The sequence below is a fragment of the Callorhinus ursinus genome, unplaced genomic scaffold (assembly GCF_003265705.2).
Source record: "Callorhinus ursinus isolate GAN/ISIS: 27379988/994484 unplaced genomic scaffold, GSC_fseal_2.0 scaffold24, whole genome shotgun sequence".
Taxonomy (NCBI): domain Eukaryota; kingdom Metazoa; phylum Chordata; class Mammalia; order Carnivora; family Otariidae; genus Callorhinus; species Callorhinus ursinus.
This window is the reverse complement of record NW_027397086.1, coordinates 5,095,080-5,234,457: the sequence shown is the minus strand read 5'-3', so window position 1 is coordinate 5,234,457 and position 139,378 is coordinate 5,095,080. Positions and strand designations below refer to the sequence as shown.

Sequence of the window (139,378 nt, the reverse complement as noted above, 5' to 3'; positions counted from 1 at the left end):
GAAGGAAAAAGAAGGAACCAGTCTTGGCAACATCTTCATTTCAGACCTCTGGTCTCCAAAAACCGTGAGAGAATAAATCTGTTATCTAAGCCACCTTGTTGGAGGTAGTATCTCACGGCAGCCCCAGCAGGCTAATCCCGGGCAGTGGCCGTCCTGTGGCTGTCATCTGTGGCACACTGAGGGGATGTACCCAGAGAATCAGGTCTCCAGGACACCAAGAGTCCCTGCACGCATTTGCCCTCCAGCATGCTGCACACAACTCGAACACCCAGGGTGTGTCTGGAGCTCAGGGGTTTTCTCCACACACTGGGGAGAATATCGAGGTCTCCAGCTACCCAGTTAAAGGGCATGGTCTGTGAAGCCCGAGGAGGATCTCTCGAGCCTCTGGGTTTTACCTACGGTATGCTGTGTGCACCGTCAGCACTCCCGGTGTGCACCGCCCCCGGGTGTGTCCAGGGTGGCACGGTGAGTGTACTGACCCAGCTCCCCACGTGCGTCTGAAAAAGGCCAGCAAATGTGGAAGGACCCAGCCACAGCACACAGAAGCCTCCACCACACACGTGTGCAGAGAGAACAGCGGGTGTGACCCACCAACGGCATCCCTGGATGGAGTTTACAGCATGAAGCGAATCTACGACAGCCCGGTGCATCCCCAGCAAGCTGGGGATATCCGCGGCCCTGGGAGGATGCCTCCCCGCAGAGATGGCTCCGAGGACTCAGAGCAGCTATGGCACATGGAAAGCAGAGGAGGAAAATCCATTTGGGGCCAAGAGCTCTGTCTGAACTTTGTCCTTTTCTCAAGCAAAAGAAAATATTATTTCACCCTCTAAAGAACCACACATAATAACAGGCGAAATGTCAAGACCAATGTTGATATAAACCCCCAAGGAAAACAAACATCTCCGTACCTTCCCCGCGGCCTCCCCACCTCACCCTGCTCAGCTAGTTTAAACAGATCTAGCAGTGGGCAGAGGGGAGGTGGGGGTGGGGGGGTAGCAGGCAAAGGCTGCCTGGCTGGGAGAACTATGAGGGAAGCTGAGCCTCACCAGGACCAGGAGCCGTCTGGGCGAGCCTGGCCTGGAAGGACACACAGACCAGACCAGCTGTTAAGAGCCTGGCCTGCTTTCAAATCCCAGCATCTGTCACTGCCTGTGTGACCTTGGGCAAACAGCCTGACCTCTCTGAACCTGAGCTTCCTCACTGGCAAATGGGGAGGGCAGGATGGTAGAATTCAGGTAGGACACTGAGCACAGTGCCCGGCACAAGTGGTAAATAAAAGTAGCTACCATTACTGATCATTACCCTCTGCCAGGCCAGGTCTCCCCGGGGGAAGAAGGGGAGGCCCCAAGACTGCATGACTGTGTGAAAGAACATCTCCTGAGCACCCACTAAGTGTCGGCGCTAGTGCAGCTATTAGCCACCTTATTGGAATCCGTGCAGTCCTGGGCCGATGGCCATCCTCCAGCTGCGAGAGGGGAAATAGGTTTAGAGAGGTGAAGGGACTTGTCCAAGGTCATAAAGCTGGGAAGAGGGGCTGAAATTTAAAACCAGGTCCGTCTGGCTTCAAGAGGGATGACTCCTAAACTCATCCACAAAGCTGGAGCCCCATTTCCAGTCCAAGACTCTGTGGGACTCTCCATACCCAGGATGGGGGTGAATGTTACGATAGAATAAATGGGGATGCACTCAGTCTGAGGGGCAAACGGGGTGTCCCGGTGAGAACACCAGGACACCAGCAGGCAGTTGGCTATGGTCTCCTGGAGGGAAGCCAGGGCTGGGGTGCAGGTTTGGACATTCCCCCCAAGGTCACAGCGACTGACACTTCCCAGGGAGGATGGGGCAGTGCAGGGAATGCTGTAGGCCTGGTTTGGAACACTAGGGCATGCCAGTGTTTAAGACGCAGAGCAAAGGAAGAGGTGCCATAAAGTAGCTAGAGAAGGAGCAGCCGGAAGGTGGTGACCCAGAGAAGAGGTATGAGGTAAAGGCCTGACTACCTACATGAAGGCCATGCGTCCCAGCAGGGGAGGGGCGGAGACAGGGGGCAGAGGCCCAAGGGCTGAGGGGTGGGTGCGGGTGAGGAGATGGGCACAGACGGGAGCCACACACTGGCCTTTTAAAAGCTTGGCAGGAAATGGGAAGAGAGATAGAAGATGGTAGCTAGCAGGAGGCTCAAGGTCAAGGAGCGTTTTTATTTCAAAACGGGACACTTCAAGAACCGCTATCAATTCAGAAGTTCACATCACAGGAGTGGGCAGGTCACTGGAGGCAAGGAGGTCCCGCAGAGCCCGCCGGGTGGAGGGCTGGGCCCATGGAGGTGGCGGAGCTTCTGCACTGCACACCCCATTTGCCCCTCAGACTCTGTGCATCCCCGTTTATTCTATCGTAACATTCACCCCCATCCTGGGGTATGGAGAGTCCCAGAGTCTTGGACTGGAAATGGGGCTCCAGAGACAGGGACAGAAGTGATGAGTGGGGAGGGCCAACCCGGCGAGAGCAGAGGGAGAAGCAGCGCGGCCGGAGATGGGGGATGTCAGCGCCAGGGCAGGCTGAGGAATCCAGCGGTGCGGCAGGAGGTGGGGAGGCACAGGCTCTGGATTCAGACTGACCTGGGTTTGCATCCCAGCCGCACTACTCGCCAGCTGTGTGACCCTGCCGTCCCCCCACGTGGCTGTTCCCTCATCCCTGAGACCAGGATAGCAACAGTCCCTGCCCCGCGGGAACAAATGCACGAAAGGCATTCAGCACAGGACCCAGCAGCAGAGGACCGCGATAAATGTTAGCGCATAAGAATAATAAATAATGAGGAGCTATCGAAGGGTTTTGAAGCCGGGAAGTGACAAGGTCAAATCTGTATTTTAGAAAGACCCCGCTGGAGGAGGAGGTAGCCTTGGGGAGAAACTAAAAGGTCGTGCACTTCTGGAGGTATTTCTCTGAAGTCTGTGGGAAGTTTGTAGTGTCAGGTTAAGGATTTTATTGGTTCCATGTTTGGTTTTTGATTCGGCTGTTTCCTCGGGTCCTCACACGTCAGATGCTGGTCTTAACTGGCGTGCTCGTAACTGGCCTGGTGAATTGGGTCTATTTGTGGCTTCAAGATGTATTTCAGAAATGAAATAAACTAACAGGGCACGTAAATAAATAAATAATGTGGAGGGAGGATCTGGGGGAAGGCCTGGGCTGGGGCTGCCAGGGGGACGGCTAGTCTGGTGGTGGCCCGCTGCCCCATGAGGAGAACGCAGTGCGGTGAGGGGTGGTGGCCAACCAGGGTGGGGCCGGGGTGAGTCCCTGTGAAATCCAGTCTATTCCTCAGGGAAGACCAGCAGCAGGATTTCAGACACCGTTTGGCCCTCCTCTCAGATGCCCTGCAGCCTGGGCAGAAAAAGCTTCCATTTGGGAATAGCATTGACAGGTCTTATAGGAGACTCCTGGAGCCCAAGGCGAGCCCGAGGGTTTAGGACTGCGTGGGATAGGAGGGTAGCAGTAATAATAATATTAGCAATGCTGATGAGTGAGTTCTTACTCCTAATCGATATGCACAGCCCTCTGATGAGACACACGCTGTTATCAACCCCACTATGCAGACAAGACTGAGGCTCAGAGCACACTACTTGCCTAAGGCCTCGGCTTGGATGGGAGCCCCTGGAAGAGAAACCCCACTCTTCTCCACCCTGTTTCCCAGATCCTGGCCTGTGTGGCGCCCTAGGCAGTACTTCCTCCAGGAAACCCCTAGGGAGACTGAGATCCTCTGCCTGTATCTCAGGCATAAGGTAGAAAGAGCCCAGTGGGAACAGTGGCCTCTCCTTCCAGTTCTCTGCTAACCTGCTGTGTGACCTTAGCCAAGTGGTTTCCCTCTCTGCACTGTGGCTGCCTCCTCCTCTGTCAAGTGTGATTCAGAATCTAATCCCTGGGGCTGCTTTGTGGAGTCACTGGCCCCTGCCTACTGACCCCAGCACATAGTAGGCACTCCACAGAGGCTCAAGCCCTCTACCAGGTCTTCCCTGTCAGGCCCGATTATCTCCATGGAATCCACGCTGTGAAAATAAACATGAACTCAAGTGGCCCCAGTCTCCGTGGCAGCCAAGGGGAAGCTAGATCCCCAGCCTGTGTCTGTTCTGGGCAAGAACAAAAGTTTCCCTGTGAAGTTGCCCCCACCCCCGCTTCCCTTCTGGAGCCAGCTGGGATGGTGGGGAGGGAGAGAGAAGGGGGCCAGGCCTGCAGCCCAGTGAGCCCAGTTGCCTGTCAAAACCCAGCATCCCTCCCACCCAACCCTATCCCAACACCACCCAGGGTGGAGGCAGGGGAAGGGTCTCCAAACTCAGGAGCCCCAGGGCAGAAAGCTGGGTCTGGTAGGAGGTTTTAAGGGAGAAAAGCTTCTCCCGGATGGCCCTGGGGACAGAGTGTGCAAGGACTGGGGCCCAGGCATGTGGATGGGGGAAGCTGTTGTCTTTCTTACAGAGTGCCATGCCATTGACCCCCCAAACGCTGCGTCGCCCCCTCCCAGCCTCCCTGTTCAGAGCCTCTTAGACCCTGGGTTTCAGAACCTGGCGGGAAATGGTTGGCCCTGGAAGACACAGCAGAACCAGCACAAAATTCGATGTCGGAGAGAAATGGCACAAATTCTGGCTCCATCATAACTTGCCGTGAGACCTTGGGCAGGTTAGGTCCTCTCTGAACCTCCAGCTCTGCACCTGCACCACCTAACTTGGGCTGAGGGGTAGCCACATCCAAGTTCAGCAACACACTTCAGTTCAGTAGCGATTCATGCCCACTGAGGACCAGGCAGCGTCCTGGGGTGGATGCGAGGGACACCCAGGGCAGGTTCAAACCTGTGACAACCTGAGGGAACAAGGGAGTTAGGCAATGGGAGCATGGCATCAGGGAGGAGCAGTGACACCTGAGGGCCCCTGAGGAAGAAAAAGAACCAGACTCAGGCCAGGGCTTGAGGAGCAGATGTAGGCATGGGCAGGATGCGGCTGCTCTGGATGGCAGTGTGGCAGTCCTCAGGGTGTGGACACAGATCTCCCGCCAATCTGTGATGTGACTGCTCCCTAAGAAGGACAGGAGCTGTGTGGAAGAAAGCCCCTCTTTACTAAACTCTAGCCTTTCGTGTGCCCAAGCAGCCCTGCAGTGGGGCCCCTAACCAGGCAAAAGCCAGAGGAGTGACCTCTCTTCCCCCTCCAGGGCCACCAGGAAGCCCACCAGGAGAGTGGACGGTGGGCCCAGGTGGAGTCCTGACATGGCCAGGGGCCATGGTAGTGAACTTTGTTCAACAGGACAGTGGCATAGATGAGGGAGGATAGAGGCATTGTCAAATGATGACCAGGACTTATGTGAATTACAGCTCAATAACGCTGTTTAAAAAAATTTGTGATTGTTCATTGCTAGTTTGTAGGAATACAATTGATTTTTGTCTTTTGATCTTATATCTTGAAATCTTACCAAACTCACTTATTAGCTTTTTTGTAGATTACACTGGATTTTCTGCATAGATGATCATGTCATTTGCAAACAAATGCAATTCTAGTTCTTCCTTTTGAAACAAGATGACGACCAGGACTTACCTGTGGGTGCATGTTACACACCCCTTGGGTCTCCCTGAAATACCTGTAAAAATGGGGCTCTACAAGGTGCTAGGTCTCCTGAGTGAAGAGGCTGGTGCTCAGAGCTAGAAAGATCCAGCTTACTGTCATCATAGGCTGATGAAGTCAGTTACGGAGTCCCTCCCCTACAGGAGGATCATAATTCATGACATCAGAACTGTACAGTATCTGAAGCAGAGTAGGACTTGGAGCCCACAGAACTGTGCTCCCTGTTGTCTGGAACAGGCATTTAAATGTTTGATGATGTACTGCTATGGACTGAATGTGCCCCCTCCCAATATTCATATGTTGAAGGCTAATCCCCAATGTGATGGTATTTGAAGTTGGGGCCTATGAGAGGTGATCAGGCCATGAGGGGGAGCCCTCATGTATGGATTAGTGTCCTTATAAAAGAGACCTAGAGAGTTTCCTACCCCTTCCACCTTACGAGGACACAGGTGTTTGTGAACCAGGAAGCATGTCCTCACCAGACACCAACTCTGCTGGTGCCTTGATCTTGGACTTTTCAGCCTCCAGAACTGTGGGAAATAAATTTCTATTGTTTATAAGCCACTCAGTCTCTGGTGTGCTGTCTTGGCAGCCTAAAAAGACTAAGTGAGACATGTATTTTATTCAATGCAAGCATTTCAATAAAACCTACAAATGTACGTTTTTCAAGCTGTAAAACTCTCAATCCTACTTTTAGAAACTGATCATTAGGAAATTATGAAATGCACAAAGATACAGATCAATCGATTGACAGATCATGGAGAATGCCTTCACAACACCGTTTATACAAAAAACAAAAATAACTCAGGGATAATCTGAGTACTCAGCAAAACCATAAAATTCTATGCAGCCACTACGAATGACAGCACTGTGCAGAGATATCTTTATGATGTGTTTGATTTGTATCTGAGTGAAATAAGGTACAATACAGTATTAGAGGAGAATCTCGTTGTGGATTTTATAAATACATACACATAGGAAAACGTCTGGAAGAAAATGATTTCAAAACATTTACCTGATTATCCCTAAGGGATGAAATAAAGAATAATGTGCACATTTCCCCTTGATTTTCCTTTTGGTTTCATCTGCATTTTCTTGCAACAATAATATAAACAACTACCATGTATTAAGCATGCACTTCGTGCCAAGCACTGTATCGAAGGTCTTTCTATACATTTCCTCATCTAATCTTCAAAGTAACTCTGGGACACAGATACTATAGTTTTTGTAGGCAGAATTCTGGCTGTTTAAAGTGACAGAATACCCAACTCAAGCTGATTTCTTTAAGCAAAGAAAGAGGATGAATTACCTTGTGTCAGTGGAAAATCATGACTGGCATCATGAAGGGCTCAAAAGTTGTCCACCACAGCTGGGGTTTCTCCTGGGTCTACTCCTCTGGAGCAGGTTCTCATTAGGAAGTTAAAAAAAGGCTTTGCAGCAGGGACACACCCATCCTCACAACCGCAAGGCTATGGAAAAGAGGTGGTTCGCACAAGCCCTAACGGCACGCCATTGGACTGGTTTGGGTCACATGACCACCCGCCAACCAATAGCTGGTCAGGTGATGGATGCACGGATTGGCTTAAGCCCAGGTCACGTGCCCCGACGCACACAGCCCGGGAGTGAAATCGTGGTTCAGAGGGGGCCAGAGTTGGTTCCTCCAAAGTGAAATCAAAAGCAGTGTAATGGATGCTGGCTGCGGATAAACAAACAAAACAACCATCCACTGCAATTATCATCTCCAACTTACTGATGAAGAAGCTGGAGTTCAGAGATGGGAAGTAGTTTGTTCAGAGTCATAGAGATAGTAAGTAAGGGCAGAGGGAGGATTTGAACCCTCATTGTCTAACTTGAAAGACCATACACTTATTTACTACGTGTTACTGCTTTCCGTGATTGCTTGTACATTATTTTGATTAATTCAGAAACAAAATCATAAGCCCCTGTCAGTGGTTTTAGGGTCCCTGGCTGCGTAAGGTGCAGATGGGGTCAGAGCATGCCTGAAATGCTTGTGCCAATGCTTCCTTCCAAGATGGTGACCATCCAGTTGCTTCGTACCTTTCCATCAAGACAAGTTGCCAAGAGCAGCCCTGACATCAGCAAATGGCAAGTGCAATTCAGAAAAAAGAGAAAACGCTCCAAACACAAGTTATAATAACATCTGATATTTATTGGTGGCTTATCATGTGACAGGCATTGTGCTCTTGAGTCCTCATGACAACCTGTGGACGTAGAAATCGTTGCTATCTTGTGTTAAAAATGAGGGAACTGAGGGGTGACTGGGTGGCTCAGTCAGTTAAGCATCCCACTCTTGGTTTCGGCTCAGGTGGTGATCTCCCATTGTGGAATCAAGCCCCGCTTTGGGCTCCACTTTCAGTCCAAGTCTGCTTGAGATTCTCTCTCCCTCTCCCTGTGCCCCTCCAGCTTGTGTGCTCTCTAAATAAATAAATAAACAAACAAATAAATAAATCTTCTTTAAAAAACTGAAGGACCTGAAGCACAGAGAAGGGAAGTTCCTTGCCAAGGTCACACAGCCATCTTCGGTAGAGCCAGGCTTAGGTTGAGTCTGACTCCAGAGCCAGCCCTTAATCACATGATCTGATGCCTGTCATAGTTCCTCTGTAGCCAATTTTAGTACCTGCAGAGATCAGAACTGTAAAATGCAAATAATAATTTAATTCCAAGTACAAAAGGAGCCAGGTAAGGCTGATGCCTGCAGCTAACATCCTCATGGCATTTCCCTGGGCATTCGCCAGGGAAAGATTGTGCAGTCAGGGCTGAGGCACAGTGCACAGCCTAGAAACCTGCTAAATATTCTTGTTGTTGTGACTTCAGCCTAAATCTTGAGTTTATAATTATTGTATATGGTAAAGAAAGTCATCACCAGTAAAAATAAATCCAACCTTAAGTAGACACTTAAGTTTAAAAGGATGTTCAAGGGCAACTGGGTGGCTCAGTCATTAAGCGTCTGCCTTCGGCTCAGGTCATGATCCCAGGGTCCTGGGACCGAGCCCCGCATCAGGCTCCCTGCTCCACGGGAGGCCTGCTTCTCCCCCTCCCACTCCCCCTGCTTGTGTTCCCTCTCTCGCTGTGTCTCTCTCTGTCAGATAGATAAATAAAATCTTTAAAATAAATAATTTATTTCAAATTGGGTAGGTTATGATGGTGTACCAAGTCTGGAGTCAGGCCTTCCTCTGCAACTATCTGGAGCTTGCCTAGAAAGAAATTTGGTTTAAAATTTGGAGACGAGCATGCAGACTAGACTTCCACTTATCTAAGAAAAGAAGAGGCATTAAATTTTAAAATGAAAGGAAAAGCAAAAAGTTGAAGCAGCAAAAGTTACAGAAGGGGAGAGATAGAAGCTAGGCTGCTCATAATAGTCCATGTTTTCTAGCACTGACTTGGAAACCAGGCGAATATTTCACACAATCATGAAACAATGTCAGCTGTTTCAAAAAGAATCCCAAATATCAAAAGCAAAACAAACAAACAAACAAAAAGCTAACCTATAGTAAGTTGTGATAAGCACATGCAGAGGAATTGCTCCATGACTAAAGCCCAGTAATTTTGACTCTGTCCCTAGTAAGATATTCCCTAAAGGCAAAGCAAAAATGAATAAATAAACTGCAAAAGAAAAAAATCAATAATTATATTGTTGGTGGTATTGGTGTTCTTATCTGAGAATGTTATGTGGTAGCGGGACTCAGTAAGTAAGGATATTTTTCTTCACTGGGAACTGGAGTAAAAGACACCCAGCATGGAAGAAAGGATATACAGCTTAAAAAAAAAAAAAAAAAAAAACAGATGTAAAATGGATGAAGTTAAGTAGAAACATTGTAGTCTTGAGTTTGAACTAGAAGTATCAATATGAGGGGCGCCTGGGTGGCTTAGTTGGTTAAGCGTCTGCCTTCGGCTCAGGTCATGATCCCGGGGTCCTGGGATCCCCACAGCATCAGACTCCCTGCTCAACAGGGAGCCTGCTTCTCCCTCTCCCTCTGCCCCTCCTCCCACTCTTACACTCACTCTCTCTCCAATAAATAAAATCTTTTGTTAAAAAAATATTAATATGACCACATGATGTATTTTAATTTTGAGCAGTTTTAGGTTTACAGGAAGTACAGAGAGTTCCCATATCTCCCTTTCTCCCCCAGGTTCCCCTTTTATTAACATCTTGCATTAGTGGGGTACTCTTGTTACAACTGATGAACCAATATTGATATATTATTATTAACTAAAGTCCATAGTTTACATCAGGCTTCACTCTTTGCGTTGTACCTCCTGTGGATTTGCACATATAATGACACGTATCCACCACTGAACCACTGAAAATAGTTTCGATGCCCTAAAAATCCTCTGTACTCTGCCTATTCATCTCTTCCTCTTCCCACCCCTGGCAGCCACTGATCTTTTTACTGTCTTCACAGTTTTGCCTTTTCCAGAATGTCATATAGCTAGAATCATACAGCATTTGGCCTTTTCAGATTGGCTTCTTTCACCTAGGAATATGCATTTAAGATTTCTCTGTGTCTTTTCATGGCTTGATAGCTCATTTCTTTTTAGCACTGAATAACATTCCACCGTGTGGTTGTATCACAGTTTATCTGTTCACCTACTGAAGGGCATCTTGGTTGCTTTCATGTTTTGACAATTACAACTAACAAAATAGTCTATCTTTAAAAAAAAAAAAATGTATTTCCAAGCTCTGTCCACTAAAACTGCCCAGAAACAATGACTAACCCAATAGCAATGAGCATCACTTAAACCTCAATTGTGGTCTCTAAATACCACTCCCCACTCAAAGAACCAGGGTTTCTTGGAGAAATAGCTGATTCCAGGCAGAAAAGAGCTGATTCCAGGTGAGTCTGGGGCATCTTGCTATTCCAAAAAGCAAGGAAGTTATCAAAGTCTTCTGGGGTCAGAAGGCTTCAGGAGCCAACCTAAGAGGCTCTCTCTGGCCACATGAGATCATTTGAGCATTAACAAGAAGAATAACTGCAGAAGATTTAAAAACAGCAAATAACATTAAATCCCTATGTTCATCATGATACTTTCAAAACTCAATAAAAAAAAAATAACTCCAAGGATGTTAAAAAAAACCAACTCATTATTTGAAAACTATTACAGAGTCAAGGCTTTGTACTGCCTCCGTTGTCCATATTGAGTGATATTCAGGGTATCGTACCTCAGGGTAACTAAAGGGCTGAGGAGAAGTTCCCTTTTACAAGCAGTCCAACTAATAAATGAGAAAGGAAGATAGAATTAGGTCATCATTTTGCCATCCCTAATGAAATAGTGAATCTAGGCAATGAACATCAACAACTGCTGACATCACAAAGATCACAGACATTATGGGCCTCCTGACAGAAGGACACAACACCTCCTGTGAAGTATTACGGTCAAAAATTGGGCGCCTGGGTGGCTTAGTTGGTTAAGCAACTGCCTTCGGCTCAAGTCATGATCCTGGAGTCCCGGGATCGAGTCCCGCATCGGGCTTCCTGCTCGGCAGGGAGTCTGCTTCTCCCTCTGACCCTCCCCCCTCTCATGCTCTCTCTCTCTCTCATTTTCTCTCTCTCTCTCAAATAAATAAATAAAATCTTAAAAAAAAATTGAACCTGAATCTGATCAAGCCCCTGGATCTAAGTAGAGGAAATACAGAGGAATGGGAACACTTTAAAGGACCCCTCAGGAATACAAGCAGCATAATCCACACTGGGGGATACTCTATAGGACACACAACCAGGTCCCTTCAACAAATAAATGGCGAGGGGGGAGAGGTGAAGACAGAAGGAGGAAGAGAGAGAGAAGGAGGGAAGGGGAGAGAGGGAGACTCCAGATTGAAAGAGACTTAGACACATACCGTCTTTTTTTATAAGGCGTAAAAACATTTATGAGATAATCAGGGAAATGTAAACATTGACTAGGAATGTGAGATGATCATTTCTCCAGGTGTGATAATGGTGTTATGGCTATATTTTTTTAGATATCCTTATCATTTGGAAAGATACACCAAAATAGTTATGATTGAAATAGAGTCCAAGATTTGCCAAACAATCCATTGGCACATTATTCTCTTTACTTTTATATATGTTTGAAATTTTCCAGAATAAAAAAACTTTACCAAAAGTAAAAAATTTTAAAAAAGTAAAAAATAAAAGCGCCCCTTAACAAAGGCAGAAGCAGAATCTCTTGTGTCTCTGACGTTTTTGTGTGGTCACCTCTGTGTAAATGTGGCCTGAGTGGCTACATTCTTTCCAGTACTCCTTCTTCCTTCTAAGTGCCTGTTGGTGAGTTAGTTCTAACCTGCCTAAGCAGAGGGGAGGAGGGGCCATGGGTGATGTCCTCTCAGCATATCAGCGAGGGAATAAGCACCCTGGGAATAAGCACCAACCACTGGGAGTAAGCACCCTGGGAATAAGCACCAACCACTGGGTAGAGGGAACAAAGCTGGGTTTGGGCTCCAGCACTGAAGCCAACTTTGCATGAGTGAGGTAGGAACATTATAAACCCAACCTTTCAGGGCGGGCTCCTCTCTGGGTCATGTGCAGTGCTGGGTGCTCACAGCCAGGTATGAACCAGGTGGATAAAAGCAGGGTCATGTAATGATTAAGAGTCTGGGCTCTGAAAGACATAGGTTCAAATCCCAGCTCCCCCAGCATGTGCCTTCACCTGGCTGAGTCTCAGTTTCCCCATCTGTAGATTGAGAACAATATGAGTACCTTCTTCATGAGGGCTGTGGTGTGGATTCATCACGAGCATGTGTGTGAGGCACTGAGCTCAGTACCCCAAATACAGTGGTTATTGCTGCTGCTACCCCTGCTCTTGTTATTTTATATTAATTATTAGATAGCCAGAATATAAAGTAGGGCCTTTCCCCCCAAATTATTCCTTATATTTGCTTCCTTACAGAGTATGTTGTATTACGGAGCACTTGCTCAATTATTTCATTTTGACCAATGCAATGCTGTTTGGGAAAGATGCATTATCCTGAAATGACCTCAATTCATGCTCATTTTGGATGTTAATCACAGTAACCCGACAAATGGGCTAAAAGAGATAAAGTAATTTTGTGTAGCTTTAGAATTTCTCCTGGGAGTGTGGCCTTGCACACACGGGGCTGGATGCTGTTGCAAACAAGGCTTTTACAGTCCACTTTATAATGTATTATAGAAACTGTACAGATTATGAATTTATACCAACAAGAAGAGTAAGTACATAACCTAGTGGCACAACATTGGGCAAATAGGTATTTGTGGCGTAGGACAATTACAGCACCACACATGAATTTGTATGTCAAGCAACTTAGAAGTGGAGACAAGTGCTTTGGGAAATAATGATGGTCAAAACAAAGGACACAGATTTAAAACTGCAGGCGAAGCACAGGCAAAAATAAAATAAAATAAAAAATAAAAGCACAAGCAAAAATAGACAAATTGGATTTGAAGATTAAAAACTTCTGTTCATCAAAGGGCACAATCAACAGAGTGAAAAGGCAACCCAACTGCACGGGAGAAAATATTTGCGAATCATATACCCAAAAAGAGGTTAATATCCAGGATATATAAAGAATTCCTACAACTCAACGACACAAAGAACCAAGCATTGACAGAAGACTTGACTAGACATTTGTCCAAAGAAGATACACAAATGGTCAGTGAGCACATGAAAAGATGTGCAGCGTCACTATTCATTAGGGAAATGCAAATCAAAACTGCAATCAGATACCTCCTCCTGCTCATTAGGATGCTACTAGCAAAAAAAATCAGAGGACAAGGAGAAATTGGAACTCTTGTGCCCTGCCAGTGGGAATGTAAAATGGTGCAGCCACTATATAAAACACAGTAGGGTGGTTCCTCACAAAATTGAAATAGAACTGCCATATGATCTGGCGATCCCACTTCTGGATATATATTCAAAAGAATGGAAAGCAGGGATTTGAAGAAATATTTGTATGCTCATGTTCGTGGTAGCCTTATTCACCACAGCCAAGGGATGGAAGCAACTCAAGTGTCCATCAACAGATGAATGGAAAAACAGAATGTGGTATATACGTATAATGGAATATTATTCGGTCTTTAAAAGAACTTCCAACACATGTTGTAACACAGATGAACCTTGAGGACATTATGTTAAGTGAAATAAGCCAGTCACCAATGAACAAACATGTATGATTCCACCTATATGAGATACCAATAGAGACAAGTAGAATGGTGGTTGCCAGGGGCTGGGAGGAGGAGAGGTTGAGGAGTTAGCGTTTAACAGGAACAGAGTCTCCGTTTTGCAAGATGCAAAGAGCTCTCAAGATGGATGATGGTGATAGTTGCTTAACAAGTGTGACTCTACTTAATGCCCCTGAACTGTACGCTTAATAATCGTTGGCCGGCTCAGTCAGTTGAGTGTTGGACTCTTGATCTCAGCTCAGGTCTTGATCTCAGGGTCCTGACTTCAAGCCCCACATTGGGCTCTGCGCTGGGCATGGAGCCTACTTAAAAAAAAAAGAAAAGTTAAGATAGTAAATTTTATGTCACGTGTCTCTTATCACAAAAAAAAAATGAAAAGGAGGAAATGCAAGTAAAGAACTTAAAATTAAACTAAGAAATTGCAAGAAAAATCATTTATTTATATTTATTATCTCTCTCTCTTTCTCTTTTTAAGAGGGGGAGGCAGAAGGAGAGGGAGAGAGAGAATCTTAAGCGGGCTTCATGCTCAGTGCGGAGCTCAGTCTCACGACCCTGAGATCATGACCTGAGCTGAAATCAAGAGTCAGATGCTTAACCAACTGAGCCACCCAGGCGTTCCCCTATTTATTATCTCTTTTTAACCCGTCTGTTGGGTTACTGTTCTAAACATACAAAATTATAATAAAAATTGTGATTATAATTTTGCAGGTAATACCCAACTCATAAATGTAATATGTTAAGTAGGCATGCGACAGTTTCAGCATCTGGAATTTATATGCTCAAATGGACCAAAAATATTTGGGGGACATCTTTTCACTAGGGAAATACAACCGTGCTTCCCATCCCTTCTCACATGTTCAGGGAACATATGGAATCATCTGGCAACAGCACTGTTTCCCCCCTCCCAGGCTCTCTTTGGACAGCCCTGGCCCTCTCCAGCCCCTGGGCTGTTCCAGGCTCCTCCACAGCCTAGAACCCAGTGCTCCGGGCCTCACGACTCCCACAAAGTCTGCCCTACTCCCCTGTGGGATGTGTCCTAATCCAGAGAGTATGTGGTGTCTAAAAGGCTGGTGTTGGGGCGCCTGGGTGGCTCAGTCATTAAGCATCTGCCTTCGGCTCTGGTCATGATCCCGGGGTCCTGGGATCGAGCCCCACATCAGTCTCCCTGCTCAGCGGGAAGCCTGCTTCTCCCTCTTCCTCTGCCTGCCGCTCCCCCTGTTTGTGCTCGCTCGCTCTCTGTCAAATAAATAAATATTTTTTAAAAATAATAAAATAAAATAAAAATAAATAAAAGGCTGGTGTTTGCGTGCGCCTTGTAGTGTTCTTTTATTAGAAGGAATGATCTACTAAAAAAAATGGCTGGAAATAGATTTTTTATTTTTTTAAGTTTATTCACTTTTAAGTACTCTCTACACCCAACATGGAGCTCGAATTCATGACCCCGAGATCAAGAGTCGCATGCTCTCCCAACTGAGCCAGCCGGATACCCCAGGAAACAGATTTTTTAAATTGTTCCTGCACCCCAACACCCTGAAAACAGTTTTCCTTTCACAGGGTTCCCTGGGGGGGCTATCACCTTCCAACTGGCTCCACAATGAGCTCCCACCATGCGAAGCTGGCCTGAAGGGCCTCTGCTCACAAGTGGCAGGCAAGGGGGCCTTGAGGGAGGAATTCTGACAGTCACCACCAGGCACTGGGTGCTTATGAAGAGGGCCAGGTCCCTGGACACATCCGCTCGTCCCCTTGCACGGTGAGGCCATCACAAGGCCCCCAGGAGCTGCCATTACAGCTGCCATCGAGAATCCCGAGACCTGTCTCTCTTCCTTGCCCTCTCATCCCCACCTCCAGGCCTCTTAGCTCCTCCCAAGCCCCAAGTCCCTGCTGCCTCAGTTTCCCCAGACTGTTCTACCCTCCCCTAGAATCTAGCAGGCCCAAATCTTCCTTTGCATCTTCTCTAGCATGTGCTGTGAATCCAAGCATCTTCAACCCTATCCTTAGTGCTCCTGGGTAGAGGGGAAGGCAGTGAGGGGGACAAAGGAAATGAGATGATCATTCAGGACAAACCATTAGATTCATCTTCTGCCATGAGAATCCGTTCCGGGCCTCGAGTCCTCAGCTGCTCCATATGGGAGAGGCAGATTCCCCACCACCAAGGGAGCACAATGTGGACCATGTTATATTTCAAGGGCACTTGTCTCCTCTGTGTCTTGTAGAACCCCTTCCATTGCTTTGACACTGAGTGGTGCCCTCCCCACCACTCCTTCCCGATCCTTCCTGGGTTTCTCTCTGAGACTGCAGGGTGGGTGGGCGTGGAGGACAGATAATTCCATCTCACCGTGAAGGAGAAACATCCGTCGCTGAAAACATCGAGGGAAACCAAAGCTGGTCCAGGAGGCAAAAGAAGGCTTCTGGGAGGTGGTGATGTTTACACCAAGGCAGGAAGGATGAATAGGAGTAAGCAAGGAAAAGGCAGCAGAGAGAGCCTTCCAGGCAAAGAGAACAGCCCATTCAGACCCTGAAGGCAGGAGAGAGTGTACACTGCTTGAGAAGCTCAAATAAGCACAGTGTGGTTGGTGAGAGACACAGAGAGTAAAGGGGGAAGGAGGTGGACATGGTCTAGGAGGCCTTAGGGGCCACTGGGAGGATTTTAGACTTGGAAGCTTTTCCTGGGTTTGGAAAAGCTCTTCCAGGGAGAATAACTCTGCCAGGCAGATTGTGTGCGCTGAAGGGTAGGTGGAAGCCAGGACGGGGTGGGGGGGGGGGGAATTTTCTCGCTTCTCTGTGCACGGGGAAGAGTTGCAGGGCTGCCTGGATCCCATGGAGCTCAAGAGCATGCCCAGCTCACCACCCTTCAGAGGCTGCCCAGCACCCACAGGTAGGAGTGTAAGGGCAGTATCTACTGACCTGGCTCTGCCATTCAATGACCTTGAACAAGGCATTTCCCCCACTCTGAGCCTCGCCTTCCCCATCTGCATAATGGGCATCAATGCCAGCTACGTCAGTGGCCTATTTTAGGATTCCATGAGATCACAGATGTTGCAGGCTTTACAAAGGGCCTGGTATAATGAGTCACCAATAAAGGTGAATTTACTATCGTCACTACTATTAGTGTTATTTTTTGATGCTTGCAGTCTGTCCCAATTCCTGAACGCTGTTCTGTCTGTTGCTTGCTGGAATGTCTCGGGATCAGCCCTGGGACTGCGTGTGATGCTCTACTTCTTTGCATAAATGTGCATATTGCACTGAGGGGAGCCCCTCCTTCCACAGAGGGTCCGGCGGGGTTGCTCGGGGGACACATTCCAGAAAGAATAACTGTGTAACATGAAACCCTGAATCTGGAAACACAACCTCTATGGGAAATTAGAGGATAAGGTCTGTTCTGAGGACCGCCCAACCTCATTCCATACAAAAGGGATATTGAGACCCAAAAGGCCTGGTCACTCGGCCTCCTGCCTATGGTCTCACCCCTCACCACAGCCAGAGAGATCTTCCTAAAAGAAATTAAACTTGGCCATGGCACCGTGCTGTTTGAACCAACCTCCTGTGGCTCCCCACCATCCTCAGGTTCAAGTTTACACTCCTCATCATGACCAACAACGCCATGTGGTCAGGCTTCTGCCCACACCTGCAGCCACATTCTTGTTCTGACCCAGCCATACATGCTCCCCGTGGATCAAGTTCTTTCCTGCCTCAGGATCTTTGCCCTCTTGCCCTCACAGGGGGGCACTACCAGGCCTAACAGGCCACTGCCAATCCTTCCAGATTCAAAAGCCCACAGACCTTGTTGAACCTCCAAATAGTAATGGGAAGTAATAATATCATCTCCACTTTCCAGCTGAAGAAACTGAGGCCCTGAGAACAATCGTATGGCTCCTGAAACTAAGCCCCAAACCATGCCATCCAGACTCCAGAATGTTTGGTCACGTAAGAGGAAGCACCTGGTTCCACCATCATAACAGGAGAGTGAAGGTGGTTCAGATAAGAAGGCTGAGCCAAGGAGCAGAATGGGACCAATGTGGCACAGAGCAAAGACACTAAAGTCGCAATTAATGCATTCAAAACCCAATATGGCCACTCATACACCTGTGGTTTAAGGTGAGACATCTGACCTCTCCGAAGCTCAGTTTACTCATCTGTCAAGTGGGGCGCACCGTGAGTATTCAGGAACCACACATAGGAAGTGCCGGGCATGTGGTAGATTCTCAGCAGATGGCATGACGCCACCTTCCCTTGATGCATCTGGGGAGGCCGCACCAGTCCAGACCAGCCCATCCCAGATGAGACTTGCATCACCCGAGGTTAGGCTGCCGGGGCCTGGGAACCATCCCTGCCCTGTTTTCTGTTTTGGGTTTTGTGTTTCCCAGCGTTTCCTTTGGAAGAAGTCCAGCTTCCTCCCCACTGGAAGGAGGCAGGAGGGGATTGTTCACGCCTGGGCCTGGATGCCCAGGGGAGCTGTGTGGGGAGGTGACAAGAGCCTGGGGTTTGGAGTCCGGCCAGTCCAGGTTTGAATGCAGAATCTGACACTTAAATGCTGTGTGACCCCGGGCAAGTGACTTCACCTCTCTGCAGTGCTGATTTCCTCACCTGTTAAGAGGTCTCAGGATTTCTACCTCAGAGAGTATTGGATGCAGATGGAGGGACTGGGATGAGAGAAGATTCTGGATGTACTTCCCCAGTGTACATACAGTGATTCCTTTTGAGGAGGTGTTGAAGATGGGGAAGGAGCTATAGGCTTATATCAGGAGTTACCAACATAAACGCCGCCTGGCAAACCGCAGAGGGTGGGTGTCCTATGGCAGGGAGAGGGAGAGATTGGGGGGGAGGGAGAAAGACACAATTCAGCTCTAGATTATCATCACCCTGCTGGAATGAGGGTCCACGATGATCACACTTCTGATTTTTCAGGAGAAAAATCTGTATTTTCATCCAAAATCTCATGATCAAGATATGGTAAGGAGCATATATTATATGATTCCATTTACATACAATTCAAAAATAAGGCAAAACTCATGTATGGTGATGGAAACCATACATGAGGTTGGTTTCCTTGGAAGAGGGGTGGGCAGCACCTTGGGAGGGAGCATAAGGAGAGATTCTGGAGAGCTGGAAATAGTTCTTTTGATCTGGGTGTTGGGGATATGAGAGTGTCCCCTTTGTAATTTTATGCTTTGTGCACTTCTCTAGGTGGATATTATACTTCAATAAAAATGCTAAAATAATTTTAGAACAAATCAATCAAGGCTGCAGTGCTGGGAGGAGTCAGTATGGGCCAAACTGAATGCACCTGCAGGTTGCATCCTGCACCCCAGCTGAGGTATGGGCACTTCACCCCTGACACCCCAAACTGGCTCCTCACCGTTCTGGAGCACCCCTGCTTTCCGAGCCACCCAGGAGGAATGCCCATCCTGCCCCGCCCCAGCTGCCTCATCTGGAGAGAACGGGAAGCCACATCTTTGTTCAACCTGCCTATTTGGCCAGATTCTGCTGAGCTCAAAGTCTAGAGAAAACAGCATAGTCCACCACTTCAATGATAAAGCAACACCCCCAAAACACCTTTACTTATTATCCATCTGATTTCGCCAAGAATACCCAGAGGAGAGTAATCAAAAGGCAGGCAGAGTTCTGTTTCCAAAAAAGCCTTTCTAGAATCTGGATTTCACAAAGCCTGCCTCCCAGCCCTGAGCAGCTCCCCATCCTGAGCGGCAGCAAACTCAATTGGCAGCATCCCTGGCGCCCACGAGCCCTGGCCTGAGAGGGTTGGTGGTTGGCAGTGGGATTGCCCCCCCCCGCTCCGCCCCTCTGCCTAGTCCAGATATCTTAGTTTTATTTTTATTTTCACTCTCATTCTTTTCATTTCTGAGGGCCAAAAGAAGACGCACACGCCTCCTATATAAAGCGCCACTCGCCAAAACAAATGCACATCAAATGCATTTATTTGCACAGACACCCATAAAAACTTTACTAGACACCAAATAATTACAGGAAGGGGCAAAGCTCCAACTCCGCTGATCCCCAGCGTTTTGAAGTGGATTTAAGATAAAGATCAAATAGGATGGGCGCTGGCCTCTGCATCACACCCAGCCCCCCTTCCCCAGCCACGGACCCTCAGGGTGGAGACGAATGAACTTTCTTGCTTTTGTGAATTTGTGTCCAATTCATATAAAATGTTTTCCTGCAAGTTATTCTTAGTGTCCTAATGGGGCTTTTATGGCTCCAAATACAGTCCTTGGCTTTTTCTTTGTTCTGGCTCTGGGCCTCGGTAGGGGAAGCCCCTGGTTATAGATGGGTTGCTGAAATAACCCAGCCCATCCATTTGGCAAGAAACGCAAAGATTCTTGAGGAAAGTGCCTTTTAAAAAAATAAATATAAATGGCACCTCGAGCGTCCCACACGGTCAGTTTTGATGCACTAGGCTGAAGCCCCTAATTCTGTTGCCTTCCAAAGCTACTGTCCGCCCCAGGCTCCACAGCCAGGGCAACTGGAGAAGGCTGAGGCTGTCTGTGCCGGACATCAGGGCACTGCCCGGGAAGTCTCCTGCACCCAGCCCACAGCTGCCTGGATCTGAGTTTTGCTTGCCCTAGAGGAAGATAAATGGCTCAGCTTGGCGTGTGTCTGTTGCCCTCCTCAGGTCCTGGTTGGGAGGAGGAGGAGGCAGCTGTGATCTCCCCAAGTCCTAGGGATTCCTTTTATCCAATCATTCACCAAGTCCTTATAGGGACCTACTATGCGTCAGGCACCGTAGTGGGCACTTACATTTCATCCTCTCAACAATCCTGTGGGATAGATGCTATTACTATACCCCCTTTACAGATGAGGAAGCTGAGGTGCAGACAGAGGGCAGCACTTCCTGGAGTCCCACAGCCACAACCTGAATCAGATGTTGGTGACTCCCTGAGACCTGCTCTTGACCACTCCTAGGCACGGCCTGGCCAGTGCAAGACCATAGCTGCGGGCCACCTGGCCAGGGCACTCTCCCTCTCCAGTCCTGAGGACAGACAGAAGGCTTCAGATCTGAGCCTGAGCTCTTAACCCACCAGGGAGGAATTCCATGAGTAATGACCCAGTCTTTGCACTGAAAAGCCATGGGCCTGTGGCCAGAGACCCCGCCAGCTGGTTAAGGTGGGGCCGGGCTGCAGGAGGACAGAAGGGCCTTGCTGGGGCAGCCGTCCACATGGCAGACAGGCATGTACCAGCACACAGCCTCAGAGCTATACACACTATGTCTCACCAACAAACCCTGCCTAAAATCCTGTCCTCTGCCACCTCCCTCCCACTAGCCTAGAAAACCCCAGATGGGAAAGAAAGTGAGAACCCACTCTCAGTCCTGAGTCAGAGGGGCCCCAGCTTGGGCCTCTCCCCGTCATTCCTCTTCTTGGACCTCCACCTGCCTCCGGGGCTCTGTGGGCTCTCCACGGGCACAGGAAGGCCATGGAAACTTTTCTCTGGGCTGTGGGAAGGTGACCAGGTTACTTATCACATGCACTCTTCTCTTGTTGAGAAGGGGCCTGAGCCTTTGCCCCACATGTCCTGGGGTCAGGCATGCTGGGGTCCTCAGAAGAGAGTGTGGTCACCACCGGCTCCAAAAGCCGGGACACTCCACCTCTGATGTTGCTGTCCTACCCCACCTCCAGAGCTCCTGGATTTCCAGATCCCAGCTGCCACCAGGGAACAGGGGCCCCCAACTGAGGCCTTGTCCTGGGGTTGCTCTGGTCCAGTCTGCTTCCCGTGGATCTGAGAACTGCCAGGGCCAATGGTGCGGGGGCAGCATGGGATGGGTCTGAGCGCTCTGGCAGCCCTGGCAGCCCTGACTCTCCCCGCAGGGGGAGTGGGGCATCCGTGAAGCCCCTCCTCCGAGCCTTCCTGCTCTGCAGGGCTCTGCTGGGCATCGCCCCTTACTCCATCCCTGCCCAGAATCCTTGCTTCTAACTGTGGTTGTAAACTGGGAGGGGACCTGGGTTTGGCTCTGGTCAGAAGCACAGCCCAGGGGAGGACGGACAGGACTCCACTGTGGGGAGGGGATGGTCACAGGGCCGCATTTGGGAAGACCAGTAGCACAGGCAGGCGCAGGGAGCGCAGGGCCCCTAAAGAGAGGAGCAAGGGGGGTATAGGGAAGGGCTCTGTGGAGATGAGGCATCTGCAGGATTGGGAGAGCTGGGACTCCCGCTGAGCTTCCCTCTCAGTTCTTGCTTCCTTCCAAGAGATTCCAAACAGTTGGCTGGGTCTTTCCTTAGGTGGAGAAAATCTGAAGCTGTTTCTGCGGCTGAAGTCCAAGCCACAGAGAATCCCAGATAGGCGGGAGCATCCGGGTGTGAGCGGCTGGGGGCGTCCTGGGTCTGGGCTGCCGGAGGCTGTGGGGGTGACGGCGGGTGCCAGATCAGGCAGGCTCCATTGTGCGGAGCAAGATGCTGCTAGCCGCCTGTGGACAGTACCTGGCTCGGGGCCTAGGCTTCCCATTTTACCCTCCAACTGACCGCTTCTTCAGCAGGGGAAGCGGTGGGGAGGGCGGGAGCCGCGGCTGTGCTTGAGAGAGACCTGGGTGTTCTGTACGTCTGTGTGCGAAGGACCCGGGACCGCGGGCTCAGCTGGGGGGAAGAAGGACCCGGGAGCCGGGACAAAGGGCAAGGAAAAGGACTTATATGGTGATCTGGAGTGTGGGGGCGTGGTGAGGGGATGACTAGACGGAGCAGGAGGACGTAGAGGGGGACCCCAGGTTTGTGGACTGAGCAGCCCCGTTCCCAGACAAGAAAGAGCAGCCAGTGCCTGGGGCAGGCATGCACCCGGCAGCCTCGGGTGACTCTGAGCACCATCCGTGGCCCTCCGAATGTCGGCCCTGGTGGTATGGGCTGTAACGTGGGAAGGGGTGTGGGGGTGAGGTACCAAGATTCTATGTGCCCCGGGACAGACCAACCCAGGACACCAGAGCAGGGCTGCTGGCATGTCCTCCTGCACTGAGACCTTGCTTTTGGGTGGCCCTGGGAACGCGACCCTGGGCAGTCCGCGGCCCCGACTCAGCCCTAGACACCAGCCTGAGGGTCACAGAAGTCACAGAGGCCAGACTGCAGGAGCCCCCATTTGGCTGAAGTGGAGAAATGCGAGAGGAAGAGGCCGGTCACAGGGAAGGTGGGGAGACAGGAAGGGGAAGATGGAACGCTGCACCCGGAATGTGGGGTCTGGGGTGAGTGTGCACGGCCTGAGACGGGAGAGGGTTCCCGAGTGCGCTCTGAAGGAGAAGGCGAGGGTCTGGGCCTGGAACCAGGACCCTCTCGCCTACAGATAGTGGGTGCAGGGACGCAACGCTGCCAGCAGAGGGCAGAATGCGCCCGGTCGGTTTGCCAGCACTGCGCCGGGCTGTGCGCGCCCGAATTTTGCCTGCCCGGCTTCTCCCGCAGCTGCCGCGCCCCCGCCCCAGATGCCGGGGGATGGCGGCCCAGGCCCAGGCCCAACCTTGGGAGCTCAGGGCCTTCCAGGCTGCGCAAGGACGAGGGACCAAGAGCGTATGAGAGAAGCTACAAATCCCCTCTTCCACCGTCCGGGATACAGACACACAAAGACGTGTAGAAATATACGGAGTCACAAAGCCTCGCGCGCGCGCACACACACACACACACACACACACAAAACCCAAAAAACTCCGAGAGACATGCAAGCACACAGACACAGAATCATTCAGAAACTCGAAGATACACTCAAGACACACAAAGATGACACGAAGACACAAAAACAGAAAAGTATCCCATAAACACAAAGACGTCGGCACCCACATACAACGACACGGACACAGGGACACACACAAAGACCTACAAACACACAGAAGATACAGAGGCATGTTAAGACCTGCAGATGCACACACACATGTGCACGGGAATCACACCCAGATACACAGATCATACACTCCGAGCCCAGAAAGTCTCAGGCACACAGAAATATTGTAGGTGCACAGACCCGGGTGCACAGGCATGCAACAAACTCCGAAGCCGGAGCATCGACGCGCGCGCACACACACAGATACCCACCGACACACAAGCGGATACTGGGATGGGGCGGGAGCTTTCTAATCCTCCACAAAGCCGGGCCCCTCCGCGGGGCCCCGCGGCACAGGGGGCCACTTCTGACCAAGCCTCCGGCAGCCTCCAAATCCGATCCGCCCTCTCGCCTCCAGCGGGGTCAGGGGACCCGCCTCCCATGCCCTCCGCCCCCGCCCCGCTCCGCGCGGCTGCTCCGTTCCGGGAGGGGCCGGGGCCGCCCCGCAGCGGCTCGAGGGGTCAGCCAGCGCCTGCCCCGGGCCCGCACCGGCCCCCCTGCTCCCGGGCGAGCCGCGCCTCTGTGGAGACCCAGGAGCCGAAGACAGAGCCAGCCTAGGCACGGTGTACTGCAGCCGGACGCAGCGGCCTGCGCACCGAGCGCGGGTGCCAGGCCGGGTGGGTGCCAGGCCCACGGGCGCGAGAGTCTGGGGCTCGGTCTTGCCGACCTTTCACTCCCCAGCGTCAAAGCCCACCTTGTCCAATCTGAGCAGAGCTCTGTCCCTGCCAGGTGCCGCCTAAAGACCCCTAGCCGCCCCCCACCCCCACTCCCCGCCACCAAAAGTTGCCTATCCCAGCCGCCAATCCCGTTTCCATCGAGCAACCGAACACACATCGTCCTGGGCCTACAGTTACCGACCCCAGGGCCACCACCCTCTACCCAAGCAACTACAAATCCTGCGAGGCCAGGTTCTCATCCATGGCCCCCACCTCTACCCGGGGACCCCATTCTTAGACCGAATCGCCCTCTAAACTCTCCATGCCTAACCTGGGCCTGATCCTCCTCGCCTGCCCAATGTCCCCCGTCCTTGATCCCAGGGCCCTTCCAGGATCTTTGCTCACCCCTATACCCAATCTCTGCCACGCTTGAATTTTTTCCGGACCCCTCACCCCAAATCCGGGGCCCAACCCCCTCTCCCTGGGCCAGGACCCCGTTTGGCCAGTTCCAGGCCAGCAGCTCTTCCCGCCTGACGGTCCCCGTCTCTCAATCCAGCAGCCAGCCTCTCCGAGAACCAAAAGGGCCCCGGGAAGGCGCCGCCGCCCAGGGGACGTCAACTCAGCCCGGAGCGACCTACCTCGGCCGACAGTTGGGGTCCCCGGGAGGCCACTCTCGGCCGGCGCCTTCCCCCGGTGGATCCGCTGCGCTCCCCGCCGTTCGTGCAGTCTGGCCTCGCATGGGGCCACTCCTCTTAGCGCTGAAGCTTTAGAAAATATTAATAATAAAGAAAGCAAGCAAGAAAAAAGAAAGCCTTCATTCCCCAACTCCCAAATCAATTTTTCAAAGGGGTGGGGCAGAAGGATTTGTTTCGAAGGTGACCCAAACTTCTGCAAGGGGCCAGCCGGCGCTTGGTCTGGCCGGGGCGCCGGGGCCCACACTCCAAGCCAGGCGCGGAGCGGGGCGCAAGCTGGGGGCGCGGGGAGCCCTCCCGCGGGGGGGGAGGCGACGGCACTATTTGACGTGGAGCCGCCGGCTCATCCCGGCGCAGGGATACGAGGCGCACCAATGAGTTCAAATGTCAGGAAGTTTGAGGAGGGGTGAGGCGGCTCCCGGCCGGAGTATCCCTCCGCCGCCAGTCCCAGCTCTAAACCCAGCTGCTCCTCCGGCGCACCATGGCACTGGAGTAGTGCGGGGAGCGCGCCTAGAGCCCCGCGGCCCGCTGCGCCCCGCCCGGGACCCCGCTGCGCCGCCCGCGCCCCCCCAGCCCGCGGGGCCGCCCCTGCACCCCCGCCCCCTCCCCCGCCCGCCGCCGCCGCCGCCGCCGCCGCCGCCGCCGCCGCCGCCTCCTCCTCCCCGCGGCTCCGTCTGCCGCCGCCGCCGCAGCCCGGCTCCGGGGCTGACAAGCAGGTGACAGAGGAGCCGGCGCGCGTGGCTGCGAGTGCCCGGGAGAACGCGGAGCGGACGGCACCGCCCCGGCCCGCCCGCACGACGCCGGGGCCCGGGGCCAGCGCGTCGGCGATCCACGCTCGCCGGGGGTGCCCGGCGGCCCCTGCCGCAGCCCGAACCCCGCGGGGGCCGCACCTCCCCGACTCCCGGGCCGCGGCGGCGGCGAGCGGGCAGGCGGGCGGGTGGGTGAGCACCCTGGCCGGCGGGGCCCGCGGCGCGCCCCGCGTCCCATGGATATAGCAACAGGTCCCGAGTCGCTGGAGAGGTGCTTCCCCCGTGGGCAGACGGACTGCGCCAAGATGCTGGACGGCATCAAGATGGAGGAGCACGCCCTGCGCCCCGGTCCCGCCACTCTGGGGGTGCTGCTGGGTGAGTGGGGCGTCAGAACGCCCGAGTGGTCATGGGCAGGGGACAGGGGCATCCTCCCGAGATGGACACAGGCGTTCAGACCAACGGAATAAGGAAATGGTTTGCAGGACATGGGGGTGCGGGAGGACACAGACTAGACTCCTGCAGTGATTGCCAGAGGGGCAACAAGCACCCCTAAACAGGCATCGTAAGGACACAGAGGTTTGTAGGGACACCACCTAGGAGGAGGGAGGCCAGGACAGCTCCAGCTGCCACCCACCATCCTCACTGGGCCTTGGTGCTAGAGCTGCCACTCCCGAGGGGGTAGGAGGCGGGAAGCAAGAGTGATGGAGGATCCAAAGAGTCACCTTAGCAAGCTTGGGAGCGGTGCCAGGTCACTTGGTGGGGGGAGCTTCTAAGAGAAAAATGTCCCCTGGGCCACCCAAACTACAGGTTTTGGGGAGATTGGGGACAGAAGACCACGAACGCCACCGTGGGGCGTGTCAGCCAGCAAGCGCCCCAGCCTCACCTCGCCTGTCTTGGTCCTAGCCGGCTACCCCGCGCCGTGCCGGTTCATGTAGTAACACCAAGCGCTGGATCTCCGGAGAAAGGGAGAGTGCAGCGCCGAGCCAGGGCTCGAGACCCAAGGCCTCTCCGCGCGGGAGTCCGCGGACTGGGACGAACCAGCTGAGGCTGCCGGGGCCCTGGTGCGGCGGCCAGGGGAGCGCAGGCGGCGGGCGGCGCTCCCGGGTTGCCCTCGCCCTTGGGCCCCGGGCTGCGGGCAGCGCGCGGCCGGGACGCTGGGGCCAGGCTGGTCGGCGCTGACCGCCCGGCTCTCGCCCTGTGCGCTGCAGGCTCCGACTGCCCGCATCCCGCCGTCTGCGAGGGCTGCCAGCGGCCCATCTCCGACCGCTTCCTGATGCGAGTCAACGAGTCGTCCTGGCACGAGGAGTGTTTGCAGTGCGCGGCGTGTCAGCAAGCCCTCACCACCAGCTGCTACTTCCGGGATCGGAAACTGTACTGCAAACAAGACTACCAACAGTAAGCGCCTCTCGTTCTCCTCGTTCCCTTGCCGCCGCCCGGCACTTGAGCCCGGCCACCCCCACTGCCGGGCCAGGCCCGCGTCCTCCCAACTGCCGCCTCTGCGCGCCGCTGGGCCCATCAGCTCCCAGGGCTGTGAGGGCTGCGCGACGCCGGGCAGGGACGAACCATCCCAGCCTGGCTGCCACTGCTGAGGTGGCTGGGAGCCTTTGGCGGTCCCTAGTTGCCATCTTTTGTCTGGAAACCTGCACTGGTTGGGGTACAGGACAAGGCCCTTGGTCAAGTAGGGGGATACCATCCCTCTGTGCAGGGACAGGGCCTGACCTCATTAAGCCCTAAATTGGGGACCAAGAATTGATTCCCAAATGAAAACAGTGCTTTAGGGGAGCCAGGCCCTGGTGGTGTGCTCCCCAAAAGTAGGGTTTTATGGAGGTCTGGGGTTCCTGGATCAAGGAAGTGGAGTTGAGGGGGGGTACTGAACTGGCTGAGCAGCTCAGGATGCCCCCTTCCTGCCGTGCTCCCTGTTGTACTTTCAGTCCCTGATAGAAAAGTGTCCATTCCCTCCAAACCGTTCCATGCGGGAATTTTGCACTTAACAATTTTTGCTGGCTGGAGGAGCTGTCTAGGAAGAGGACCTCAAGAGGTGGCAAACCACAGTCTGGGGCTACTGGGGGCGGGGATGAAGAACTGCCCAAATCAGCCTTCCCCAGCAGGCCCTCTTTCTTGCACACTGTTTGTGTTGGAGAGGGGGGTGGCTTGCTCTGCCCTGGTGTAGCCTAAGCCTCAGGGTTGAGTCCAGAGACTATGGGTTGAGCCCTACCTGCTGACTTTTGTTTTTAGCTGAGACTATGGATTTGTCTGGCAAGGTACTGGGACAGATAAGAGCAGATGCGGGCTTTTTCTTTTGACCCTCTGGGTTTTGTGCCTGGCAGTGTGATTGAGAGGGAGGCAGAGAGGAGCAATAGCTGAAAGAAGGGTGTGGGCACCCCCAAGCAGGCATTGAGGAGACAAGTGGGTGCATTCGAGAACTTTCTAGTGAAGCCCAAAAGACCCTTTTGGATGGGACTGCAGGATGAGTACGCTCTCAGGTGGTTTGGGGCTCCAGGGGAGCTGTGTGTGCCCAAGCCTCCAGGAAAAGGTTGGGCTGCCAATGCCTGCTGATGATTGCAGCCTACCTGTCTGCCCAGGGACTGTTCCTAAATCCAAGCCCTGATGGGAAGTGGAGCAGCTGGGGTGCCCCGTCTCCATCTCTCTAGCTGCTTGGCTGAGGCCTGGAAATAGTGGGGCTGTAGGCTAGAGCCCTGGAGAGGGTATTAGGTTCTATTCTGAAAGGTTCTGGCTGAGCCCCACAACAGTACATAATTTGGCTGTGCTCCCCTGGTCGGGATGGTCCGACAGGACCTGCTCTTTGCACCTTGCTCTTCCTGCCCACTGGGGGCTCTGCGGGAAGTAATTGGGGTACATTTTGGAGAGTCAACTCTTTTGCTGATCCCAGAGTCTTTCTGAGATCTCTCCCTCTGTCTGGAGCACCCCAAATTAGGCACACTGCTGTTGGTAGGGTTTGTGCTATGCCCTGGACTGATACAATTCTAGTTCCAGGAGAACGTGTGGCCGCCAGTCAGTTCGGCCACAAGCAGGCATAGAGCAGCACAAATAAAATGGGGAAAGTAGTTTGGGGTAGACGTGGTTGGGGGCTTTGGTCGGGCCAAGAGGCAGGGATCACCAGCTGCCAGCCCACCCACGTCCTGCCGGCCTGCACCCCTGCCTGCCTGACCCTGAGCTCAGCTCTGGCAGTGCCAGTTCCAACTTAGCCACCGGCCTGGATGACTCAACATGTGGGGGCAGGAGGCCCAGGAAACTGGAAATGGGCCTCCAAGTCATGTATGCAGATTTTGGGGGGGAAAAATATTTTACATATTGGAAGGACCTTTTCCAACCTCTTATATGTATCTGCCAGGTCTCTTCCCCTACTCCTCAGTCCTTTATGGAGCTTCTGTTTAAAACGAGAGGATGCTCCCTGGTTCTTCGGAGCACAGAACTGTAAAGTCACAAAATTTGAGCAGGATGTTCCCTTACAGCACAGCGGCCAACCCCCTAATTTTACAAAACAATTAAACATTAAACATTTGTGTTTGCTTTGTTGAAAGCCTATTTGTTTTTAAAAAGGAGAGGAAAAAATGCGCCTCTCTCAGAGCTTGATGCTTCAATTCAGTTGGGATGTCCTTGCGGGTGAATTTTCGCTGGGAGAATTTCAGGTCCTGAGTTCGGAGTCTGGGTCCTGCAAGGCGGCAGCCTCCAGGCGGGCATTATTCACACCCTTCACGGTGCCCTCCTCCTCCCTCGCCCCCTCTTTCTTCCAATAAGGCCAATTAGGTATCTGCAACTAGGCCGGCCGGTTGGGGGCTGAGCAGAGGTTGTTATCAAGACAATCCTATGGACAAATACCCCCGCGGGTCTCGCCTCAGCGTTTCTCAGGGAGAGCCAGCGCACCGAGGCAGACAGGGGCTCACGGGGGAAACTATGTTCTTTTGCACAATAAAAGTGTATTTCACTATTTTTTTTCTTTGAGGATCGCAGATGCATATTTATTGCATCACTGCGTAAATGCTTTTCAGACGAGAATCCAGGCAAGTGGGCGCAGAAACGTGCCTTCTCGATTTTGTCGAGCCTTTGTGTCAGCGGTATAGGGAAATTAACACACACCCCCGCCAATAACTTTTGGAAAATATGTCCTCGGCCCACGAGGAGCTTGCGGGGCTTGGTCCTTAGAAAGAGGTTGCTATTTTTATTAAGCGTCTCTTCTTCCTTTCGATTTGTTTTAAAGATCCGGGACACCCAGAAGCGCAACGTTATTTTACGCACCACGGGGGTGATTAATTGACGTTCGGGCACATTTAATAGCATTTGATAAAATCCACCCGCACGTCCTGGACGGACGAAGCAGAGCGAGGGCCACGGCATTTGGGCATTTTCACGCGTAACTCGAAAAGTTTACTTTTTCTCCGTACGTGTTTTTGGGGGCTCTTTCTTAAAAAAAAAAAAAAAAGGCGTCGGATCGTTCTGCGCCCGGGACTCTGGCTCCTCGGCAGCCGGAGCTCCTTCTCGGACTCAAACCGGGTTAGAAACCGGGAGGAAACGGGGCCTCCAAACGCAAAATCACGAACACCTCTCTCTCCTTCCTCCACCGGAGAACACATGGAAAAAAAAAAAAAAGACAACATACCCCCCCCGCCCCATTTTTTTTCTTGGTGGCTTGGCCAAATAGAATTATGTAAGTCTTTTTTCTTGCCGTCTGTCGCTCGTCTGGAAAGCGTTTCTATCCTGAGGAGGTGGCGAATTCCTGGAGGAGGCTCCGGAAGGGGGGAGGGTCGGTGGGAGAGTCCAAAAATCTGTCACAAAATGGAGTCTAATCGCTTGTAAGACAGCTCCCAGGCCTGGCGACCCGAGATCCGTTGGTGTGCGCGCGGGAGCCTGCGTGCGCCGAAAGACGCGGCGCTCCAGCTCGGGCCATGCTCCCACCTCGGCGTCCTGGGCTGGCGGCGCCCTTCCGCCCGCCGGGCCTGCCCGGGCGGCCTCGCCTGTCGGCGAGCAGAGTTACAGGGCTCCGCTGAGCCTGCGACGGTCCCCTTGGGCTCGCCTGCCCAGGTAGGGTGCGCCCACCCGCGGAACGGGGGGGGGGGGGGGGGGCCGCAGGGAGGCTTCGGGTTTCAGAAAAAAAACTGAGTCCTGGGGGGTTTTTTTTTTTTTTTTTTTTTTTTTTGGTAAATCTACCCCAGCTGGCTGAGGCTCCAGTGGCCCAACCTGGCTCTTCCCAGCACATTCCTTTCCTTCTTTCCTTGGAAGTGTTTACACCGGGAAAGGCCTTCCAGGGAGGCTCACCTCTCCTCAGAGCACTAGCTCTGGCAGAGTAGGGGTGTGGCACGCACGCGGAGAGCAAAGTCAGGCTCCAGCCTTTTTGGCCTGTTGTTTCTCCCAGCTTGCAAGGCCTCCCATAAGGCCTTCCTGCAGGGTGCCAGTTACCAGCAGCACCTCCTCTACCAGTAGGTATCCCAGCTGGCATGGCCCCCATCTGTCTCATTCAGAACTGCAGACATCCCTGCCCACAGCCTGAGGTAGAGGGTCTGTCCTGGAAATGGATCCGCTTGGAAAGAAAAGCCAGCGCTTGGCCTTATAGAAGGGCCTTGGTAGTGCTCTCGCTGGGGGTTTGAGGGCTGAAGGGCTCTCACTCTGCCAGCCCAAGTCTGGGGACCCTCTGGCCCCTGGGATGGCACCCTCCTTTTAACCCCAGCCCCTTGGCTGCAGGTAGCATGGTAAGCAAAGGCCTTAAGCTGCAGTCTTCTGCTGCTGAACACGGAGGCATTATTCACAGCTGACTCCTGGCTCACCCTGTATTCCCCAGGCTCTGGGCTAGTATGGCCTCATTTGTTTGCCGGATTTTCTCCGAGTCTGGGAAGAAGGCTGTGAGGATTTCCTCTGGAGTAGGTGATTGTTGACCCTCAGCAACCTCCTACCCTGCCCGTTGGAGCCAGGCTTAGGACGACACAGTCCTGGCATCTACCTGAGCCTCTTCTGTAAAATGGGGACATAGCCACCTGGGGGAAAGGATTCTAATAAGGATTCGAGATAACATGCCCCAAAGGACCTGGCATCTCGCCTGGTATGTTGTTAATACTCTGGAAATTACTGTTGTTACCATTATCACCAGCAGTGTGGCAAGGAATGTCTTGTCTCCAAGGAGACACCAAACTGCCCATGGGTTCCATGCCAGAGAATGGTGCACCTGGCATGGTAGGCTTGCCATGAGCCTCTCTATGCAGGGAAGATGAGGGGCACCCCTGGGAAAATCATTCCCTTTGCCTGAGTGGGGCACTGTGAGGGCCATGCCTCCTTCAATGAGGAGAAGAGCTCTAGACTCAGACAGAGCTGGGTTCACCTCCCAGCCCCACCATTCAGCAGCCATGTGATCTTAGCCAACTGACTACCTGTTTCAGAGCCCCGGGTTCTCCATCAGCAAATTAGGGGTGATGATACAATTTCCCAGGGTAGTTGTAAGGATGACACAAGGTACCTGGTGGGGCTTCTGTAAATGTTCCATACTCCGTGGGATCCAGAATCCTCTTCACTACCTCCAGAGAGGCAGAAAAACTTCTGATTATATAGATAAGAACAATTGCCAACTGTGCGTTATCAGGAAGGGTAGGTAGCAGGAAGGGCTTGGTGTTCTGGCCTCTTTCTCCTTGGGGGCCGTGAGAGGGAGTGGAATGGGTCCAGAGCAAAGAGCTTAACACTGGGGAGCAATTCGACTCTTCAGGGTCTGAGAATAGCTTGGAAAAGCATACTCAGTAATATAATTTCATATTTGGAAAACTCTTCATGCTTACTGTTTTTGTGATTCAAAGGACAAGGGGAAAAAAGCTCAACCCAACATCTCCGAGGAAGAAGGTGAGGGAGAGATTCAGAAGGAGAGGGGGAGGAAATGGGGTCGAGAGATTCAGGGATCTGTTTGTTTCTCCAAAAGATGAGGTTTAAAAGATGGAGAAACACCAGCTCAGGTGGTCAGAAGAATCCTTCAGCCCACAGAGGTTTGTTCTGTCCAGGACGGGCTGGCTGTGCTTCTCCAGGGAATTTCTTCTGTCCTGTGGCTATGAGGTTTTTAAAACAAAAAAGGGGAAGAAAAAAAAATTTCCCAGTCCTACTTTGGCATTCGTTAGGCTGAGGAATGGAGGATACGTTCAACGACATGAGTTATAACTTCCAATTTGTTGGACACCCACAATCAGGCCTCAGCTTCAAGGGAGGGAGGAAGAAAGGGATGGTCCACTCCTCCAGGGAGCCCCGTATGAGCTGTCAGTCAGCCAGGGGCGCAGGAGGACCCAAAGCCCTTGGCTTTCTGGCTGACCCAGCCCTCTCCAACTCCCAGATTCCGTGCTGATGGAAGCAGAGAGCAAAACCAAAATTATATATATTTATTGCTCCTGCAGTCAGAAGTGGGGAGGTGGTGGTAGTGAAGGGAGGGTAAGGCTGAAAACCATATTTGAAAAAGTTGATTCACGAAAGCAGAGGAAGCAAAGTGGCAGACGTTTGCCATTTCATCGACCGGCTGGTGTTCTCCATTCATGTCATAAATGTCTCCTGTCATTTGAAGCCAAAAGCAACATGATTTGGTTCCCCGGTGGCCTATAGGGTTTTTCTCTTTTTTTTTTTTTTTGCAGTAAATGTTTATTTGTTAATAATATACTTTAAACAGCCTAGCTTTGACCTCAAGTCTCCCGAAGCATCCATCTTCTCTCAGAAAAATCTTTCAAAGTTTGTGTAATTTTTGGGGGGAAGGTGTAACTGACGGGGCAGTGAAGGGTCTGTGTTTGCTTTAACTACCGCTGTGTTGTGGAGTGGTGGGGTATAAGGGGCCACTGTGCTCAGAATGGCAACTTTCTTGGGTTTCAGGCCTGGCGGACAGCACTTCCTCGCTGCCCTTTACCTTTGCTTCGCCTGATCAGAACAAATAAATTTCTGCGTGGGCCCTTCCTTTGTTATTCCCGGGGCAACATTGTATCCATTTCTCTTCAGCTTCTTGACTGGCAGCCACTGGACCTGCCCTGTCGACCCTGGGGCCCCGGAGGGGGGTTGGGGGAGTGTAGGGGTCCCAGGGATATGTGAGTACACTGCAGGGGGCCGGGGAGGGGGGCTTTGTCTCAATCGGGAGCCTGGCTCAGACTGGCCCCGACCGAGTGTGCTGGCTGATGGCAGAGCACCTGGCTTACCCCGCACTTGGTGAACTGAGGGAAGTGTTGCTGAAGGAAAAACCTAGTTCCTGAAGTTTGGTTCCAGAAGAAACAAAGATGTTTGCTTCCTGGCCGGCCCCTGCTTAAGAGGTTTCCCTGGGAACTGTGAGGTGGTTGCCAGCCGGGGAGGGTTCTGAGGGCTGCCCAGAGCAACAGAGGTACCCACCGGGGCTGGCAGGCGTGAGACCACGGAGCTGCGGGCTAGAGGCAGAAAGCTGAGTGAGCATGCTGGAACACTGGACGGCCAGGGGCTCCCCAACCCCCCAGGCGGCTCTGTTGGGCACCGTAGGAACAGTGACAGGAGAGGAGAGGGGCAGCCCTGGGTCAGGACGAGCTGGGTGTGACTGCTGTCCCCCCTTCTCCCACCTCCTGCTTTCCTCCAGGACTCAGGGACTGTTGTCATGTGATTCTGGAATTGCCATAGTTACGGGGCTGTGGGGTGTGGGCGCCTGCCCAGGCCTGGAGCTGCGGGAGCCTGTGGAGATGGAGAGGACCAAGGTGCTCTCTGGAAGCCACCTCCTGCAAATGGATGGCCTCCTGGGCGGGTACATTTTCTAAAAGAAAAGAACAAAATTGCAAGCAGAGATCAGAGATCAAGAATGTCTCTGGCTTTTGTGACACAAGCCAAGGGCCTTTAGGGAAGGGCTCATTGCTCTTCTTGAGCCTCGGTTTCCTCCTCTGTGAAATAACGGTGCCAGTTATAATCTCACATGATAGAGTGAATCGCTCTCTGAAAATAAAGTGAAACAAACCCAAAGATACCAGCCTCCACTGGGCATTCAGTCAATGTGTGTTTCCTTCCTGCCTGCCTGGGGAGTGAGCTGGAGACGCCCTGGCTGGCAGGAATGCATTGTCTGCCTTTCACACAGGCCCAGAGCATGGATCCTCCTAAACAGGCCTCCCGGAGTGGCCTAGCCCACCCTCCTGCTCCATGCCCAGGTCTGGGGCCTGTGTTCTGAATTTTCCCCCTTGAAAGGGGAATGGGGCGGGTCTGGCTGTCAGAAACTGGTCCTTGGAGGCAGGCAGTCAGCAGCCAGTGGATGCCCCCCCCATTACTACTGAGGCACGTAGGTCCTGTTTTTATCCAACCTACTCTTGAGCATGGCCAGTGTAGATAGGAACTCACAGGAACAGAGTCTTATTGACCGAGAGGGGCAGGCCACAGTCGTACATCTAGAAAGAAAAGAAATTGACATTTCTTGAGTGCTTTGATGTGTGCTGGCCTTCATTGCTTTAGGTCCCTTGTATAGGTGAGAAGACCCAGGTAGAGGGAGTTAAAGTAACTTCTCTCAGGCTCAGAGTTACTCTGTAGCAGATTTTTCCTGGGTGGGTCTAACTCCCAAAGCGGATGGGATCCCTTCGTCCTCGATTTCTGCTCTTCCCAAAGCCCCAGATTCTGCTCTGGGCAGTTGTGATTCACCTTAGAGCGCCCAGCTGGAAAGGTGTGTGTGTTGGGGGGGGGGGCGGTGGTTACCGCCCCAGGGTAGGAAGGGGTGGGGGTGGGGGTCATCGCCCTCTTCGCACCAGAATGCCCGGGTAGGGCCAGCCCTTGCCAGAGAAGAAAAAAGGTTAGGGTAACTGCCTTTCCCCCCGCGGTGAACTTCCTTCGCTGCTCGTCGCGCGCGCGCACGCGGGCGGGGCGGCTCTCAGAGGTCTCCACCCGTGCCCTCCTCCAGGCCCACCTCTCCGATGGCTCCTGCTCCTCGTTCTTTTCCCCAAGTGGGGCAGCGCGGTGCACAGGCTCCTCGGCTCTGGGGCTCCTCGGCCACGCCACGGGCGCCGGCAGCGGTTGATGAATTTCGGTGTCACCAGGGGTTTAGCCCGGATTTGGGAACCGCGCGCTCTAATACGCGCACACGGTCCTGCCCTTTCTAAAGCGCAGCCCTTTCACCCAGCCGCTGATTTATGAAGGAATCCGATCCCGGGACGGGCTGGGCTGGAGCCGGGAACCGGGGCCCCTCCGCAACCTTCGGACTCCTTCGTGTTTCGGGGGCCCTTGGCGGCTCCCGGCGATCTCCTGGGCTGGACTCGAGGCGCCCTGCTGGGTCGCATCTCCCACGACCCAGGAGGAGCGAGTCCTCTCGGAGCCACTTAAACCTGCTGGAAGGGTGCTAAGCGGGTGGAGAGAATTTTCTTTCGGGAATTGAGCAAAGCCTTCGCCCCTCCCCAAGCCCCCCCGCCGACCCCCTCGGGCAGGCCCAAAAGCAGCGGGTCCGAGAGGTTTGTTTATCGAGAGCACAGAAAATTGAAAAAAGAGTAAGACCTTTCTCCCGCCTGAGAAATGTGCAAAGTCCCTCGGCTCCTGGAGGCGGCGAGGCGACCCGAACGCAAGGTTCCCGGTGCAAACGCTGGGGCCGACCCCAGCCCCCTCCCTCCTGCGCCCCGGCTGCGCGGCGGGAGGGCAGATTTTTTTCAGATTTGGTTTGTAGGGGGGAAATGTGGTCGTATCAATCCACAAATATTTACTCTTAACAGACTTGTATCTGTGGAGATTTCGAACAAAGACAGTTTAGGGGGATTACAAAAACCCTAAACCCCGTTTTTCTCTCGGACTTGGTGCTTTAAATGCCAATTACAGGCGAGCCATATCCAACAGCAACGGGAGGAGGCGGGCAGGGTCGGGAGGGGTTGGGGGGCGAGTCCAGCCATTAAATGTAACTTTTCATTATGGAAAGGATTTCGCTGGTTTTATCTTCTAATAAGATTATGTCACGAACACAAGTACCTAGGATGGTGCTGAGTGACAGGGCTCTGTCGTTTAATCAGAGGCTGTGCCGCTCTGACCGCGGGGCCCTTTGTCCGTCGGAGTGAACGACGGAAACTTGCCGTCCTAATCCCCTTATTCATGTCAAGCAGAGAAAAGAAGCCGAGCACCTTACAACCGTGTCCCCTCCACCCCTTCCGAGGGCAGCGGGAGGAGGGGAGCTCCGGCCCTGTCGCCCCCCGGGGGCGACTTTCGTTTCCGAGGGCGCTTGGGTCTCCCGAGCCCGCCAAGCATTGCAGCAGGGGTGGGGGAAGGGGTTGCTTTTTGGGAGCCTCAATTGTCAGCTTCTGGAAAATGGGGGCAACGGCCCCACGACCAGAGGATGCTGATTGGGAGGGGTGGGGGACTTTTTGCCTCCACTGACGGAAAGCACGGGCCGCTCTGTCCCCTCTTCCCAGGAAAGGTGGCGCTGGGGGGTGCACACCCACCATCCCCATGAAAGCGGGATTGACGAGAAGGGAGAGGCCGAATGGAGATGCCAGGCTGGGGTCCTGCGCGGGGCAGATTTCGTTGGATCCCTGGGACTGATGTCGCCACGCTCGTACTCCTGCGAGACTCCGGGGTTGACCACTCCCGGCTGCTCGCTCGGCCCCTTTCTTCTGAGGGCGAATTCCTTTGTTCGACCCCCGCGGAAACCCGCTTCTCTGCCGGGCCCGTGGCGCCTTTATTCTCGCCACTGCTGCTGCCGCCACTCCTGTCCCACAGTGTGCAGATCTGTCCTGCGGCCGGCCCCCGTCCCCCCTCCCCCGCCCCGGCAGCACAGACCCAGCTGGGTCTCCCAACCGGCCCCTCGACGTCGCCGCCGCCTTGCCCCAGCCCCAGCCGCCTGCTCCGACAACTAGAACTCCAGCCCGCACAGCGGGGGCCGCGGGCGCGGACTTTAGCCGCCGGCGTTCACCTCCGGGCACAGTCGGAAGCCGCGGGCGTCGGAGAAACGGCCGGGCGCGGTTCCGGGTCGCTGCACCGGCTGAAAAAACCAAAAGCAAAACCAACACCCAGCAAATGAAACCTGCGTGCCCCCCAGGGCTCCACTCTGCACCCCTCCAGAGGACCAGGCCGGCTACCTCCTGGCCAGTTTCTAGGATCTCAGACCGAAGGCCCCAGAGTCAATGGAGCCGGAGAGGAGACTTTGGACGAATTTGTCTCTAATGTACCTGGCTCCTTAGCCTCCTTTTAAAGCTCTTAGTCTGTCCTCTGGGGCAGCCTCCCAGGGACCCCAGTGTGTCCTGGGAGCTCTCTGGAGACGCCTGACTGCTCAGTCTCCTCCCTCCTGAGCCCAGGCTCCGGTGCGGGAGGATCGGGCTGAGAGCAGGGTGTCACCTCGTAAAAGCGACAGGCGAGGGCTGTTTTATGGGGAGGGAGAAGGGGCAGGAAGTGATGCTTCCATCTCTGGCCCCACAGGGATGGAGAGCCACGATGGAAAGAGCACTATCTGGGCACGAGACCACGGGGACAGGGCAGGGTCAGAGACAGTTGGGTTTGCGACCATTAACCACGGGACGGGAACCGACAGAGCTGGGAGCCGGGAGCTCACCTCCCGCGGGTTCCCTCCCCGAGCCCTCTCTGCAATCCCGGGCTCAGCCAGCAGCTCTGGCCCTTCCTCCCAAGCTGGGGCGGGGGAGAGACTTTCTCCCTCGAAACACTTGATACCAACTTTGGTTTTTTGGCAAGAAAAATAAGCCTTGTTTGGAAAGGGGGGGGTGGTCGAGTGAGCGAGGGAAGGAGCGAGCTGGCGGCACAGCAAACTTTGCGGATTAGGTTTCAGCGCCTCCGCCCCACCCCCAGCCCCGCGGCGGTGATTTGTGTGCGGGGGTCTGTGACCCTACGAGGCATCAAACGGCCCGCGGGAACCGGCCGAGTTCAGAGGGACAGTGGGCAGAGAGGCGGCCTAAGACAACGCAGATGGTTCATATCAGCCCGGCCTGGCCGAGCCCCGGGCCCGCGGCCTGGGCTGCTCAGCAGGGAAGAGGTCTGGGGTATTCCGGGGAGACCAGTGCCTGAGCAGTAAGAGGGGGCCAGAAATGCGGCAAAGCCCAGTCGGTCCCAGCTGAAAGGAGGCCAGGGGGCCTGTGACAGAGTCCCTCCTCCAGGTGGTCCTGACCCCATCCAGCTTAGGAGGAGCCTGACCCTCCTTGTTTCCCCAGAGTAGCCTTTGGTCCAGAAGGGAGATCCTCCAGCCTCTGCCAAGTGGCCAGAGTTTACCCCACCCCTGCCCCGCAGGCAGCTGGGGCTCATCCAGGTCATAGTACCCCTCCCCCAGGGACCCCTAGTGGCCTTTTTCTTTTCAGGGAGGTGCCCTGCCCTCAGCCTGCCTGCTGTAGTGGGTTTGGGAGGCCCTCACCTCCCTCTGACATACATTCATGCATTCTTTCGTTCATCCATGCATTCATTCCTTCATTCCTTCATTCATTCTACCACTGTGGTAGAATACCCTTCCCCTCTCTGCCCACTTGAGCCCTTCTGCCTGGCCTTGGCTAACTCTGAGGGACTCCTCCTTTCTCCCTCCTAACCCCAGGGGAAAGCCGAGAAGTAGGCTCACTCATACCTTAACCCAGAGCTTTGCTTTGGGGGTGGGGGGTGGGGGTCCTGCTTGGTCAGACTGGGAGGGGCTCTTGCCGCAGAGACTGCTGCCCCCTCTCCCCAGAGCTGGAGCTTGGCTGACTGTCAACACCAACAGGCCCAGGCTTCCCTGCCCCATTTCCAGGGCCTGACTTTTCCTGCAGCTTCCAAGAACCCTCTTCAGTGACCACAGAGAGGGTGCACCTGGGTGATACCCACCACCCAGACCTTGGGCTGCTTTAGCGGGTCCCAGCTGAAGAGCTCTTCAAGATCCTTGTAGAAACAGGAAAACCGAGGCTCAAGTGTGGCTAGTATTTGCCCTAAAGCTCACTCAGTTGTGGCAGAATGGAGACAGGAACCCCAGTCTACTCACTGCCAAGTTAGGGGCCCGTGTGGCAACGCCACAATTCTTTCTAGAACCCGCTCCCAGACTCTGGCTTTAGCACTGCCTTACTCTTTTCTTCCGAGGCTGAGGTCACTGGAGGGGAAGGCCCTTCAGTCCTGGTTCCTGAGGGGGGAACAGGCATGTCTCCATGATGGAATGAGCTTGAGAACTTTCTGGATAGCATGGAGCCATGCACATTGAGCAATTTTATCTTCTAAGTTGGGACATTGAAGGACAAGAGCCAGGTGACCACATCCCTCTGTCCTAATATCTGACTCCCAAACACCCTGGGCTTGGCCCTCCCTCTGACTCCCAAACACCCTGGGCTTGGCCCTTCCTCTGACTCCCAAACACCCTGGGCTTGGCCCTTCCTCTGACTCCCAAACACCCTGGGCTTGGCCCTTCCTCTCTACAGTGGGTCATGGGGAGGCCAACGGCCGGGCCAGGGGACTGCCGGGACGTCTCAGGGTTCCCTCTCCCAGGGTCCCTGCCTCAGGGGAGCAGCCGGCTGGGTCATCTGTACACGGAAGACACATCTGTACTCCACATGTTAGAGGCCGAGCAGAGGACATGTGGCTTGGGATGTGTTATCTTAATCATATTTATTGGCCAATCCTGAAATTTTAAAAAAGAGTTTGATATTGTTAGCATTGGGAAAAGATCCCCAAATCTACGCGGCGACAGATCAGCAGAGGCGGCCAGCAACAGCCAGGTTTCTTTCAGCTGGGATCAGGATGCAGCTCTGGAAGTTCTTTGGGTTGTTCTAGTGTGATGAAATCTCTGTGCTATGAAACAACACTTACTGCTTTCATTTTCCCAAGCAGAGATCTGAAGCAAAATTAATTACCCCGCCTTGACTGATAGTTGTTCTGTTGGAGTATGGTTCTAATCCTTATTAACATTCTCGAAAGTCAGGCATGAAATACGACTTTTGCACCACACTCTTTGGCATATGTTTTTCTTTTCCAGGATATTTTTCAGACTATCTCCAAGCCTCACCGCTGTTCATTATTTTTGCCATAGGTCTAAAGTTGCCAGCCCCAAAACCAGCCCCGCGCAGAGCACAGCCAAGGGGGTGGGGAGTGGGAGCAACATCTCCGCTCACGATGCAAATTGCTTCTGATTATTGAGCTTTGGATGTTTTCCTCCATCATGTTTTTATTAAAAACTCCAGCATATTTACGCTTGATGGTGTCTTCAATTAGGTTAAAAGAAAAAAAAAAAAGCAGGGGGTTCCCCTTTCCATAGCAGTATGTAAAGAAAATAGTTATGACCGCAGAATTATCGTCCAAAGCTGGTTCTAGTAAAGCTAGCCCTGCTTTGACAAGCCCAGCAGGCTGGGAGCTTTTTTCTAAGTGTTCCAGCTGCTGGGGAAACAGACCAGAGAGGAAGCCCACAGAAGCCTCCCTCTGTTCTGCAGGGCACTCGGGCCGCCTCGCAGGAGCTAACACTTCCCAAGTTTCTGAGCTGCAGAAGGGGGCCCGGCTGGCTGCAGGGGGCTTGCTGATGGGCAGGCCTGGCCCGGAGAGAGCAAACAGCTCCCGCCACAGTAAGAATCACACAGCTGATGCTTGCTGAGTGCTCATGGCTTGTCAGGAACTGCTTTAAGCACTTCATGGTTTTTAAAGGCGCTGTGGCTGTGACGTGGGTGTTGTGATCATTTACAGATAAGACGACTGAGACACAGAGAGGTTGAGTAATTTGCCCAAGGTCACACAGCTAGTTAAGTGGAACTGGGATTGGAGCCCAGGCATTGGGTCAGGAGAAAACTTTCAGAGCTCCTTTGGGAGGGCAGAATCTGGCCCCCTGCTGGGTTCAGTGTCCTGTGGTGGCCCGGGGCCCAGAGCTCAATGTTATTTGTTTCTTTTTTTTAAAGATTTTTTTATTTGTTTGAGAGAGAGAATGAGATAGAGAGAGAGCATGAGAAGGGGGAGGGTCAGAGGGAGAAGCAGACTCCCAGAGCCCGATGCGGGACTCAAACCTGGGACTCCAGGATCATGACCTGAGCCGAAGGCAGTCACCCAACCAACTGAGCCACCTAGGCGCCCTCAATGTTATTTGTTGAATGAAAGCCTCATAATTAATGGCCAGTGTTTATTGCACACTGCCTGTGGGTTTGACGGGGATTAGCTCATTGAATCTTCTCACTGCCCTGGGGCAGGCATTCTTACTATCATTTCTCATTCTGCAACATTGAAGCTTGACCTGAGAGGTGCCCTGATATCCCCAAGGTCACACGGCATAAGGTAGCAATGATAAGCTACCATGTACTGGGCACACGTTGTGTCTAAGCTCAGGGCTAAGCCCTTGGCACTCCAAACCTCGGTGAGAGTTCCTAAAAGGACCATTGTTTACCCAGGTTTCCACGTGACAGAACTGGGGCTCAGAGAGGTATTACCATTCACCTGGGATCACACAGCCAGTGGGGAGCTGCACCAGCATACCTCTATGCTCTGCTGGTGTGAAGACTTGTTCTCTTGACCACTTCTCAGCCTTGGGGGGAGCATGTGAACAGCGCCTTCTCGGTGGGTCTCACTTGGCTTGAACGATGATCCTGGCAGTAGGTGGCCATAGTTTGGCATTGAGGGGGGGATGGGTGTGTCTGTGGCTACTTGGCATGAGGCGTCATCCCCTCCTAGCCCTGTTTTACAGATGGAGAAACCAAAGCAGAGAGAACTTAAGTGACTTGCCCTGCGTCACACAACTAGGGAACAGCAGATGGGAATCACGCTCAGGTGTTCTGGCTTTGGGGTATTGTTTCTCAGAGAGACTGAGTCATCATCTTTATTGTCGGCATTGTCAGCCTCATGCATGACCGCCCCTGAGCGCCTTCTGAGTGCTCTGCAAATACACAGTGACCGCAGGGAAGTTCAGAGAGGGAAGGTGATTTTCCCAGGATCTCATTGCAATGTCTAAGCTGCTGGCGTGGGTCCTGCTCAGGACAGGGCACAGAGAAGCAGGCCCAACGCACGGATGGGAGTTGACTAGCCCTCGCAGGCCCACCTTTACCCCTGCCCTGCGGGTACAGCAGCTCAGGGCAGGCGCTGTCTGCCCTTTGAAGGGGACAGCGCCTGAGTGTGTCACTTTGAACTGCAAAGGGGCCTGTGGCGAGGGCTTGGCCCCCTCCCACAGGCCCCCGCCCGCTCACCCCTCCAGGTCTGGTTCCAGTCGGCAGGCCTGGAGCCGGAGGGGCGGGCAGGACGGCGGGCCCCCTGCGGGATGTCAGCCTGATAAGTGAGCCGCGGCGGAGCCCTGAAGGAGGATGGAGCTGGCCGCCCACTGGTCCGGCTGTCCCACGTGGCAAGAGTTCAGGCCAGTCACCGAAGTGCCAGCCTCCCACAGACATGCCCTTGTGGCTGCAGAGAAACATCTCCCTGAATGTCAGAGGTTTAAATTAAAATAACAGTAATGATGGTAATAACAAGAACTTGAGAAAGGAAACATCTCGCTCTGGGGCACAGGGAGTATCGTGGACACAAGCATGTGCTCCACTTGGTGAGTGCTCATGGCACCAGGTCACGAGGGGTGTTAGGTAAGAGACTGTGCGTCTGCGCAGCTAATTATCAGAGACCCGGCTGGGGAACTTGTAGTTGCTCAGCCAAGTCCTGGCTAAGCTGGGCTAGGACGGGGTAGCCCCTGGGCGAAGTGGGTGGGGTGACAGGGCAGAGTGAAGCAGAAATCATGCCAGCTCCGTCCCCATACCTGGGCATGTTGACCTCTTCTCTGATTTCGTGACCCCAGAACGGGTTCCTCGGGAGGCCAAGAACTTAACCAGATTCTTTGTCAGGTAGACAGAGAAAAGATGCCAGTGCTTTGCAACCTCAGGGTTCAGAGTTTGATCCAGCTCTGCCACTTACCGGCTATGTGACCTTGGGTTTGATGCTCTACCGCTCTGTGTGCAGTTCTCTGACAGTCTGTTGAGGACCAATACCTGCCTGAGAGCAATGATGAGATTTAGAAGAGAAAGCAGATGCAGTGTCTTCAGATTAGGTCTGTGTTCTTGCTGATACTGTTGCTGGTTCTCCCACTGTCCTTTGTGTTGGGCCTGAGCAGATGTCTGGCTTTGGTTATATGTGCCAGGCAGTATCTTTCCTAGAGTCCTCTGTGCGCACTATGCCTTGGCTAGAACAGGGCATGATACCTAGTAGGTGCTCAGTTAATACTGAAAGGAGAATATAGAGAAATAGCTCAGGAGCTCAACTGGCTGGGCTGGACACGAGGTTCAGCCTCTTTCTAGCTGGGCAACCCTTGGCAAGTTCCTCAGCCTCTCTGAGCCTCTGTTCCCTCATTCGTAAAATGGAGGTACTCGAAGAACCTGGCTTCTAGGGTTGTCCTGAGGATTAAATGAAATAGCGCGTGCCAGGAGCCGTACCAGTTTGTGTGAGCTGTTTTTGTTCATGGGAAGGGCAATGGGCAGGGGTCTGATTGCTAACACAAGACAGCAGGAGTCTGTGCTGGGTTACCGGACAGGTGCCTTGTGAGATGGGAGGTAGGAGCTGAAAGGATCTGGGGAGGGCATTCCAGGTAGGGACACAGGAAGCAGGAATATTAGGGGTTAAATTGGTGGGCTGTGAAAGTGGGCTGGGACAGTGAGTCTGGCTGGAGAGGCTGCCTAGGGGCTGCTGGGATGCAGGGCTGCAGGGGGGGCAGGGGCTGGTAGCTATGCAACGGCGTTTGGCTTTTATCCTGTGGGCAGAAGGGAGCCATCGAAGATTATTGTACAGGTGGGTGGCAGGGCGGTAGAGGCACTTCATGGAGCTGACATTGGCAGCACGTGCGTGGGATTGGGGACTGGAAACTGGCAGGAGGGGGCAGCTGCCTCATCGGAGGTGAGGCCAGTAGAGTTGGCTGGAGAAGGGACAGGTTCAAGGCAAAGTTAGGAGGCAGTTCTGGGGGTTGAGGGGAGGAGATGGGGCAAAGGGAGAGTCAGAGAGGCCTGGGGCTGGGAGCTGGGGTGACCGGAAGCCCCAGGTCCTGGGTTGCCTGGCTAAGGCCTTGGGGTCCTGAGCTCTCTGGGCTGGTCCCAGCAAGAGTGACCCACTTGTCTGGGTCATTCACGGGTCTGGTTTCATGGGCATGTGACCTATGTAGTCTCCCAGGACCTCACACTCAGAAGGGCCCTGTGCTTGGTTTGATGCTTTGCTGTCGCCCTCTTGAAATTCCTAATATGGTCCGACCAAGTACCCTGCGTTTTCATTTTGTCCTGGGCCCTTCAAATCATGTAGCCAGCCAGCCCCAGTCCCTGAGTCTCTGGCTGGGGGCCTGGGCTTGGAATGGAGGCCTGGGTGGCTTGAGCTGGGACCAAGCCTGCTGGGATTAAGGAGACCTCCCTGCTCTACCATTGACCTGAGGCTTGTCCTCAGATGGCTTCTTCCTCCTGGCTCCCAGCTTCCTTGGTCGGGCCCTGCCCCCCATCCTCCGTGCTCGGCCACCAGCTCACCTGCTGTTCCCCAGACACTCGGACGTTTGTCCATATCTGGGTCTTACTCAGGCTGTGACAGTTGTGCAGGATATATTCTCTGGCCTCCATCATCCCTTCTTCTTCAGGAAAAGTCTTCTTCCTTTGAAGCTTGGCATAAAAATCATCAGCTTCATGAAATCTCTCTGGCTCCATATTCCCTCCTGCCTGCCCCGCGAGCTTGGGTCTGTCTTACAGTGCTTATTAAACACGCAGGTTCCTAGCTCTGCGGAAGGACTCAACCTCTCGGGGTGAAGCTTATGAATCCTCATTCCTAGCTGCCCCATTCCGGGGAAATCTGTGTACACTGAGGTTGGAGAACTTCTGCCCAGGGTACACCCTGGACTGGCACGGGGCCTTGTACTGAGTAGGTGCTCGGCTTGCATGTACTGAGTGAACGAATGAGCTGTGGTGGTCTGTCTGTCTTGGTGCACGCAGCCTCCCTGCAGCAGGGCGCATGGCCTGGCATGGTGTGGCATCGGTGGGTGGGTGACTGGATGGATGGCGGGATCGCAGCACGTGTGGTCTCTGGCGGGGCCAGGGTTCTTCTCTCCCTGAAACCCCAGGATATGAGGGTCAGGCTGCCTACAGTGGGGACCAGAATGGGGGGTGGGGGCAAAATTAGTGCCCTCTGGGGGGCAGGAAGTGGGCAAAGGTCATGGGCACATCCTCTCTCCAGCTCTCTCCCTCCCTTTGCTCCTGAAGGGCTGCCGGCTCCAAATGTGGTTCTCTCTGTACACATAACAGCACAATGGAAGTAAACGGTTTTATTTTTTATTTTTTATACCGTGTAGGCACTGAGTGAAGGACTTGAGTTATCTCATGAAGCCCATATAAGTCTGCAAGGCAGGGTCTGTTATTATCCCCATTTCAGAGATGTGGAAACTGAGGCACAGAAAGGGGAAGTCCGCTGTCCAAGGTCACATAGCTTAGCTCAACCACTCCACCAGGTGGCCTCTGAGAGGCTTATCCTCCCATGGCCCCTGCTCATAAGGCCCCAGGTAAGTGTTCAATATACACTGAAGGCAGGGAGGGAGGGAAGAAGGAAGCCTAGCCCAGCCCTGCAACCAGAAGGACCCCTGCTCTCCAAGCAGCGCTGGGCTGACACCAGCAGGCCAAGGTGAGCAGGATTGTCCCAGCCCTGTATGCCCAGGGATGAAGAGCAGGCAGAGGACCTCAGAGGACACCCGGGCCGAATGGGCTGCGGAGGGGCATCTAGAAAGCTCCATGGTAGAGACCAGGAATGCCTCCTTGTCCGGGAGTGATGGAACTCTGTGGAGAATCCTAGATGGGCCAGTCTCCAAAGGTGGCATTCCAGAGTTACGTGTGGAGCCCCCTCTCTGTCAGGCCCTGTCTGGGCATTAGGGAGGCCTGGGAACAAGACGATGCAGGCCTTGCCCTGCATCATGAGCCCTTGGGGAGCTCATGATGAAGGGGGCAGGCGGCCCAGAGGAGACCCAGTCAGATGGGCCCTGGGGGGCGCTGAGCCGGGCGGGGTCTAGCCAAGGGAAGACAGATGCCAGGAGCAGGCCCAGCACATAGTAGGGGCTCAGGGACTGTCCCCATCATGATTTCCAGTTGCCCATCTAATGCAGCAGTCCGCCCCTGTTCATCAGCACCCCAGAGTGCCAGGCTCTGAACACACCCTAATGCTGTCTGTGAGCTGCTGTCTTAGACGACTCTCTTGACCTTTCTGATTCTCAGTTTCCTCATCTGTACAAGGGGTACAACTATTCCTTTTCTCCAGGTCATTGGAAGGATTAACAGTAGGAGGATATGAAGCATTTAGCACGAAGCTCATTATTCAAAAAACAACAAGGGAAAGAAATGTGTCCTATACAGCTATTATTACTATAGTGTGGTCATTAGTATTTTTGTTACTAAAAAGAATTCTGACAGAATAAGCCCCAGGAAGGCCAGTTGACACCACCCCCCCCCACCCCGGCCAGGCCTCCAGAGCCTGATTTGCCCCCCTTCTTTTCCCTCTCCCCCACCTCCTTGGGGCCGGCCCCCGCCTCCCCCCTCCTCCACCCAGTCCACAGGGAGCCAGAAGCAGAGGTCACTCAGCTGGTCCAATCTTGCTGGAGCTCCAGCCTCACAGAGGACAGAAGCAGGGAAAGCCCGGGGTGGTGGGGATAATCCCGTGGGTGAAGGGTCGTGATGAAGGGAAGGGTGCTTAGGGAGGGGATGCCTGGAGGAAGGGGTAATGAAGACCGCCTGGGAAGGCTGAAAAGCTTGTACCAGGCAGATGTTTGGACAGAGTCAGGGAAGGCAAGGAGGAGGGTGTAGACCAGGCCCAAAGTCATGGAAGACAGTGGCCTGTGAGGAGAAAGCGTTCCCTCCCGTCTGCTCCCCTCCCAGCTCCATCCCTGTCCGGGATCTCCTCAGGGTCACCACAGTTCAGCAGACCTGTTCAGAGTCCTAGCACCTGCTACGTACCAGCCCCTGGCTGAGCTTGTCACACGAACCGCACCGTGTGAAGCCCCTAACAGGCCTGAGAAGTGGAAGTGATTATCATTCCCATTTTACAGATAAGGAGACTGAGGCTCAGAAGGGGGAGGCAACCTGCCCAAGGCCGTGCAGCCACCTCACAGCCAGGTCTGACTGGAGCCCCTGCCCCTCCCCAATCCCCCCCCACTCCTCTTCCAGGCAACTGCTTGTCATCTGCTCGTTCATCGCCCACATGTCACATGCGGAGCAGGCAGAGCATCCTGGCGCTCACACAAAAGGCAAGGGGGTGGATCACTGGGTCCTGAGGAGACTGGGCACAGGTACAAGGAGGAGGGGGGTGGGAGAAGATTTTGAAAACCCTGAGTAATTGGAGGAGATGCTGTGACCAGGGCACTCCAGGCTTAGAGGCTGACACGCCCAGAGGGTCTTAGTCATTCTCTACACGGGACTCGTGACACAACACAGTCACACCCATGACCTTGGAGGCTCAGAGGAATGAATGTGTGTTTCAGAGACCGGTGGTCCCAATCTTGCTTCTGTCACTTTTCTGCCACTTAACCCCAACTTCTTCCCCTATAAATTGGGCCATCTGAAAACCCCAACCAAGATCCCCCGCAAATGAAGAAATGGAAGCAGCCGTTTGTTATGATTGCTCCTACTATTATTAAAATCTCATGAGATTGCATCTGAGGAAACCGGAGCCCAGAGAGGCTGCTCAGAGGTCACCCAGCTGGGAAGGGGGTGGGTTAGACTCAGGCCCGCCTGCTGGAAGCTCCTAGGACTGCACCGCTTGGTTCTGTGGGCTGCTGCCTTCTGGGGGAGACGGGGGAGAGCCCGAGCCCAGGCCTGCCCCCGGGGCTGCTGGCCCTTCAGCGCTGGGCAGTGGGGAGGCCTCCCCCTCCACGGCCCAGGGACGGGTACTGGGGATGGTAAGTGACGCAGTGACAGCCATTTCCTGCAGAAGGGCAGCCTGATGACAGCCCAAGAGTTCTCTGGGTGTCCTTGATGCCGGCACCTTCTCCAACACCCCTTTCAGCCCAGCCCTTCTGAGGCCTCGGTCTCACATAGGACCTAGGACCACACTTGGGGCTTCCTCCCTCCTTTCTGGTGTTTACTGCGAGGCTGCTGTGGCCTTGTCCCAGGCACTGAGGACACAAGTCAGACACAGCCCTGTCCTCAAAGAGCTCACTGTCCAGGGTGGGGGGAGCATGTCCCTGGCGGTACCTTGGTCAGGGCTCTGATGGAGAAAGCATGGAACATTGTAGACCACAGGAACGGGGCTCCTCTCCCAGACTGAGGGATGTGGAGCAGGGTGCTTCCTGGAGGAAGAGCTATCCACCCTGAGGGCAGGGGGATTATCCTGGTAAAGAGGGGAGTGGAGCAGTTTTGGGGCAGAGGGACCAGCATGTGCAAGGCCTGGAAGTGGGCCATGGTGGGGGTACAGAGAGAGGTCAGATCATGCAAGGTCTTGAAGACTGTGCTGGGAAATCTGGCCTTTACTCTAGGGGCCACTGGAAGCCATTGAAGAATTCTAAGCAGGAGAGTGTCGAGGTCAGATTTGAGCCTGAAACTCACTCTGCTGTGTGGATTACAGGGGGAGCAGGGCAGGACCAGAGAGGAAGGGGCCCTGCAAGGCTGTGTTGAGGTGTGAGTGCAAATGACTGTAAGTACAAGTGTGCATGGGTGTCTGTGTGGGTGTCACCAGACCTGGCCTATGGTGGGGACTCCAGTGAGTATGTATGGGACTCACACGTCAGTGGGCGCTGGGCATCCATGTCTGTGTCTCTGTTGGGTGCACGTGGGCATGCGTCTCTGTGGGTCCATCAGCAATGGTGCTGTGTGTCCCTGTGAGTCTCTGTGTTTTCAAGGGTATGAGTGTGTGTGTGTGTGCGCGCGTGCGTGCACAGCTCTCTGTCCAGCTGTGCTGTCCGGGAGAAACCCAGGGAGCCTCGGGCCAGAGGGCAGGAAGCTGCTGGCCTCAGCTGGACCAGCCCACTCTGGCCTGGTTACCACCTGGTCTTGACACCCGGTCCATGGCCGGGGGCTGCCGTCCCCACCCCTGCCTAGCTTTCCCGCCCTGCCGGCGGGGGGTGGAGGGGTGGGGGGGTGGTTATCACTGCTGTAAATCATCCCCAACAGTTTCATCCCTGCAGTACCTGCCCAGCTCACTGCGTCGGAGCTGATGGCAGGCGGGTGGTGGGTGCGATGGTGGGCACAGCGCTCAGAACAGGCAGCATCTGGAGAGGCAGGTTCAGTGCCTCGTCGGGGGACTGGCTTATCCTGTCGCATCTGAATGGGGACTGGCTTATCCTGTCGCATCTGAATGCTGGCGCAGCCGCTGGAGGGCTGGTGGTGGTGGGGACGCCTGTGCTGGTGTGTGGGTCCCTGCGAGCGCTACTGTGTGTGCGTGCTGCTCTGTGGGTGTGCCCGTGTGTCCGCATTCATCCTCTGTGCCTGCCTGTCTGTGAGCTCACGTCTCGGTGCACACGCATGTTTGTACCGTCTGCCTGTATCTGTGTGTGTCAGCAAGCGGGGGAGTGTGTGTGTGTGTGTGTGTGTGTGGACATGGGTAATTCCGTGGTATGTGTGAGTGTCCGTGTTAGGGTCGCTGTGCGCGCACTCGCGCGTCAGCCATTGTGCGCTGATATAGCGGGGCGGGGGAGGGGGCACACACACGTGTCGGTGAGGGCACTACGTGTGTGTGCGTGTGTCGGGGGGGGTACGGACACAGGGGTTGGGTATGACGAGTGGAGCCGCAGATGGCTCCTCCTGGACTGTGACGTGTGTGGCCACAGCTCCAAGAGCCCAGCCCAGGTTCCAGCAGGAATTTTGTCACCTTTATTGTAGGATGAAGGGTGCAGGGCGGGCTGGGATGGTAGAAGACTGTTCTGGGACTGGTGCAGCAGCCAGCAGGCAGCCCCCTCCCCACTCCCTCTCAGAGGTAGGAGCAGGCGGCAGGCCCTTCCCCACCCCTCCGTCCCCCCTCCCTCCTCTGTCGCCTCATCTTCTGCCTCTCTGTCTTCTCAGATGCTGGGCCCAGGCTTAGCTTTGTGGCCACAGGTGTGGACACTTAGGAACTTAGGACGCCGTCCCCCGAGGTGGAACCCAGACCCTGGGAGGAGACAGACACTCCTCCCTCCTTTTCTGCGGCCCCTGCTAGGGGGCTACTTTGGGCCTGTGGTCAAGGAGCCTCATCAGTGTGCCCAAGCTGGGGTCCCAGGGGTCTCAGGGCCTGGAAGCTCATGGAGAGGGGCCAAGATGGTACAGTGCTGGGTCGGGGGGGCAGGTTCCTGAAAGCCCGAGGAGCCCCCAGCCCAGGTGAGCCCCCTGCTAGTGTCCCGGACAGGTGTGTTCCAGTGGATGTGCCCTGGCTGGCATATCCTCACAGGTGTGCCCCAACCCAGGGCCCCCAACAGGTGTGCCAGTTTTCCTGGGAGGAATGAGCAGAGCTGGCTCGCTGGGCCCAACAGGGGTGAGTGGCCGGGGCCTCCAGGGTTCTGCGGGCTCCCTGCCGACTGCACCCACCCCCAGCCCGGAGGCCAGTGCCCTGCCGCCGCCGCCACTGCTGCCCTGCCCAGGGGCCCTGCCACCCGAGGGAGCTGACCCCGACCCCAGCCGGCCCCCCACATCCCCCCACGTCCCCAGCTTGGGGGCTCACAAAGGGAGAGGAGGGAAAAGAAAAATCGCAGAGATTTGTCTTGTCTGGGGCTGACAGCGGAGCGAGTGATTGCCAGGCCCGCTTGGCAGTTTTTAATCATTTTATCTCTGTTCTCGGCTCTCCGGGGAGACAGCCAGTGCTTAGCAGTCTGCTCAGAAAGACCTCGGGGCGCGTGGCGCAGCGGCGGCTCCGAGCTCCCATTATTAGCTGTGCTCTTCGGAGCGCGCTCCGATCTCTCCCGGGGGAGCCGGTGAAAAATTAACACGGGCCGGCGGCGCGGGCGCCCGATGTAACTGTAATTACTCCATTGATATTCCTCACACAATAGCGCTGTCATCAGTCATTTACATAAACTTTCTCTCGCAAAGACGGGCGGAGGTGCCTAATCCTATTGGGTGCTTCCACTGCATGCATTATACATGGCGGCGGGGCTCCTAGGTGAGGAGAGGGGAGGGAGGGGAGAAGAGAAGCAAGGGAGGGGAAGAGGCGGGAAGGAGAATTGGAGAGGGAAGGAGTGAGGGGGGGGAAGGAGAGGAGCTAAGGGGCGAGCACAGGGCCAGCTGGGTGGGGCAGGGTCCCCCCCCCACCCCCCCCACCCGCCCCGAGCCAGCAGCCACCCTACCCTGCAGAGGGTAGGATAGCCAAGGCTGGGAGGGTGGGGGTTCCAACAAAGCCTTGCGCCGCCCCCTTGCCCCCCTCCCCGCCCTTTTACCCACCCCGGGGGCCAGGCCCTAGCCCCACTGGGCATCTGGGCTCTGGCTGGAGGCTCTTCAGCTGCTAAGGAGTTAAAACCTCTCTGGAAATTACCCCCGTAATGACCTAATTAAAGACTTCAGGGCCACCTACTCCAGGGTGAAAGCTAATAACAGCCGCCCAACAATAATAACCCGATGGAGCCCCCCTGTTATTACAGCAGCCTCACCCCCCCTTCCCAGCGCCCTCGCCTGACCCCCTCCTCTGGTCCTGCCTGCACAAGCTGCTGGTGGCTGGGGAGGGCCAGGGTCTGAGCCCCCAGCTGGGCAGAGAAGGGCTCAGGATGGGACCAAGGGGAGAGGCCTGGGATAGTCAAATTTCCGTTGCTGAATATTTAATGAAGCCTGCACGGTTTATTTGGTTGGCCTGTCGATTTTTATTCCTCTGTCAATAGCTTCTCATATGTGGGGCTGCGATGATCTTTAGCAGGGCCTCTCCAGGGACGGCTGCCACTAAATGCAATTATGGATTTTATACCTCAATGTGTTTGATATTTCCACTGATCTAATTTGCAGCCTGGTAGTTTATTGTTTGGCATTTTAATGGCGTTCAAATGCTATGGGAAATTTGATTTCTTTTTATAATTCCTCCTTAACGCAGTTAATGTGGGTGGCGGGATGGCCCAGATTTTAGAGCCCAATGTATAGAAAGAAGAAGGGAGAAAAGAACACACCCTTGTATATATTTAAGGATATGTCCATTGAAGGGAGCTCTCCCTCTGCGCCATGGGGCCCAGGTGCCTGTCTGCCTGCCTCCGGGTCAGGGATCTCTGCCGGCTGCTGTTGGAGCTGGGGCCGAGGTGTGGGGAAGCTGACTGTGGCACCCAGGGTGAGGCAGAGGGGCCAGCAGACAGCCCATTGCTCCCGCTGTCTTGAGCTCTGTGGCCTGCAAGCCTTGTCACAGGACCTCTCCATGTGGCTTTTGGGTCACTGCCCTGTCCTGTTTTGAGCAGCTGCAGAGTCAGGGAGGCCAGGCCTCCCACTGCCCCTGGCTTTTGTGGCCTGCATCTGAGGGCAGGGGCTACCTCAGTCCTGGGCGTTTGAGACTGGGGGTGACTCTGACATGCCTTGTCATCTGAGTGACAAGTCCTTGCGGGGCCCTCGGCCACATTCACCAAATGTATCCACTTCCAGGTCCCAGGTCGGGGATGTCCCCGACATCCCTTGCCTATACCTCTCCTTGCCCTTCTGTCTTACTTGGAAAAGCTAAGCTTGGGGACATGGCCAGGGCAGGCCTTGGCTGCTCCATATCCCAGACCTGGGTTCCGGGAGGCTGTGCTGGTTCTTTTCTAGGCTGGACTAGAGAACACAGAGTAAGCTCAAGTCCACAGAGCAAGGTGGAGGTGTCCCCCGCCTCCTGGGGGTAGCTCCCCTGAGCGGAGCCACCTTCTTCTCTGACAGTGAGTGCTCAGGCTGGGCAGCCAGCCAGGAGTGGCCTTCTGCCCTTGGTTAGCAGGGTGGGGCCACAGAGGACACTTGGAGAGCCTGCTCCCAGGACCTCCCTGCCCGTGGCAAGACAACTTGGGCCTGACTACCAGCAGTTGTTCCAGATTTTCTAAAACATCTTCTGGGAAAAAAGAGTCCAGAAAAGCTCAGGAAACTTTCCCAAGCGGCCTTCCTGGGAAGTGAGCAGGGAAAATGGTCCTGGGTCCCAGGGCTCCCCTGGGCAGGCAGCCTGGCATGAGGCACAAAAGGGAACTCATCTATAGGCCTTCCAGGGAGGGTCTGTCCAGGCTCCCCATGGCCTGCAGATTCCAAGTTCTGGTTTGGAAGTTCACCTTTCCTGAACACAAGGGAGCCTGGAGTCCAGGACTCTGGGGATGCAGAAATAATTCCAACTGCTCTTTACTGGACACTCACTGTGTGCCCAGCAGCATGCTAAATGCTTTGAACACACATTATCTTGTTGCATTCTCAGGAAACGTAGGTGTTATTATTATCCCCATTTCACAGACTGAGGCTCTGAGAGATATATAACACTTGCCTCGGGTCATAGGCAGGACATGAACGCAAGTGTGTGTCGCTTCCGAGGTCCTGCTCTTAACCTTGGTGCCTGATAGTATGGTCTTCCCAGTGCTGGGCTGGGCGTGCCTGCTCAGTGAGAGATGGTCACCCCTTAGCTGGGATACCTCCTCCTTCCCTTCCCCTCCCCCTCCTCAGTATCACTGGCCCCAGTTTTTCTGTCCCTGGGCCAGTCCACTACATAACCCACCAGGCTGCTGGCTTAGCCACAATGGGTGGTTTCTGTTTTGGAGGGAATTGTAAAATTTCTTGGGAAGGATTGGCTGTCCTTTCCATCTTCTGGGGGATTCTCACCCCGCCATGTTTCCCAGGCTTCTGCTGTGTTCAGTCCATTTTCCACATGGCTGCTATTCTCAATACCAGTCCCACCAGCTCCTTGCCCCCTGAAATATAAGCAGTTGTGGTGACTGCTCACACTCCCAGGCCAGGCCCTGGGTGAGCACTTCACACACGTGCTCTCACAACTCTGTGAGATAGGGAGCTGGTCATCCCCATTTTACAGATGAGGAAGCTGAGGCTCAGAGAGCACACATTCCTGCTAGGGTCATAGTGAGACTCGAGAGCTTCCCCTTGACATCCCCTGCCCCCCCCCGCCCCGACTAGAACAGTTCTATTATCCCTCATGCCACCTGATGCCATGGCAGTCTATGTTCAAATGTTGTGTCCCCAGCCAGCTCAGGGGGCCTAACAGGGCAGGGGCTAGACTGTCCTGCTCAGAGCCTGTCTCCTGCTGCAAAGGGCCTGGCACATCCCGGATCACAGAAAGACTGTTGAACAAATGACTGAGTGAATGAGTGAAGCCCCAAAGCCCATGCTTCGACCTCTCCTTACAGCCATTCTGAGATCTGGCACCTTCAGGAGAGATTCCGGTCTGCATGCCAGGTGCCAAGGTTGTTCACGGCTTTCTTCCCACGTACCCCTCACATCCCATCACCAGATGCCCAGTTCTCCCAATTCTCACTTTCCCGGACACACAACTGTCTTTCTTGCGTCCGTATGCCTGTCCCCTCCACCAAGAATAGCTTTCCTTTCCCTTCACTAGGCAAACTCTGCTCATTCTTGTAAGACCCAGCTCTGGGGTCTGTCCCCTGGCAGCCTCTGTCGTCGCCCTGCAGGGCTGGTGCTGCCCCCCGGGGTGCCCCAGCCACCTCAGCCCTTCTCACACTGCCTCGCCACCACCCCCGCCACTGACCCTGGCAGTAGCTGGAGATGAGCCGTCCTGTTAGAGACAGACACTGGGGAGGATCTGTTGAATGAATGAATGAGTGAGTGAGTGAAGGTAGGAAGCACACTTCCCTTGGTCCTCTCAGGTTCCCTGTCCGGTTTCTGTCCATCCTGGAGGTTTGAGACAAATTGGGCTCTGGCTGACTCAGAAACTCCCACCCTGGGGGGGAAGGGACAACGGAGTGAACCATCCAGCCTAAGTGTGGACGGGACACTGTCAGCAGGTGATGGATAAGCAGCCCCCTCGGGTAGCCTCACCCTGTCCTGAGAGCTGTCTGAGTGTTAAGTGCTCCCCCCCCCCCCCCCCCCCCCCAATCAGCAGTGAAATCAGACCTGAGTAATCTGATGTTCCACTTAGGAAAGAAAACAGGATTCCCCAGCCTGGGAGAAGGCTGAGGCTGTGGTGGGCAGGGGGACAGCCCGCTAGCATCAGCATCAGCATCAGCATCAGCATCAGGGGCCTGATAAGATCTTCACAGCTTGTTATCCCTGGTAAGGCTGACTTGTGTGCACGGCTGGCGGGGAGCTCTCCAGGTAGCCGGGTCTGCTGTCTGGAACCTGCCTGTGCAGAGGTATGTGTGGAGACAGCTGCAGGAGGGACTTTGGTCCCAAGGCCTCTGTCTGCCCCCAAGAGGGCCAACTTTCCATCCTTGAGCCTTCGCCTGCATGTCCCAATAGAGCCCAGGAGAACGGATCAATGTGGGCAGTACGGTGGGCCACCCAGACCTGGGATCAGCCTGAGCCTAGCTCGGCCACTTCCCTGCTGTGTACCCTTGGGCAAGTCATACACCCCCTCTGAACCTCAGTTGCCTACTCTGTAACTGGAGCACAACGCCTGCCCCTGGACTGTTGACGAGATTTAGTGACATCCCATTTGTCCCTAATACAGCTGAGCAGATCAACCAATTAGGTGACTGTGTCATTCACTCTCTAAACCAGGGATACTTTCAGAGTAAAAGGGGATGTTATTCTTAATTATGCTGGGGCCACAGGTATAAACCAGGATTGTCCCAGGCATCCTAGGATCTACAGTCACCTGCCTGCAGATCGGGAACAGGTATGACAAAGTGTGTCATGGGTGCTCCCTTATCCTTCCCCAGTGCTGGTTGGTAGGCAAGGGCTCCTGGGGTCTTAAAAAAGGGATTAGCTAGGGGCGCCCGGGGGGGAGCTCGGATGGTTAAGCATCTGCCTTCAGCTCAGGTCATGATCTCTGGGTCCTGGGATCGAGCCCCGCGTCAGGCTCCCGCCTCAGCGAGAAGTCCGCTTCTCCCTCTCCCTCTGCCTCTCTGCCCTGCTCATGTTGTCTCTCCGCCTCTGTCTTAAATGAAAAAAAAAATCTTTAAAAAAGGGGGTGTTAGCTAGAAACAATACAGTGTAACACTTATGGAGCACTTACTGCAGACCAGGCACTGTGTTTCCTCATGGAATTGTCACAATAGCCCTATGAGGTAGACACCACTTCACAGGTGAGGAAACAGGCTCAGAGGAGACAAGTGACTTGCCAACGTCTCACAGCCAGGAAGGGGCAGAAGTGGGGCCCGGAAACAGGGCTGCTGGGCTGCCAAGCTGGAGACGCGTCTGCTCGCCCACGCTGCCCACTTCCCACCAGGGCAGGCCAGGCCGTCTGTCCCAGCCGCACAGAGGGACCCGGCTCATCCTGCCAGGTAACGGGGCTGCCGGCTCTCGGGGGTTCAGGCCCCGGGCCTTCCACGTCCTGTGTCCCACCAGCAGGGCATCCGCAGCGTCGGGTCTCCCAGGCTGGAGAGTCTCCCCCATCAGCTCAGCAGCTGTCAGGATTAAAGAATGAGATGGGGAGAGAAATCCATAAACTGCGGGTTTTGAAAAACCTGTTTGTTGGGTGAGCTATTGATTGACTGAAGGCTCCTCCCAAGTCACCATTTAAGCTTAATGGCAGACAGAGGATGGTGAGGTCAGGCAGGGAGAAGGGAGAGGGAAGATGTGTGTCTCCCCCCACTCTGCCCATCCCCCATCCCCATCACGGCCTCCTGCCTACTGCCCTCCCAGAATTCCCAGAATAACTTGCTTGGGCATCCCATGGCAGTCCCCTTCTCCCGTACTTTGGGGATCCGCTGTTCCCTAAATCTGAAGCTCCCGGTTTCCACCTCCTCATAGTGAGATTGTGGTGTGAAATGCACAGAGTGGTGCCCTTGATGAAGCATCAGGGGAAGAGAGTGGCTTTGCCCCCCAGCTGAACGGAGTAAGGCTCCTACCCTGCCACTTCCTAGCCATGGGAGCTTGGGCGAGTGACTGCTCCTCCCTAAGCTTCCACTTCCTCTGTAAAATGCGACTACTAAACTCCTTGCAGGGTTCAAGGAGACTCAGATTTCCTCTTGGCCGGTCTTGACACTGAGGGAAGTTCTGGGTGCATCTTTCTGAGTCAGGAGCTGGTGGAGACAGGCATGTTTCACTTGGGATTCTCTGGAGCAAGACAGGCCCTCTCAGTGATTATGCTGAGTTCCTCAGAATCCCTGCCAAGAGCTGTCAGGCACTGGGGGTCCTGGGGGCTTCTCCTGCCCCCCCCAGCCCACCTGCTGTCAGTCTTACCCCAGAGAGGCCCTCTGCTCCCCTCCCACCTGGTCCCAGCAGCAGCAAGCATCCTACCTCACTGTGTTCTTCCAGCTCGCTCCTGATTTGTGTTCATCTGGCAGGGTCCCCTCCACCCCACCGGAGGTCCCTGGTGAGGAGCCTTCCTTAGACCGGGGAGCCCACCTCTCAAATAGACACCCCCTCCACATCACATGGGCACATTTCCCCAGAACTCCGCATTTGACCCTCAGCAGACCCTTCGCTGGCACCTCCTCTGGGCCTGTCAGCCCTGTGGAAGGGCACAGGGAGGATTCATACCTGGACCCTGTCCTTAGGGAGCACTCAGTCTGATAAGGGAGACAGATGTGGACACCAGGGATACAACCCTAGGGTGATCCCTACTGTGCTTGAGGGAAGTCCTAGGGCCCGACAGGGAGCAGAATGACTTCTAATGCAGCCCTCCCCACAGGGTACCTGGCTTGGCAAGCTGAGCATGGACTGAATTTCAACCGATTACCCCTCTGAAGAGCATCTTGTTCAGTGAAAAACCTATACAACCATACAGAGCAGGCTAGAAGAAAGCAAGATCCATGGAGAGGACAATCCTGTAGACCCTTTGAGTCAGAGTCGGTGCTCACAAGGTTGAAGGCGGAGGATCTGCCCTGCAGGGCCCTTGAGCACACACGGAGAGGGCAGGGGATGATGTCATTTGAGAGTGGATCCAAGGAAAGGAAGTGGAGCTTGTCCTCAGAATTCTCAGATTCTGTGTTTAAGAGTTTTGAGTTGAGACTAGAGTCCAAAGGGAGCCACAGCAAGGTTTTAAGCAAGGGAGCAGTGACATCCCAACTGCTTCTTGGAGAGTGGGTTAGTGGGGAAAAGCTGATGAGGGAGGATGTTTAAGGAAACAGTCCCGCTGTACTCTGGGATGGAAGAGCAGTGAAGGGTGGGCCTGCCCTGGCTCGTTCAGAACGCTTAGCACAGTATCTGGTGCCCAGTAGACACTCAACTATGAGTGGATTATTGACCCAGGGCACAGAGGGTTAGAATCTTGGCTCGGTTCTCCTTCTTTGAGACCTGAGATCCCTGGCTTCTTGACCAGGGGCAAAACATTGGGCTAAACCTCTTTTCTTCCTTTTGAGAAGAGAAAGAGACCCTCAGTTTGCTTCCATGCGACATGGGGTGATGCCCCAGAGCAGAACGTGAATGACAAAAGGAATGTCTGAGTGCCTAGAAAGGCAGGAAGGTGTGCCGACCCCCCCTTACCCATTTATCCAGCCACCACACCCTTTCCATCCGTCCACCCATCCACCCGCCCATTCATCTAGCCATCCATCTGTCCACCCATCCATCTGTTCATCTACTCATCCACCCATCCATCCATCTCTCTACCACCTATCCATTTAACCCATCTACCCTTCATTTGTCCATCCATCCATCCACTCATCCACCCATCCCTCTGTTCACCCACCCACCCATCCTCCCATCTCCCTCTTCATCTATCCATCCACCTACCTGACCATCTACCTGTCTGTCTGTCCATCCATCCGCCCACTCATCCAGCCGGCCAGTAGTCACTGAGGGTCTACTCCATACCAGACCCCGTGTTAGACAAATGAAGATGTAACAGTGAAACATACAGACACAGCCTGCCCTCGTGGGCTCACAGTCCGGCACAGGAGACAGACAAGTAGTCAGATAACTAGGTGCAGCATACTCTACTCCAATGGCACCAGGGCCGGTTTGCACATTTGTAAGATAAGCCCCTTAGCTCCTGGGTTCCATTTCTGGGGGATGAGCAGAGTCTAGCTCTTAGAGACAGTGTTCCCGGAATCACTCTTGGTCCAGTCCAAGTGTCTTTCTTGAGCTCCTCCCCTGTGCCAGACCCTGTTCTAATGCTGGGCCACTGCAGGCAAGGTCCTTGCCCTGGGGTGGGGGGCGGGGGGCGGGCAGTGTGTTCGCTCACACTGTGTGCTGGCTTTAGAGTTGCTGAGGGGCATCGCTTCTCGGCCTTTTGGCTAAGATCAAGTGTAGAGTTGCTGAGGGGCATTGAGCAAAGTCATGGCCTAAAGGGCGGGGGGAGGGATGTAGGTGGGGGGGGATACACACAGAACACAATACTTGCCCTAAAAGCTCTAGAGTCAAGGTTCAGGGGTCTGCTAAAAGGAAGGACTAACATATTTTGCTTTGGTGGGTCTGGAAGGTCTTACTTAGGTAAGAGGCGACAAATAAACTCACTCTTAAATAAATATCCTTTTTCTTATTATTACTACCAAAGCAACGCATGCTAGGAAAAATTCAGCTGATAGAGAATATAAACTGTACAAACAAAAATGGGAATCATCCCTTCCCTCCCCATCCCCAGCCAGGACCAGTCCCTGGAGATAGACTCCTGCAGAGGATGAGATAAATTCCTCCAGACATTGTTCTGCACATTCACTTTCAGTTCTCCGTGCATAACTTTTGGACAGAATGGGATTATGCTGCATGTGCTGCTTGGCAACTTGCGGTTCCTGAACAGTGCTTTTCATGTCAGCGTATCAGTGCCTCTTCATTGTCCACTGGCCCAGTTCCCACGTGATGGACAGGGGGTTTTCGTCAGATTTTCACTGTGACGCCCACTTCCACGGTGAACAGCCTTGCACAACAACCCAGATGCGCAAGAACTGGGTTAGGATGTGGATTGGAGGCCCATGGGACGGACCCAAGGGGAAAGGCTTTGACAGTAGACAGCAGATGCAAACACCCAGAAACGCGGGGCACCGTCTGCCTGGTCTGGGGAGCGGTCAGTGGCCCCGGGGTGGCTCAGGCGCTGTGTGCCTGGATGACCCTCTCAGGAAGCCACTCAGGGAGGAGGCTCAGAGCTGGTGGGGGAGAGGAAGGCAGCTCTTCAGCATGTGGCCCTGACTCTATGCGGTATGCATTTATATTTTTTCTGCACGTTGTGAAATTCATAACACTCGGTAATGACTTCCTCACTGTAGTGGGTAAAGAGAAGGAAAGGGAAAAAAAAGGCCCTTGAAGAAAAATGAACCGTGGCGGGTGTGGACTCCATTTGTAACAATATGGAAATTGATTGTTGAGTCCGAGGAATATTTTGTAGTTTGCTTAGCTGTGCTTGGCACTAATAGCAGGGAACATTAGTGAACCCAGGGAATGAGTTATGGGCACATTAAGGAGGCCTCGAGGCAGGCCCCAGCCCCTCGGGTCTGCCTGCCATGGGCACCAGCCCCCTCCTGCCCTGGGAGAACCGGGCGGGGCTGGAGCCCTGCAGCTGGAGAAGAACACAGGTGCCATCTGGGCAGAGTGGTGGGGACAGGACTTGGGTTCCAATCTCAACTCCTCTCACGTGCTTGCTGTATTACCTTGTGCAGGTGACTTGGCCTCTCTCAGTCTTCGATTTCTCATCTGTACAATAGTGCTAATCATCCCTCGCCCAGGGGAGTTTGGGAATATTGGGGAAAATAATGAATATAAAGCGAGGAGCACAGCGATGGGCGCGGTGGGGGCTCAGCAAGCCAGAGGGATAGGTGACTGCACTGACGTGTGGATGGATGCCTCTCCAACCGAAGATAGTGGCTGGAAGCTGGCAGATTGATGCTGGGCTGCCGGTGGGAGGCGTTAGGAATGAGTAACAGGCTGCCCGGGACCATAAAGGCCACCAGGACTGAAGAGGCTGCAACAGTAGGGACCCCAAATTGGGACCAAGTAACTGGGTGGAGGGAGGCAATGATTCCAGCCCTGTCTACATTCGAGCAACTTCCAGACTCGGAGCTCCCCTGGGTGGGGCATCAACCACATACGTCCTAACTGGCTCGTGTGAGGGCTCTGCAGGCCCCTCAGGCTCTGCTGACCCGAAGTCATGGTTCCCACCCATCCAGAACCTTACTTCTTTGGTGAGAGGCACGCATCATTCTCATGGGTATTTAGGTCCGCTTCTTCGATGCCTCTCTGTCCCTCACCTCCTATATCCTGCCTGTTTGACCCCTGGACTGTCACTCAGATCTGTCCCCTTCCCCCTGTACCTTCAGCCGTCCCCCAATCCAGAGCTCTCTGTCCTTCCCCTGAACAACTGCACAGACCTCCCCTTAGCCTCCCTGACCTCCAGCTGCCACTCCCCACTAAAGTCAGAGTGCACTTCTTAAAATGTCAGCCTGACCTTGTCACTTCCTTGCTTAAAAGCCTTCCGTGCTCGGGCGCCTGGGTGGCTCAGTTGGTTAAGCAACTGCCTTCGGCTCAGGTCATGATCCTGGAGTCCTGGGATCGAGCCCCACATCGGGCTCCCTGCTCGGCAGGGAGTCTGCTTCTCCCTCTGACCCTCTTCCCTCTCGTGCTCTCTATCTCTCATTCTCTCTCTCTCAAATAAATAAATAAAATCTTTAAAAAAAAAAAAAAAAGCCTTCCGTGCTCTTCAGCACCCTTCCAAGGGATTCAAGACCTTCTAGGAGTTTCCCAGGGGCAGCTCCCCTGCTGAATCCCCTGCATCCTCTCAGCCTCCCCACCTCACGGATGCTCTAGCACCAGAGTTCTCAAAGACAAGCAGCCATCGGAATCCCCAGAGGGCTTGTTAAACTACAGATTGCTACTTCCACTTCCCCAGAGTTCTTGGTTCAGTAAACCGAGGGTAGGGCCCGAGGACTTGCGTTTCTAATAAGATTCTCGTTGACGCTGAGGCCACTATTCTGGGGAACCTCACTTTGAGAACCACTATTCGAAGCACACAAAATGTTTTTACTATGTTCAAACATCAGTTTTATCCCTACCTCCAAAGCTTTGCACCCTGCCCTACCTGCGGGCAAGAATGTTCTTCCTTCCTTTTCTCAGCCTGGGGAACTCCTGTTCATCGTCTCCCCATGTCCCCAGGCAGAGGCCCACTGGGAGCCCTCCATCATGACACCCCTTTGTCCCTGTGGGTCCTGCACGGCTGGGAACTCTTGTCTGACCACCTCTGCATCTCTGTGCCCAGCTGCTGAACGCTGTGCAGCCTGGCCTCAGATAGAGGTCTCTCTGCTGTCAAGCACCGGGCCTGGCTGCCAGGGGCATGGGCCATTTGTAGGGATGCAGACCCGGGCAGCCCCCCTGGAGGCCACAGAGAGCAGAGGCCTCCGGGAAGACAAACCAGAGCAGCTCTGACAGGTCAGCTGAAAGACAGGCGGGGCTCCGAGGGGGCAGCCGGGTGTTTTGTTTTAATCACGAGTGAGATGCTGACGTGGGCCTCCCTGGGGATGACGAGGGGGAGACCAGCCCCACGGGCGGTGGAGGCGTTTCTGCAAACAGTGAGGAAAGCCCAAGTCAGCAGCCGCGGGGGAGGGGGCCTGGTTGTCCAGGGAAAGAGAACATTCGTTATGCCCGCGGAGAGGCCCGTGATGGCCCTTCGGCCCCTCCCTGGCTGCCTGGCTGCCGGGGCTGCCCACTCCCGGGCCTGGCCCCGCACGCCCCGCCCTGCCCTGCCCGCCCTGCCCGCCCTGCCCGCAGACCGCGTTGCCAGGGCCTCACAGGATCCCCGTTAGGAGCCTCCAAGCAACTGCAAGTTGTTGGTCGCAGCAAAACTTCGAGCGCATCCTTTCCGTGGGTGCCCTGGGCGGCCCTCGGCGGGCCGGGAAACTGCTCGCCACACCTATTTTAAACACCAGTGTAATGGTTTATGGCCCATGGAGGGATAATTACGGAGTGCAGAACCCGGCTTTTATGGCCCCTCCTCCCCGGGGCGCACTTAGAGAAACAGTATGTGTCATGTAGCCAATTTAGGTAATGATTCTGATAAAGATAAACGGAATTGTTTATTATAAGTAATTGGGTCTGCTAAGGCCCAGATGAGGCAGTGATGGGGGAAAGATGCACTTGGATGTGGGGGTGTGAGGACAGGGCCCTGGATGGGGCTCCAGGGTGGAGACAGGCCTGCTTCCCTCGCACTCTGTGTGTTTGTCTCTCTTCCCTCTCCCCCGTCTCCCTCTCTTCTCTGGGGCTGAATGGATCCTCCTCCATCTGCATCCTGGGCAGAGGCTGCTCCTGGGCATAAATAAATCATGGGGTTTTCTGTTGAGTCAGCTGAGTGGCAGGGAGGCACCTGGAAGGAGGGCTGGGAGGGGCAGGAGGGGGTTCCGACCCGCACTGGGCTCTAGGGCAACCTGGCCTCTTGGCTACAGACCCCATGCAGGTCCCTCGACCCCTGAGGGTTGGCGTCCTCCTGGCAGGCTGCCGGCAGGTGCAAGGGGGGTGGGGTGCAGGGAACTGGGGCAGCCCAGAGCTCAGACTGCAGAGCTGTCTCAAGGGGGGGACGGTGGCCCCCTGTTGGGGGTCTTTGTGAAGGATAAACAATACGCGCGAAGGCCCTCTGAGCCCACCCCCGCCCCACAACACACACACCTGAGACCTCTAATTACGCCTCAGCCCCAGGCGGGGCCGTGGGAACTCTGCCCCTTTAACCTACCCGCCTGACCCCTCTCCCCTAGGTCCAGGTCCTTCTGCTGAGGCCTCCTGGGTCTCAGCGCCTGGCCCTTTGGGGAGGAAAGGGGTCCTGAAGACCTGGATTCTGGAACTCTAGAGCCAGGGTCTCGAGGATTCCCCAGAAGCCAGGCCCTCAGCTGAGGGTTCAACAAGCAGGGATGTGCACCCACGGATCCTCTAAACCAATGCCTTTGAGGGGGGTGGGGACTTACAAGCCAGAATCTTGGATGGAAGTTCCCACATACTGGTTTGAGTGGGAGCCCCCCAACCAAGGTTTGAGCTCAGGTGATCCCACAAAAGAGGGGACGCCTATAGCCCAGGGTTCTTGAGGTAGAGGACCCTACATGCCAGGGCTATTGAGACAAAAAACAAAACCACAAGCCAGGGTGCCTGAGGTGGCGGGGGGGCCTTAGGTGGATACCCCATGAGGCTCCGGACGTCCCCACAAGCCAGGACCTTTGAGGCAGGGTCCCCACAACAGAGGCCCCCCAGTTGGCCCATCAGATCCAGGTGTAGGGGCCCCAGCTTGGCTGCCTGCGGCTGCGGCTCCCCCGGATCGAAACCCAAACCGGAGGAGCGACCTGTCACCGTGCCTGTGATCCGCGGCGTGATTGAGAGGGGGCGAGGCGGGGCGGGGCGGGGCGCAGGCCCCCAGGCAGCCCCTCTGTGTGGAGCGGCAGCACAGCAGGAGTCTGAGGAGGAGAAAAAGCGGGGATTTTCTCTTTCTTCCCGGCCTGCTTATCTGATCACAGCGGAGGGAAGGGCTCCGGTTCAAAGGCAGTGTCCTTATCAGCTGGGATTTGTTCGGGGCGTGATCCGTGCACCTGGCAGGGAAGCCTTCCTGCAGGTGGGGGGCGGGGCTCCAGATCTGTTCGCGCGCGCGCGCGCGCGCGCGCGCATCTTTGCGCGCGTCCACGGTCTCCGTGTCTCCGTGCGCGCAGGTCTGTGTGCCTGTGTGTGTGTGTCCACGTGTGCCCCGTCGGTCACTGTATCACTGCGCCAGTCCACGCACAGCTCCCTCCCGTTGCGTGACTTGGTGCGTTTGGGTGGGCTCAAAACGGAGCTGCTCTGCGCGGGGTCCAGGGAGGGACAAGAGGAAGGGGCTCAGGTCTGGCCTCGGGTGCTGGTCCCGGGAGCCGCGCCGGCCTGTGGGAACGAGGGGATGGAATGGTTAAGTGAGGTCACAGGTCACCCATGGGTACAGCAGGGACAGGAGGAGGAGGGTGGGGCACGACGTTGAGGTGTGACCCTGGTGATGTTTATGGGAAAGAAAGAACCTGTGGGAGAGGCCAAATTAGGTGAGCAGGGCTAATCCAGTCCAGGGCCAGGGAGGACGGAGGAGGAACACCAGCTAGAGGGCCAGGGTGCCCAAAGGCAGGGACCTGGCAGTGGGCCCCAGAGTGCCGCAGGGCCTGGCTCTTTTTGTGCTGGGAGTCGACTTAGCTTGAGACCCTTACCCTACCCCAAACCCATCCCCCGCCCCACCTCCGTGGGGAGATCCCAAGCAACTGTCTTTTTAATTCATCTTTTTATTTTGAGGGAATTGTAGATTCGTGTGCAATTGTAAGGCAAAATATAAAAAGATCCCTGTACCATTGACCCAGTTTGTCCCAATGGAAACATCTCCTGTAACTAAAGTACAATATCACAACTAGGACATTGACATCAATCCAGTGTCCCCATCGTATTCAGATTTCTCCTGCATTACATGTGTGCGTTGGTGTGTGAGCACTCGCATGCACACGCGTGCCTGTAGGTCTGTGTCAGTTTACCTCCTGTGCAGGCTCCTGTATCCACCACCACAGATGAGATACAGTCCAGATCTCTCTCAGACATTCGTCCTGTGGCCCTTTTATAGCCGCACCCCTCTCCCAGCTCCCCCCACTGACCCCCACCCCTAACCCCTTGGGTTTTTTTTCGTTTGTTTAATCTTAGTGAGTGACATCTCTATCTACCAGGCTTCCAAGCTGAAAATCAGGGCACTGTCCTGGTACATCTCTCTATTCCTGCCACCGAGCATCCAATCATCAATGCCTGGCCATTCACCTAGTTCTTTTTTTTGGGGGGGGGGGAAGGGATTGAGAGAGAAATCTCGAGAAAAGGGAGTGGGGAGGGGGAGAGGGAGAGAGAGAATCTCAAGCAGACTCCCCGCTGAGCACAGAGCCCAATGCAGGCTTGATCTCATGACCCTGACATCATGACCTGAGCCAAAATCCAGAGTCAGACACCTAACTGAGCCAACCAGGCGCCCCTCACCTCATCCTCATCATTTCTGGAACTCTTTCCTCTCCATCCTCCCATCACTGCCCTGGCTCCTGTCTCCATTTTACCTGGGTTCTCCCCCTCCAGGCTTGGCCCCGCCAACCCACCCACTGTGCTGGAACCTTCTCAGACGCAGCCTTCGCCACATCACTGCAGACCCCAGATGTGTCCCAGCTCCACCGTTAGGACAGGAACACAAAACCCACTGCTAGCTCTGCCTTGCCCACCTCCTTGGCCCCCACTTGCTTTGCCTCTGCATTCCAGCCATTCCCGTCTATGTGCCGGCCCTAGGATGCATCCCCACCACTGGGGTCCAGCACCCACCCCTGCTTCTTCCTCTAGGGTAACTCCTTTCCCTCCTGCAGGTTTCAGCCAGGCTACACTATCTGGGGAGCCTTCCCCAACACTCTGCATTCGCTGCCCCTTGGCTAGGCTTCGGCAGCCCACTGTGCTTCCCCCGTCCCAGCTCCGATCCCACCGTATTGTCATGGTCTGTTTACTCGCTAGTCTTCCCCAGAGACGGCAAATAACTCGAAGGCAGGGACTGTGTCTGGTTCAGCACTGTGAGCCTTGTGTCTACATGGCAGGAAGCAGGCGCCCAAATCTAGTTTGCATGAATGATGAACACATGGGTGGGCGGGCGCTGGGTACGCAGGTTGGCCTGGTGTACCCACTAGGGGTGATGACAGACAGCGAGGGACTGGAGCTGGTGGAGGAAGAGACTGCTTCGCTCTTGCCAAACTGCAGCCACGTGTCCCAGTTTTAGAGCCTTCCCCCTCGTGACCCCTGCATTTTCCCCCATGCCTTGAGTGCCAAGGCCTGAGCAGCTGACTGTAGAGAGGGAAATAAAGGAACAACTATTGAGTGCCTTCTGAATGCCAGGCCCAGAGCTTGCCACAGGGAACAGGGTGGGCCAGTGGGAAGAGCAGGGACACAGTTCTGGGTCTGTTTTTTGCCAGCTGTGTGACCTTGGACAAGTCGCTTCACCCTGTGAGATGGGGAGGTGATGATAACGTTTTCCACATGCAGCTCCCGGGAGGAGCCAGGGAAGCCATAGGTGTGCAAGTGATAAAGCCGTGCTTTTGTTGTGAGAGCACTACCTTTTTGGGAGGCCCTCCAAGGTGCCCTGGCCTGGAGCTGAAGCCAGGAGGGCCGGCTAGCTCTGTCTTTCAGCCCTCCTGTGGTGGGGCCCTTTGATGAGAATATCTAAGCGTCCTCCCTGTGCAAGACAGTGGGGACACGCTGGTTCTCCTGAGGGGACAAGCCAGATGGGCCGCTGGTGGGTGAGGCTGAGGGAGCTCGCCAGAGCGTTAGAAGTTGGGGGTCCTGCCCAGGACAGAGTTGTTCTGTCCCAATAGTGAAGACAGGCAGGCAGCTGGGAAGCGGGGGGGGGGGGGGGCCTCAGGATGACTGGTGTCCTCCGGCGGAATCCTGGCTCTGTCTCCTACCAGCTGAGAAGCCCCCCACAGCATAAGCAGTTTTGTTCACTGTTTTGTTCACCAGTGTACCGCTGGTGTTTGGCACACGGTTGCTGCCCCCCAAAAAATTTGTTCAATGACTGAATCGACCTGGGGCAAGTCCTTTGCCTTCTCAAGCCTCCATCGGAAATGAGGATATACTGTTGTTTTGTTTTCGATGTAAATTCACATTACATAAAAATTCACCATTTCAAAGTGTACAGTCCAGTGGTTTTTAGCATGTGCACAAGGTGTGGGATGCTGCTCTTTTGGTCATTGAAAGTGACAACATGGGGCAAGCAGTCCACAAAGTGGTTCCTGCTGCTCCGGGGATGGTTGTGTTGGTCCCTGTTTGGGGTATATACACCTACTACTTTCTAAAAAGGTGGGAGGCAGCTCCCAAGATTTTTTTTTTTTTTTTTTGAGAAAGAGCATAAGTGGGGGGGAGGGGCCGAGGCAGAGAATCCTCAAGCAGACTCCCCACCGATTGCAGAGCCAGATGCAGGGCTCGATCCCATGACCCACGAGATAATGACCTGAGCTGAAATCAAGAGTCCCGATGTTCAACTGACTGGGCCACCCAGGCTCCCTCCAAGATTCTTAAAATAAAAACAGTGGGTCAAATTCGTGGAGAGTACACGGGAAGTAAATCAAGTACCCAAGCTAACATTTTACCAAGATGAAGATTACATTGAACTCTGAGCATCCTAGCAGCCAAGACAGAAGAGGAACTAGGACAGAGTAGAGGAGTCCCATTGTCTGACCACAGGAGGTTGTCAACTGCAGCGGCAGAGATTTTTGGTTGTTTTTTTTTTTTTTAAATTTCCTGTTACCAGATTCATTTTTTGCAGGTGTCTTATATGAGGAATGGAAAACAGGCAGGTGTCAAATCCCCCAATCCTTGCCTGATGCCTGCCCATCAGAGGATCTCATTAAATCTTTCAATGAAGTAAAATAGGAAGATCATCAGCAGAGGCTGTGTCCCACAGCTCATGGTTTCATACAAGGGTGAAGAGCTCAGAAGCTGCTCGGAGAAAGCATATCTGGGGTAATCTGCCAAGGAAGGAAGAGATGTGATGCTCCAGGGAGCTCAAGAGACATGGGGGCAGGTAGGACTTAGGAGCCCAACAGGAGGGAGGTGGCACGTTGCTACTGTCCATGCCTCAAGCCTCTGTGTGCCTTGGGCTGGTTAGAGCGGAACTCCCACAGGAGATGGCAGTGTTGCTCAGCCCCGGTGCATCGACCTGGCTCAGGTCATCCTGTTGTGTGGGGGGCTGGCCTACGCATTGAGAGCATCTCAGCTCTACCCACAAGATGCCACTGGCACCCCGCCCGCAGTCATGACACCCAAAAATGCCTTCGGATACTACTGAAGTTCCCCAGGGCTGGGGTGTAGGATCGTCCCTGGGTGAGAACCACTGAGTTGGGGGGACGCCAGGCCTTCTGACCTTGCGCTTGTGTGTGGCCATATTTGGAGATGTTATGCACCCATACCCCCAGACTGTCCTCCATCCTGGAGCCAGCATTTGCCCGTCACCTGATGAAAGGAGGAATCACCCCCTTCTGAGGTGGCACTGGCACCTGCCAGCCACTCACCTGGCCCCATTGCTACCTTTGAAGCAACATGAATGGATGTTTTTGAGTGTTTTATTACATTTTATTCCAAGCTTTTAAAAAAAAGTAAAATAAGTGGGAAATTGGCCAGATGAAAGCACCAGAGTAAGAGATTCTTCCCACTGAGGAAAGGACCGCCAGCCTGACAAAGTGGACATAAGACTGCCTCTGGGAAGAAAGATGAGAAATTGAAAAGCATGAACACAGTAGTGTGCAAAAAGCACTGCGGGGGCGGGGGGGGGGCATTTTTAGAGACTGGGCAGGTGTTTTCTGTGACACACGAAACACATAGAACAGGCGAAGTGCACTTGGGAATCTCATCATACTTCTAGTTCTCTGCAAACAGAACTCTGCTTATAAGGCGAACGTTGCTACCCCAAAGTGACTTATCTCCAGGCTCACCTTATGCATGGAAGCAGGGCTGCCTGCCCGTACTGGGGGCAGAGAGGGAGGGAAAGGCCCATGGGCTTTGGGTCCCAGAAGCCTCCTGAGGGAGGGTGGCCGGGCATCCTCCCCACAGAGCCCTTGACACTTCCACGGGGATATGGATGACCTAGTCTTGCAACACCCAGGCTGGAGTTTTTGAAGTGGGTGATCGCGATGCTTTTGTCCATTCAGTCAGGCAGGCATTCAGCAAGCAACTAGGGTAGGCTCTGGGCCAGCCACATTATCAGGCATGGAACATACAAAGACAAGTAAGGGAACCCCAGGGAGCTCGCAGTTTTGTGAGAGCACCTAAGACTCTTTATGTACTGTTGTTCAGGCTGTTCACTGCACAAGGGCACCCAGCCAAGGGAGTGAGTCGGAGACTGAAATCCATCTTGGACTTTGTTTACCTGGTACAGAACTATGTCTGGGCCAGAAGGGGTACTGCCTTCGTTTAGCATCAAGGTCCAGCATGGGCTAGCAGTCTGGTGAAGGGATGAACAGGGGCCTTGGGGCCTCACTTGGGGGAAGTAGCAGTAAGATGGGAGAAAGCTTCTCAAAAGAGGGGCTAAGTTGGAGATTCCTAGATGTGGAGGGCAGAGAGGGAATTCTTAGGGAGGCATGAATAAGAACACTGTCTTTAGGAAGAGTGGTGGCTGGGTTGTAGGATTTGGGAGAGGGATAAGAGATCAGACCAGAGGGCAGGAGGGATTGAGCCTGCCAAGGGTACCAAATGCCAGGTTTGGAGTTTGGGGGAAGAGAGTCAGGAAGGACCTACAGCCAGGAAGGGACTTGTCAGCTCTCCATCTCTGGCCAGGGCACAGGAGTGGGCCAGAAGCAAGCCAGTCTTCTAGTTTGGGCTGCCCCCTCCCCCAGGCAGCCAGGCCTCCAGGGGCCTGGGGGCACCCCGCCTGCTGACCCTCTGCCCTCCTTGCCGCCTGCCAGCCCCTCCCTGCTGTCCAAATTCCCACCTCCTGATTAGATTTGGGAAGGTCTAATTAGATATAATTCATTATCCTCAAAAATGAGATCAGAAATCAGGAGCTCTACTCAGAAGAAGGTGGCCTCGCCCCTCATCCATCATGCCTCTAAGTAACCAATTTAAAGTCAGGCGGACGCACACGGCAGCATTATTACCTTGTCATAAATAGTTAGGAGAAGGCCCCCAAACGAGGCAGCTTTATAAATGGTTTTTATCACATTAGTTTGCAGTTATTTGTCATCCACTTTGCTTAAGATAAATGCCGAACAAATAATCAAATTATCAAGCCAAAACCTTGGAAAATCATTTGCATTAATTGCAGCAGGAGAGGCCAGGCATCCCGATCCAGAAGCCCCTTGCCCATCTCAGGCCTTAGTTTGGTGGGTGGGGAGGGAGGACTTCCTGGCAGAGGCGGGACGTCTGTACTGGGGGCCAGAGGTATTCGGAAGCCTCACCATGGGATGGGATGGGCCAGGCCAGACCTGGGGCTGGGGTGCAGGATGGGGAGGACCTTTCCAGAGGCTAAGAGGCTGTGCTTTCCTGGGGCTGGGGCTGGCATGTTTGAGAGTGGGTCTGCTGGGGCCTCTTCTCCCTCACATACACACAGGCAGACACACACAAACGCAGACAGACACACAGAGATGCATGCAAAATACACACACACACACACACACACACAGGCACGCTCCTTACTCTCTGTTGCTGGGAGCTGGTGCCTTTTGTCTGGCCCCAGAAGGGCCCTGTCACAGGCTTGAATGGACCCCCTGCCCCACAGAGCATGACAGTTTCAGGCAACTCATGCCCCAGGCTTGTCTGGTTCCTGTCCTGGCCACCAGTGCTGGGCAGGTGGTGAGGAGGGTCCTGGGCTTGGGCGGAACATGTCCAGGGGCGCCCACTGACCCCCGTCCCAGCTGGGCCCGGAAGCCTCCCTCTAGCAGCAGCCCCTCAGTAGAGAATGGCAATTTCACGCCTCCCCCAGGAGGCCCTCCTGTGCCCCAGCTGGGCCAGGGATGGGCCAGCCCTGCAGGCGCTTACCCGCCCCCCCACCCCCGCCCCCGCAGGGCTGGCCCTGGCCCGTCCAACCTCCTCCACATTCGGGTCAGTACAGGGACTCTGCTCCATCTTCTGACTGTGGACACTGGCCTGCTTTCAGAGATTGTCCTGCATGTTTGCACTGACCTTAGAGGTTGTCCTAGAAGGAAGGGGCTATTGATACTGGCCGCACAGGTGGTTCTGTGTGGGGTGGTCTATACTAGCCTCAGAGGCTGTCCTGTGTGTGTCTGTACTGACCTTAGAGGTTGTCCTGGTGTGGCCAAGGCAATATAAGCTTTCTTTGGCCAAGGTAGACCCTCTTGGCGTTGCCCAAGAAGTAATTTCTGAGGCCAGTGTAATAGTGCAGCAATTAGTATGGACATAGGAGACAGGTGGCCTGGGTCGGACCCCAGCTCCACCACTGAGACTCTGAGCAAGTAACGTAATCTCTCTGGAAACTGGGAGTGGTAACAGCTGTACCCACCTCCACAGGTCACGGTGAGGGTTCACTGAGTTACGACTGGTAAAGCGCAGGTACCAGAGCCTAGAACACACGAGATGCCGTGGCGGGGCTTGAAATACAGTAGGTCAGCTCGATCGCAGGGCGGCTGTGAGACTTGGGGGGACGTTCACTTAATTGCATCTTTCTGTCCCTTCCTTCGTCAGACACGAGGGTTCCCCGAGCACCTGTACCCCAAGCCAGCCCCAGTCCGTGCCTGCTGTGGCTCTTTGGGAGGGCTGAGGACACGCACAACAAAACAGACGGCGTTGGGGCCTTTGGTGGGGCCGTGGTCATGATGAGGGACACACACGCCGCTGCTGGAGAGGCAGAGCCGGGGCACTTAACCCACAGAAGGCGTCCCTAGAAAACCAAGATCTAAGATCTGGGGTGGGAAAGGGGTAGCCTGGGGAAGAAGCGTGGGAGAACTTGTCCACGCAGAACCTCTGAGGCCACGGGGGTGGACACCCCACGCAGGGTGACCTCTAAGGCCAGTGTGGACACACCAGTGCAGGGCGACCTGAGGCCGGTGTAGACACTCGATGCAGCCGTGCCTTCAGGGCCCCCTTGGCCCCTCCCTAGGAGCTCCAGCAGGGCCAGGGCGGGCTTCTGAGCAGGACGGGAGAGACAGCCTGGGATGGGGCCGGCAGACAGCTCCAGGGCAGCTGCTCCGGGTGGTGGGCGGAGGGCTGGTGTGTGGGGGGCATTGAAGCGGAGCCGAAGCACATGGTTGCTGTCTGTTTATTGGGCAGTGGGGCAGGTTTAATGGGCCAGCCCGGAGGCCATGGAGAGGCAGCCCTCAGAGGAGCCATAGGCCAAGGAGGCCCCTCCCGCTCATCCCAACTGCCGCAGCTCAGCTGGGCAAGCCAGAAGCCTGGGGCTCCGTGGGGCCGGGAGGGGCCCCGGCCTGCCCCTCCCCACCTGCCAGCCCGAGGTGGAGCTGTGGCCCGGCATCTTCGAGCAGACACCTGGAAATGCCAGGCCCCCGGTGGGAGGGGCTGGGCCTGCCCCCTCACTGTCCTCAGAACCCCCAGGGGTCCCTGCAAGGTGTGGCCGCCACCGCAGGGAGGGAGGACACCTGGCCAGGCACGACCTTTGCCCCAGCCCGGGCAGGCTGCTGCGCCCCCCGCCCAGGGGCCCCCACGGCCCCCCTCGCCGCCTCAATCAGTCATCTCTCCACCCTCCGAACAGCTGGTGCTTCCAGGGAAATTACCTAATGAATCAACAATGCGGGGATTGTGGAGGCGGAATGGCTCCGGAGTGGGCTTTTCTCCCAGCACTAGGCCCACTGGGCACAGAGGGCACCTGCGGGGCAGCAGAGCCCCCTGCCCGCCGCCTCCTCCCACAGGCTGATACCCCCAGGATCCTGAGGGTTAAAGAAACCTGGAGTCAGACAGACCTGGGTGACTGCCAGTCCCTGCTTTGCCACTTGCCGGCTGTGTGGCCTGACGAACGTCACTTTTCCTCTCTCAGCTGGCGTTTTTCTCATCTGAACAAATGGGGTTAATACGTACGGTACCTGTGCTCAGAGGTTGTGCCGCCTGAGAGATGGCCCGTGTGCAGTGCTTAGCGTGGGCCTGGCACACGTGACTGCTCAGTACATGGAAACATGGGAGTTCCCTTTCGGCCTCAGTTGCCCTCGCTGTAAAATGGGGCCAGGAGCCTCTTTGCTTGAGGGTGGTGGCAGGGACTGAAATGTCACAGCCTGTGCATGGCGTCCGGTCTGGTTCCTGCCCCTGGAGACCTCCTGGCTCCCAGCCTGGGAGCACAGCCCAGGGAATTCTGCAGAACCAGTTCCCTGGTCTAGCTGCGTGTGACTCCCACGCCCTGCCCTCGGGGGGAAGGATGCTTGCTCCCAGGGTGGGCACAGGGGCCTGGGGAGGTATGGCGGAAGTATGTGGGGCTGGCTGGGGCTGGGCTGGGAACCGGTGGGCGGCCTGTTGAAGCAGGCCCCGAGCTGGGCACAGAGGGCCCATTGTTGCCGGGCCCAGCCAGGCCGGGCCCTTGAGAGCGGCCACCGTTGCCGAGTTTCGAGAAGTGTCTAGACAGGGCAGCCCCAGGCCCTGGCCTGGCCTTCCTCTGGGCGGGGCTGTGCCACAGGGGACAGGCAGCGAGGCTGGTACCCTCAGTTCAGACAGACAGACAAGACAGAGGAGGCTGGAGTGGGGGCAGGGCTGCCAAGTGGAAAGAACAAAAGGGCACAGTCCAAACACTTTTGGCAGGGAGGATGGCATCCGCTGTGGTGACTCACTTGGGACCTGGAGAGGGGCCTGGGACCTGGAAGTCAGAAAACCCTGGGTTCCAATCCTAGCTCAGTTGCTGTGTGACCTGGGGCAGGTGAATGCCCCTCTCTGGGCCTTGCCGGCCTCAGCTAAACAGCCCAAGGTTTAAAAACTCTGGAGTCAGGCGCCTGGGTGGCTCAGTTGGTTGAGCCACTGCCTTCGGCTCAGGTCATGATCCTGGAGTCCCGGGATCGAGTCCCGCATCAGGCTCCCTGCTCAGCAGGGAGTCTGCTTCTCCCTCGGACCCTCCCCCCCTCATGCTCTCTCTCTTTATCTCATTCTCTCTCTCAAATAAATAAATAAAATCTTAAAAAAAAAAAAAAAAACTCTGGAGTCAGAGAGACTTGACTTCAAATCCCAGCTCTGCCACTTCCCACAGCTGTGTGACTTTGGCAAGGGACCTCTGTGAGCCTCAGTTTTCTCATCTGGGAAGTGGGGACAGTTATCGTTTCTTCCCCATTTCTGAAATGGGACAGAACACATGAGATGTTGAGAATGGTACCTGGCAGAGGACGAGTGTGCAAGAAGTTAACAACTCTAGCTATTGTTACTACCATCATCATCATCCCCATTTGTTTTGGAAGAAACTAAACTGATCATGTGCCGAGCAGTACCTGGCGCAGAGCCAGCACTCATACTTGTGAGTGCCTTTTCCAAGACAGCATGCGGTTGCCCTCGGCCTGTCCTTGGCCTCGGTTGCCCTGCCTGAGAGATGGGCCCGTCCCCAAGAGGGCCACCCATGGCGCAGGGGCAGTGGGCCAGGCTGTCCGCGGGGAATCCCCCTCCTGGCCTCTCTGCCTCCCAGCGTGGGGCTATTTTTAGCCTGGTGGGTAGGAGCTACGCTCTTATCTCTGCCTGGTATTTTTGGCATGTCCTGACTGACAGGGCTCCTCCGCCCTCCCTTGCCAGCAGTGCCCACGGAGCCCGGCCCGAGTCCTGTGCCAGGGTCTTGCCTCCCACCCCAGCCCAGGGAGACACCAGGTGGAAGGGATGCCTGTCCAGCCACCCCTCATTTGCCTCCAGCGGCCTCCAGGCCACCCACAGCTGGCCCCAGGTCTGAGGCTGTGGGGGTCTTATATCTGTAAAGGGGAGCCTAGCGCCAGGCTCCCCTCCCCCCCACGCTCTATGTGGTTTCCATGGCAATGAGCACAAATCCCCCAGCCCTTCACAGAGGAGCCTTGTTTGTTTTGCCCGCATAACTCCGGAGACCAAGTCACAGGCCCTGGCCCCCCCAATCCACCCCCCACCCCCCCCCCGCGCAGCCCAGCACACTCCCCGACCTGATCCAATGGACAGGCTCAGGGCAGGGAGCAGCACATTCCCCGTTCTCTGTTCCAGGCCGAGGGGCCACCGACAGGGAGCCGGGATAGAGCAGTGATATGGCCTTGTACTAGGTGCTTAATAAATGCCCAGGTTGTGCAGAATTGTTCCTGTCTTTGACCGAAGCAATGCCCCTTCCAGATCCTCAGGTTCTCTACCTGCAAAATGGGGATGGAGGTCTCTGCCTTAAAGAGGGTGAAGCGTTAAATAAAATGTCGCGTGTGCAAGACTTAGCCCCGTGCTTGGCACCAAGCAAGTGCCCATTCAGCGGGGGATTGCTTTCTCCTCCCCGCCGCTCTTGTTACAGTTGTTGTCCTTGTTGTTGTCCGCCCGTGGGGGCGGGGTGTTCCCACCTTGCCTGCCTGTCTCTCTGGCTTCCTCTAGCTCCAGGGAGCTGCCGGCTGAGTCCAGCACCACCCCCTCCCCCCCCCCCCCGCCACTGGTAACCTGATTTGGGGGGAGGGGTGGTGCAGCCTGGCAAGGCCCTTTGCTCAGCCGCCCCCTTGGAGCTGGGGCTGGGGCCACGGGGGCGGGGCTGCCCGCTGTGCGGTGACATTCCGCAGCCCTGCTCTGCTAACCGCTGTTCCTGACTGGTGGCTAAATTGAGTCTCGGTTTCCTTAAAATGACTATTTATTGCCTTAATGCAGTATTGAGTATTTACTGAGTGTTGGCAAAAAGGCTCGTCCGGCGTGGGGCTCGCAGTGGCCGCTGGCCAGTGGGGCTGCTCCAGGAGGGCTCCTCCGGGGCCAAGGGAGGCAGCCCCTCTTTTCCAGAGGAACAAAGCCTCCTCCAGCACTCCCAGTGCTGGGCTGCGGAGCCGGGGTCGCTGAGTCTCTGATCCGACCACCTCCCTCCCCTGGGTGGTGAGTGTTCCGGAGGAGGGGGCCTATCTGACCCCCTACCCTCCCTTCGCCAGCCGTGGAGAATTGCTGGCCTTTGAACAGAGCAGGCACCAGCTGCCCCCCACCCGCCCCCGGGATGCCAGCCTGGGGCATCTCAGCTGTGTCCCCCCACACAGACACCCCCCCCCCCCCCCGCAAGGAGCGGAGTACAGGCCCTCCCTGAGGGCTGCACCATTGTCTCTGGGGTTAATGCAAAAGCTGACCAAAAACCAGACAGAACTTGCCTTGAGAGGCTGCAGCGTGCTCCTGAGATAAAGATGGGAAGGAGAATCGTTTTCGGGGTACCCGTGCCTCTGCGCTGAGTGCTACACCCTGGAGCTCAGTAATCCTGGACCAACCTATGAGGTAGCAACTGTATTTGCCCTATTTTACAGATGAGAAAACTGAGGATTGGCAGACTTGATCTGAACCCAGGTCTTCTGCTGGGCTCCCCACCTTCCAGGGGCCCACAGGAGGATGCCCGCCGGGCATAGGCAGGCTCCGTGGAGGAAGCACACGGTTGAATCTAGCCCATCTAGCCCGAAGGATAGAAAGCATTCACAGACAGCCCCGGGGTGGCGGTGAGGGGCAGCAGGCAGGCTGGGAGGAGGGATGGGTGGGGACAGAGGCACAGAGGTGGGGGCGCAGAGTAGCTGAGCCCTTGCGTGAGGCGGATCAAGCAAGCGAGGTGGGCCAGATCAGGGGGAGCCTGCCTTTGTGTGCCTGGAGCCTCAAATCCACCTCTGGAAGGAGGAAGGGGAGGCGGCCAGAGAGGGTGGCCGGGGATTGAGGGCAGAGAAAGAAGGGAGCTGGGAGGGAGCTGCCAGGGTACCAGCCCTGATAACAGCGGCTGTGCCTGCGGTACCCCCCCCCCCCCCCCACCGGCTGGCACCATCTCTGGGCCTTCAGCAGACTTAAATGTGGAAGGAAGGCTCTGGCTGGCCAGGGAGGACAGTGAGGCCACACATGAGACGTCAGGGCTGCTCTGCCCTGTTGCTGAGGGGACATACTCTGTCATTCCCAGAGAGCCAGCAGGCGGGCAGAGGGACCAGGAGGCCAGAGGAAGGGCCAGCAGGGTGGGTAGACAGGGATGGGGGGTGCCAGGCGGGGAGAGCAGGAGAGGAATAGGAGTCCGCGTGAGCGGGCCTGCACCTCAGCCTGGGGGTGCAGCATGGGGGCCGGCCCCGTCCAGAAGAAGAGCCGGCCACAGGGAGCTCAGCCGCAGGGAAGTGACAAACCCGGGTTGGGGCGTTTTCTCTCTTTTTCATTATAGAAGTCACTCTTGCTCATTGTGAAATAAATTCAGACGAAGCAGAAGTAAGGCCAGCAAAATGGGACAGTCCCCATCCCTTCCCCTAACTCCTTCCTAGAGGTGGTCAGGGGACTGAGGGGTAACCTTCCAGACCTTTCTTACGTGTGTGTGTGAGCATGTTCTGTGCACATGCCATCGATTTTCGTTTTTACGGGATCCATATTTGCTCTGCTCGGCTCCGCCCTGCCCGTGCGTGCTCCGCTGAGCCACATTCTAGGGACGTCTGCCCGTGTCCATGCACGTGGATGTACCTCCATCCCTGCAGCCACGACGTAGCAGTCCAGGGAATGGGTGAGCTATGATTTATTGACCCGTCTGCCCCAACCCCCCACTGACAGCCCTTTGGGCTGGAGCCAGTGCCTCGCTGTCACATGCACACAATATCTCAGCAAATGTCCCGGCACATATATCTTTGTGTACATGTGCTGTGTGACGGGAACGAGGCTGTAAGCACATTGAGCTGCGCTGCCCTGGGGGCACCCACTCAGAGCAGCCCAGGAGGCAGGTGGGTAAAAGCGTCTAGAGCCCAGGGGAGAAAGGGGGGTGCTTGAAGGACGGGATCAGTGCGACAGAACAGGAACGGGATGGCTTGAGAGCTTTTGGCATCAAAGCGAACATCGAAGCCGTAAGAGGACAGAGCCCTAGAGTCCTGGCATTTCAGAGGTGGAGAACCAGGAACATGCAAATATGCCGGGGCAGAGGCCAAGACCGTGTCCCTTCATAGTTTCCAGAAGAGAGGGATGGCTGAATGTGGCAAATGGCCGAGGAGGGTCTGAGCTTAGACGTCCAGCCCCTTCCACAGTCCTGGCACCCAGTAGCTGCTCAGAAAACCTGGTGGGCTGGTGGAACGAATGGATGAATGGATGGATGGGTGGGACCCTCGGGTCTGGAAGGTGCTGGGTACTTTCAGCTGAATGGTGATTTGGGAAAATAAAGGAGGCACAGGTGAACATGTAGTGGTGGGTAAGGACAGTCTCCTCAGAGCATGGCTGGCCAGGATGTGAGAGCTGAGCAGGTTGAGGAAGTGAAAGGGAGCTTAGTGTCCTGGCAGGTTAGGGGACGGAGGGCAAGGAAGGGATACTGAGGGAATTCTTTGGTGTTTGGGGTTCAGGGACAGGACCTCTTAGGCCAAGGGCCTGCAGGGCCCTCAGGATTGGGGGATGGTTAAGGCTTCGGAGGGGGATGGGAGCACTTCCTGAGTACTGGCCCAGGCTCTCTGCATTCACCATCTCACTGTGTCTTCACCAGAGTCCTGCAAAGGCAGATCGTAACCTCCCAATTTACAGATGACAAAACTGAGCCCCAGGAGGTGAAGTCATGGGCCTAAGGTCACAACCCTGAGAGGAATCCACATCTTCCAGACACCTAAGAAGCCCACCACTCTGGGCCCCCAGCTCTCACCCCGCCCAGGCCCTCCTGGGGTGGTGCTTAGCAGGGGGTGATCCTCAACCAGGGAGCCAGAAGCCCTCAGGTGGCTGGTTCCTTTTGCTCACAGGGTGGGCAAAGCGTTTGCTTGTTTTCTCCTTTGTTAAACCACCGCGGATGCTTTACTGGGTAAGGACACCGAGATGCGGCCAGACTTGTGTGCCACTTAGAATGGGACGTGGAGGCTGTGACAGGCCTGGGTCCAGCCCAGTCAAGGGGCTCTCCGGGAACTTGAGCTCTGAGCAGCCCTGGCCCCGGCAACCAGAGGGGGAGAGGAAGGGCAGGCAGGGGTGAGAGGTAGGGAGGAAGAATCTGGTTTGCACTGGCCGTGAAGATGGGAGGGCATTCCGGGCGGCAGACCAGCAGGAGTAAGGGCGCATAGGTGACAGTGCCCGTGCCTTTGTTTCCCTGGGTGAGTAGATAGCGTTCCGGTCACCCTGTATATGTGTCACGTGTGTGCCCATGCGTTATAGGCGCATCCCTGTGTCTATGTACTTGTGAGGTCATGTGGCTCTGCGGCTAGGGGTCAGTTGTATCTAGGGCAGGGTAGAAAGGGAGGTCATTGGAGCCCAAAGTCTGGGCTCAAATCTGGGCATCCCCCTTCCCTGCCCCTGTGCCCAAGATGACCCCCCCCCAAGCATCCCAGGCTACGAGGCAGGACAGGAACCCCAATGACCATGGCAGAGGTAGGGGAGGCATAAGGAAGGGATGATTCCTTCAGAGGAAGCTGAAGGCTGGGCTCCTGAGCCAGGGATTGAGAACACCTGTGGGCAGAGTGCCCAGCCCCCCCCCCCCAGCCCCTCCCTGGACCTCAGCCTGGCAGCTTTTCTAGAAAACTTCGCTCTGAGAGGTCTCCCAAATCTGAATTCCCAAGAGTATCTCTGGCCTGTGCCTTAGCCTCCCACAATGTAGACCAGCAGGACCGGGTTCCCAGAACAGTCACCTGCCCCTGGATCTGGGTGACATCCCTCTAAGGGGCAGACCCCCCGACCCCGCCCCAGCAGCCTCCCGTGGCCGGACATATGCCTACGTGAGTAGAGGCAGTGGGCGTCCCCACGGGTGGAAACATATATGCCTCTCTGTGTGCTCACGGGTGTGTAAGCAGTTGTATGTGGGTATAAACGTGGGAACTTGCCCAGAATTAGCCTGTAGATGCGGTTGTACACATGTGTGGTCCTCAAAGGCGGCATGTGTTAGTGTGCACGTGAGAATGTGTGGACAGCATGTGTGTGCACACGGGTGCGGACCCTCACATTTGAATATCTGGGCCAAGAGCAGGGTTTGGCAGAAACATTCAGGTGGGTGTGAGTGGCTGCCACTGTGTGTGTACGGGTGTGTCCACATGTAGGGCCAACATGCACACAAGTATTGGCAGGCACATGTGGGTGAGTATGGGGGGCCTGTAGGCGGTGCGCATGTGCAGTCCAGAGGTGCACACAGGCGCGTGTAGAAAGGTATTTATGGGTGCAGTCGTGTGTACCCCTGGTGGAAGTCACGCATGTGAGAACGAGTGAGTAGTAGTGAGTAGGCATGGGAATCAGGAGGCTGGTACACACACAGACCCCTTCTCCCTAACCACGCTGGCTGCTGCTACTCCTGTTGCCTGGAGGGGCGTGCAGGACAGACAGAGAGCATTAGAGGTGGCAGAGTGGGGGACAAAGGAAGCGTGAGTTGAGGGTACCTGTTCAGCTGTCCCAGAGCTCAGCATCCCAGGCAAGGCGCCCACACCCAGTTCACCCATGCCATGCACAGGATTCAGTCCCACCCAGTAAACCCAGCTCTACTCCGCCACCACCGCCCCGCCATGAGCTGGGGGGAGGGGCCCCGCTCGGAAATCGGCCATAAATTTCTTGAGATGCTTTAATTTTTTAAAAGCCCCACGTAGATGCTTTGCATTGCAAAACCCCACAAATATTGGCTAAATGAGGTGCGCCAGCAGAAGGCCTGGCCAGGCCCGCAGCCCTCCCCTCCCAGCAGCTGGGCCCCGGCTCAGCTGGGGCCCTTGGCCTGGCCAGCGGGGCCGAGGGGCCCATCTTTGTTCCGAGCAGGGCTCAGACTGCAGAGTGGCTGGGTAAATAGTCGTTGCAGTAATCGCGGGCTGATTCCAACTAATTAAATCCTGCGCCAAGAGCCCACTCCAGCCAGTATCCCGAGAGGCCAGGAAAACACAGACACCCCAGACGGGGCTTTGCTCCAGGTCGGGTCTGGCTCTCTAATCCCGTATCTTTTGAAAGATAGGCGCGTCCCGGGATGAGGGGTCAGCGGGCCTGCCCTGCACCGAGCGGTGGAATTTTTCAATAACCAGCAGCTGGGTCACCAGGCACACAAAGGCAGTGTAATATCCTGTGGGCTTACGCGGGGAGAGAGTGCGGGCCGTGCAGAGCCAGCTCCCTCCAGGCCTGGGGTGGTAGCCCCCCACAGCCCAGGCCCCCAGCAGCCAGCAGAGAGGCCACTGGGCCAAGCCTCTGCCCCCCTCCCACCAGAAGGGCAGAGAGAGCCTCAGTCGGCCCCCCGAACCTGGAGCTTCCAAGAAAATTCATCTTCCTTATTAAAAACCAGCCTTGGTGCTCTCAGGCCCCAGCTGTGGGGGGGGGGGGGAGGGGGGACCTGCCCAGGGCAGAGCTGCTGGGACCAGGCCCTTTTCAAGGAGCAGCGGATGCTCCTCACCTGGGGAGGCCACACTGCAAAGTGCAAAGGTCTCCAGCTCTGGAGTCAGGAGGGCTGGGGTTCAAATTCCACAGGGTCTGTCTGCCCAAGGAGATCCTGGCTGATGACCGTGAGCAAGGCTCTCACTTGTCCTCTCTGTGAAATGGGGATCATCAGTCAATGTGAGATTATTGGGGAATTAAATTAGACCCAGTGTCTGGCATGAAATGGGTGGGGGACCAGGGCATGTAGCTCTCTGTTCTCTCCCCCCAGCCTCAGTTTCTTTCCCTGTATAATGGGGATCCGGGGCCTCCTTCACAGGCTCTGGGGAGAAGCAGGGTCTGTGCCCATGAGGGGCTCCTACACTGTAGAGGGCTGTCCTCGGTGGGAACCACACAGCACATGTGAGAGTGATTAGAAGCTGCAGAGACCCGGTTTATTTTATTTTATTTTTTCCCAGAGAAACAATAGTTGCCCCCTCTCCCAAGTCTGGAATGCTTTACGCCCAGGGTCTGGGACCCCTCATTTAAATTGACTGCGAAGGGACAGGCGCTGTGAGCCCCGGGAGGAGGTTGTTAGGGATGGAAAGCCGGGGGCCCAGGAATTTACAGTCCGTTACTTGAGAGGTGTCCTGGCTCCCCCTCACCCCATCCAGGCCTTCGCAGACCCAGCATGTGCCGTAAAGATGTCACATTGGGTGGGGGTTGCTGAGGAGAGGTCCAGGACCTGGCCTCAGGGGTGGGGGGCACACAGCCCAGGACGGAATCCTGGCCGCAGCGCCGTGGCCCAGCTGGGTGAGTGTGGACAAGAGCTTCCCTCCCTGAGCCTCAGTTTCCTCATCTGTGAAATGGCTGATCATTTCCCCTGCCTTACAGGGTTGAAGGGAAAAGGAGTGATGCGTGAGCTCTGGAGCCAGGCACACAGCAGGAGCTCAATACGCAGTGCCAGAGCAGGTGGGGAGCCTGACATTGTGGTGGGGGGGGTTGTCTCCCAAGGGAAGGAGCATCTGAAGGAACCTGGGGAAGGGAGTGGGGACACTGATAAAGGGGGAGGGCGTGGCATGCTGGTGGCTGGGCCTCGTGGGCACGTCACACACCCCAGCCCCACAGGCATCTCCACCAGTGGGGAGGGTCAGATTAGAGAGCCACTTAAGAGCCTGATGATGGGTCAAATGTGGGGACAGGTGTCAAGGAAGAGGGGGACCCCGGCGTCGCTCAGGCAGAGGTGAGGGTGGCTATTGGTGGCCTCAGGCAGATGGAGACAGTGGAGGAGACACCTGTCTGGAGGCCAGTCGAGGAGGTCAGCTTCTCCTGAGGCAGGAGTGTGGACACACTGACGTGGAGCTGTCCAGGGGGCCTGGCATGGGGCCCTAGAAGCCCCGAGAGTCCCCGCTGGGAGCCATGTCCACCCTGAGCAGACATTCCCAGGAAGTGATCTGAGATGGTGATGCTCCAGGGGCCTCAATTTTACCAGGTGTCCCGGCTTCAGGGCACTCCGTTTTTGCTCTTCGCAGAGAGTGGGCTTTAGAAAGCATTGCTCGCTGGGCCTGCCAGCCGTTTCAGCCCCCAACCCTTAGAGACACCACCACACCCCCACCCCCACCCCCACCACCCCCCGCCCAGCCCAGAGCCCTGAGCAAGGACATTTCCTAGTCTCAGAGAGCAACATTTAGGAACCTTCTGACTCAGGAGTGGAGGGTGCATCCCCAAGGCCAGATTGCAGGGAAATGCCCTGCCGGGGTGTGTGGGTGTGTGAGTGTGTGTGTGTGTGAGTGTGAGTGTGAGACTGTGGGGGAGGGTAGCAGAGTAAACAGCCACCGCCCTGTCCTCTCTGCGGCTGTGACCAGGTACACAGGCCTGTTTGGACAGCTGCCTTGTCCATCCGTCTGTTTGGGAGATGCTGGCTGATAAATGGGGGTGGGCAGGCTGTTAACCCCTGGCTGCCCGAAGTGCCGCATGCACACTGCCTCCTGTGGCCTACAACAGAGGCAGGGGGTGCTCCTCTCTGGGAGGACACCTCTAGCTCTGAGCCAGGGACGGTGGCTAAGTGACAAAGGTGAGAGGAGCTCCAGCGCATGGACAGTCTGCTCCCCACCCCCACCAGGGAACCGGGGAGCCCAGAGCAGAGAAGGTCATCTCTTCCAGTGGTGCCCAGGGGCAAAACCCGTCCCTCTGGCCAGAGCCCTCCTCCTCACCCCCCCCACCCATGCCCCAGGGAGCCTCCTCTATATTTATTAAAAAAGCCAACCGCCACTGTTTCTCAGGGCTTCACAAACACCAGCTCAGCCTGGAGTAGAGGAAGGGGGATTCTGGGCCACTCGCTGTAGGCCTCTCTGAAGAGTGAGCAGGCAGACATGGGGCTTGGGGCCGGCTGGGGCAGAACGAGGCTCAGATCTGGAGAGCTTGACCTGGGGGGAGATCCCAGACCCAGTGATGAATTGGACACCACGCAGGCTGAAGTGCAGTGAGATGGGGCTTACTGCAGACCTGGAGTCTCCACGTGGTCCTTCAACTGCTACCGTGTGTCCCCATCTCAGTCACTGCTCACCCATCCAGCAGCCACCCAGGGCTACTCCCACCCACCCCAATGTCTAGGCCATCGCTACATCGCTCTCTTGATGACCTACTCCTTCTCCCACTTCTGCAGCCCCTCCCCAGCCCCCCCACCTCTCCCCTGCAGGGCACCACCAGCGATCCACTTAGCTGGTCTTCCAGATTCCACTCTGTGCTTCCCCCACCCCTGGTCCCTGCTCTGCAGCCAAAGTGATCTTTTAAAAATGTAAATCGCTCAAGCTACTCCCCACTTAAAACATTTCAATGGCTTCCCATGGCTCTTGAGATTAAGACAAAAATCCTTTAAATGGCCCACAAGGCTATCAACAGGGCACGGGTTAAATAAATTAGGGTTTGCCTGTACAGTAGAATGTCAGGCTGCTGTAAAAGGAGGTGCTCCAGGCCAAGGTGTGGAGTCCTCTCCCAGTTTCGCGGCGGGAAGGGGGTGCATGGAGAACAATTTTAGAGTAAATTTGTGTTTATGCAAAAAAAAGAGTGGACAAAACCCGAACCAGTCCTCATTTAAAAAAAAGTTAGGGGGAGGGGATTATGGTATACACACGGGTATGGGTATTGCATATCTTGGAAAGAGGGCTCAAATGGAAGACTCTGGTTGCCTCTGGGTACGGGGCCTGAATGGCTAGGGATGCAATGGAGGAGACCGAAGCCAGCACCTTTTTGTACATTTGAACATTAAACCATGCAATGCATTACCTATTCAAAGATAAGTTCAATTATTTTTTTTTTAAATAACACATTTTTTAAGTGGGGGTCTGCAAGAAGACCCTGTACCATCAAGCTGGCTCCTGAAACTCTTCAGCCTTCTCTTGTTTCACACACACCCTCTGCACCTTTTATTTCTGGTTAGTTCTGGTCCTGTCTCTGGGCCTTTGCATTCACTGTCACCTGTCCACCGCTTCCCATCCTGGTCTGGCTGATTCTCCCACCTCTGTCTGTACCCAAACCTGTCTTCAGGCAAGTCTTCTCGGATGTGCCCCCCAGCGTGGGCTGGAGCAAGAGCAGTTGTGCCTATCTTCACCTCGGCGTGTGTCCCTTCCCGGTGGGTAGGTCCGTGTGGGCTGAGCCCCACTTCTGGCTTGGTCACCGCTTCCCCAGCGCCCAGCACTGAGCCTGACACACAGTATTTGGGGTACAGGTGAACCAGCAGGGAGGAGAGGATGCCTTGGGAATTCCCAAGGGGCTGTTGCCATGGGGCGGGGAGGTGCCCACACAGGGCCTTGAAGCGCAAGAAGGATTTTGCCAAGACTCGTAAGGTGGACAGCGCTCCAGGCAGAGCTCAAGCGGCTGGATTTCTCTAGCAATCTGTCTACCAATCCCTGCTCCCCCGTGCTCGAGCTGTGCGTCTTGGGCAAGTTACCTCCCCTCTCTGCGCCTCAGTTTGCTCCTCGGCAAAATGGAGTCATTGGCAGAGACCTCTCCAAGTTGCCAGAGGCGGGGTCTGCGAAGCCCACCGGGCAGGTGCACACACAGTCGGCGCTGGATAAATGCTGGGGGGGAACTGCTGCGGGCGCGGGGAAAGGGTTAAAGCCGGGCGCTTTTTAATTGTCAAATGACTGCGGGCGATTAGCGCTGGCAGCTTCCTCAATAATCGCTCTTCTCTGTACCTGCTGGGAGCTTAATTAAAAAACAAAGAGGCTCAATTTAAAGGCCATTACTATGCTAATGCGGCCGGGCGGGCGGTGATTAAGCGGCTCCGGCGGGCAGCGGGCGGCTGGGGCGGGGCGCGGGGCGATCAGTTACCCACTAAACGGCCGGGCAGGCGGCGGGGGGCCCGCGAGCGGCCGTATGCGGCAGTGCCCAGCCCGGGCGCCGGGCCCTGATCTGCGGGGCTCGCCCCTCGCCCGTCCTCCGCCGGCCCAGCCGAGGGCGGAGACCCAGGGAGGCGGTCTCCCAGCACCTCTTCTAACTCCCTACCAAAGGGTCCGGCCGTGGGTAGGAAATCATGCCAGCCACACCTCTAAGGGCTTCCTCTTCCAGAATTCCCCTCCTGCCTCCCACCGGCACTGAGTCCTGTTGGCTCTGGTGCCCCCACTTGTCGGCTTACTCTCCCAGGCCCCTCAGCTGGGGAACGTGTTCTGCCCATGCACTGTGATTGTGTCCTGGCACCCACAGGTCTCAAGTCTCCCAAACCACTGGGGCATTTGCTCCCCTGTCCCCAAACACCTTCCCAACCTCCAGGAAGGCAGGAGAATGTGGTGGTCACCAGCCAGGCTAACCTCGGATGAGGCCTTGGCTCTACCTGACCAGCTGGGTGACCTGTGTAAGGAAGGGTGACCGACCTGCCAGGTTGGTCATGAGGTCCACCTACATGTGAGGCCCCTACACATGGGGAGGGGCTACACGAGAAGCACTGAGCACAGGGCTAGCCTGGTTCCTGTGAGTTTGACATTTAGTAGCAAAGTCTGTCAGGGTAGGTAGGGCTCAAAAACTTGACTGCACAGGTGTGGGGGCCGGATGGGGAGGGGTACTTAGCCCCAGATCTCGCAAGAGAGACTGGGCAGTGAGGTCCTCAGTGATTGGGCTGACAAAGTTATTGTTATCTCCGGTTACATTAAGAGGAGTATAAAGTGGGGAATAAGGGAAGAGATGGCTCTTCTTGCCCAGGAGGCCCAAGCTGCTGGGTGTCAGGCTGTCCTTGCTATTTGGACAAACTCAGGCTTGTGACCGCAGTGTGGAAAACCAGCCACCAGAACCTGGGGGAAGGGGAGAAGTTAACCAGGAGAGGAAGTTGTCAGGGAGGGGTCACTGTCTTTGAGTCTGTGAAGGGCAAGAAGGAGTACACTTAACCTATAGTGTCTCAGCTGAAGCTGGACATTTGCGCCCAGCCTAGTACACCCACAAAGCTGTCTTGACCCCATGGTTTTGACCCTGAGCATGTTTTCACTGACTGCCTGATAAAACGTGTGATCATAAGCTTTGGTGATTTTGTTGGTAACACGGAAAACCAGCGACCCTACGTGAGCCTGGGGGATATTTTAACTTGGTAAACTAACCAGTAGTAAATACAATTGACAACAGTGAAACTACCCATGGTAAAGGACTGTACAGATTAACTGAAAAGTCAGATCTCTACAATCAGTAAGATGCAATTCGAGCACAAACCTGATGGTAGAGCAAAACTTTATTGAAAATTTTTCATGGAAAATAATTTATCTCAATGAAAATAACTTCAGTAAAATAAAAATGGAAATGGAAAAAGTTGTAAATTATTTAACTGCACTAGAAAGAAAATTGATCAAAAAATTAAATTGCCTTAATGGAGGTTGTTCCAGAAAACACTTACTCAAAGGAAGTGTACCAGTGTCGTTATAACCCTAATTAAAATGCTGTGGTCTGTGTCCAGGGAGTCCAAATCCTTTGGGGTCAGAATGATGAGGCCAAAATGTCAGCCGATCAGCATTAGGCTGTCCAGCGGTGCCTTGGATTTCTCCTTCTGAGACCTCCTTTCTCCTGGAAAACCTTGTTCCCCGTCACACCAGGAGCTCACGGAGGGGAAGTGACCTTCTCTCTTCTCCCCCACTGATTCCTCATCACCTAGCACAGTGCAGGGTCATGGCGGGTGTCTGGTCAATGCTGACAGAATCAACAAGTCTTATAGCCAAAGCCTTAAAAGGCAGTTTCTGCTTTCAAGAGGAGGAGTCATGGCACAAGATTTGGCACTGAGCGAGTGCCCGAGTATGTGTGCAATGGTTGGATGGGTGCAGCGGATGGACAGATGGGTGGCTGAGAGGGTGGCTGGATGGGCAATGGGTGGATAGTTGGGCAGGTGGCTAGCTGGCTGGATAGGTGGATGGATAGATAGATAGATAGATAGACAGACAGATAGATAGATAGATAGATAGATAGATAGATAGATAGATAGATAGAGGGATAGCAGGCTGAGTGGGTGGGTGGGCCTGTGGGTGGACGAGTAGGTGGAAACGAAAAAAACCTGATCTGTCTTCTTTAGCCCAACATTCAAGGCTTCCAGCCTGACCCTTCCCCTTTCTCACTTCCAACATGACTGACCCACTATCTCCCTATCCCTGAAAATGGTTCCTAACAGAGCCCAGACTCTGGAATCAGACACCCCCCCCAAGTTCCCATCCCAGCCCTACCACTACCCCCTTTCAATCCTTTGCATTCTTTATGGCCCCTTCCTCCAGGAAGTCTTCCGTGACTCTTCCCTACCCCTCCCCACCCCAGTGGAGTTTATACCTCAGCAGGCCCTGCCCTGGATCTGGCAGCCCTTCCTGGGCACACAGGAGTGGGCCTGGCCTATTCTGAACACTCAGGACCCTGGAGAGAAATCCAGAGGCCTCTGCATCCTGTGGCGTAGAGTCTCCCCTCTTTCACCAGCATGTCAGCCCCTCGCCTCTTTGTAACCTCCCAGCCCAGGTCATGGGCCCAACAGCTCTGAGCTGACAGCAAATGCAAAGCCATTCCAAGTGGTGGACAGGGGAGGAGGAGGCTGCGGCAGGAGAGGGCTTCAAGCACAGGGAGGTCCAGGAAACCATGCAGTGAGGCAGGGAGAACGAGCAGGAGCTCTGGAGCCCAACATCCCAGCCGTGATCCCAGCTCTGACTCTGAGCGGTTGTGTTACCCTGAGAGCCACTTTCCTCCTTTGTGAAAAGGAAGTGGTGGTGCCTACCTGTGAGGGGTCTTATAGGAGAAGGGTCTGTGGGCAAATAAGGCACAGGGCCTGCTATGTAGGAAACAGTAGATTCTTAGTCATAGTAACAGTAGCAATGGCTGCTGGATTTGGCAACCAGGTGCTGGTGACTCAGTGAGAGTGGGAGGAGGGAAGCTGGAATCAGCTCAGAGGGATCTGATAAGCCAGTGGGAGGAGAAGGTTTCTACTGTGAGCTCAGCATGGGGCCTGGCTCATAGTAGGTGCTCAATGAATGTTAGATGAATGAATGACTGAAAGAATCATCAAATGAATTCATCAGTGAAGGGCAGAAAAAAGAGGGAAGAGCTTCAGCCCAAGGATTAATAAAGCAATACAGGTGGAGCCCTTAGCTTGGGGCCTCGCCTGGAGCCCACAGACCCTCTGATTGCTGCCCAGGCTAGAAGGCAGGAAAAGGGGCATGTGGGAGGATGCTCAGAGGAGGTGATGCTCTGCCTTCCACCTGCCCAGCCCTGCCATATTGTCTCTACCTGATGTCCCTAGGCGAGGTCTGATCCCCAGAGAAGCCACAGTACCCCCGATGGAAAAGAGCCTCCTGAGGCAGAGGCTGGGCCTTGCCTCTACCCACCGCAGGGGTCATAGCCCCAAAGGGGAGAGGCTAGTTATCAGGTGCCAAGCCATGTGCACACAGCAGCTTACTCTTAGGAGTGTATACGTGTGAGTGTGTGTGTGTGTATGTGTATCTAGCAGCTCTCAAACAGTATCTCCAGCCTGGGCCTCTCTCTGAACTCCAGACTCCTATATACAGCTGTCCCTGGACGCATCCACATGGCTGTTAGAAGGCAAATCACACGTCACACGTGCAGAATTTCACCCCCCCCCCATTCTCTCTTCCTCCACCTGGCTTTCCTCTCCATTTCGTTTAATGGCAGCTCTGTCCTGCCCATTGCCCAGGCACCCAAATCACATGTCCAGCCTTTCTCTGTCATCCTCTGGTGTCCCTGTCTACCTGCAAAACACATTCCAGCTCAGACCACTTCTCAGCACCTCCCTGGGTCTGAGCAGACAGTATCTTTTGCCTGGATTATTGAGATAACCTCCCAACCCATCTCCCTGCTCCCACTCCCACTGATACACAGCTCTGCCTGAGAAATTTGGTTAAGATGTCAGATCAGATGCCCCCTCTGCTCAGAACCCTCACACAAAGCCAAAGCCCTACAAGATGTGCCTCCTGCTTCTCTTTGCACATCCTAGCCCCCCGCCCCATCCCTGCTGCTCACCTGCTTTAGCAACAAGGGCCTCCTTGTCATTTCTCCCAACATCCCAGATCCGCTCAACCTCAGGCCCTTTGCACTTGCTGCTCCCTCTGTTGGGATCCCCTCCCCCCCCCCCCCCCCCCCCGCAGAGATTTCAGTAAGGCCTCTCACTGTTCTTTCTAAAACCCCTGGCCACCTGCATTGCCCTTACCCCTCCATTTTTCTTCATCATATTATCACCAGTTGTTACACTCTGTATGCTAGGGTTTTAACTTGCCTGTCCCCTCACCCATTAGAATGGAAGCTGGGGGTGAGGGTGGGGGTGGGGGTGGGAGGGACTGTCCATTTACCTCACTGCTCTATTCCCAGCCTCCAGACAGTGCCTGGCACATAGTAGGCACTCCATAAACGTGTGTGGAAGTCACGGGACGTGTGCCTGCCTGGCCAGGCTGTCCCCTGGATGGTACCCATGGCTCCCGGCTGTGCCCATCCCTCCCTGCCCCTGGCCCGTGACCTCCAGCCCTGGCCGCGGGCTCCCGACAGCGCCCCGGGCTGGATCAAAGGGCCTTGGAGCCGGCGGCCCCGCACAGCTGGGTCTGCGTGCCCGCGGGAAGCTCCGGGGCAGCCCTCGCTGCAGGCCCGGCCTGCAGAGAGGCCCTGCGAGGCCCACGCTCTGGAGGCCGCCGGTCCGAGCGCCCGGCCACGCCGCGCATTCCAGCCGCGTGATTGACGCGCGCACCGGGGCCCCTGCCTGCGGCTCCCGCCGCCCGCCTGGCCCGCCGCCGCCGCCGCATCAAAGCAGATGTTTGCAGCTGGTTTGAGTTGGATCCCCATCAACAGGCCCCTTTTTGTCTCAAAATAAAAAACAGCTACGCCCGGAATGATAAGGACGCGGCAGGCACGTGGGGGAGATGTCAACGAGTCGGGGCGGGAGGAGGCCGGGCAGCTCCCTCTGTCTCCTCTCACCCCATCAGCTCCTCCAAGTGACAGGCAAACGCCAGCAGGAGCAGCTGGGCCCCCACGAGTGTCTAGGGTTCTGTTCCCTGGGCCCCTGTGAACTCCAGCTCATCACTCGACCACATCATCACAGAAAGCCCAGCCCTAGACCGTGATATGTTGGCCACCGTTTGGAGCACTGAGAGTGTAGGAGTGTAGGAGTGTAGGAGCCCGCCCTAAGTGCTCTGTGACCATGCCATCCTGGGATCCTCGCCACCAGCCTATGAAAGCTAAACACATCACAGTGAATACCTGTAAGGTGGGGACTGCACTCCTTGCCCCAAGGTCAGTTAGTGAGAGGCGGAGCTGGGATGCAGACTCTTTACACCATCCTTCTTTTTCTTTTTCTTTTTTTTTTTAAGATTTTATTTATTCATTTGAGAGAGAGAGAGACAAGCAAGGAGAGAGGCAGAGGGAGAGGGAGAAGCAGACTCCCTGCCGAGCAGGGAGCCTGATGTGGGACTCATCCCAGGACCCTGGGATCATGACCTGAGCCGAAGGCGGATGTTTAACCATCTGAGCCACCCAGGCGCCCCTACACCATTCTTTCTGACTCCAGAACCAGCTTCTTAATTATGTGGCATGTCACCTTTCCCAGGAAGTCCCCAGCTCTCTTCCAGATTGACTGTCATGATTTTCTGTGCCCCCCAGGTGTAGCCTGTCAAAGCACATGTCATGCTATGCCAGCCCCCATGGGACCAGATTTGGCCCCGCTCTGTCCCTCAAGCATCTTGCACGAGCCTGTTTGGGAGTCAGCCTCCATGGGGGTTTGCTGGGTGAGCAGGAGAAGGTAGAGCCAGAGGGACGGAGGGCTGCGGTTCCCTCCCCGTGGAGGGAATGTGTCCAAGGACTATGGGACTTGGGCCCAGAGAGACCCTAAAGGAAGCCGGGAGCAAATCTTCCTGATCCCCAGTATGGCCCTGGGCAAGAATCTGACGGAAACCTGTGCCTCAGAGGCACAGCCAGACCCCGTGATGTGATCGGGGGCTTCACATCATGAAGTTGGAGGTGAGGAGAGACGGTTCCAGAGCCTGTGTCCCGGCACGATGGTGAGACTCAGACTGGGGACGGAGTGGGTTGTGCACCTGGCAGGATGCCCTCTGTGCCTGGCACTGGGCTAGACCCTCCCACACAGGCGAAAAGTCAGCGGGTTCTCAGTCACCAGGTGAGGGAAGATCAGCACTCCCTTTTCATTTTTTTTTTATTTTTTTAAAGATTTTATTTATTTATTTGAAAGAGAGAACGAGAGAGAGAGAGCACATGAGAGGGGGGAGGGTCAAGGGAGAAGCAGACTCCCTGCCGAGCAGGGAGCCCGATGCGGGACTCCATCCAGGGACTCCATCCAGGGACTCCAGGATCATGACCTGAGCCGAAGGCAGTCGCTTAACCAACTGAGCCACCCAGGCGCCCAGCACTCCCTTTTTTTTTTTTTTAAAGATTTTATTTATTTATTTGAGAGAGAGAATGAGAGATAGAGAGCACGAGAGGGAAGAGGGTCAGAGGGAGAAGCAGACTCCCCGCTGAGCAGGGAGCCTGATATGGGACTCGATCCCGGGACTCCAGGATCATGACCTGAGCCGAAGGCAGTTGCTTAACCAACTGAGCCACCCAGGCGCCCCCAGCACTCCCTTTTTATAAAAGAGGAAACTGAGGCTCAAGAAAAGGATGTGAGGGGCGCCTGGGTGGCTTAGTTGGTTGAGCGTCCCACTCTTGATTTCGGCTCAGGTCATGATCTCAGGGTCCTGGGATCAAGCCCCACGTCGGGCTCTGGGCTCATCGGGGAGTCTGCTTGAGATTCTCTCTTTTCTTCTCCCTGCGCCCTCTTTCTCTCTCTCAAATAAATAAATAAATCTTAAAAAGGGGGGAGGGATGTGAATGACCCAGGGCCACATAGCTGGTGCTGGAGATGTAGAAAGTGCACCTGTAAGCCCAGGGGGCTGACAAAAAGCTCTTGATGGGCAGGAGAAGGGACAGAGAATGGACTGGTTCACCTTGATCCAGGTGTCCAGGCCTGACCCAGTCACCTATGGCCAGGGGAGTCACTGAGTTAGCAACGTGGCCCTCCCACCCCGGGGGCTTTCCCTACGTGCTAGAGATGAGGGTGCAGTTGGAGCCCAGCCCGACAGGAGGTGTGTAAAGAACTTAAGCGAGATACAAGTTAGGAATTGGCCTCCAGGTTGTATCTCCGTGAAGGGGGCCATGGGCCAAGAGCGGTGAGTTCGTTTATCTTGCGACCTGGTGGCCTTCTTAAACTCCTAGAAGCAGAATGGCCGGTGTTCTCTTGCCCTACCTGGCTGCCTATTTCATTTCTCACAAGGTTATTCACTCATTCATCAGACACTCACTGGTCGCCTCCTCAATGCCAGAACCCAGCGTGGGAGGTGTGTGTGTGAATCAGACCCCGTTTCTGATTTTTAGGTCAGTGAGGGCTTCAGACACACAAGTATCTGGGTCTCAGGGAAGGCTTCACGGAGGAGTTTACCCTTGAATTGGGTCTTGAACGTGAAGTCCGACAAGAAGCAAAAGAAAGGGGGTGAGAAGACAGGCAGGTGGAATTTTAAATGTTAAGGGGGCAGGAAGGGCTGGCTGTTTTCAGGGAGCAGTGAGAGGCCTGGCGGCTGGAGCAGAGGGTCTGAGACCGGGTGTGTCCGCGCTGGAGTGAGCCCTTGAGTGCCATAATGAGGTCTTTGGGCTTATCCCGAAAGTGGTGGGCGCTCTTGGACTGAGGCCCCGGTGGGGGGCTCCATGAACTGTAAGGTGCAGCCATGGGCTATGGGAATGGCAGTACCGTGAGGAGGAGACAGAGGAGCTTCCACTCAGCGAGGACGGGGAACAGGTGCCAGTAGTTTTGAAGAGATGATGACAGCAATCATGGTGCCTACTTACTAAGCCTGCCTCGTGGTGCCCAGCCAGTATCCCCATTGAACAGAGGGGGCCGCTGAGGCTCAGAGACAAGGGGCCTGTGTATTGTTCCTGTGCTAGGAAGGGACAGAGCCACGATTCCAAGCCTAGGGCATGCTTATGGGCTCAAAAACCCACAGGGAGAGGCAGGAGGGTCCCCAGGACATTAGGAAGCCAATTTTATTGGAGGTAAAAGAATCAGACATAGAGGGACGCCTGGGTGGCTCAGTCGGTTAAGAGTCTGCCTTTGGCTCAGGTCATGATCTCAGGGTCCTGGGATTGAGCCCTATATCGGGCTCCCTGCTCGGCGGGGAGTTTGCCTCTCCCTCTCTCTCTGACCCTCCTCCACGTGTGCTCTCTCTCTCTGTCTCAAATAAATCAATAAAATCTTAAAAAAAAAATCAGACGTAAGCATTACCTGTCTGCAGTTGTCAGTGGCTTAAGAGAAATTAATTAATCAGATTTGTAATCCATGTTCAAATGCTCCAGAGAAAAAATTGGTTTTCAGAGTTTTGTTTATTAGCTTTATGAGTTTAATAAATTGAGCATTAAACAAACCAATAAAAACTCAGAGGAGACAGAGATATGTTCTCATGGCTGGGGACTCTTCACGGGAAGGACATCCCTAGAAAGGGAATTTCTTACTCCAAAATCACAGATGATCCCGGGGGAGGGAGGATGGGTTTGTGACGGGGAGGTGTTCAGTATGGTTTAAGAAAAACCCACTCAGCTGCACCTACTGGGTGTTGGGCTTATGCTGAGCAATCAGAAATTGGGCGTTCAGAGCCTTGAGGACAGACAGACCTGGGCATGGTACCCCCAGCAAAGGACAAGGGTGATTGGGGGGCAGAGAAATATTTGGATGCACAGAGCAGGGAGAGGGTATATGGTGGTGCTGCCATGTGACCTTGAACCTGCCCTCTGCACTTTGGTGTCCTCATCTGTAAAATGGGAATGGAAACAGTGTCTTCCATTTAGGGTTCTTTGAGGACTTAATGAGGTGATGCAGGTGATGATAATTGAGCTCAGTAACATTAGTGAGACGGACAGACACACAGAGAATTGAGCCAGGAGTGCTTGGTCTAGCTCAGGCCAGACAGAAGCTAGACGGACCCAGAACCCAGGGTGGTCATGAGGGGGATGCTTGGTTGGGACCTGTAAACCTGGTGTCACTCCTACACCCGAGAGTGACGGAGACCCCAGTGAGGGTGATGTAGAAGGGCAATAAAAGAAGAGAAAGGCAGCTCCGTGGGGTGCCTTCTCCATGCCCGGCACAGTGCCAAGGGTTTTGCATGCAGAAGGCCCTTCCAACAACCCTGTAGGAAGGTACCACCAGTCCCATTTCATAGATGAAGAAACTGAGGCTCAGAGAGGTTAAATGGCCTGACCAAAGTCACACAGGGACAAAGTTATGGAGTCAGGATGGAACCCTGGGCTGCCAGTTCCAGCGTCCCCCACACACTGCTCTCCTGCAGGTGGCACTGCCTTCCCGGGGCAGGGGGTGGGTGCTCCCGCCAGACCAGGCTGGGGGTGGGGACCCACCTGCCCTACCTCACAGGTGGAATAGTCTGTATTGGTTGGTTCAGCATTCATTGCACAAACGTTTGCCGCTCACCTTTGTGTGTCTGGGACCTTGTGCTCCGCTCCGAAGATAGAGGTGGAAGATAGAGGAAGAAGAGGGAAAAGTGGACCTGGAAACAGGGAAAGTGGATTCCATAATGGAGAGGAGATGTGAGGATGGGGAACTCCGCGAGAAGACATCTAAGACTGGAGAGGAGAAGGAGGGGACTTCCTGGAGGAAGGGATATCCAAGCTGAATCCTTCAGAATAAGCAGGTGTTTGGCTGTCAAAGGTTGAGGGTGGAGGAATGGTGTTCTAGACACTAAGGACAGCAGGAGGAAAGGCTTGGCGGTTTACATGGAGATGCGGGGGGGGGGGCGGGGGGAGGCTTGCCAGCAACCTGTATGCCTGTGGTGTGGCCATGAAACTGCCCTCTGGATCTGGAGCTCTTGGAGGAGCTGGACCAGGGGATTGGCACCGAGGGGTGCCAGGCAGCTGGAGGGGAAGCCACAGGGGGCTTCCCTCCCCACCATCCCTCGACCTCAAGTGTGGGAAGCAGAAACACATCCATCTGGAACGCCCAGCACAATTCTGGGGAGTTGGGACTACTGTCCCCATCTTACAGATGAGGACACAGACTCAGACTTGCCCAAGGTCACAGAGCCAGTGAGTGGCTGAGTCAGGATTGAGATCATGACCTGGGCTCCAAATCCAGTGCCTTGGATGCTGGCAGGGCCTTTTGCATCAGGCTCCAGGGCCCCTGCGGGGCAGGAAGACTCGGAGCTCCCCAGCCTGAGCAACTTTGTCTCTGGTCAGTACTTGCAGCTTCTGTGCAGCATTCCTGGAGAGGCCCACTCCTGGCCTCAGAGGGCCTGCCTAGCTTACTGATCTCTCCCTCTGTGCTCACTGCTTTACACTGACAACTCGCTGCCTCTTCACATGGAGAAGCAGGCAGTGTTGTTGAGCCCATTATACAGATAAGTAAGCTGAGGCTCAGAGAGAGGAAATTACTTGTCCAGTCACTAGCCAGGGAGTGGTGGAACCAGGCATTGAACTCAAGCCCATCCAGTCCCAGTGCCACTCCCCGTGGCTGGGCCTGCTTCTCAGTGGTGGGTTCCACAAGCCCTTCTCGAGGGGAGGGGTTGAGGGAGGGAGGGGGCTGGCAGAGAGGAGGGGACCCCGCTGGCACCCCCAAGCCCCTCCCACACATGCGCTCGTCGCGCTCACCCCAGCTCCATAGACAAAGGCAGCCCCGTAATTGGGAGTATTTCATGCATCCCCCCCACCCGATGTTTTATTGGGTGGAGAGATGCTTGGAGACCAAGCGGATGGCACATTCCGTTTATAAAGTGTGAGCAGTTTGTTTTATATCCCAAGTTTTTGCAATCTAGATAACAGATGACGCCCCGAGTGGCTGGCACTGCCTCCGTAATGGCGGCACCGAGCCTTTGGAGAAGTATTAATAATAGATTGTGTTGATGAGTTTGGAGAAAGTAGCAATCGACCCCCTGCTGCCAAGGCATTAGCACGGCTGTTCCGAATGCAGCCTGCATGGTGGCGGGCGCCTGCAAATGCAGGTCACCCCTCCCACTGCCCCCCTCCCCTACCTAAGAGAGCTTCCTCTCCAGGAGCCACTCCGAGGTGCGCTGACCCCGGCCTGGGCCCCTGGCCCCGCCAGGCTGGCACAGAGATCAGCCAGTGCCTGTCTGCTCATGGGCCACTGAGGCCGGGCTGCAGACCTTAGGGTGGCACCTAGATCAGGAGGTAGGAGTGTGGGGAGGGGACAGAGGGGCGGGGGCAGGGGGGTGGCAGGTAGAGAAGGCAGACGCATCCTCCGTGTCAGAGCATCAAGTTCTGGAAACCTGGCTCCTTCCCCAGTTCCTTGGCAGAGCTGGACAGCCAGCCAGATTCCTAGGGGCCTCTGCCAAAGGCTGCCGTGGACAGTTGGGTAGGTTGTACCTCGAACAAAGTTATCCAGCCAAAGGGCCAAATCGGAGCTGAAATCCGGCTCACGTTCCCCTTGCAAAGCCATGCACTCTGTGGGCTAGCAGGGTCCAGCTGACAGCCGGCCTTAGCCTCAGCCCACCCCAAGCCTTCACTCACCTGCTTCGCAAACACTCACCGAGGTCTTTTTGGGGGTCAGGTAGAGCCAGGCCCTGCCCTGTGGAACCCCTGCAGAATTGGAAGCTGACAGGGGCATGTGCTGTCACTGATGTGATGCTTATGCACCAAGGTACAGGCTCAGTATCATCGAATCCTGACAACAGCCCTTAGGGGGAGGTCCTGTTGACATCCCCGTTTCACAGTAGAGGAACCTGAGGCCTGGGGGACGCTCAGGTGAGCATACAGGGGGCCACTTCCCCCTGACTGGGGCATCAAAGAAGCCTTCCCAGAGGAGGTGGCATTAGAGTTGGGTACTGCAGGATGAGTAGGAGCCTGCTTGTTAGATAGAGGCGGATGGCAGGGTTTGCTGGGGATGCCCCCAATTTGAGCGCCCCGGCCGGTGCCAGGGCAGCAGGCAGAGCTCAGATCGGCCCTGTCCACCGCGCCCCACTAGCTCGTCGTGGGCGGCGCTGATGGCAGCCCCGGGAAGGGAGGCAGGCCGAGTGCCTTGCATTTATGGCCATTTCTGTTCCAGAACCGATTAGTAGAGAATTGCAGCTGTAATCTGTGCCTGTGATGGCGGGCCATAAAGAGGGATGGGATGCGCACAGCGCTCCCAAGGTGGCGCCCGCAGACGTGGCCCAGGGACGTGGGGAATGAAAAATGGTTTTAATTCCCTCCCAGCAGCAATAATTTGATTCTTCATAAATTTTTCCATCAAAGTGTTGTTGAGGCTGAGTTCCCACAGAGCAGGGCACGTGACTGGGAGTGGGGAGCCAGGGGGGAGCGGTCAGTAGGTGAGGGCAGAGGAGGGGGCATGCTGCTCAGACCCTTCTGCACACACGCTCGCTGGAGGCAGGGACACCCCCCGCCAGGCTTTGTCTCCAGAGATGGAAGATGGATCCTGTTTGTCGTGCAGGGGCTGGAGCAGGCCCAGGCTCCCAGGCGGCCCCATCACTTACTACCACGTGACCCCGAGCAAGTGACTTCGCCTCTTGGTACCTCAGTTTCCTTATCTCTAAGATGGGGTTAACGTTCATCACCCGTCTCATCTGGTCGTTGCAAGGATTAAACGCACTTCTGCCTGCAGAGTGCTTAGAGCCGTGCCTGGCTCTCTGTCCGTGCTCAGTAAATGTCTGCGCGCGGTAAAGGTGCTTCAGCCGAAATGAGGGATAAGTAGGGGTTAGCCCCGCCACGGGGCAGAAGAAGAACATGCTGAAGGGCCAGTGGGAAGGAGCTCTGGAGAAACCACAGGCTGTTCCATCGGGCCACAGCCTGTGGGAGCAAAGACAGGAAGGGTGTGAAGAGCCTTGAGGCACCAAGGAGTCATGGAAGAGTCTGGAGCAGGGGAGAAGCATGAGCAGAGGTGTGTTTTAGACAGCTTCCTCTGGCTCTCATCCTGGAGGGTGAACTGAAGGGTTAGAGGAGCCAGGAGCTCAGGAAGGGGACTGGGGCAGGCGCTCAGGCAGGAGAGGAGCGGCCCAGCCTGGGCGGTGGGCTGGACAGGGCTCAGGATTGCTTGGGTGGGTGGGTGGAGGGGGGAGCAGAGAGGAGGCGGAGCAGTTCCTGGAGTGAGGGGAGATGGGACCGGGGGGTCGCCTGCCCTTCTCAGCCCCAGAACCCACTGGGCGTCTGGGGAAAGTTGAGGCTGACCTTGTGCTCTGCCCTCTAGTGGCCACGGTGTCTCTGAGCAGGAAGGGCCCTGAGCTGATACACCCAGGAGAGGGCACCTCTGGGCAGGATGCCCAGCACCCACTCTTGGGCCACCAGGGCCCTGGGGCGCCAGAAGAGTAGGGCCAGGGACCCTCCCACTGTCTGGCTCTGAGCCCAGGGTGGGCCTCTCCTACCTGGGGTGGAAGGTCAGGGTGGTAGGAGGGAGACGACCTTGGTGGACCCCCGAGCCGAGCCAATGCGCCCACCCTGTGCACCTGCAGGCTCTTCGCAGCCAAGTGCAGCGGCTGCATGGAGAAGATCGCCCCCACGGAGTTCGTGATGCGGGCGCTGGAATGTGTGTACCACCTGGGCTGCTTCTGCTGCTGCGTGTGTGAGCGGCAGCTACGCAAGGGTGACGAGTTCGTGCTCAAGGAGGGTCAGCTGCTGTGCAAGGGTGACTACGAGAAGGAGAAGGACCTGCTCAGCTCCGTGAGTCCCGACGAGTCTGACTCTGGTGAGCCATGGCTGGAGCTGGGGGGCAGCCGGGGGACGGGGAGGGGGCCCTGCTGGAGAAGCCCGATCCTGACCCCGGGACCTGAGCTACGTCCAGACATCCGACGCCCATGGCCCTGATGTGTTCACACGCATGTGTGCAGGTGCACACGGACACCGATGTGTGCACGCCCCCAGGCACACAAATGCTCGTGCGGACACTGCCACTGAGGCACGCATGCTCACACACCAGCGTACGTGCATGGGACCACAGATGTACACACACAAGCACGCATGATGCGTGTGTGGATACCCGTGCCCAGCAGCACATATGCACGGACACAGGTACATCTGTAGACGTGTGCTGAAATGCCCAAGCACGCACGAACCCACACCCAGGAACACACATGTGCGCGCACACTTAAACACACGTACCTGTGCACACATGACCCAGCTCACACATCACATATGCACTGAGCAGCTATGCATATGGCCACACACATGTTTATCCACATGCTCGCATGGACTGCGGTTTAGACACATGCGCACACACGCGTACCTCGCCCTCCCTTCGCCTTGCTGTGGCCCCCTCCGGGGCATGGCCCCCCAGCTGTCTCTGCCTGCCCCAGGTCTGCAGGCTGCTGGTGGCCAAGAGGCAAGGCTCTGACACATTCCTCAGCAGCCTGAGCTCTTCCGTTTCCCGGCTGGGGGTAGGGGGGGAACCGGAGCCTTCTGTGGTGGAGGCAAAGACCCCCTTTTCCAGGATGAAGGCACCTCTCTACTCTGCTCCAGCCCCCAAAAGGACTGTGCCAGCTTAGAGCCCTCCTGGCAGAAGGGCGGGTACAGCGAGGAATGAGTCTTAGAAAGGAAAAGCCAGGGAGAAGGCTGGGGCCCTGTCATTCCCGGATAGTGGGGAAGGACTGGCGCAGAGGGCTTGGAGAGGAGATGCGCTGGTCTTCTGAGCCCTTTGGGGTAACCTAGAGCCCGCAGTCACAGGACCTGCCCATCTGGAAGAGCTTTGTCACCGTCGGGGCCCTGGGAGGAAGCAGTGAGCTCCCCATCCGTCCATCCCTCTGTCCACCCATGGGCCAGGGCACCGTGGTGGCTGCCTGGACTCGTATGGCAGGGCAGACACTGGCCAGGTGCCACTGGCCCATTCATAGCAGGGGGCGGAGGTCTCGGAGGGAGGAGACCCACCCCCGGGGCTCTGAGGAAGATGGGCCTGGGAAAAGGAGACCAGTTCAGACTTGGGGGCAGCGGGAGGGGCACAGTGTCTGCCTGGGGCTGGCATCTCTAAGACCCACAATTCTGGGGCATGAAAGTGGCCGTGTGTGCATGGTGGGCATGGGTGTGTCTGGGGGGGAAGACATACGCTTCTGCGTCGTGTGTGTGCGCTCGCACGCACGCGCGTGTGTGTTCAGGTGTGCTCTCGCCTGTGTGTCCCCACCTGTGTGCGCGTGAATACGTCTGTGAGCGGCGTGTGCGCATGTGCGTGTGTCCATGGTTGAGTGTGTAACTGTGTGTGTGGCGTGCGTGCCACCGTCGTGTCTGATGGGTATGAGGATGTCTCGGGGCATGTGTTCGCCTGACAGTTCTTGGTCCCCGGAAGCTTCCAAGACAGAAGGCTCCCTGGAGTGTCCTCGCTGGGCCGGGGGACCCGCTGGCACTGGGCTGGTGCAGGGGGAGCCAGTTTTCTCAAAGGCTGACATGCTGCCCTGGGGTCTCCAGAGTGCCGGGGGCCGGTGTTGGCAGGAGGTGACGGGGTCCCGCCAGGCAACGGATGGCCTCAGGGTACGAGGCTGACGGGCCGGGTGTGTCCTCCCACAGTGAAGAGTGAGGACGAGGACGGGGACCTGAAGCCGGCCAAGGGGCAGGGCAGCCAGAGTAAAGGCAGTGGGGACGACGGGAAGGACCCCCGGAGGCCCAAGCGACCCCGGACCATCCTTACTACACAGCAACGAAGAGCCTTCAAGGCCTCCTTTGAGGTGTCATCCAAGCCCTGCCGCAAGGTGAGGGCCCGCGGGGCTGGGGCGGGGCTGACCCCCCACACCCGCCGCCTTCCCAGACAGTGCCCCCCACTCTTGCCGGGGACGGGGGGCCTCCCTCCCCCCCCCCCCCCCCCCCCCCCCCCCCCCCCCCCCCCCCCCCCCCCGCCCGGCCCCCCCCCCCCCCCCCCCCCCCCCGGCCTGATCCGTGTCCCTCCACCGGGCAGGTCCGCGAGACGCTGGCGGCAGAGACGGGCCTCAGCGTGCGTGTGGTCCAGGTCTGGTTTCAGAACCAAAGAGCCAAGGTGAGAGGCCACGTGTCACCCCCCGCTGGGCAGGGCTGGGGGGTGGGGGGATGTGTGCAGGCAGAAGACAGGGTCCCGCTGGAGGGGCCGGGGCCGACCGGGGGCAGGGAGGTGGGGACTGGCACGACGTGTGTCCCCTACAGATGAAGAAGTTGGCGCGGCGGCACCAGCAGCAGCAGGAGCAGCAGAACTCACAGCGGCTGGGCCAAGGTGAGCCGGGACCAGGGCGACAGGGCCCAGGCTCAGCCTCTGGAAACAACACCCCCCACCCCCACCCCCGAGCCCCGGACCCCTTCCACCAGGGCCGTCAGGGCTCTGGGAGCTGCCGCCACGGAACCTGCCGGGATGGAGAGAGGCAGTGGGGACCACGGGCGGGGCCCGGGAGGAGAGATGGCGGCATGGGCTGCCCAGAGGGGTGGCAGAATTTTCGCCCCTGGGGCGCCTGGCTGGGTCAGTTGGTGGAGCGTGCGACTCTTGATCTCAGTGTCAGGAGTTCAAGCCCCGCGTTTGGCGTAGAGCTTACTTAGAAAACAAAAACAAAAACACCTGCAACCGTCTCCCACCCTCACGGTGTGTTAGGCACGGTTGTCACCACTGGCCATGCTCCGCCTCACGGAATGCCCACCGATTCCGGAGGGGAAGGGCATTGTCACAGCCCATTTCACAGCCAAGGAGGCTGAGACTCAGACCAGAGGACTGACTTACTGGGATCCCTCAGCTAGTAAGGGGCAAAGCCGGCCTCGGCCCCACGTGTGGCGCCCCAAGCCCGTGGTTTTAACATGACCATACCTACACCCCACGGCCCACAGTAGAATTCAGCAGAAATCTCCAGAGAGTCTCTGCCGGGTTTTGCGGAGTTCAGGGTGGGCTCCTGCTGGGTGGCAAGGAGCCAGTTTGAGGGGCGGCAGCCAGGCCCCCGAACACTGGGCTTTGCCAAAATCCTGTTACCACTTCTTGGGCCGGCGGGTGGGGGGAGGGGGGAGGCTGGCCTCCCAAGCGCTGTGGGGACATTGAGCCTTAAAGGGAGGGCACGGGGAGCTTCTTGGGACTGCCCAAGAGGAGTGGGGGCCCCCCACAGGGCTGCCTGTTCCCAGGTGAGACGGGGGCTCTGGGGCAGGTGCCAGGGCACTGATGGGCAGCGCCGCCTTCTACTCAGGGCTCAGGGCCAGGCCCGTGTGCCTGGCTGCACCGGAGCCTTGGAGCCCAGTTCTTTTTGCCCCCACTGCTCCCTTCTCCTAAGACAGCCTGGCCTCCTGGGGCTGTGGCCACTGTCTCTGGTCGCCCAGCCACCTCCCGTGTTCCTAGCTGCCTCTGAGAATGTCCCACAGTCCCCCTTGAGCTCATCACAGCCCTTACAGTACTCCATACACCAGCCCCTGCTACCACGTTCACACAACACCCTCTGCTTCTCCCCACCCCATCTCAGCAAATGGCACCCCCCCCACCCAGTGCCCACACCAGGAACCTGGGAGTCACCTCTGACCCTTCCTGTCCTCCATTCACTATGTCTGCTCAGTTGCCAAGTAGGGCAGTGGTTGCTGGTCCTGTGTCCCTCATGCCCCTCCCAGGCGTTGTCATTCCCACACCCACCTTCATAGGGACCCCAGCCCCTGCCTCAGTTTCCTCAATGGTCCCTGCCTTCAGCCTCCGCCCTCTCCCGGCTAAGACCCTCTGGGGACTTCCTACAGCCTCAGGGAGAACCACACTGAGCTCAGGCCCCCCAGGGGACCATCTTCTTCCCCACCCCTGGCCATCTCTCATCCTCACACTATAGCCCCACGCACGGGGCTCCCTGCTCCCACTGGCTAGTTTCTCCCCTCCCTGCCTTTGCGGCCTGCGGCAGGGCATGCCTGCCCCCTGACATGGTTGAACCCCTGCTGATTCTTTAAGTAACATGGAGTCAGGGGGTCCCTTCCTCCAGGAAGTCTTCCCTGAGCCTCTTTGGCCTGGGCCCCACCTTGATGCTCCTAGACACGGGGAGCTCATTGCACCCACATGTTGAATCTTTACTGCCCGCTTAGGGTCTGTGTCCCCCAGGCAGTGAGCGTCTGGAGGGCAGAGCCACTGGAGGAAGGGAGGAGGTGAGGAGGGCAGGTCTCTGGCTTTCGATAAACTGATTCCTGAAGAGGAGCTGGAGGGTGTGTCTGGGGAGAGGGGCCAGGGGCCAGATACCTGGGTTCAGTGGCCTGAATCACTGTAGGCAACCTGGGGAAGTCCAGAGGCAGGCAGAGTCAGGGGGACTGCAGTGGGCCCCGTGGCCTAGGGCACCACGTGGGAGGTCAGTGGGAACTCCTGAGGTACGTCTGGGAGGGCTCCCCGGGGGCGGGGTGGGCTCCAGGACAGGGTGGACAGGGCCGGTCAGTGAAGGTGTGCTCTGTCCCCAGAGGTCCTGTCGAGTCGCATGGAGGGCATGATGGCCTCCTACACGCCGCTGGCCCCACCGCAACAGCAGATCGTGGCCATGGAGCAGAGTCCCTACGGCAGCAGCGACCCCTTCCAGCAGGGCCTCACGCCGCCCCAAATGCCAGGTGACCACATGAACCCCTATGGTAAGCCGCCCCGCCCCCTGCGCACCCCAGCACCGCCCCCGCCCGCTGCCTGACCTGGCAGGCCTGGGGCCAGGACGGCCACATCCCGCCCCAGGGCCCAGGCAGGCCCCGCCCACACAGCCCTGCTGCTGCCCGACGAGGCCCCGCCCGCCGCCCTCAGCACCTCTGGCCCCGGCGGCCGCCGCAGGTCATCCCGACCCTCCTCACCTCTGGCCACACAGCCTGAAGGGCTGACAGCCCCGCCCCCCGGAGCTCCTGCCCGCCCCGGCTCCTGACACCCCCTCTGCCCTCAGGGAACGACTCCATCTTCCACGACATCGACAGCGATACCTCCTTAACCAGCCTCAGTGACTGCTTCCTGGGCTCCTCGGATGTGGGCTCCCTGCAGGCCCGGGTGGGGAACCCCATCGACCGGCTCTACTCCATGCAGAGTTCCTACTTCGCCTCCTGAGAGCCAGCCAGCTGCATGGACGCTTGCGCCAGGGTCCTGGGGTGGGCCTGCGGCCGCCGCAACCACCCCACCGCCCGCACAGACTACACACAGCCATACGGTGCCCTTGTCCTGGGCCAGCCGGGCAGGCAGATGGGCGCAGCCTGGGCAGGGCCGCGCCCTGCCCACAGAGACCGTGTCACCCCAGGGACCCAGAGTTTCGGAAAGCCACTCGCCTCCCAGCCCCACCTCGGCTTCCATCGCCTCCTTCTCCCTACCCATCTCTTTTTTGGGAAGCTTAAATTCTCTCTATTTTTTTAAACGTCCTCTCTGTGTCCAGCCAACCTCCAGGGGCCGGGCCTAGCCCCAGGCAGGGCCCCCACTGCCCACATCCCCCCCCCCACCGCATGCCCCAAGGCGATGATGTTGTGTGCGGTGCCTGTTACCTTTGAGGAGCTGGTGCCCAGCTCCCCCACCTCCGCCAGCCTGGGTTCACCCGTCCCAGTCCGAACCTGGAACAGAAGTGGGGAAGAGTCTGGCAGGTGTGCCAAGCCCACCTCGGCTCTGCCCTGAGGGGGAGTCCCTGGCGGGGGGCGGGGGCAGACTGAGCCTCACTTGCAAACGCATGCACACTCGAAGGCACACCCAGCGGATAAGCACACAGGTACATAGACAAGCTAAAGAGACACAGAGGCGCTCTGTGGGCCAGCCCTGCCACGTCAGGAAGGGGAAAGAGGCCAGAGCGGGGCAGGGACCCCCTCTTCTTACAGCAATAGGGGAGAAGGAAGGAGGGGAGGGAGGGGAGAGTTTGGGGCTTGAAACACACGGACCCAGATGTATCCTAGCCTCAGCCTAAATGGGCCTGCCTGAGGAGGCAGGGCAGAAACAGAGCCCCCAGAACCAGGTCGGACAAATGGCAGAACCTCCAGGGGGAAAGCGACCTTCCCAAGTCACCCACGTGGCACATCATCTGAAGTTTGGTCCCCTCTGCCTCGCACACCTCCAGCAGCGAGGAGCCCGCTGCTTCATCGGGCCCCGGGTCAGCTGCCGTTCTCTGCTGATTTTGCCTCTGCCTCTTTGAGCCCCGAGTCTTCACTTCTCAAAGCCAGGCTCTTCCAGTTTCTCCAGCTCTTTCTCTTAAAACTGTACCCTCAGCTGGGCTCCAGCTTTCCCTCCAAAGGTGGAACAGATATAACCCAATCTCCCCACTGACATCAGCCAGCCACCTCCCCGGCTTTAGGCGCCCTGCCTCTGTTAATGTGGCCCAAAGTGCAGTGAACAGCTGAGGCCACATTACCTGGAAACTCACCCTGCCCTTCTGTAACTGAATCCCCTGACCCTCACACACGTGACCGCTAAGCCACATCTTTCTTCTGTGTATATGTGGCGGAGGGGACATTTATTGTTTAGATCCAGCGAAGGACCTTGACTTTTTTACTTGCTCCATTTCTTCTTAATCTGATTCAGTCCGGCCTGTGGAGTTTCTCTGCACCCGCAGCTCTGTGACCACGGCTTGCTGTCCCTGCGATGTCAGGAGGCAGCCCTGTGTTTCTCACCTGAGGCACGGGAACCGTTTGGGCCTCTCCTGGTCTGGTATTGGCCCATGAACCAGTCCTCCTTGGATGACGCATTCCAGTGCACTTCCAGCCCCCTTTTGTCAGCTGCCCTGCTGGAAGCCAGATAGGCTGCGCCAGCCCCCACCCCGGATCCACTCAGCTCTCACTCTGTCAAAAGAGGAAGTGAGGTCAGGCTGATGGGCCCCGTTCTCAGTGACCCCTCGCTGGGCTCTGGTGGCCACTGTATCCTCAGCCAGGTGCTCAGAGCCCTGCCTTTAATTCTGACACCAAGCCCTAGGCCGCCACCCTGAGATCTGCCCGGTCCAGCCCTTGAGCGAACAGGACGATGGGTGTCTGTCTCTCTCTGCCTTGGGGCCCCTCCGCCTGGCTCTCTCTGGGATCCTCACAGTTCGCCAGCCTGCTGCGTATGTTTGCTCCTCCTTCCAGTGGGGAGACCTCGGCTGCTCCAGAGCGTCCGGTGCTCTTCACCAGAGCCGTCAGTGGGGCGATGTGGCTCAGCAGCCCCCCCACCCCCACCCCGGACAGAGCAGCCAGCCTGGCCCTTCCTCCTTGTTCCACACAAACTCCCACAGGGATCTTGGCTGCTGCTTCGGTTTTCTGCAAACTCAGCCCCCCTGGGCTCGGTCCCAGCTCTTGTCCTGGGCCACCAGTGGTCCCTTAGGCAGCCATGCTGGTTTCTTGAGAGATGCTCCCCTTCTTCTTCTTGGCTCACATGGTCCAAATCATGCTGGGGCCACTTGGGGCGGGCCCAGGGGCAGATCCCCCAGACTCTTTCAGTTGGAAGGAAGCTCAGAAGTGGGCATCTGGTGCACTTCCTTTATCCCAGCCTGGAAAGCCTGCGCTGGGACAGGGGAGGGAGTAGGGATGCCATGCCAGCCCCTCATCCTCTTGGTCTGGCAGATGGCCTCTAGGTCGGGAGGGGATGGGGGGCATGATTTGTCTTAGGAAACTCTTGGCAGCCCCCGGGGGGCACCTCTTCCCACTTGGGGGCCTCACAACCTCCCAAGTCCAGCCCAGGCTCTGTCCCCACTGGGCACTGCTTCTTGCCAGCAGCTGGTTCAGAGACACCCGCACTCATATCCCACGGATGGTCAAAGCCAGAGAAACTTCAGAGAGCCCCATGGGCCAGAGACACCCCATCAGCCGTGGTTTAAGTGATTGCTGTATGCTATGGCTCACTGCCCTCAGTTCCCTCAGGCTCCCCCAGGCTCCCCCAGACCCTGATGTCCACCCTGCCCAGCCCTGGACTGGGTGTGGAGACAGATGAACAAGATGTGGGGCCCACCCTTGAGGGGCTTTCTTCTAGAAGGAGAGGCATTCACACCGACCCAGCTCTGTCCAAATGTTAGCGGGGACCCATTTCTCAGATGAGGAACCCGAGGCTCAGAGAAAGGAGGCAAGTGTTCAGGGTCACCCAGCAGAAGCACGCAGAGGCAAGCAGGCTCGCTGGGGTCTGGGGTGAGCTGATTTAAGCGGGCTCTTCCCACTTCATGCGGGAAGAAGTGCAGCCTTGACTTGGGGGTGCAGTGAGTAGCCAGGAGCACCCCCCACCCCAACCATCAGACCGTCGTCCGTGGTGGCTGGGATGCGAAGCCCAAGGGAAGAGCGAGGTAAAGGTCTTGTCCAGAGGAAGAGGCAGAAAGTGTGAGGTGGGCAGAGGGAGTGTTAGAGAAAAACCGACTTCCGTTTCCCTGTTGGGGAAGGTGAGGCTCAGAGAGAGGAAGGAATCTGCCTCAGGTAACACAGCAAATGAGGCAGAAGAGGGACACGAAGGTGGGGTCCTGCCCCCAGCCAGAGCCTCATCTGCCTGTGCCATGGAGCCTCCTGGGGGGCCACACAGACAAAGGGACCCTATGGTTCCAAAGGTCCGACCGTAGGGCAGGCAGAGCCCGTAGGGGAAGGGGTCCTACAAGGCGGGCTGGGCATGTTGGGAGGCTTCCCAGGAGGGGGAGGAGAGGAGTCCACTGCCTCTGGGCAAACAGGGCCCAGGCAAGGTCAGGCCCCCGTCGCAGGGCTGCGGGGGGCTTCTTCTCCTCTAGGGGGCTCAGCTGCCCCCTAGCAGCAAGGCTGCCTCACCCACCCCTGGGGAGCCAGTGCCCAGGGAGCCTGGGGGTTGGGGGGTCCCGAACCAGCTGACCCCCTGCTTGGCCTGAGCTCGGGGCACCACCTGGGGTGAGGACCTCACCTCCGATCTGGGAGAACCTGCAGCTCTGGGGCTCACTCCGCCCTGGCGGGGAGAGGGTCCACACTCACATGCACGCACACAAGACACACACTCACACCCGGACGCACACGGAGGCTCACATACCTACCCACATTCCCGGGCACATGAGGCCTGAGGGCTAGGGGAGCAGGAAAGACCCTCCAACATTTGGCCCTTGGAAGATGCAGTTTGCAATGAGCCTGTCTGCTGGTGCCCCCACCCCACCGAGGGCCCCACAGGAGCCCAGCCCAGCTGGGCGTGGGGACCAGCCATCGGCCATTCCTCTGTTTTCCTTGTACAGACTCTCACTGCCCACCCGCCATCCCCAGACACATTTTATTTAATAACTTGTCATTGTTAAATTATTTATTAGCGTTTACCACATCACCACCCCCACCCTGCCCTCCACGCTCACCTTCTGCCTCCTCCCACAAAAGCAGAAAATGGAAACACCAACAAAAGATGAGACATCAGTATATTTGTAAATAAACCAACCTGTACACACCTGTGCCGCCTCTACTTGGGGGGGGGTGGAGAGGGGCCGGGCCGGAGCCAGTCCTGTGCGAGGCGTGGGGGAACTCCTCCATGGGCATCAGGGACAGCAGGTCAAGAAGGAGGGAGGGCTCAGGGTCCCTGTTCTTACCCCAACCCATTCCTTGTCACATCCCATAATCTTCACCCTCCCATCCTTGGCCCATCCCAACCCCGAACCACCTCCATGCTTCAATGCATCCATCCCAACACATTCATTCATTCAACCAACCACATTTAAGTGCCAGCTACCGGACTGAGAACCAGGGCTCAGTGGTCTGTGCCTCAAGGAGGTAGACTATGACATAAGCTCAGTTGAGGTTCGGAGAGGCCTTGTGGCAGGGGTACCCAACCTCACCGGGAGAGGTAAAACATCAAGGAGGGCCTCCTGGAAGAAGCTACATATTAAGCTGCGATCAGAAGTTAGCCAGCATGGAGAAGACTATGTGGGGAGGAGTGTCTGGCAGTGCTTCTGTCTTGTGCAAAATCTCAGGGCAGGCAAAACCTTGTAACTCTCCTAAACTAGAAGAGCTCAGTTTGGGGGTGGGGGAGAAGCAATGAGACTGGGGGCAGGGCCTCACATCCACAGATCTGAGGTTCTAATGTTCTCTCCCTTTCCCCACCTCTCTGGTTGCTCCTTCTCAGCCTCCTGTCCCCACTCCTGTGGCCAGGGTTACCTGGAAGCCACCTGTAGCCGCTTTCCCTCTGCCCACAGGTGCCAGGGCCCCCTATGGGGCATGCTCCACCCCGCACCCACTTCAGCCTCTGGATGATTCTCAATCACGTGGCTTCTAGGAGTCTAGACAAGTTGAGGTGCTCCCGTTCATTTCTTCCTTTGCACACCGCAACACCCTAAGCAGCAAGTATTAAGGTCTCATTTTTCAGAAGGGAACCCAAGGCTCAGAAGGAGGTAGTGACCATGCTCGATATGACAAAGGTCACAAGGGGTGGCAGAACCAAGGTTCAAAATCAGGTTTGGCTGCAAATCCGTGGCCTCACCAGCACACCACACTGTTTGGCCCTCTGATCTGGTCCTCCAAGGTCAAGCTCAGGGACCTGGGGATTAAGGAAACGCCTACCTTCAGAGTGGCCCCACTGAGGCCCAGAGAAATTAAGTCACTCAGCCCAACTGCGCAGCACAGAAACGGGACTCAACCGGGTCTTCACGTCCAAGCCCCAGGCCCAGGCTCCTGTAAGAGGGGCCTCCAAGCTCCACCCCTCCCCACCCCCAGCAGTGGGCTGCCAACTCTCTTGCCTACAGCAACTGTTTAAAATCCTGTCATTAAAAAATGTGGGGGGGAGGGAGGAGGAGCTGTGCTCACCCAGTGCTCCCCTGTCTCCTGCCTGTCTTCTCCCCCCAGCCCAGAAGGTGAAGGCACTGGAGGCAGGGGAAACGCAGGCTGGGTCCCTGGGGAGAAAGAGGGCGTGGGAGGAGGTCTCCCTCCAGGCCCCCTCTTTTCCAGGGCAGATTCAAACAGGACAAACACCAGCCGTTGCCACCACTGCCAGTCACAGACTTCATTCAGCCCACTGACCTTCACAGCAACCCAGAACGGCTCTCATCCCATTGCACAGATGAGAAAACCAAGGCTCGGAGAGAAGCAACGTGCTCCAGGGTGATTTCTCCCAGGAACTTGGGGTGGGAGAGGGTCTTGAGAAGGGGGTGGTCCCAGGAGAGGAACATGATTGTGAGCCTACCCTATAAAACTTGTCTTCAAGAGGTCTGAGCCCCTGGGCAGTCCTGCCTCTGGAATTCCCCACTGCTCCCAGGCCCCCAGCTTTCCTCAAGAATCCTGCTGGGCTGTGAGCCCCGGAAATGGAGAAGGTGAGGGATGTGCGCTGCTACACAGAACGGGCATCCGCCTGGACAGATGGGCGGTTAGGCGGCATTAGGAGGATGGTCAAAAGGAGGGTCACCACACGCAGCTCTGCAGCTCCCCGCCCCCAGCATGATGAGAACAGCGCCCCTGGACCTGGGCAGTGAAGCCAGCATGCTCTCCAGTGGCTGCCTGCCGGACGGTCCGTGCCCCATGCACCGTGCTGAACCTTGCACACTTTGTTTCACTCCTCCCAGCCCTTTGAGGCAGGAAGGACTGTGATGTCCACCTGACAGATGTGGACACTGCTCTCCCAGTTCCTCCCAGGAGTCCCCATCCTGCAGCCAGCTCTGCTCTGCTTCAGATGTCCTCTTTGCCTCTAGCATCCTGGGACCCCATACCAGGCAGATCTTGACCCCGGGCACAGACAGACAGACAGTGGGACTCTATTTATGGTTTTGACTTCAGAGCAACCCCTGGGGCTTGACTGGAGAACGGGGATAGCCCCCTGATTGCTCCTTCCCTTTGATCTTCATCTCTTGCCTGGCAGGTCTCCCAGGATGCATGTCCGCCTGGGCAGAGCTTAAGCAGGAGCTACAAGAGAGGCATAAAGCGGGGGCGGATGGGGGGGGTGCTTGTCAGCTGTAGCTGAAAATTTAGGGAAAACCTCCTAGGGGAGGGAAAAATCAGAGCAAGTGCTCAGAGGTGGGAGTAGCGAGGCAGCGCGGGGAGCAGGGGGGGGCACAATTGGGTTGAATTCAGGATCCAAAGGCCAGAGATGGCAGGAGCCAAGGTCCCTGGTGCTGGACACTCCAGGGGCAGTCATTTGGGTCCTTGGCATTGGAAGAACACCTGACACAAACCGCTCTGCTTAGCTGAGAATGAAGTCAGCACACGATGAGATTTTTGAATAACACAGAAGAGGCTATGCAATGTATCTATTTGTGGCTGAAAGAGGAATAATAAACAAAAGCCCCTGTACCCACTCGACAGATAAAGCAAATACACATGCCGATGGCTTGGAACCCTTGATGTGCCCACAGTGGCTCCAGGGACCTTTATTTGTTCATTTGGAAAACTCTGATCCAAATCAGAGCCAAATCAGTAACAATGTGACGCACGGAAAGGTCTCAGCACAGAATCTGGTTGGAATGGGCCCAATGGTAGGCAGCCCCTCGTGCGTCTTTCCCCTGTGACAGAACACCTAGGACCTTTCTGTGAGCAGTGCCTCCCTTAACAAAGCTGGGGGTATTTTGCTACTCAATTCCGGAGACCAGAGCTTTCTGAACATGCAGTCACCTGTCAGGCCACTAGGTGGCGGTCGGGAGTCAGGCAGGTGAGACCCGAAGCAGTGGCTGGACTGGGTGGTGATGCGGGGATGGCTTCAGATTGAAGCCAGAGAAAGAAAGAGGGAAGAAATCCCCTTCCTCCTCAGAGGCTTTTGTGCGCCAGGCCCTGTGTGGGAGCTTTACAGGGATGATGCCGTGCATTCTTCATCACAACCCTGAGAAGCAGGTATGAGCATTCCCATCTTACAGAACACCAACATGGGTTCAGAGATGTCAAGCAACCTGCCTGAGGCCACACAGCTAGGAAATGGCAGATCTGGGATTTGAACAGAGCTGGGGCAGTGACAAAGACACAGGAGGAGGAAAACAAGGAGAGGTGGAAGGGGGTAAAAATATCAACCTGTTCTTGCTGTAGCCACTCCCAGCTGTATTGTGCCCATCTCACCAACTCCTCACACTGACCTGTGAGGCAGGTGCTGTCACTACCCCCATTTTATGGATAAGGAAAATAAGGCTCAGGGAGGCTAAAAGCCAGAAAGACTACTTATTGTCAGTGCCCTAGCTCCTGGGGAATCAGCCCTCCCTGAGCCCTGCAGGAGAACCACAAGGGTGGGTGCAGAACTGCTGAACTCCCCTTCCCCACACACACACACGTGCACAGTCCGACCCTCACTCCAGAAAGGAGAGCAGGTTCAGGTCCTGCCCAGGACCCAGGGCAGCCTCAGCTTTCCCAGGGACATGAGGGGTGCTCCCTCACTGGGCAAGATCCAGGTCTACCCCACAGAACACAGGCCCCTATGGGTGCTTCCAGAACAGGGGATTCAAGTCACAGTTGGAAGCCCCTGATTGGGAGCCAGGGTTTCATTCTGATCATTTCAGTCCCTAGGGCTCTGGGGTTTGGGGGTGCTCTGCCCCCCTCTTCCAGCTTTGGGGAGTGCACAACACAGTGTTATCAAGCTCCAGTCCCAACTCTGCTCTTCACTGGCCATGTAACCTTGGACAAGTCACTTAACCATCGCAAGCCTCGATTTCTTTATAAACTGAGGAGTGAGTACAGGGTCATCATGAAGGTCACATGAGCAAGTGAGCCGGTCACAGGGTTCAGCCAAACCCAGGCATTCAAACAATGTGGCTAAGAGTATTTGTGGGTGCCCCTCGCGTCTGCCTACTCAGGAAGCTAATTCTCAGCCCAGAACACTGAGCCAGGAGAGCCCAAGGGCCCTGGAGGGAGTGTTTGGGGTTGTCCTTGGCACTGGCAATGGCAAGGCTTCTCCCAACCCTTTTAGGCTAGGGAAGCTTCTGGGAGCTGTGTTCCTGAGACACCAGCTTGAGGCATGGGCAGTGGGAGCATGTCCCCTGCCAGTCAGCCTGAGTCTTGTGGCCTAGACCTCCTGGCCAGAATACTCCATTACCTGTGACCGGTCCAAGGATGATGTCAGGGCACCTTCTTGGATCACAAGTAACTGAGATGCTGGCAGCTCTGCTTCATACCACTGGGGGGAGCCCTAGAGACCGTGGCCAGTTCACGGACCGCAGGTAAAAGGGAAGCCAGACAGGGAGACAGACCAAGGCTTCAGTTTATGGAGGCATTAAGAGGCTAACAAATAAATGGCTAATAAAGCCCTTTACTGCTTGAGCTAGTTAGAGTTAAGTCTCTGTCACTTGCCACCAAAGAGTCCCGACTAAAACCCATACCATCTCACAGAGTTATTGGGCAAATAAATGAGATCACATTTCCAAGTTTCTGGCATAAAAGTCAGTGCTCAAAAAGAATAGCTAAGATGGTTCTCAACAGGACACAGTAAGGACCCCTGGACCTCCCCCACCCCCAGTTCTGCAACATTGCCCCACTTTGTTTATATAAATACAGTTTGTGAGAACTCTACGTAACATGTACACAGATTTTGAGCTGACATTTAAGAGGAGATATTGTTTGCGGGGCATTTTTTCCCCTGCGGACTCCATTCAACTGGATATTGTTAGAGATTCCTGAGAACAAATGAAACCGATCGCTGTTGGCATAAAATACACATACCGTCGCTGCAAGAACAGTTCCTGCCATCAGAGCTCTTGTGGCCGTGAGCATCTGCCCGGTGTGGGGTCCCCTCGGGTTCCCCCACGCATGGGACTTGGGCCAGGTGGTGGGGTACGCCGTAAGCCACAGAGCTCAATTGAAAAAGTGAATTACTGGTGCTGAGCTGCTAATGAGCAAATAATCAGGTTATATCCATCCTCAAAATGTCCAGCAACAGAGCACTTTGGACAAGGGCAGAAAACTGCATTCATGCTCTGTGAGGCAAAGGGAAGCGGCAGCTCTAGAAGAGGTCAGCTCACTGCAAAGGATCCTGTGGTTTGTAAAATGCCCCGCCAACACCTAGAAATATGGTCCTGGCAGCGACGGCCAGGACAGTTATAATAGCTGCTCCTTGCGGTTACTTATGCCAGGCCAGCACCTCTAGGCATGATCTCATTTCATTGTCACTCAAGGTGTTACTATTATCATCCCCATTCTACAGGTGAAAACACTGAGGCTCTGAGGGGTAAAGGAGCTTGTTCAGGGAGTGGCAGATCCGGAGAGCGGGTTACCAGTATAAACAAGCAGCTCTGCCCAGAAGGCAGGCTGGGACGGACAGGAAAAGCTCCCAATTTTTTGCAACTCTGCCCTTCTGAGCGGGCTTCACCAGACTAGGCTGCAGGCCAAGAAGTGAGTTGGAATGGCCCCAGGGACGATGAGGCGGGCCTCTTCCCAGGGGAACTGGAGCAAGACTTCAAAGGCAAGGCGGAGGGGTGCGGCCCATCCTAAGCTGCCTCCCAAGCACTGGCAGCTTCTCAGGACAAGAGAAGCAGGGAGAAAGGGAGAAAGCCACCCTCCCTCTCCGGAGCCCACCCAGCCCTATTGCAGGCACGACCTGTGGCTCTGACATCATTGCCTTGTGCTGTTTAGAGGGGAAGACTGAGTTCCGAGTCGTTAGCGGCTTGCCAAGTTCACACAGCCAGTAGGCACAGATAGGAACATGGGAAGGGGGAGGGAGAAGAATGGGTTCATTTTCACACACTAAAGCCCCCCCATCCCCACCACATCCGCCTCCCCCCACCCACCGCCAGAAGAGCCCTAGAAGAAATCCTGGCGATTAGAAACCTAGAACGTTGATAAAGAGCACACAGGTAAGGATGAGCAAGAGCTCATCCACAAGGGGAGGCTGGATCTAGGAGCAGGTGCAGGAACTGGGGCTGGCAGACTGGACAAGGCCAGACTGGGACCCCTGGGAGCCTGGCCACACTCTCTGAGCCCTTTCCAAATCACTGGAGAAGGGGAGCCTCTGTCCCAGTGGTGACTCCCCTAAAGCCAGGGCAGTGCTCCGGAGGGGGCCCAGCCAGCAATACCCTCGTGGGGAGGACTCTCCGATCACCGTGCAGGAGGAGTCTGACAAGCTCCTGTGATTGTGTTTTTCCTGGATTTTTTGCTTTATTATAGGTATGGGCTGTTTATGATTGTTCTATCCTCCTAGCGAATGTGTCTTCCTTCATTAAATAATGTTCCTCTTTGTCCCGTGTAATGCTTTTAGACTCGAATTCTACTTGGATGGCAATGTTGGCACTCCCACATCGTGTTTTGTTTGCCTTTGCCCTGTTATCTTTATCTTTGTCCAGGCTTTTATTTTGCTGTCTTTCTTTTTTGGTTATTTCTTGTTTTTTATTTTTTTAAAGTTTTCATTTATTTATTTGACAGAGCAAGAGAGCACAAGCAGGGGGAGCAGTAGAGGGAGAGGGAGAAACAGACTCCCTGCTGAGCAGGGAGCCCGATGCGGGGTTCAATCCTAGGACCCCAGGATCATGGCCTGAGCCGAAGGCAGCCGCTTAACTGATTGAGCCACCCAGGTGTCCCATTTCTTGTTTTTTAAAAAGGCATATAAATGGGATTCATTTTTATTTTCATTACGTTCTATTTGATCCATACACGAAGCAAATATATGACTCATAAAAGTGATGCCGCACAAGATGAACACCTATGAACATGACCAAAGATAAGAACTAGAACATTACCAAAACCACTGAATCTTCCTCTGTATTCCATCCCATCCCTTCCCCTACCTCACTCCTGAAGATAACCAATATCTTGTATTTTGTGTTTATTACTGCTTTCCTTAAAAAAAAAATAAATCCTAGGGGTGCCTAGGTGCCTCAATTGGTTGAGCATCGGATTTTTGATTTCAGCTCAGATCATGATCTCAGGGTCCTGGGATCCATCCCCACGTGGGGCTCTGAGCTCAGCAGGGAGTCGGTTTGAGGATTCTCTCTCCCTCTCCCTCTCCCTCTGCCCCTCCCCTCGCTCACACTTGCTCCACCCCCCCAACAAATAAATAAATCTTTTTTAAAAATCCTAATCCCCCAAATTATATATCATTCAATATTGCTTCTTTTTGAGCTTTTTACAAGAGATATGGTACTATGCATAGCCTTCTACTAGTTACCTTTTAAAAATCAGTATCATTGGGACGCCTGGGTGGCTCAGTCGGTTAAGCGGCTACCTTCGGCCCGGGTCACGATACCAGGGTCCTGAGATCAAGTCCCACATTGGGCTCCTTGCTCAGCAGGGAGCCTGCTTCTCCTTCTCTCCCCCTCTGCTTGTGCTCTGTCAAATAAATAAAATCTTTAAAAAAAAAATCAGAATCATTGCCAGCATTCATCCGCAGTGTTGCATGTAGCCTCCGTTTGTTCCAGTATAACATGCCATTTATTTATTAATTCTCCTGTTGCAGATATTTGGTTTTTTCCAGCTTTTCACTAGAATGAACAATGCTGCAATGAGCATCCAGCTACAAGGCTCCTAATGCACACATGCCCGACAGAGTCTTTCCGGAACATAAGCTGGTAGGGGTGTGGCTGGGTTGTCAGAATACGCACAGAGTCAGCTTTATAAGACAAAGTCAGTGTTTTCCAAAGTGATTTTACTATTCACCTTCCCACCAGCATTGAATAAGAGTTCCTGTTGCTCCCTATCCTTGATAGCACTTACCAATTTTGACCTGCCCCAAATGATTTGAATTTGCTACTTACTACCTTACTGTTAATGAAATTGAGCATCTTTTCATTTGTATATTCTCCACTGGTGTTTCCTCTTCTGGGAAATGCTTCTTTGTGTCTTTTGCTCAATTTTCTTTTGGGTTATTTGTCTTTTTCTTATTTACTTCTAGGATTGTTAGTTTTTGTTTTTGTTTTTCAAATATATTCTGGATACACATCCTTTGCTAATTATATGTTGTAAGTAATTTCTTCCAGTTTGTGAAAAAGAAGTTCTTCATTTTAATGTAGACTAATTTATTATACATTTTAGGGTTTGATTTTTTTTGGGTCTTATTTATGAAATCCTTCCCTACCCGAATCATAAAGATATTTTCTTATATATTTCTTCTTAAATTTTGAAGTTTTCACTTTCACATTTAAAATTTTTAATCCATTAAGAATTTATTTTGGGGTGAGATAAAGATCCAATTTCATATTTTTTCATATGGCTAACCAATTATTCAGGCATCTTGCGTTGACTAGTTAATCCTTACCCAATGGTCTGAAGAGCTGGTTCTATTGTATGTCAGGTTTTCATGCATGTGAGCATTTACTACTGTCGCATTGGTCTGTTGGGCTAATCCCGTGCCAGTACTGCACTATCTTAAGTATGAATACTTTATGTAAGTCTTCTTTGCATTTAGGGCATGTTTTACCACCATTTCTTCTTCGGGATTGTATGCTAGTTCTTGGCCTTTTGTTCTTCCACATAGATTTTAGAATCAGCTTGTAAAGTACTTTTCAATGTCTTGTTGGGATTTTGATCAGAATTACAATCCTTCTATAGATCAATAAGGGGAGAATTGATAAAATATGGATGATGAGTCTTTCCCTCTTTGAACAAAATCCACTTCCCTGTTTATTTAGGTCTTCTTTAATATCTTTCAACACAGTTGTAGGATTTTCTGCATATCAGGTCCGACACACCTTTTTTTTTTTTTTTGAGAGAGAGAATGAGAGAGAGAGCATGAGGGGGGGAGGGTCAGAGGGAGAAGCAGACTCCCCGTTGAGCAGGGAGCCCAATGTGGGACCCGATCCCAGGACTCCAGGATCATGACCTGAGTCGAAGGCAGTTGCCCAACCAACTGAGCCACCCAGGTGCCCCCCGACACACCTTTTATTAGCTTTAGTTTTAGAGTCCTTTCTTTCTGTCACTTACCTAAATGTTGTCTTTTTCTGAATCGTTTTATAAGCAAGCAAAGAGAAAGGCAATTTAGTTTTAAATATTATCATATATCCTGCCATCTTGATAAGCTCTTATTAATTCTAATAGTCTCTCAGTATATTATTTTGGTTTTTTAATGTAGATAATCATATCTGGAAATGATAGTTTCATTTCTTTCTATTCATAACATATAATACATGATACTCTAATATGTAATATAAAATAGATATATGATTATTATATATGGTATTACAATATATATTAATGATACTAGTATTATATTCATATATATATTATATATTCATGTCAAACTACCCTTACATTCATGGCATAAAGCCAGTTTGACCATGATTTTAAATATTTTGTTGGATTCAGTTTTCTCCTATTCTTTCTTGATTTTTGTTTGTAGGCACATGAGGTTGTCCTGGTTTGGATATTCAAGTTAGACTGGTTTCTCAAAGTGAGATGAGAAGTGCTTCCTCTTTTTTATCCTCTGGATGAGTTTGTATAAAATTGTAATATCTGTTCTTAGGATGTTTGGAATCATTTGGGCTTGGTATTTTCTATGTGGAACTATTTTAGCTATATATTCAATTATGTATGTAATAATGGGACTATTCAGGATTTTTATTTCTTCTTGAGTCAGTTTTGATTAGGCATGTGTTTCAAGGAATTTGTGCACTTTGCCTGTTTTAAAATTTATTAGTACAAAGCTGTATAGGACATTCTCTTTTTTATCTTAATTTTAAAAAGTTTTATTTCAGCAATCTCCACACCCAATGTGGGACTCAAACTCACAACCCTAAGATCAAGAATCACATGCTCTTCTGACTGAGCCAGCCAGGTGACTCTCATTTTTATGTTTTAATCTCTGCTCTATCTGTAGCAATATTTCCTTTCTCACTCAATATTATTGATTTATTACTGTGTCTTTTTACTTTTTAAATTTTGCCAATATTTATCTGTTTTATTCATCTTTCAAAGAACCAATTTTGTCCTTGTTGAGTCTATGTATCTGTATTTTTCTAATTTATTAATTTATGGTATCCTTTCTTCTATTTTCACCAAATTCTGTTGTTCTTTTCCTAATTTTGTGGGATGGTTGCTTAGCTCATGGTCAACCTTTTTTTTCTCCCCCCTAATATAAGTATTTTAGACTCTATATTTCCCTCAAACTACCACTTTTGCTGCATTCCACAAGTTTGGATATGTAATCTTTTCCATTCAGTTCTAAGTACATTAAAAATTTCCGGTGTGATTTTTTTTCTAATTTACCAACATATGGAAATTTTTTTCACTCATCGTTTTATCATTGACTTTTAACCTACTTGCATCATAGATTATGGAAACATGATTTGTATGATACCAGTTATTATAATTTGTTGAGAATTGCATTATATTCTAATATGAGCACTTCTTACAAATTTCCCATGTGTGCATGAAAACATGTATTCTCTAATTGTTGGATTTAGGATATTATCTACAGCCACTTGCTCAGGTTTTTTAATTGTGTAGTTTAAATCCTCTATATCTTAATTTTTGTCTTTGCTTGACATATCAATAATTGCAAGAGATATGTTGAAATCTTTCATAATAATTACAGATTTATCAGTTTTTCTCTGTAGTTCTTCCATTCTTGCTTTGTATATTTTGAGGCTGTTTTACTCATTCAATTGTTTTATTCTCCAGATGCACTAAAACCTTTATTGTCTTTATCTTTTACAATAATATTTAACTTAATCTCTATTTTTTTTGATACTAACAAAGCCACTCCAACTTTCCTTTGGTTGATATTTCCCTGATGTATCATTATGTATAACTTTATTTTCAGCCTTTCAGTGTCCTTATGTTTTAGGAGTGGGTCTTGTAGACCACATATGGCTGGTTTTAAAAAATATGTGGGGGCGTCTGGCTGGCTCAGTGAGAAGAGCATGCAACTGTTGATCTGGGGGTCATGAGTTTGAGCCCCATGTTGGGTGTAGAGATTACTTTAAAATAAATAAATAAATAAACTTTAAAAGAGAAAAAATATATCTGATAATTTCTAGTCTTTTAACTAAAGAATTTAGCACATTTGCATTTTTTTAAGATTAGTGATAAATTTTGGACTTGTATCTGCTATCTAATTTTGTGCTTCTTTTTGACCTACCATCTTTTCCACGGTTCTCATTTCTCTTTTCTTACGTTTTTAAAAATTGAGGGTTTTCCCCCTTTTTTTCCATTTCTTTTCCTCTACAGTTGGTAAATGCATACTCTTTTCCTATTCTTTTAGTAATTGCCCTTAAAATTATATCTTTCAATCTTAAAAAAGTCTACAGTTAATAATGATCTTATTCCATCACCCCCCAAATAATTCAAGGACCTTCAACCACATCAACTCCAATTACCTCTCCAACCTTATATAATTGATGTCCAGTACTTGAGTTTTGCCCACAAAATAGACATTATTATTACTATTGATACTATTTTATATTTTTATTTAGATTCACCTACATGTTTATCCCTTCTTTACTCTCCATTTCTTCTTTCTTTTTTTTTTAATTATTTATTCAAGTAATCTCACATCCAATGTGGGGTTTGAACTCATGACCCTGAGATCAAGAGTCGCATGCTCTTCTGACTGAGCGGGCCAGGCACCCTCCATTTCTTTTTCTTTTGAGATCATTTTCCTTTACTTTCCTTTACTGAAAGTCTAACAGTGCTGAATTCCCTTGGGTTTTATTTTGTTCTCATTTTCAAAAGATATGAGTACCCAAGTCTTAGGTCAATAATTGTTTTGCACTCCATCTTGAATTTCTTTTTTTTTTTAAGATTTTATTTATTTATTTGACAGAGAGAGAGACACAGCGAGAGAGGGAACCCAAGCAGGGGGAGTGGGAGAGGGAGAAGCAGGTTTCCCACTGAGCAGGGAGCCCAATGCAGGGCTCGATCCCAGGACCCTGGGATCATGAGCTGGGCTGAAGGCTGACGCTTAATGACTGAGCCACCCAGGCGCCCCTATCTTGAATTTCTTTGAATATTTTATACATGATTGTTTTATATTCTGTATTTAGTAATTCCAATAGCCAAAGTATTTGGGAAAGGTATCTAAGTATAGTGTTTATTATATTGCTGACTCTCACTCATAATGGCTTGTTTCCTTGCAGTTTGGTAATCACTAATTGTGAGCTCATGTTTTGTTAATTTAATTTAATTTAATTTAAATATTTTTAGAGAGAGAGAGAGCGCGCGCGCGCGCGCACACACACACGTGTGAGCGGGGAGGGGGGTGTGGCAAGGGGTAGGAGAGGTAGAGGAAGAGGGACAAAGAATCTTTTTTTTTTTTAAAGATTTATTTATTTATTTGAGAGAGAGAGAGTACATGAGAGGGGGGAGGGTCAGAGGGAGAAGCAGACTCCCTGCTGAGCAGGGAGCCCGATGTGGGACTCGATCCTGGGACTCCAGGATCATGACCCGAGCCGAAGGCAGTTGCTTAACCAACTGAGCCACCCAGGCGCCCAGGGAGAGAGAATCTTAAGCAGGCTCCAAGCTCAGCGCAGAGCCAGATGCGGGGCTTGATCTCAAGACCCTGAGACCATGATCAGAGCAGAAACCAAGAGTCAGATGCTTAATTGACTGAGCCACCCAAGTGCCCCATGTTTTGTTGATTTTAATCTGTGAGAATCTAGGGGCCTACGTTGCAGGCGCCTTCCTCCTGAGATGCACTTGTTTCTGCCAGGAGTCAGGGGCTGCTATTAACCTGGAGCTACTTCAACCACCTTTAAGAGACCCTGGCTCAATGAGGGAGTCTCATGCTAAGTTTTCTCACCTTGCTTCTGCCCTTGACTTAATTTGCCTATCACGGCACTTATTTCAACATCCAGCTTAATTTTCCTATTAACCTTTCATTCACCACTCCAACGCTTTAGTTTCAGTTCCCCATTGTCTTGTGCTTTTCTTGGCAGAGGGTATTTAGGGGAGATTTCCCTTACTTTCCAACAAAGCCAGCAATGCATTAAAAATGCTAGTTTATCTGTTTTGTTTTAGTAATTCATGCAGAATCTAGTTGAATTTTAGTGGGAGGGCCTTTCAGAGCACTACTTCACCATCTGGCCAAAAGAAATCCCATGATGCTACTATTACCCCCATTTTATAGATGAGGAAACTGAGGCTCAGAACATTAAACGTCTTGCTCAAGACTATACAGCCATCCAGCGGCAGAGGCAAGGCTAGAAGGGATTCTGTCTGACTCCAGAGCCCAGGCATGAGTATTTGACCAGAGGGTTGCTGGTCCCCAAAGGAAAAGAAACATATTTACAGGGTTGCCGCCCTGGAGCATGTGGTGCGGGCCCAGGCCAACACCCTGGGGTGAGCTCCCAAGCTTCTGCTGGGGAAAGAATGAGGAGACCCCGTCTGGTTCAGAGTGAGCAGGTCCCAGTCATCCAGCACCATCTCACACTGGCTCAACCAGCATCGTGTACAGGGCACTCAGCCGGCAGCTCCCACCCTGGGAAGGGAGCCAGCAGGCACTTCCTGCGCTCAGGTTGCCATGACAACCAGTCATCCTATGAGATGCAAAAGCCACAGGCCGGGAGTGAACGTTTCTGAATCTTGAGACCTCATTACAGGTAGGTCTTCTGCAGCCTTAAGGGGCAGTGTGAGGGAGGCTCAGAGGAAAGAAAATTTGTGTGAAGCAGTAATGTTCAAACTCACCAGCCCCTTTCTCCTCACCCACACCCCAATTAGGGGGGCCTCAGGGCCCCAGGTCCAAGCAAGTCTAGAAACAGGCTGGGGGCAGCCTGGTATTAGGTCCCAAACTATACCAGTTTCCCTTTTCTCGTTCGACAGCAATCCCTCATGCGTCCTTCCGCCAGGTACTCAGCCTCTTGTGATAAATGAGGACCCCTGCCCTCAGTGAGCAATCAGTCTAGCGCAAGAGCCAGACATGCCCTAACAGCCAATTATAACCAGCAGACAAGGGAACACAGCAGTCAGGAGAGTACAGAAAAGGCTTTCTCTCCAGGAAGGCTTCCCTGAGCAGCAGGATGCATGTGAGCCAGGCCTCAAAGGGTGACGAGAATCCAGTCCCGTAGAGAAAGGAGGGAAGGACACCCGGCAGGCAGAGGAAGTCACATGCAATGGGTTCAGAAGCAGGCAAGATCAAAGTGACTTTAGGAAAGCCAGGCGAGGAAAGCAGGAAAGGTGGCCGCAGAGGGGAGTCAGGCCAGAGCTTGGAGACCTTGAACGGAATGCTGAGAACTCTGGCTTTATCCTGGGAGCAACAGGCAGCCCTTAAAGAGTTTTACGAGGGTATGACATGGCCCAGCTGTCATCACAGTATGGAGGATGGATGGGAGCTGGGGACGATGACTGTAGTGGCAGGGATGAGGGAGAAGGGGACAGATCTGAGAGATGTTTCGAAGGGTGAATCAATGGGATGTGGTGAGAGATTGTACACGAGGAGCGTGAAGAAGATGGACCATTAACCAGGAGACCCACGGAATGCAGGAGCAGGGGTGGGAGTAGGGGAGGGGCGGCCATATCAGTCCTTAGCTGGGTCATGGGGAGGTGACCAATTTTCCTCATAAAGATGCTGGTGGTTGAGCTCCCTAGAGTGTGATATCCAGAACATTTCCTCTCCAGGTCAATAGAGGGGGAAAAAAAATGTCTCAGAGCCTTCTTCAGCCTGGAAGCTTCCAGCAGACTTCAGCCACCAGGTGGTGAGTTCCGGCTGCAGCTCTGCCCCCACAGCCCCCCCTCGCCCCCCCTGCTCTGAACTGCACCAGTCCTGGGGTCCCCAGGCCCCTGCAAGGGGCGTCCTGGGCAGCTGGTGTCTCCCACTGCTGGGCCCATCTCCCAGGCCAGTGGAGCCAAATTTCTGTTTTGTGCCTTGTTTCCTTCTGGTTATGTACTTGTCACAGTGGTGTGGGTGGCTGTTTGGCGGTGCAGACTGGGGCTCTATTAATAAGGAGTGGATTGTTGGGAAGTCAAGGTGATGACTGCAAATCTAAGAAAGGTGGCTCTGGAGTCAGACAGAACTGTGTGCAAATCCTGACTCTCCCTGAATTGGCTGTTTGTATGGGCAGTGTCTCCCCCACTTGATGGGATCCACAGGTACTCCACACCCTCACACATACGGCTCACACTTCTCTCTCCCTCACACCCCCTCTCTTGTTCACAGTCATCTGCTGTTCCTGCTCCCCGCTTCTCCCTCACCGCCCCCCGCCCCCGCAAGCAGGGCCACACTCCTTCCCCTCCCTCAGACTGACCCTGGGAGGGAGTCATCTCAGCCTCCTGAGGGAATCCTGTGGGGGGCCAGTGGCCTCTTCCCCCTCCTCCCTTCATCTCCAGCCCCCAGCCTCGTCTCCAAGCAGGTGCTGGGCCCGGCCCTCGGCGACCAGAAGTTTGTGTACTTGACCCTGCTTCTGGACTTGGGGGCACCATCCTGCTTCCAGGGGAATCTGGCGGGGGGTGGGGGGTGGATTTGGCAACGCGACTGGGGCCCCAAGGCTGCCATCTATTTTTGCTCCTCTTACTCCCTCTTCCAGCAGGTCCTCACCACCACAACCCCTCCCCCCCAACACTCCGGGAGCAGGAGGAGGGAGGTGCGGCGAGCCCAGGAGTCTGGAAAAGGGAGCGGGGTCAGGCCTGAGGCGCTCCTCGGCAAACCCCGCCCTTTGGGCCAGGACAGCCCAGACCCCCTTCCTGGAAGGTCCCGGGGAACCACAGGGGGGTCGCAGGCCGGGCGCCCCTGCAGAGTCTGGGCGCCCTGGGCCTGACCCGCGCCCTGCCTGCTGGAACCACCCCTCGGCCCGGGCAGGCTCCCAGACCCAGCACCCGCTTCCTCCCCGGGGCGGGGCCCGGCGGCCACAAGCCAAGCGCCGTAAAATTTAAAGAGGTGAGAGAGACACTGCGCAGAAACCTCAGCAGCGCGGGGAAATGAAATAAGGCCTCCCTTCGGGGAGCCCGCCCCCGCCCGCGCGGCCCGGGCCCCGGGTCGCCCCGCAGGGTCCAGGCGCGGGCCCCGCGCTCAGCACCCCCTCCCCAGGCCTGGGGTGCAGTCACGCTCCCCGCTCCCCACGCTGCCCCTCAGCGTGGGAGAGAGAGGCCAGGCACCCAGGGGTCCGGACCCCAGCAACCTGCCGAGTGTCCCAGGCTAGGGCCCCGGCGCTGGCTCCTTGTCCCTCGTCCGCTCCGGGGCAGAGAGCGTCCCCTCCCCCACGTGAAAGCGCGGACTCAGAGGTCCCCCCAGCCCCCACTTGTCCTTCCTCAGGTGTCGGACGGTGCTTCTGGTTCCTGCTGCCCCTCCCTCTCCGCGCCGTCTGAGAGGCCCCCCCCACACCCCGTGCAGCCCCCCGCGTTCCCCCATGATGGATGGAGCCTTCAGGGAGCCGGCGCGGGCGGGCTGGGCTCAGGCGGAAATGAAGAGGATAAGATCTGCGAGCGGAGTCGCCGGTGACACAGTGATATCCGCCTTGCTCGCTGCGCTGGGGGTGATGGATGGGGCGGAGCACCCCCCACCCCCAGCCGCGCAGGCGGTGCGGCCAAGGGCCCCCGCCCCGCAGCCCCGGAACCCCGCCCCCCACGACAGAGCTCCTGGGCGCGCGCGCGCGGCGCGCACACGCACACGCACCGCGTCGCCCCTCCCAGAAACAGCGCACTGCGGCCACACTCGCGATGCACTGATACCCTCCCTCCCTCCACACCGCCCCCACGCCTCTGGCGCTGCCCCCCACTCATATAGGGGGCTGTCCCTCTTCCCCTAATACACTTGCAGCAGACCCTTCCCCTGGCACTCACAAGAACAAGACTAGCCTGAGCGCAAGTTACACCCTACACATTTACCCATCCAGCTGCCTCTTGCCTGCGCACATATACACACATCCAGGCAGACGGTACCCCCTCGTCCCCAGCACGGTTTTCCGGGAGTCTCATGGACCCCTCCGAAAGAGGATGCGACCACTGTGAAACTCAGCCCTGGGGTGGGACGGGGTCTTGGGAGCAGGATAACAGTTGCTGCTTGCGTTCATCGCCTTGTTTGGCCCCTGAGCAGGTCAGGCTCGGCATGGACAGGCAGTGGACAGAGCTAGTACTGTCCAAACAGGCCTCACTGTCAGTGTTGCCATGGTTACCAACCTCTAGCGCTATCACACAGCAACATCATCGTTACTATGGTTACAGGCACGCATCCCCCTCTGCCACTGCTGCCATTTGCTTGTCATCGCCAGTACCATTCATTCGTTCACTCATTCGTGTATTCGCTCATCCTCTCACTCCACTCATCAACTGGGGGCACAGAGACGAGTAAGTCGATGCCCGCTCTTGGGAGTGCACAGCGGAATGGGGGAGACAGGTAAGCAACCAATGGCGTTGTACATTCTGCAGAGCCCTGAAGAACAATTAGGACTTGCCACATAGATGTTTTGGTAGGAAGGATACTCAGGGGACGCCAGGCAGGAAGGCAATAAGAAGGGCATGAGGGCATCAACAGTATCACCGCCACCACGTGATGCTCCGTGTACTTGGAGAAGAGTAGACTCTATGGTGTCACTGCGGGCAGGTGTAAGGAGAGGAGGCTGGTTGCTGCCACACTGGAGGATCTTTAATGACTCACCATGCTACGGCTCTGGGAGTCTGACAGATCTGGGTTCGAATCCCGAATTTGCCACCCCCTAGTTTAGGGACTTTAGGCACATCATTTCTGCACAGTGTCTGGCATTTAGTAAGTGCCCGGGAAGCCATTGTTTTACTTACTGTTTTGTTTATTTTTTTAAGATTTTTATTTATTTAAGAGAGAGAGCATGAGAGGAGAGAGGGTCAGAGGGAGAAGCAGACTCCCCGCTGAGCAGGGAGCCAGATGCAGGACCCGGTCCTGAGACTCCGGGATCATGACCTGAGCCGAAGGCAGTCGCTTAACCCACTGAGCCACCCAGGCGCCCTACTTACTGTTATTTTTAACCACGCAAAAGAGCTTTGGAAAATCACCAACGTTAACACTTTTGGCCTCTAGGGGGAGCTCAAGTTCCTCTCTCCCCAATGTATCTCCTATTGCCAAATTCCAGAGGAACCAGGGTGGGTGGTTAAGGTCAAGGGTATTATTGGAGGATGAAGTCTGGAAATGGGGCGTTCCTAGAAATTAGTCTACTTGTGTGTGTCCTCTCCTTTGTCCACAGGCTGTCTCTCAAACGGAAGGAGTCCCTACCCAGGCACATGTTAGGTGGGTAAAAATTGGGCCCTGCTCACCTGAGCCAGGGATGCAACACCGGAGTTTGAACCCAAGGCCTTAGATGATTATTCTTTAACTAAGATTTCCCATCAGAACCAACTGGCAGGGTTTTTGGAAATGTGAATGCCCGGGAAATTCTGACTCAGCTGGTTTGCGTTTGATTCCTGAAAGAAGCTCCTTGGGGATTCTAATGTGTTCCCGGGTTAATATCCCAGATATCCTGGCTGCTTATGCCCCGGGGACCAGCACAGAGTAGGCATCTTAGGTATTGTCTAGGCTACTTCTCTTCCTTCTCAAGGACACTATCCGCATCCCCAGAACTCTGCATATATAGCTATAGCCAGAATTGCAATTTTCTTCCATTTGATTGCTTCGTAAATGGGCAACTGATCAGGGATAGGCCAACCAGAATCCATCCCTAAGATTTTTAGAAGTTATTTTATTCAAATTTTAAACATAGGGCACCTGAGGGGCTCAGTCGTTAAGCGTCTGCCTTCGGCTCAGGTCGTGATCCCAGGGTCCTGGGATCGAGCCCTGCGTCGGGCTCCCTGCTCTGCGGGAAGCCTGCTTCTCCCTCTCCCACTCCCCCTGCTTGTGTTCCCTCTCTCGCTGTCTCGTTCTCTGTTAAATAAATAAATAAAATCTTTTAAAAAAATAAAATTTTACACATAAAATATTTCACACATATGCAAGAATAGGGGATAATATAATAAAACCTTTCTGCTCATCACCCATATTTAGCAGCCATGAACGTTTTACCATATTACTTCTATCTGATTTTGCTCTCATCCTGATTCTTTTTCATTACGCGCTTCACTGGCACTAACTCATAGGTAACTCTAAGTTGATGTGTGTCCTGCCCATCCACATTTTTATACGTTCACTATGTAGCTATCCATAAAAATATAGTATTGTTTTGTATATTTTTAATTTTTAAATGAGCTGTTACCTGGCCATTGTTCATATTTACATGAACGGGATCATTCTCAACTTGCTTTCAACATTATTTTCCCAAGATTTGTTCATATATAGCTGTCACATATAGCCCAGGTTCATTCATTTTACCTGAGGAAGAATAGCACATTGCACAAAAACACCATACTTTCTTTATTTACTCTGCTATTGGTAGACAAACAGATTGTTTCTTAATTTTGTTGCAACTGTAGATAATCCTCCAATGAGCATCCTCCAGCATGTCTCGTTGTGTCTAGGAGCAAAATGTTTCTGGGGCGTATACCAAGGGGAGGAATTGCTGGGTCCTGGGATGTGTATATTGTCAAGCTATATTTCCAAATTGCTCTCCAAAGTATTTGCACTGATTTGTGTCCCACCAACAGTGTGCAAGAGTCTCCAGTTCCCCACATCTTTACTAAGAATACTTGGTACTGCTAGACTTTTAAATTTTTGCCCATTTCATTGATGTGATCTGGTATCTTATTGTTGACCTTCGTGTGTGTGTTTCCACAATTATGAGTGAAGTTGGGCATCTTTTCATTTTTCATAGGAAATTCCATTTTCTCCTTTGCGTATTAGTTGTTCATATCCTTTATCTGCTCTTCTGCTGGTTGTATGCCTTTATCTTATTGAAGTTCATTATGTAATCTGAATATTAATCCTTTATAGTTTTCTACTTTGAGAATGTTTCCTCTTGTGATTTAAAAAATGTTTTCATTGAGGACATCTTTCTTTACAGTGGTTTGGGCACAGTAATAGAGAAAACAATGAGGCAGAAAGGAGAGTCAAATGTATCAGTCTTTTCCTTCACGGTTGGTGTTTCCTCCCTTCTTTCTCTCTGTCTTTCCCATGTTCAAGAAATCTTTCCCTAAATAAAACCATAAGATATTCTCTGATACTTTCTTCTAATTATTTTAAAGTCTTTGCTCTCTTACATTTAGGACCTCAAGTTATCTAGGTTTTTGTATATGGCCTTCCATACATATTATTTCACATTGACTCCCATAGAGATGGCCCGTTGTCCCCATACCATACGTTACATGGTTCCGCAGTTCCCCTCTGAATTGTGATGCTATCCCCATCATATAGGGACTTCCAATACTTGTATAATTCAGTTTCTGGGCTATGTTTCCTGTTCTATTGATCTATTTGTTTATCCCTGTGCCAATCCACACAGTTTAGATGAGAATATCTGTATAAGAAATCTTGACATATGGCAGGTATGGCAGAGACTGGCTAGCTTTTCACTATACCTATTTGCTCTTGTTCTTGGGACCACAGCTGGGCTCTGTCTCACAGCCTCCCTGGCAGTAGGTGTGGCCACATGAGTGAGTTCTGGCCCCTGATGTGAAAGGAAACAAAGTACACCATTTCTAGGCATTGCTTACAAAAACTTCCATTCATGATCCTTCATTCTCTTTCCTTTCCCACCAGCTTGATGCAAACATGCATGGTGACAGATGGGAACCAGAAATGGAAAAAGACTCGGTCTACAACTTGCTGCTTGAGGGAGAGATGCCCACTGATCCGGAACGTCCATTTTGGATTTATAGAAGCCAGAAATAAACTTCTATCATGTTTGAGTCATAAAGATGTTGAGGTTTGTTTCAGCTACCGTCACCCTAATACAGTAGGGCTAAGTATCTCCCTGTCTTCTTGTTCCTCTTCAAAATTGTCTCAGGTATTCTTGGCCCTTATCGTCATAGGAATTTTAAGATTAGTTTACCAAGTTTCTTCAGAAAGCCTTGCTGTGCCTTTGGTTGGAATTCCATTTAATTTCTGTTTTTTTTTTTTTAAGATTTCTTATTTATTTGACAGACAGAGCACAAGCAGGGGGAGCAGCAGAGGGAGAGGGAGAAGCAGGCTCCCCACTGAGCAAGGAGCCCGACGTGGGACTCAATTCCAGGACCCTGGGATCATGATCTGAGCCGAAGGCAGACATTTAACCAACTGAGCCACCCAGGTGCCCTCCATTTAATTTCTATATTAATATGTGGAGGCTCACTATCTTTACAACACTGAGCGTTTCTACTGATAAACATAAATGATTTATTTAGATATTATTTCTAGATGTTATTAGATTCAGTTTTATTAGATCAGTAAAGATATATAATTCATTTTTACCTAGATCTTGTGTATCTTCTGTTACATTTAGTCACAGTTATGTTGATTTTGTTGCCATTGTAAATGAAATCTTTTTCTTTTTCACACTCTGTGTCCTAATTGGTTGCAGCTGTTGCATAGAAGCCCCAGTAGTTTTTGAATATTTATCTTGTATCTGGCAACCTTGGCAAATATTCTCGTTAGTTCTAATGATGTATATTTTTGGGATTTTCTACATAGAAAATCGTATAAAAGATGTTTTTACTTGCTATTCCCACTGCCTAGAACTACCTTATCCTACCTGCTTCACTCCTTCAGGACCTTCAGGCATTTTTCAAATATCATTGAATCAGTGAGGCCTTCTTTAACCCCATGCAAAATAACACACACATGCACATGCACACACCTTCTTTATCCCCCTTCCCCTACATTTTTTTTTTTTAGGACCGACATATTATAAATTATTGGTTTGTTTTTGTCTGCCTCTTCCACTACAGTGTAAGCTCTATAAGAGCAGGAACTTAGATATATTTTTATTTTTATTATTTAAAAAATTAGAGTAAAGTTTTAAGATTTTATTTATTTTTAAAAGAGTTTATTTAAAAAAACTTTTGTATTTACTTGAGCAGGGGGAGGGGGAGAGGGGGAGTCCTGTTTTTTTTTTTTTTTAAGGTTTTATTTATTTATTTGAGAGACAGATAGAGCAGGCGTGCAGGGGGAGGGGCAGAGAGAGACGGATAAGCAGAGCCCGACGTGGGCTCTAGCTCATTACCCTGAGATGATGACCTGAGCTGAAACCAAGAGGTGGACCCTTAACCTACTGAGCCACCCAGGGGCCCCTAGATTTTATTTTTTTAGGTAAGTTCCATACCCAAAGTGGGGCTCGAGATTGAGAGTCACATGTTCTACTGACTGAGCCAGCCAGGCGCCCATTAATAGATATATTTTTAAAAAATGAGTAGTGTCAAATATATTCTTACCTTTCTTATTGTTTTTCCATGTATTTTTTCTTTTCTTTTTTTCTTTTTTTAAAACAGTTTATTTATTTATTTGAGAGAGAGAAAGCAAGAGAGAGCAAGAGCAGGGGCAGGGGACGGGGAGAAACAGGCTCCCCGCCGAGCAGGGAGCCCGATGCGGGGCTCCATGCCAGGACCCTGAGATCATGACCTGAGCCAAAGGCAGACACTTAACCAGCTGAGCCACCTAGGCGCTCCTTTTTTTTTTTAAGACAATATTTTTTAAAAAGGCAAATTCTTTAGAGCAGTTTTGTGTTTACAACAAAATTAGGAGTAAGGTAACAGAGATTTTCCTTATACTCCTTGACCCCACACATAGATAGCCTCCCCATTATTAATGTTTATTCACCAGAATGGTACTTTTTTTTAACCAAAGGTGAAACTACTTTGACACATCATAATCATCCAAAGTCTATAGATTACCTTAGGGTTCTCTCTTGGTGTACATTCTGTGGGTTTGGACCAATGTAGAATGACCTATGGCCATCATTATAATAGCATACAGAGTATTTTCACTGCCCTAAAAATCTCTCCACCCCACCCCTGGAAACCACTCCTTTTTTTTTTTTTTTAATTATCTCCATAGTTTTCTCTTTCCAGAATTTCGTGTAATTGGAATCAAACAGTATGTAGCCTTCTCAGATTGGCTTCTTTTACTTAACAATATGCATTTAAGCTTTCTCCGTGACTTTTCATGGTTTGATAGTTCATTTCTTTTTAGCTCTGGATACTATTCCATTGTCTAGATGTACCTTTATTTTATTTTGTTTTTTTAAAGATTTATTTTATTTATTTATTTTAAATATTTTATTTATTTATCTGTCAGAGAGAGAGAGAGCACAAGCGGGGGGAGCGGCAAGCAGAGGGAGAAGCAGGCTCCCAGCTGAGCAAAGAGCCTGATGCAGGACTCCATCCCAGGACCACTGGGATCATGACCTGAGCCCAAGGCAGATGCTTAATCGTCTGAGCCACCCAGTGTCCCACGATTTTATTTATTTATTTGAGAGAGAGTGAGAGAGCACAAGCAGGGGGAGTGGCAGAGCGAGAGAGAGAAGCAGGCACCCCGCTGAGCAGGGAGCCTGCTGCAGGGTCTCGATCCCAGGACCCTGGGATCATGACCCGCCGAAGGCAGATGCTCAACCAACTGAGCCCCCCAGGCGCCCCTTGCTAACATTTTTAAAGGATTTTTGCATCTGTGTTCTTAAGTGAAGCTGGCCTATCATTTTTCTTTCTCATACTCTTTTTTTTTTTTTCCAATTCTGGTATCAAAGTTATCTCCGCCACAGAAAAGGAGACGTTGGTGAAGCTTTATTCTCTTTCCATTCATGAAACAGTTCAAGACAGGAGTTACCTATTTCTTGAATTTTGGTAAAACTCATCTGGAAAATATCCAAGCTCTGATGTTTTCATTTTAGGTCAAGTTCTTAAGTGGTTATAGGTCTATTTGTGTTTTCTATTTTTTTCTGAAGCTAATACTGCTCAGTTTTAGATTTATAAAGCAGAGGTCTATTCCATACAAGTTGAAAACGTATTAGCATGGAGTCACTGAAAGCATTCTTTCATTTCCACTGAGTCTGTACTTATGTCCCTTTTTAGAAATTTCTTTTTTTCCCCTTCATGAACCTTAACGTCATCTATTAGTCTTTTCAAAGACTTAACTTTTGATTTTGTTGTTAACTTCTGTTTTTTTGTTGTTGTTGTTCCAGTTCATTTTTTTTTTTAATCTACTTGAGTTGAGAATTTGGTCCAAGTTATTTCCAGGCTGTCATTTTCTCTCTAATTTCCACTTTGACACTATCTACAAGTTTTGGCATTCAGGGTTTTAGTTGTTCATTTATAAATATTTGGGTTTTTTCAGTTATAAATATGTATAATTGATGTTATAATCTCTTCTTTAATGCATTAATTATTTGGAGATGTTTTCCCACTCTGACTAGCCTTTATTATTAAATTCTAATTTCATGAGTTCTGTGGGATAGTGTTTCTTCGTTATTTTTTGAGTCTTTTTTTACGTGATAGAATAGGTTGATATTTATAAACATTCCATATATACATGAAGAGAATATATATTCTTCACTTGCTACATTCAGAATTCTACAGGGGTTCTTTATATTAACTAATAATTAATACTATTGTCTAGTCTTCTATATCTTCTTTATCCTTACTAGTTTTTTTTTCTTATTCCATCTCAAATGTGTTAAAATCTAGTATAACTGGGGATTTGTCAATTTTTGCTTAATGCATTCTAGGCTATATCAAGTTCAGTAATATCTTTTCCTGGGAAGTTCACCCACTTTTCTTAATCCTCTTTTCTTTAAAGTTTTCTTCATTTAGTATGAACATTGTTATACCAGCTGCTTTTTGGTTAGTATCTACTTATTACTGTATATTTCTATCTATACATTTACTATTACCTATTTCATTTTTAAAGGTGTAAATAGAATATGTAGCTGAATTTTTTAAAAGACTTTTTTTATTTTAGAGAGAGAGAGCACTTGTGAGTGGGGGGAGGGGCAGAGGGAGAGAGAATCCCAAGCAGACTCTGAACTTAGTGTGGAGCCCATGCAGGGGCTTGATCTCATGACCCTGAGTTCATGACCTGAGCAGAAATCAAAAGTCAGACACTTAACCACCTGAGCCACCCAGGTCCCCCGGATATGTAGCTGAATTTTCAAGCCAGTATGAAAAACTATCTTTTAATGGGAGAATTTAATGTATTTACATTTATTGTGATTATTATTTTATTTGTAATTACTTATAACATCTATTTTGTGCCTGTGTGTGTCTTTTCACTGGGCTTTTCTTTGTTCTTTCTTTTCTTCCTGCCTTCCATTGAATTAATCATTTTCTGTTTTCCTTTTAATTGGTTCATAAGTTATATATTCTCTTTCTCTTACCTGAGTAATTATCTTTACATCTTAACAGAAGTAATTGATGTAACAAAGTCAAGATAACCAATATCTCTATTTTTTTCATAACAATGTAAGGACTAAGATATTTAATTTATATATCAACCCCATCATCTGTTTCTTTTATTGTCCAGCATTTAATGTCACCTTATTCTTAACTCTCTCATTAGTTAGTTAGCTGTGTTTTACAGCTAAGACTTACTATATTTTATCAAATCTAAGATGTCATCAATTGTAAGAAACACTATTACTTTAGGTACCTCTAAGAAAAAGGAGGAATGACATCAGCAAAAATGGCAATTTTAAGGACCTCTGAAAATTCCCTCCTCCATAAAAGTAATGAGAACACTGGCAAAAATTGTCAGAAACAACTTTTTCAGAACTTGGGAAATTAACCAAAGGCTTGCAGCAATCTGGGAAGCATTTATTATTATTTTTTTAAAGCCAATAGCTGCGTCTCAGTAAGAACAGCAAAGCTTTATGGCATTTTAACTTTCACTATTCTCATGCCCCCTCTCCCTGGCTTTGCACGAGCCCTTTCCCCGCGACTGCGGTAAAATGCCCCTTCAAAGCCCCCCTCCCAGAGAAGACTCAAATTACTAAACTCAGAAATTAAAGAGGAGAGAGCCCTACTGATCTTGCAGAAATAAAAATGATTATAAAGGAATCCTACAAACAAATTAAATAGTGTAGATGAAATTGGAACGTTTCTAAAAAAAAACAAACTTTTTAAACTGGCTTTTTTTTTTTTTTTTTTAGTGAGGAAGAGAGGGAATCTTAAGCAGGCTCCAAGCCCAGCACAGAGCCCAATGCAGGGCTCCATCTCACGACCCTGAGATCATGACCTGAGCCAAAATCGGGAGTCAGACACTTAAGCGACTGAGCCACCCAGGTGCCCCAGGCTTTTTTTTTTTTTTTAAGTTGAATAACTGAATAGACCTGTAACAAGTAAACGGGCTGAATTAGTAATCAAAAACTTTCCACAAAGAAAAGCCTAGGAGCAGATGGCTTCACTGGTGAATTCAACTGAATTTTTAAAGAAAAGTTAACATAAATCCTTCACAAACTTTTCCAAAAAATAGAAGAAGAGAAAACTTTTCTCACTCATTCTGTGAAGCTAGTGTTATCATGATACCAAAACCAGACAAAGACATCACATGAAAAGAAAAGCTATAGACCAATATCCCTTATGCATATACATGTAAAAATCCTTAACAAAATACTAGGAAACCAAATTCATCAACTTAAAAATATGTACTTCATGACCAAGTAGGATTTGCTGTAGGAGTACAGACAGGTTCAACATATGAAAATCAATCAATGTTATGCTCCATGTTAATAGAACTAAGGACAAAAGCAACATGATCCTCTGGACACCTTGGCATCTGTCATCACCATATTTGACCACAAAAACCATCATAGAACAAGTGCATTTAACACATTTCCACCTCCACATTCCTCTTTTAGACAACTCTGCTCTGGGAAGAGATTCTGCAACAGGTAGTTCTTAGCTTAACCAAGTTAACAACAGAACATTCCAGCACAGGGAATACAATGGCTCTATAGCTTGTAAGTTTACAAGTTATAATTTTTTATTTAAATTCAATTAGCCAAAGCATAATACATCATTAGTTTCCGATGTAGTGTTCAATAATTTATCAGTTGCATATAACACCCGATGCTCATCGCATCACATGCTCTCCTTAATGCCCATCCCCCAGTTACCCCATCCCCCTACCCACCTCCCCCCCAGCAACCCTCAGTTTATTTCCTGTAGTTAAGCGTCTCTCTTGGTTTTTCTCCCTCTCTGATGACTTCCCGTTCTGTTTTCCCTCCCTTTCCCTACGGTCTTCTGCCCTGTTTCTGAGTGAAACCATATAACAATTGTCTTTCTCTGATTGACTTTACAAGTTGTAATTTCAGCCATTGATTAAGACTCCTTTGTTCTGTGAAAAATCTCAGCTTGGGTCATGTGTCCACACCTGGTCCAGTTAGCTATGCCCAAGGGGCTCAAGTCTCCTGGTAAAAAAAGCTGGGTTGCCCTCCCCTGGAAATCCAGGGGCAGTTCTCAGAGAAAGGAGTTCATGCAAAGCCTAGGCACAGAACTCCCTCAGCTGGTATTGTTAAATCGGAGAACTCTGGAGAGTTGCTCTCTACTAGTGAGAAGAGAGCAACAGAGAGAGAGTAGATAGAGCTGTATGCACGGAAGGAGCATGGGTGCTCCATTCTTGGATGCCAGGATGGCAGGAACTAAAGAGGAAAATGGAAATCCTTGTCATCAACTCTGTAGATTTTCACCATGTGCCGCACACCACTTTAGGCTTCAGCACTAACGCAGTGTCAGCTTTCTGGGAGCTCACACATTAGACGGTTTTAATGGCCCCTAAAGGAAGAAGGGACCAGAAAAGAAATGCAGGCTACTGGTACCCACAAGACAAGTAGCCTTTCAGCTCACCAGATCTAACACTCACCAGCGGGGTGCTCATCACTGAGCCAACTGCCTGGGCACCCCTACAGCCTCACCCCACAGACTCACGCAGTTCACTCAGGAAAGATTTCCTGTCTGTTGCCACATTCAGAGACTGTTCTGTGTTCTTTTAGGTGATGGTGCCCAGGAGAGGTTTAGTGTAACGAAGTGTAAGATACCCATGGTCCTAGAAAGACATAGCCCGGGGGAGCAGGCTCAACCAAGCAGGAGGGGAGTCAAGACAGCAAGGCCGAGCGGGGCTAGTGCCTCTACTGGGGGTCAGGGTGGGTACACAGGAAAAGGCACAAGGGGATGTCACTGGTGCGGTCCATTGGTGCATTTTCGTTGGTGTGGTCATTTCCTTGGTGCATTTGAAGGTCAGGGTTTCGGGGAGGGCAGGAGGGGCAACTTGTGACAGAGGACAACCTTATCACACTTGGTCACCTGTGGTCACCTGGGCCAGGTGCTTACAACCTGTGGGGGATGTTGAAGCCACAGGGGGAAAAAATGGGGGAGGGGTGGTGGAATATGAAGTTTCAAATCAAGGATGCTGAGTTGGAGGAAGGATCGGAAATGATGTGAGAGGACGAGAGGCAGAACTGAATGCCTCCAGCGGTTCGAGCTCAGGCAAACCCACCCAGGGTCTTCTCTCCCTCCTTTCCTTCTGCTCCCCTTCCCGCTCTCCTTCCTCCCGGCGTCCCTCCCCAGGAGAGATGAGGCAGCGGGGGCAGGCTGTGGCTCAGTGGTTAGCTGTTATATATTACTGGTCACATATTTTACACTCGGCAGCATGAAAAAAGGGCATAAAACTGCAATTAAATGTCTGCACTGTTGCTATTTTGGAAATTAAAACAGCCTGCATTATCCTCCGTGCAACTCCGATTACTGACTCAGGGCTGAGGAACAGTTATTCCCGCCACTTTAGCCGACTTCTTTCCCATAAAAACCCATTGTTAATGGGTCCCCGGGGACCTCTGAAAATAACAAGATCTGTAATAAAGAAATTAATAACATGCAGAGCAGGCCACAGCTAAAAAGCTTTTTAGAATACATTAATGGTTCTGTTCAGAATGAGGAACACTTGCACCCAAATAACTCCTGTCTTTGATTTCTTGGTACCACGGGGTGGGGGTAGGGGGCTTCCCGGCCGCAGTCCGGGGGGGGGGAGGGTGGCCTCCGGTGGAGGGGCAGTTGCTGCCCCTCCGTGTCAGCCTCCCTGAGGACAGCAGAGTGGCAGAGTTAGGCAATCCCCAAAGTTGGTGTCCTCCGGCTGCCTCTCACTTCCCTCCTGCCTCTGTCCTGCTCCTGTCGTTCCTCCCTCCTCCCTCCTCCCTCCTCCCTCTCTCTCTCTCTCTCCCTCCCTCATCCCTCCTCCCTCATCCCCCCTCTCTCTCTCCCTCCCTCCTCCCTCCTCCCTCCCTCTCTC

General features: G+C 53.8%; 1 protein-coding gene and 1 long non-coding RNA gene across 4 annotated transcripts; both read left to right on the top strand.

Annotated features, from left to right (window-relative positions):
• The first annotated feature begins 25,896 nt into the window (after positions 1-25,896).
• LMX1B (LIM homeobox transcription factor 1 beta) lies at positions 25,897-106,397 on the top strand. 2 transcript variants are annotated; one of them, XM_025888482.2, is made up of 8 exons: positions 25,897-26,035; positions 26,869-27,055; positions 100,173-100,405; positions 102,211-102,392; positions 102,596-102,673; positions 102,817-102,883; positions 105,058-105,201; positions 105,516-106,397. In XM_025888482.2, the coding sequence occupies exons 1-8, from the start codon at positions 25,897-25,899 to the stop codon at positions 105,671-105,673; spliced, it is 1,188 nt and encodes a 395-aa protein (XP_025744267.1). In that variant the 3' UTR covers positions 105,674-106,397. The 2 variants fall into 2 exon arrangements, with proteins under 2 accessions (XP_025744267.1, XP_025744265.1); XM_025888480.2 differs by having other exon boundaries at positions 105,058-105,222.
• Positions 106,398-127,495: 21,098 nt separating this feature from the next.
• LOC141369951 (uncharacterized) lies at positions 127,496-131,974 on the top strand. Of its 2 annotated transcripts, none has more exons than XR_012373561.1 (4): positions 127,496-127,630; positions 128,451-128,494; positions 130,892-131,057; positions 131,276-131,974. It is a non-coding gene; the product is annotated as an uncharacterized lncRNA (long non-coding RNA). The 2 variants fall into 2 exon arrangements; XR_012373560.1 differs by having other exon boundaries at positions 131,256-131,974.
• Positions 131,975-139,378: the final 7,404 nt, after the last annotated feature.

Bases quoted from the DNA above. Each gene is read 5' to 3' on its own strand.
- LMX1B (XM_025888480.2), top strand. From the start codon at position 25,897: ATGGATATAGCAACAGGTCCCGAGTCGCTGGAGAGGTGCTTCCCCCGT. The intron at 26,036-26,868 runs GTGAGTGGGGCG...TGTGCGCTGCAG, and splicing joins CACTCTGGGGGTGCTGCTGG to GCTCCGACTGCCCGCATCCC. The intron at 100,406-102,210 runs GTGAGCCATGGC...GTCCTCCCACAG, and splicing joins TCCCGACGAGTCTGACTCTG to TGAAGAGTGAGGACGAGGAC.